The 121,896-nt window shown below is 43.2% G+C and overlaps 2 protein-coding genes across 7 annotated transcripts; one reads left to right on the top strand and one right to left on the bottom strand.

Annotated features, from left to right (window-relative positions):
- The first annotated feature begins 7,938 nt into the window (after positions 1–7,938).
- On the top strand, positions 7,939–60,291 carry ANKDD1B (ankyrin repeat and death domain containing 1B). 4 transcript variants are annotated; one of them, XM_084833455.1, is made up of 15 exons: positions 7,939–9,502; positions 14,594–14,697; positions 17,367–17,465; positions 20,230–20,328; positions 20,423–20,527; positions 23,470–23,568; positions 25,438–25,536; positions 27,190–27,288; positions 28,612–28,710; positions 31,749–31,847; positions 37,227–37,325; positions 42,590–42,685; positions 52,274–52,472; positions 55,486–55,617; positions 56,801–60,291. In XM_084833455.1, the coding sequence occupies exons 1-15, from the start codon at positions 9,382–9,384 to the stop codon at positions 56,857–56,859; spliced, it is 1,608 nt and encodes a 535-aa protein (XP_084689581.1). In that variant the 5' UTR covers positions 7,939–9,381; the 3' UTR covers positions 56,860–60,291. The 4 variants fall into 4 exon arrangements, with proteins under 4 accessions (XP_084689581.1, XP_084689584.1, XP_084689582.1 ...); XM_084833456.1 differs by lacking the exon at positions 7,939–9,502 and adding an exon at positions 9,620–9,765; XM_084833458.1 differs by lacking the exon at positions 20,230–20,328.
- Positions 60,292–61,321: 1,030 nt separating this feature from the next.
- Positions 61,322–107,988, bottom strand: POC5 (POC5 centriolar protein). Of its 3 annotated transcripts, XM_084833438.1 has the most exons (13): positions 107,958–107,988; positions 104,542–104,645; positions 89,923–90,025; positions 84,295–84,408; positions 83,194–83,390; positions 80,787–80,963; positions 80,011–80,127; positions 78,909–79,088; positions 76,666–76,828; positions 72,936–73,099; positions 72,408–72,521; positions 68,827–69,003; positions 61,322–61,770 (listed from the first exon to the last, which is right to left on the bottom strand). In XM_084833438.1, exons 2-13 carry the CDS (start codon positions 104,626–104,628, stop codon positions 61,621–61,623), a joined length of 1,743 nt encoding a protein of 580 aa, XP_084689564.1. In that variant the 5' UTR covers positions 104,629–104,645; positions 107,958–107,988; the 3' UTR covers positions 61,322–61,620. The 3 variants fall into 3 exon arrangements, with proteins under 3 accessions (XP_084689564.1, XP_084689565.1, XP_084689566.1); XM_084833439.1 differs by lacking the exon at positions 89,923–90,025; XM_084833440.1 differs by lacking the exons at positions 61,322–61,770; positions 68,827–69,003 and adding an exon at positions 71,880–72,008.
- Positions 107,989–121,896: the final 13,908 nt, after the last annotated feature.

Genomic DNA, 121,896 nt, shown 5'->3' with positions numbered 1-121,896 from the left:
CTGATCCCTCCAGAGGTGGTCAAAACCAACTTAGAATGGTGGGCCCCGGCTCTAGCGTCGCTTTTCTCCTACATTGACATGACTGGGCAGATACCAGAAGATTGGGGCTCTGCCATTATTGTTCCTATATTCAAGAAGGGAAAGAGAGATGACCCCGCAAATTACAGGCCCATCAGTTTATTAAGTATTATTGGTAAATTATATGCCAGGCACTTATATAGGAAGCTAAAAGACTGGCTGGAACAGGATATGATATTGGCGGAGGAGCAGGCAGGCTTCAGGGAGGGTCGCTCTACCATAGATCAATGCCTGGTTCTACAGCATCTCATCGAGAAATACATCTCAAACAAGGTCACCTCGCTCTATGTAGCCTTTATAGACCTTAAGGCAGCTTTCAACTCTATCTCAAGGGCCAAACTATGAAAGAAATTAGAGGCCTCTAACATTGATAGACGCCTACTCTTGCTCATTCAGACTCTATATAGGCACACCTCCCTTAAGATCAGATGTAGTGCTCGTGGCCACCTTACAAAGGCTGTTCCAACACAAAAAGGGGTCAAGCAAGGCTGCATTCTCGTCCACTTTTGTTTAATTTTTATGACAATTCAATGGTAGACCAGCTAAACCATACCGATTTTCATCCCCCCAAAATTGTGGGGAGGCATATAACTACTTTACTATACACAGATGATGTAGCTATTGTCTCAAAGACTCTCAAGGACTCCAACTGGGCTTACAAGAGCATTGCGGAAGTTGACGGAATACTGCGAGGAAGAAGGTCTGATGATCAATTATCAAAAAACAAAAATCATGACTTTTGCAAAAAGGCCAAAAATTAGATCATGGATGATAAACCAGCACAAGATTGAGCAGGTCTCCCAATTCAAATATTTAGGGGTAGTCTTTCAAGCAAACGGTTCCAGGAAGCCACGGCAAATATGTGGTGTTAAACACACAGAGAAGCTCGTCAGCAATAGCACAATTTATGAGAACGAAAGGCGACCACTAAATCCCTTTAGCCCTCCAATTATACCAAGCAAAAGTACTAGCACAATTATTGTACGGCTCCCAATTGGGGCCTTTCCTGAATACCCAAATATTAGAATGTGTACAATCAGAATTTTTGAGGGCAATATTGGGTGTTCCTAGGGATGTCTCCAAAGCAAAGATAAAATTAGAGACTGGCCAGATCAAACTTGAAGCTAGGGTTTGGGTGACTATTTTGTACCAGCTTAGACTGTCATATTTTCCTACTGGCCTTGCCCCACTAATTTTGCAAGATGGTTTTAAATCCACCTGGATTCAGTCAGTTGAACAGAAAATAGCTTTCTTGGGTCTTCCCTTGCGGACTTTATTAAATATGGGCTTTGAACAGGCAATGGAGATTATCAAGCAGCGCATTGCAGATATTGAGAGACAGAGTGACCTCAGTAGTGCCCCAGAATTCTATCTTAGGGAGGACTACAGATACATCATAATAGCTGCACCCTATCTTGAACAACTGGAACTGCATAAACATAGAAGGGCATTTACCTTGGCCCGCCTAAATGGACTCCCCTCGGCAATTTTGTAGGGATGGTACAAAAAGATCCCCTAGTCAGACCGCCTTTGCCCCTGTGGCATGGAACAGATAGAAACTACAGAGCATATTTTGTTGTGGTGCATATTTTATAGAAATATTTGTGCTGCACTCATCTCCCCACTGATGAATCTCTTTCCGGGTTGTACAGGACAACAACATACCTACATATTGTTGTCTGACACTAATTCAACACTTACATATAGTGTTGCCAAATTTTTTGCGGCCGCGATAGGTGTTCGAAGAAGGATGCTGAGGGAGCTCGGACTTACCTAGCTGGATGAAAGACAAAGTCTGGAGAGTAATGCCATTCACCCAATATGGCTGATATGCATTACATTAGTACTACACTGTGTTGAAGTGTCTGTTAATTTGATTGGGGATATATGGCAGATAATTTTAATGTAGTTCCTTTTTTGGGCTGATCTTTGACCATAATAAAGTTTTATCTATCTACACTCTGTATCCAAGGCCCACCTGCAGGTTTCTCCTCAAAGGGAGGCTCAGAGGGCAGCAACAAGGGAAAGGGCCTTCTTGGTGGTGGCCCCCCATTTTTGGAATAATCCCCCTGACAAGGCCTACCTGGTACCAACATTACCATCCTTTGGGCACCAGGTTAAAACTGCCCTCTTCTGTCAGGCATTTGGCAGCATATAATGAGTTTTTTTTTATCAGGTCCTGGATTGTCTCTGGCTGATTGTTTAAATTGTTTTAGATATATGTTGTTGTATGTGCTATATGTTTTATGTCCTTATATGATGTTTTTTATACTGTATATAATGTATTTTAATTTTTTTTAATTTTTGTGAACTGCCCAGAGAGCTTCAGCTATGAGGCAGTATAGAAATATAATAAATGAAATGAATTTATTCTATTGTTGTAAATGCTCATATCATCCAAGGAGCCTAAAAAATCAACTTGGCATGTTATAGCTATATTACAGCCTTTTATTGAAGCACTTGCCTCATAGCCACAGGTATCAAGGAATTGCATGCAGGTGAAGGAGTGGTCTTGGCAGAGAACGGATGGAGTGCTCCGTTCCTCCTCTGCAGCCAGCACAGAAATCAAGCAGGTTACGAGAGGAGGGAAACACCCTCCTCTGTGCTCTGCATAGAAATGTGGTTGCTACTGGAAGACAAGAGCTCCCCATCTCTCCTCTGCCAGTTCCAGGCTAGTAAAAAAAAAAAAAGGCAGGCTAGTCACTTTTGTTGGCTTATTGATAAGGCTGTTATGTCAGGATCTGAACAAGTCCAATAGTGCCAACAGTTGGGTTGTGAAGTCCCAGTACTTGGCAAGAGATGACAACTTTTTTTCTCTTGCACGCATTGTCTTGGAACCAAAATACCTGATCCTCTGAGCCACTATCTTAGCACAAATGATTAATAGATGGGTTTTTAAGGTAAGGTTTCATATCTCCCAGATGGTAGGGGAGTTCCCAGATTATGGGTTTTCCCGTCATGGGTTCAAAGCAGGTGTTGCACTGGCTAGCCCTGCCCATGATCATCACCCACATGTTTGGTGAGCATGAAATCCCCTCTCACATGGAGCCATTTAGTGTGATTATGCTGGTATACGCATAGGGCCGCTTCTCACCTTCACCAGACATGTGGCTAGCGGCTGTCATCACTAGGCACAGCAGAGGGCAAGGCTGATGGATGTGACCCTGCTCCCCTTCTCAACACATGTGCTCTGGTGTGATTAAGGCACACCAATTTTCTACAATCTGTGATATCAATATAAAGCACTTGGTCATGAGGAAGTCATGCTCTCTCAGCTGCAGTCTCCATCTGTAAACTTTGAATTATAGTAATCTACTCACAGTGATATATGAATGTACAAGAAAGACTTCAAAATACTTTTCACTTGAAAGTGCTATATGTATTATTGTAATAGAGAATTAATTCGATTCAAGTATAGTGTGCCTGTTTAAACTAGCCGATTGGAAGCAACCGTCCAATGCAAACATTTGTTGTTCAGTTGTTAAGTCGTGTCCGACGCTTCGTGACCCCATGGACCATAGCACGCCAGGCCTTCCTGTCTTCCGCTCTCTCCCGGAGCATGCTCAAGAATACATGTTATGAGACTGGGAGAGGGGATGACTTTTCCTCCTGGTGGACCCCTTATTTACAAAGATTCCCCAGAAAAGGAATTACTGATAGGCTACCACCAGTCAGGATGAACCTCCTGACATGCCCCAGTGTGTTCAGCTGGGAAGTTTCTGAGCCCTGTTGCCAAGAGTCCCTCCCTTCAGCCCAGCCTAGGAAAAAATAAGGTGCTTTGGATTTTCTTTCCCCAAACCCAGAAAAACACAATTTAACAAAGCCTTGTAAAAATACTGAGAACACAAGAGGTAGCCTTGCAGTCCTTCACATAGGGAAGAGTTTAGTGAGAGTTCCCCTTTGAAACAACACAGCTAAATATCCAAAAAAGTGGACGGGGGTGGGGGGAGAGAAAAAAACAAGGGAAGGCAATGATCATGAATACACACACCTGGACACATGCACAAAGTTACAAATAAAATAGTCTAATTATTCTAGTTACAGATTACCTATTTGAGTAAAGTCTTGGGTTCCAGAGCATATGCAGAGTTCATTGCAGAGAGAATGGTCTGAGAGAGAGTATCTTGGCCTCCAACTGGCATATAGAAGTTTCCAGAAGGAGTGAGAGAACTCTTACTTTGAGTAAAAGCCAGCACTGTAGTGGAGACTGTTTTGTCCAGTCACATCATAGCCCCCATTTCCGATGTCAGTGATCTAGCCAGCAAATCAGAAAATTACCTAGTGGGTGGACCCACCTTCCTAATGATGGTAAACTTACATCTCAGTATCCCAACTGGTTTGAGATAGCCCATATAAAAATGAGCTTAAAATTTGGGATGCATTTGGAAGAGGAAAAAAGTGAGATAAATATATTCAGATGCCCGGGCAGGGTGCCACCTTACCAGATGCTCTAAGGGACGCTGTTGAGCTATATCAGAAGTAAGGGTTTGTCACATATCTCCCCACCCCGCTAGGTTCAAGCTTTGGCAGAGTATGTTCTACAGGGCACCTGGTCAAAACTGGACAAGACAGGTTCACACACACCTAATGCTAGTAAAGGTACAGTATGTAAAATGGGTAATAATCAGTACAGTACACCCAGATAGAAAAAGAAAGGTTTTGTGCTTAAAACAAAAACATGTACTCATATTTTTGCATTTGGGAAATAGAGGAGTCCCAGTTCTGTACAAGCCACATAATATAGACAAAAATAATAAGATATGAAACCAACTATAGCAAACCCTTGGAGGGAGCAATCCAATGGCTGCTAGTCAGTGGCTAGACGGCCATAAGGTACGTCAGTTTCTGGGAACCGACCTTCCCTCCCTTCTGCGCTGCCTCGTAGGCAGCACGGAATGGCCTCATGCTCCACACTCATAAGAGCAGCACGGAGTGGTGTAAAAGGGGCATTCCCGGGGGGGGGGGCGGAAATGCCGGTACAACACATCCTATGTGTTGTCTGGCCGCCACTGCCCCCATTCCAACTTCCTGTGGCTAGACAGCCGGTTTTGGCTGTCTAGCCACAAATGCAGGGCGGCTGAAGTACGGAGGGGATGATCCCCTATGTGCTTCTCCTGCCCTGCATTGGATAGGCGGCCGCCTATCCCCATAGGATTGCACCCTATGGCACAGTTCTTTTTTTCATTGCTATGGCAGAAGCTGGCTTCAAGTGAGTTACATCTGACTCTTCCACCTGGCCTCTGGAAATGCAAAATGCAATGGCTGATGAAAATAGAAGGGTCTATGAACCAGTTAGTGGGCTGGCTGCAAACAGTAGTTCCAACAAACAGCACAGAACTAGAAACTTGAATCCCTACGTGGAAAAGGTCCATGCAAGCAGGATATTAGCCTGGCTTTGGATGGCAGAATATCCTCACACTAACCCTTTGAGTGGAGTTCTATGGTGAAACTTACCCATCAATAAAAAAAATGGCAAAAAGCAGAATGAGTAACTATCCCTGATTAACTTCTTGTGCCCTGAAGATGTTGCATACCGTAGCATTTGGCTGGGACCAAGTTCCAGAGCAAAATATAGCGGTGTAGGATTTTTTAACATGCAATTTCTTGTGAAAGAATTATGGTCCAGATTCTCCCTTAGGGTCCAAGAAGAAGGCCTCTCAGTCCATTTGAACCAGGTTCTAATCCGTACACAATCGTGAAGCTCAGTGACTGACCTTGGACTAATTAATTACTATGTCATCCTAACTCACCTCACAAGGTTGTTTTGAGGATAAAATGGGGAAAGCACTATGAACGCTGTTCTGAAGTAGTTTTGGTCCACCTAAAAATGTGGAGCAGCCTGGGATTGTTGTTCTACCTGCATTACAGATCTCATATTTATTTAAGCTTCAGGCTTGGGCATGGGACAGAAACGGCCTTGGTCGCCTTGGTAGATGATATGAGGAGGGCTCTGGATAGGGGTGAATGCTCCTTCCTTGTTCTCCTCGACCTCTCAGCAGCTTTTGATACCATTGACCACGGTATCCTCCTGGACCGCCTGGAGGGTTGGGCATTGGAGACACCGTATTACGGTGGTTCCGGTCCTTCCTCTCCGGCAGGTACCAGCGGGTAGCTCTGGGAGAGGAGGTTTTGGACCCGTGGCCACTTACTTGTGGGGTGCCACAGGGTTCCATCCTCTCCCCGATGCTATTTAACATCTATGTGAAGCCGCTGGGGGCTATCATCAGGAGGTTTGGGGTGCGGTGTCATCAATATGCGGATGACACGCAGCTCTACCTCTCATTCAAATGTTCACCAAGGTTGGCTGTAGAATCCCTGTCCAAATGTCTGGAGACAATGAGTGGCTGGATGGGGAGGAATAAGCTGAAGCTGAACCCTGACAAGACCGAGGTACTTTTGGTGGGAGACAAGAGGAGGCTGGAGGATGTTGACCTGGTGTTGAATGGGGTACGGCTACCCTTGAAAGACCAGGTCCGCAGCCTGGGGGTCATTTTGGACTCCCAGCTGTCCATGGAGGCTCAGGTGTCAGCTGTGAGCCGGACAGCGCTGTATCAACTCCATCTGATACGGCGGCTGCGCCCCTTCCTTCCCGACCATCTGCTCCCATCAGTAGTACATGCCCTGGTCTCCTCTCATTTAGACTACTGTAATGCGCTCTACGTGGGGTTACCCTTGAAGACGGTTCGGAAACTGCAGCCGGTACAGAACGCGGCGGCTCGCCTGATTAAAGGCAGCCGCCGGCGAGATCACATTACTCCAGTGCTGAAGGAGTTGCACTGGTTACCAGTTGTTTTATGGGCCAAATTCAAGGTGTTGGTTTTGACCTTTAAAACCCTATATGGTTCCGGCCCAGCCTATCTTAAGGAGCACCTCCAGCAGCACCAGACAGGCCGCTTAACAAGATCAGCCTCGGATGGCCTTCTCTCTGTCCCATCAGCCAGGACAGCTAGACTGGTGGGGACGAGGGAGAGGGCCTTTTCTGTGGTGGCCCCCACTCTGTGGAACTCCCTCCCTAGGGAACTCCGTCATGCCCCCTCTTTAATGAGCTTCCGTCGTGCATTAAAAACGTGGTTGTTCAGGCAGGCATTTGGGGTGGGTTAGGGTATTTTAGAAAATGTTTTTATTGTAGAACTTTATTGTTTTAAACTGTTTTATTGTATGTTGTACATCGCCCAGAATGGCTGGGTGACCAGCCAGATGGGCGATTAATACATTTAATAATAATAATAATAATAATAATAATAATAATAATATTTACTGATAGCATTTATATCCTAGTCCTTCAGTAAAGAAACCCCCTCAAGGGTGGCTAATATTAAAACTGATTTAACAATAATACGTATTGATTTAACATATATATAAAGGCAGAGAAGGAAGGTGCAGTATATTTACTTTATTGGAACAGAGGAAATTATTCTGTATATTGAGCAAGGAACTTAAACACTGTCTTTTTCCTGCTTCTCAGAATCCCCTCCTTGGTATTCTAAAACAAGCCACAAGCCTGTGTGACCTTGATCTGCCCCATCCTTTGATTTAAATGATCCTAAATCTGCCATAGGAGGATGTTGTTGTTGTTTACTTTTTTTTTTTTTTTAAGAACAAGAGGAAGTAAGTGAAATCTTGAACAGAGAAGGGTGGGAGGCTGCTTAACCCTTTCCCCTTGGGCTGCTTTTCCATTGAAAATCTTTTCCTTCCTGGAGGTTGATTTTAAGCCTAAACATAGCAAAGGTAAAGCACTGGGCATATCCTACTCAGCCCACCCTTCCTCAGCTTCTGTTTGCAACCTTCCACTGTTTTTTGTTACATATTTTTTTTTAAATGGGAAAAGGTTACCTGCAAATGTAATTTTTTTTTGGCCTAATGTATCTTGCAAACCTAACTCTCCTGGAGCAACTGATTAATATGAATATCTAAAACTCTTAAGAACTTACTGTAAAGTTGCATCCTGGATAATTCTTAGCAATCTTACCTTTGGTTCTTATTTTATATATGTTACACATTCTCATCTGCATTTACTTTCACACTGAGTCACTTATTTTCAGTGTTTATTTAGAGGGTGTAAAATTAGCACTGGCGCTATTGCGAACGATCTTAGATCGTGGTTCTTATTAATTATGTACTCCATTGTTGTGTTTGGACCAACTGAATCCTATGGCCAGAGTATTATCATCATCATCATGATCATCATGCATCTTGCTCCCCTCTTCAGGAAATGTAATGCTTCCAACAGCAGCTTACAAAGTTCAATAAGACCCTGCCCTCAGGCTTAAAATCTAAAACACACCGCACAAAAGGAAAAAGGGATTGGGAGGGAGGAGGAAAGAAACTCCGGCACAAGATCTTAGCTACAAACTTATTATGAAAGCGACACGACAAGATCTGTGAGAAAGCCTCCTAGGTGAAAACATAGAGGACAGCATAGCGTGAGAATAGATTGCAATCCATCTCATAATGACAAGTAGGTATGATGCGTTGGTATTATCTCGGGCCCACAGCATTCAGTAGAAGGCAGGGCAGCATGTAAATGTCCAACAGATCGTCGATTCTGTAAGCTTTGACAGACCCAGTCACCATGTGAACAAAAAGGTTCAGAACTCAGAGAAGTTTGACACCCCCGCCCCTCCAACTCAATGGCATTCTCACTGCGCCCACCCACTAGTATTTCGGTACTGTGCATATTTTTCGCAATTTAAGTCAGGCACCTTGAACTCTCGATGCAGAACTAGCAGAGCGAACATATGCTACATTTTTGAGTGAACGATTTACTATCCCAGCTGAGATGTGCAACTGGAAGCCTGCTCGCTGCCGCGTATGCATCGCCTTAACTGGCTCAAGGAGTCCTTCTTTGGCCCATGTAAAATAAACTGATCACTAATTACATCTCAGGATTCTATCTATTTTACGCCTTGAACGGTTTCCCACTATCCTTTCAGAGTCCTATTTTAGGTAGAGTCCCAATTCTACATAGCATCGGCTTGAAAGAATCTAGGGGCATTCCACTTTGCATTTGGCTTCTTTCACTTCCATGGCGGTAGCCAGTCATTTGGCCACGACTGGTGGATGATTTTCTAATGTAGAGAATGCCAGTCAAATATTACAGGCTCCTTCCAGGGTCCTCCGGTTTTTGCTAGCTAGCTTCTGTCACTTTCTCCTGCGCCCATGCCGGTAATACATATTCTTATCTAGTTGGTGGAGAAACTTAAACACGCACACTCCGACGCTTGCAGACAGGGAGTTGTCCCTACAGAGCGTCACCCTTCCCAGCCGCGCTTTGTTCCAGGTGGCCGCTTCGCAGGCAGCGTAATGGAAGAAACCTGGAGCCGCGCAGTAAAGGGCCTGACTAACTTTATGGGCTTCCTGAGCCCCAGAGAAGACGGCGGCCCGCAGGCAGCGGCAGCAGCAGAAGCGGCCAATGCGGAGACTTGTGAGTGTGCGAAGGGGAGATCAGGAGGCGCCCCGACGCGGAATGGACGGCGGGCGCAGCCCAGGCGGGCCGAGCCTCCTCTCTATTACTGGCCCCCCAGCAGCCGACGCCGCGAATGCGGCGGCTCCATTCCCCCGCGGCTGCGTCAGAAGGGACGCAGAAGGCGGGAAAGAGCTGCGCTGGAGCAGGCAGGGCGCAGATGGGTCGTTTTCTGTCCTGGGGCGTCGAGCCCTGCTTGATGAAAATGCGCTCAGTTTTGTCAGGTGCTTAGAGAGTTGAGGGCCGCAGTCCTGTACCCATTAAACTGGGAGTAAACCCCATTAAACTCAGTGGGATTTTCTTCTGAGTAGACATGTATAGGATTGAATTTAAGAGATTGAATTCCCGGCTGGGGCATGCTGGGAATTGTAGGACTTCTTTTTCTCTAAACATGCATAGGATTGCGCCCTAAATAGCTTATGACAGACAGAAATAGTTGCCTCCCCTGATCCTAATGTAAATAAATGCCAGGTTTTGGGGTGCAGGGGGGGAGAGATACTGAACAAATGGTAGCCCATTCCTCGCTTTTCGAAATGTCCTTCCTCCATACATTATAGAGACCAGGAGTCAAATCCAGAGTATCTTTTCAGTGTCAGGGCTCAGTCCAGTCTCAGTAATAATGAGAAAATGTATGCATATTCTGCCTGAGTTTCCCCCGCCCCCCTGGACACCGGCTCTGGGCAGCTCACAAAAATTAAATCTTTACAATAACCCTATAATGTAGATCAGGAGGTATTGCAAGTGTTTGGTGGGGGTTATGCTGAGAGATAGTGGCTTATTATTCATACAACACCATCAGCATATACTGGTGCCTAATGGGGGTAATGTAGGCAAAAATAGGTCCCAGCTTCTAAAACAATGTACAGTCTAAAACACTTTTCACAACTGCCCTCTATACCAGCTTTGTATATAAGCAATAGTCTCGTAGCCAGGCAAGTAAGCAGGCTGATGGAGGAGGAATGGAGTGTCCCATCCCTCCTCTGCACCCAGCATAAAAATGCAGCAGGTAGCTGCACACGGGGCAGAGTTCTCCGTCCCTCCTCAGCCAGCCCCTAGTAGGCTTGTCTTTTTTATTTTTTTATGGGCTAACTAGTAGCTTATTTACAATGCTGCTCTACGTGTTCAATGACTGAACACATGAGCAATTATCATAAATGCCTGCAACACATTAGTTGAGCACTGCTAGTCCCATGCCCGATATCAATATGCTTGCCACCTCTGCCTCCATGACCTCTGCATCTTTGACAGAAGGTCTGAATGGGGAGCCTATACTGCTGTCCGAGCATAGGCTCTTCCACACAATTGGAAACTCTGACTGCATGGAAGGTCCCAATTGTGCAGGTCCTGATAGCTGAACATGCATAGATTGCCCCCCTTAGCAATACTCAGTTTAATGCATCAACGTCAGAGTGGATCTTGGAGGCACATGGATATTGGGGGGGGCAGGGGCAGTTGGCAGCTTGGCAGTCATGCTGCTCCTTCAGCAGTTCTTCTGAATAGCCGTATAGGCAATGGGAAAAACAAGAGAGGGAAAGAAGGGAGAAACAAGGGTAGGGAGCAATGCATGTGGGAAAATGCACTTATATGTACGTAAAGCTTGGTTACTGTTTGGAACGTGGCTTAACCATATTATAGCCATAGCCTGCCCCCACATATATGGAATCCAGGAGCAAGAGTTCAAGAATATAACCAGGCAGACTTAGATGGTGAAGAGGGGATGCATCCGTATGCTGCCAATAATTATATTCATGTTCGCCTTTACCCTTTTCACGTGATCTGAAACAATGAACAATGAAGATGTGGAAAGGCCTGCTGCTCCTACTTCCAGCCTCCACATAGTCATTGGCTCTGTGTGCACTCACTGAGCCTGTACATGTGCACGATTTTAGATACTGCAAAAAGCAGAGTCCCTGATCATGCAGAGAGAGCATAGTCACATATTTTATTTATTTATTAAATTTATTAATCGCCCATCTGGCTGGTCACCCAGCCACTCTGGGCAATGTACAATAATAAAAACAGTTTAAAACAATAAAATTTGACATTAAAAACATATTCTAAAATTACCCTAACCCACCCCAAATGCCTGCCTGAACAGCCACATTTTTAATTCGCGGCGGAAGCTCATTAAAGAGGGGGCATGGCGGAGTTCCCTAGGGAGGGAGTTCCACAGAGTGGGGGCCACCACAGAGAAGGCCCTCTCCCTCGTCCTCACCAGTCTAGCTGTCCTGGCTGATGGGACGGAGAGAAGGCCATCCAAGGCTGATCTTGTTAAGCAGCCTGTCTGGTGTTGCTGGAGGCACTCCTTAAGATAGGCTGGGCCGGAACCATATAGGGTTTTAACGGTCAAAACCAACACCTTGAATTTGGCCCTTGTCAGGGTTCAGCTTCTTGTCTTATTCCTGGTCTTGTCAGGGTTCAGCTTCAGCTTATTCCTGCCCATCCAGCCGCTCACCGTCTCCAGACATTTGGACAGGAATTCTACGGCCAACCTTGGTGAAGATTTGAATGAGAGGTAGAGCTGCGTGTCATCCGCATATTGATGACACCGCACCCCAAACCTCCTGATGATAGCCCCCAGCGGCTTCACATAGATGTTAAATAGCATCGGGGAGAGGATGGAACTCTGTGGCACCCCACAAGTGAGTGGCCACGGGTCCGAAACCTCCTGTCCCAGTGCTACCCTCTGGTACCTGCCAGAGAGGAAGGACCGGAACCACCGTAATACGGTGTCTCCAATGCCCAACCCTCCAGGCGGTCCAGGAGGATACCGTGGTCAACGATATCAAAAGCCGCTGAGAGGTTGAGGAGAACAAGGAAGGAGCATTCGCCCCTATCCAGAGCCCTCCTCATATCATCCACCAAGGCGACCAAGGCCGTTTCTGTCCCATGCCCAGGCCTGAAGCCCGACTGAAATGGATCTAGGTAATCGGCTTCTTCCAAGTGTGCATTCAACTGCATTGCCACCACCCACTCAATCACCTTGCCCAAAAATGGCAGATTTGAGACTGGGCGAAAGTTGTTCAGAACTTGGGGATCCAAGGAGGGCTTTTTTTAAAAAAAGCGGTCTTATCACTGCCTCCTTAAGGGTTGATGGCATCACTCTCTCCTGAAGGGAGGCATTTACCACCACCCTGATCCCCTCACCCAGCCTCTCTCTGCAGCTCATAATGAGCCAAGATGGGCAAGGATCAGGTGGTCGGCCTTACAGATGAAAGCACCTTGTCCACTTCATCAGATGGAAGAAGCTGGAAGCGATCCCACAAAACTGGTTTGCCACAGACCGCCTCTTGCTCACTAACTGTATCCACAGCGCATGGAATAACACTCCTAATCCGATCAATTTTATCCGCAAAGTGCCTTGCCAAGGCCTCACAGGAGGCCTTAGAATGCTCCAGTGGTTCCGGAGCAACTGGACCAACCAGGCTCTGGACCACTTGGAACAGCCTCCTGGGACATATCCATTGAAACAAATGGGTCACTTTTGGGCAATGTAAATTGCAGACACAGAGGCTTCGATCCAGATTGGGGCTACAGTGGAAGCAAAGGTTTAATGCCTTCATGCCAGGTCCCAATCTGGATTGGGTCTCCTGCTCTTACTTTTGAATAAAAAAGAAGAAAAAGTCATGGATAGTTTGACCTTTGGATGTGTGAAAGGCATAGAGATCAGGGGCTTGCTCATTACACACTTAGACCGTTGGAGGGCACAATGCTATCGGGGTAGGTGGCCGCCTCTGAACTTGGAGGCAATCGCCTATCCAATGCAGGGCAGGAGAAGCTGCCCTTTCGGCTGTCTAGCCATGGGAAGGTGGCTGCCGGACGACACATAGGATGTGTTGTACCAGCATTTCCTCCTTCCCCTCCCCAGATCGCCCCCCGGAACACCCAGTTTTTGCCGCTCCACACTCGTCTTGTGAGCGCGGAGCATGGGGCTGTTCTGAGCTGCCTGCGAGGCAGTGGGGTGGGGAGGAAGGTTGGTTCTCAGGGAACTGACCTCGGCGTGTGGTCTCCAAGGTCGGTTCCCAGAAACCAACGTATCCTATGGCTGTCCAGCTGCTGACTAGCGGCCATAGGATTGCTCCCTAAGAATATTTTTGGTTAAGAAGACTTGTGATAGCAATGTTTAAAGACTTTGAGGAAGACTATTTTCTACCACCTCGGCATGACTAAGTCTGGATCCAGTCCATGGCTTTTGGAAGATTGCCTCGTAGGCTCCCTACTGTGGCTTTACAAGATTTTAAAGGGCGCAATCCTATGCATGTTTAGACAGAAAAAGTCCTACAACTCCCAGCTTTCTTCAGTCCACTATGCTAGAACCCTTTTCTGTCTAAACATGCATAGGATTGCTCCATGTGTAACTGTTGTGCCTACCATCTGTGTCCTACTGGCGTATCTTTGTGAATAGGAGACAGGAAACTGAAAGCTGGAAATGTAGGCTAAAGTTTATTACCTAACGATACTTGAACTGGAGAATGCTGAAGTACCAGCCCGTCTTGTCTGTTTGCTTGATTCTAAAGTGGGAGAAGGACAAACAGTCATTTCTCTTTTTTTCTTCTCTTCTCTATTTTTTCATGCACAAGAGTTGGAAAAGCTTTCTCTCTCTCGCTGAATGAATGAAAAATAAGTCAAATAAATGTGATGAAAAGGGAGGTTCTTATAAAGTGGATTCTGGTTGTGGTTAGTGAGGTGGAATCCTGGCTAGAAGCAGTAATAATGCTGTTCCAATAAATTCAACCTCTGTGATCTAGGTCCAACCTTAATCTTTTTCTGTTTTTCTCTTCTAGTGGTGTACATTATAAAACCATATGTGTTGGGCTAGGGTCAAGGAGACCTGGGTTCAAATATTTACTCAACGAGATGTCCCTGGGCCAGCCACACTCTCTCAGTCCTAACCTACCTCACAGGATTGTTTGCATGTGAAATGGGAGGCAGGACCATGTAGACAACTCTGAGATCCTTGGAGACAGGGTGGGATAAAAATGTAATAAATAAATTAAAACTTCTTGTGGCCATTTCATTATTACCACAAAAATCCATGCTTTTTGTTTGCAGTGCTACCAGATGAGAGAGAATTTCAGCATGCTGCTAAAACTAATAATCTGGATATTATGGAAAGACTATTTCGGAAAAATGTTAATATTAATGCTGCAAATATTGTAAGTATAAAACACTCTCTACAGAGAATTCCTGAAACAAGAAACTTTTGTTTCTTCAATCCTATTTAATTGAATTTAGCAAGAGTAGTTTTTGCTCTGCGGTCCTTGGAAGCTATTGTTGTAAAGCAATAGGCAATGGGCAGGACAGGAAGCCAAGAAGGGGCCGTTAAATAAGCCACAGTGGGTTGTGGCCTGTGCTGGCCGCCATTGTGAATATTCAAGCCATGGTAGACAGTTGCAGACCATGGGTTCTGGGTGGCTTGTTAACCACAGCAACAAACCACCCTGCCTGGGTTCGCAGTCTTGAATATTTACAGTGGTGGCTGACAAGCAGTGCAACTCACTGTGGGTTAGTACGCCATGGTGGGCGCCGGTGATCAAGTGAACTGGGTCAAAACCTTAGCCTGGAGACAGACAATACTCTTCCAGAGTAAAAGTGCTTTGATAGAGCCGTTGCTCTATGTGGTGTAGATACTCATTTATTTTGACCTATTGTCATCTGTGATCGAATATACTGTACAGTATAGTACCATGCCACATGATGATCCATATCATCAGGGCCCACTTACCTGCTCCTCCTCCTCTTATATCATACATGCTATCACTTGCTAACAATGCCTTTCTACTTTCTATAGGACAAACAGGTCAGTCTCTACACCAGGGGTGGGGAACGTCCTCAGTCCAAGGGCCAAATTCCAATCTGGGAAAGGTCTACGCGGCTGCATGCCATCCGTGGCTGTTGCTGAAGGCAGAACCAATAAAATCTGTTATTTTTACAGATTTTAAGCCTACCCAGAAGTAAGCAGGATAAGAGATTTTCCTTGCTGAGCACTGAGAAAGGGAACTTTTTTCAGTTCTTGGCAGGGAAAAACTCTTCTCTCTGATCAGCTGCTGATCAGAGAGAGAAGCTTTTCCCTGACTGGGGGGGGGGGGGGGCTGATGAGCTGAATGGGACACACTGCCTGCCCTTCACAGGCTGGAGGCTCCCCATGTCTGTTGCATGCAAGAGAATAATAAATCGATACAAACCTCACATAGAACTGGCAATATTCAGAAAATACTGGGAGAACATTTTCAGTCTCCCAGGATACTTTGCCACTGATCTGAAAATCACCATTCAACAACCACAACAACTTCAGTGGAGATTTCAGTATAAAATTGCTGAACTAAGATTCACAGCAAGTTTAGTTCTCCAATTACAGATATGAAATTAGAATAGCAAATCTAGGAAGATTCTGTTATCTCCAATTGCTACTGTTGTGAATGGTCACAGAACTTACATTGCATCTATGTGAGCTTCACAATTGTAACTCTCCCATGTTTTCCCACCACTCTTTTGTCTTTTTTCTTACCGGGAAAAAATACGTTAATGAGAAAAATACAAAATAGCTGCATAATGCCTTTTGATTGGTTGTGCAAGGAACCCTCTATCTGGAAGTACCCTAAGTTTAAATGAGGAAAAATGTAGTCTTGTCTAATTCACATGATGATTTATGAGACTGAGATCTAGATTGAGCAATTTAGACTTAAACATCAAAGAGAATTCTTCTTAGCAGTGACATGCTTGTGTTAAAAATGGAGCCTAAACTGTGATCTTGACTGCCTCAGTCTCACAAAATCCTTAAGGCTGCAATCCTAAACACACTTGATAGGGGGTAAATCCACTGAATGTTATGGAGCTTACTGAATAAACATATTTAGGATTGCATCCATGCTTAGGATGCCTTTTTTTGCACAGGAACCTGCAGATATAATTATTTTTAAATTTAGTATTATTAATCTTTTTATTTTTGTATTAGTAAAACAAAATAACTGTTTTAGTATTATTTATACAATACTGTGTATACCTAATATGTTGTATCCCATGGTTTCCTTCCTGTAGAGCAGCAGTGAGCAATTTGTGCCCCTCCAGATGTTTCCCCCTAAAACTCCCATCTGTCTTAATCGGCATAGTCAATGGTGAGGGACTATGGGACTTGTGGGCCAAAACATCTGGACTGCCACATGTTGGCCACATCTGCTCTAGAGGGAAAAACCCATTGGATATAACCCTATGTATTTATATTATTTGTTAATTGAATTACTAATTTAATGGTAGTGAATAAGACTCCATACTCCAGCAGGTAAAGGATTAGAAGTAGATTTCCAACATTTGGGCTAAAAGCAACACCATAATACAGTGCAGTGTCAGCACCTATGCTGATATGGTAATGCCTTACTTAAGAATAGGGGTACCAGCATACTGTTTCTATCTGTACATCTGCCAGTGGAGTTTAAGATACATGAAAACAGCTTTATTTATATATATTTGTTAGCCTCCTTAATGAACAAATGTACTTTTACTCAGTAGCCATAAACTGTTACCTACAAATATTTACCTACTAGACTAAACCTATTGAGTTTATTATACTTATTTATATATTTAATGTCATTCACTTGTATTTGTGGGAGTATGATCTTAATTTTTTTTATGACAGACCAAATCAAATGGTTGTTGGCCAGTGCAACCACTGGTGGGGGGTCCGAACAGTTGTTGGGGGGAAATGTAATTTGAGGTTATATAGATGCTATAAATAGCTAATTTTTTCTTTTGGTGCTGTCCAGAATATTTAAAACTCCATAACAATATTCTGTGCTTATCCTTTTAAATTGTTTTTTATTTATTTTAGCTAAAGCGGACAGCGCTCCATTTTGCTGTTGCAGGAAATCATATATCTGCAGTGGACTTTCTTCTTCATCACAAAGCTAGAGTTGATATTGCAGACAAGGTACTCAAAAATGATTCTTTAATATTAGTTTACGCTTGCCGACACTGACAAACTGGCATTGATTAGATAGCCCACATTGCCCACGCCATTTTTAAACATCTGGAGTGCCTTCACTGGCACCAATTGAGTTTTTTTCTCTTTTTAGCCCCCACATGTCAGTCTCCTCCCCAAGCAAATTGAGGGGGGAACTGGCTGGGTCAAAAGGTTTAAACCTCAAGGCCCTGTACGCTTACTTCAAGGTAGAAAAGAAGGGATTATCTACTTATTTAACATAGTGTTTTGTTTAGCTCTTACTATGCCCTACAGCTCCAATGGTTTGGAGAAAGATCTGTCTTGTCCAGACATCTTGTCCTGCCTTTTACCAACAACCCTAAGGATTTGTTGTAGAATTAGGATAACAAAGACATAAGGAAAACTGAACTATTGTGTTTGGTTCCCGTTTTCTCCAGTTATATATCCTTTCAAATGTCATATTTTTCAGTTGATTGATATGTTAGAAAATCTATTTAGAGTATATTAATTTCAATCTAGTGAAGGATCCCAAAGAGAGGTAACTGGGTATGCAGAGAAACTATCATACTGGTCCTAATGTGCTGTTTTATTATTTTTGTAGTTAAGAAGTTTGCTGTTAAAGCAGTTTAAGTTGCATTTTGTTTATTAAAATATGATTTGCACTGACAGACTGATGCATTCACTTGGATATCAAAATTGTTAGACAACATTCCTACCAACTAAAAAGCTGATACTCAGTTTACATGGTCTAAGACTGCTTCCGGATGACGCTTTTATTGTGTAATCATCCTGCTGCACTTAGGGAGCAATCTTATGACCACTAGACACTGTTTAGAGGACCATAGGATTGTTCAGTTTCCCAGAAACCACACTCCCCACCCCCTCTCCCTCATAGCCGGTGCGGTTGTCTCTGTGCTGCCTACGTTTCTGTGCTTGGAAACGGAGCACAGAGAAAAGGGGGCAGTCCTGGGGGGGAGTGGGGGAGACTGTGGAAGTGGTGTTATGCCGCTTCCTATGAGCCGCGTGGCCTCCCCCCATCCTACCCCAAAGCTCCCCAGCCAGACAGGTGAAATCTCCTGTCTAGCCAAAAATGCAGGGTGGCTGGAGCATGGAGGTGAGGATCGCCTCTGTGCTCTGGCTGCCCTGACTGAATAGTCATCAAGCTAGTCGCAAACTAGATTTGCTAGCATTTTAATGCATCTGTTTATTTTATATTAGATTTTTTATTTTATATTAGATATTAGTATGGCTGCTCAAAAACTATGAAAATAGCAGGGTTCATGCATTCAGATGTACTAAGTTGCAAATACATTCAAAGCTAATGGGTATCTGGAATTAGGTAGAAAAGAGAAGAATGAAATGCCGGTTTAATATAATATACTGATGTGTTTCCATGCAGTATAGTGTCTCAGCACAGGAGTAACTATTTAATCTTAGTTGGGGTGAGGGACATAATGTAGGGATAAAAGTAAAGGCTTTTCAAGGTCCCAGCTTCAATTTTTGGCATCTCCAGTTAAAATGATCTTAGATAGCAGGTTAAGCAAAGCTTCTTCCTAAGAATGGCTGGTCAAAGACTGGTCAGTGTAGAGTGCTAGTGGACCAGTAGCCTCCACGCTGTTTAAGGTAACTTCATAGATTCAATCTCACTTCAACTAGTTTTTTAAATTTACAGATAGCATTCCTCTAATGTGAATCCCAGTTTATCAGAACCAGTTGAATATTGTATCACTTAATTCTGTCATAACAGCATTGGAATTAATCTCTTGACCATCTAACAGTATGGTTGCATTCAGGCCTTGAAAAAAAAAGAAGTAATGCTGACATTTGCATTTTGAAAGTTGCACTGCTCTATTGACGTGCATGGGAATTTTGTCATTGCATCAGATAAAATGGGAGTTAGGGTCCTATAAACACAGATTAAATATTATATGGATTTACATTCTACAAAATGGATTTAGGAAGATTGTTCCTCTTGCCTTTTAAGAAATAATGTCTTTAGAAGTAGCTATTTTAAAATATTAAGATCAGGGGAATTTGAAGAAATGCACTTATTGTTACATCATTGCTATTAGATACTTTTCTGTGGTTAAACTAAGTAAGCAGACTTCTTTTTGGTTTAGTGAGTGCTTTTTAAGGGTAGCTCTATTACATTATATATGCACTCAAAAAGAGCTTGTGTGATTACTACAAACTGTGAAGTCTCAATAAAATGTCACCTCAAATATGAACTCGGTAGTTCGGTATGGGCATAATGATGCTGACCTATTCATCTACTGTACAGCTTTGTTAAAATATGAAATAATGAATGTGAAGCACCATGAATGCTCAAAAACAGATACATGCATGTTGTCAGAGTATTCACACATCTAGGATTTTACCGTTTCTAGCCGGATAGTTTTAAATGGATATGTCCCAAATCCATTTTTTTCTGAATGCCCAGCCACAGCGTTTTTGGTATAACTTGATTTTAGATAGTTTTATTCTTTTATATTTTTATTCTCTCTCTCTCTCTCTCTCTCTCTCTCTCTCTCTTTTAACTGTTCATCACTCAGGAATCTCTTTTAGATATAGAGCAGTCTATACATTTTTTAAATAAATAATAAATCCTGTAGAATTTAATGGGCTAATCCCATTAATTTTGTTCATCAATTATATAATTCCATGCAATAAAATGGAAAAGAACCAGTTGGAATTTCACTGTGACTTCTTGTATTTCCTTGTGACTTCTTGTAATTTTTTAAAAAAATTTTAGCATGGACTTACTGCAATTCATCTTGCCGCGTGGTCTGGAAATTTGGATATAATGCTGATGTTAATTAAAGCAGGTGCTGATCAAAAAGCAAAGAACCAGGTTTGTTACTGATAAATTTGAACTAACATTAAGTACTTGCACAATAGAAGAAACTCTAATTCTGTTTTACAGAACTGTTTTGTCTTTTCCTTAGGAAGGATTGAATGTTCTGCATTTTGCAGCTCAGAACAATAATGTTAGAATAGTAGATTATTTTATCCAAGACCTACACCTGATGGATCTGAATAAACCTGATGAGGTATGATGTCTATATAATATGCTATGGGCTATCTGCCAATGGGTATTAATAATATTTTTCTTTATAAACTTCCAGCATAATCACGAATATAATCACAGTTAATTTTTTTCTCTGCATTTTCTGAATATTGTGGGAATTGACTTTTGCTCCAATTATCTCTTTCTAATTTCTCTTGGCTAGCAAAGTGCTGTATTACATTGAATGGAAACATTTGCCATGTAGAATTTGATCCTCCATGCATTTGTATTCACACTTTCCACAGGGGCTCAGAACAAACATCAGGCTTTGTAAAACAACACCTTCAAGACAATTTAAAAGGTTACGTACGTAAATCATATATAGCATTAAAATAAGCTTTTTACAAATTGCAGCTACGTGACATGAGTGAGGGGCTGAAGCCCACTGGTAGGGCATATGTGTTGCATGTAGAAGGCTTCAGGTTGTTCAGTCCCCCACACTGACACTCAGAAAGTATCTCAGGTAATGGGGCCGGAAGGACCATTGTCTGAATTCTGCTGAGAGGCCAGCTTGAGTAGATAATAGTGGGCTAGATGGACCTACTATAGTCCATATAAGGCAGATTCTTATCGTGCTTGCCCAAATAAAAAAGTCTTGCATCACCTCCAGAATATGCTCAGGCTCCATTTGATTTCAGGGAACCTGCCAAAAAGCTCTAATAATAACCTTACTCATCAAGTACCACTAAATGATATCAGCAAAGCTTACTTCCAGTACAATATATTCAGAATTGCAGCCTACTTGTGTAATTTGATATCTTTTACTGAACCAACTTTTGGCAGTGAAAAGGCTGTATTCTTGTAAATTGTTGGTCTCTTGCAAACTTTAACTGATGAAGTTCTCTAAGAGATGTACGCTGCCTAGAATGGGGATTCAGTAATGTAAGCCATTATCAAATTGTCTCTTCTTGCCTTCTTTAGAGCATCTTTACACCAGCCTAAAATCCCGCATTTAAAACAGGGCTTTCTGCTTCCTTTTTAAATGCAGGATCACAATGGACTTGCTTTACACGTGCTTCCTTTTCCCCCTCCACTTTCCCCCTCCTTCTCCCCCTTATCTGAGTCTTCCATATGTCATTGGTCTCGCTCCTCTTCTTGTAGCTTTTCCTTTTTCACAGAGGGAACTCAAGCAGAACACAAGCGGGGTAATTTGATTCCTTATTATCTCTGATCTATTAAAAAATGGAATAATGGTAATTTAGTGCAGGAGACTCCCTAGAAGTTCACAGCATAATCTGAAGGGCCTGCAAACTTCCTTGAGTGAACGATCTCAATAGCAGGATAAAAGCTTTGTGTGAAGAAGCCCTTAATCGGTGTGGTTACAAATAAACTTTTCTACGGGAGGGTTAGCCAAACTGTCGTTTGTAGCTTAAGCTTTGTAGGCTAAACACATCTGCTAAAAGTATCTTTTTCTCCTGTCTTGATGGTGATGTTGCTCCTTAAGTCCTATCATGTTGTAATCAATTTCGAGCTTCTGGTCCTCATATTCACAGTTCTTTACTACGTTGCCTATGGCTATAGCTCTTCCTTCATTTCCATTTAGTCCCTTCTTGCTTTCCACTATTAGTCCTTTCAGCTTTCCTCTTCCACTCCTATCTCTGTGCCCTCTAGCCTGTTTTCTACATGCCACACTATCCCACTCAGATTCAGGGGTAGGGAACCTCATGGGTGGGCAAACCTCAGGCCTGTGGGCCAGATCTGGCCCACCTGGGGTCCCAGGCCAGCCCTCCGGGGGTCCCCAGGTGGCCTTACCCCCTTCTCCTGGGCCCACCCCCTTTCTCGCAACCATCAAATGTTTGATAGTTTCCAAGCTTTTGTGCAGTTTTTTCCCAGTCTAAAAGGTTGAAATACTTCTCCTAAGGCTTAGCTACTGGCAGGAAGAGCTTTAAGATACTCTGTGCTGATATTTTGGGCCCCACACCTTTTGCCTCTGGCCCTGCCCACCATTGGAATGCCACCCCAAAGAGCTTCTCCGAAATTAAATTTGGCCCTTGAACTGAAAGGGGTTCTGCACCCCTGATCTAGCCATATCTCATTAATTAGTAGAGGCACAACTCCGTCCTCGTTAATTCCTTATCAAAGACTTTCCTGAACTGCTGGATCCTCACTTTAGTTGCAGTTCCTACCTATTACAACTATTTCAGTGGCTGGCATCTATCCCATTTCTGTATTGCCTGTTTATTGCAGTCTTCCCCAACCTGATGTCCTCCAGATGTTTTGGACTCCACTCCTGCTGGCCCCAGCCAAGATGGCCAATGGTGAGGAATATTGGGAGTTGTATCCAAAACATCCAGAGGACACCAAAGTGGGGAAGGCTGATTTATTGGGTTGTATAATCCTGGACAGGGATTGCATGTATGTTAGCACAAAATATATTTTAATAATAGTAGTCTGTAGTCTCTTACACACTTTCCTCTGTAATTTCTGTTACTGGGAAGTTATGGAGTAGTAGATTATAGCTAGGACACAACATCTTGCAGTTCTATATCAGTATTTGTACAGGCATTTACAGCCACAAGAACAGGAATGTGAATCTGTGTGTTTAAGGCAGGGGTGGGAAACCCTTTTTCTGTCAAAGATCAGATTCCTTTAGGGGGTTATCAGTGGGGGGTCACATGCTGGTGGTGGGTGGGCTGAAATCAGCAGTGAGTAAGTCCAGAGCCAAACATGGTCAGGGCCACCCCTTTTCTATCTCTCTGTCCCCCCCCCCTCATTCTGTCACCTCCTTCTCTCTCTTCTTCACCACACAGCAGGCTGCTGGGGAAGTACAGATAATTCTCCCCAGAGGTGTGGACTGATCACTTCCAGGGGGCTTTTGGAATTAGGCTGTAGATACCAGTTTAAGGGCACTCTAATGTTTAGCAAAAGTTCTACAAGAGTTTTTTCCCTTCACTACTGACATCTTTATCATTTACTGTCTCCTAGAAAGGCAAAAAGCCATTCCTTTTGGCAGCTGGAATGGGACATGTAGAAATGATAAATGAGTTAATTTCCCTTAACTTATACACCGCCGAAAAGGACAATGTAAGTCTATTACAAGAATTCCAAGAAAAGCATATTACTTGGTTTGGTGTGTTTTGTAAAGTGACATCTTCAGCTAAAAGCTGCATGTTTACCTATGATGCTAAACACTGTATTAAAAGATGATGTGAATTTTGGCAGTAAAGACAATTTAAAAAATAGAGCAAGTCAGTGTTTAATTTCACTTTTGCATTCAATACACATTACTGCTATATTTATGTGTTTATATGTATGCCATTCCCTTTGACAATTCCATATAGTAATGCACAGTGAAGTTCAGCTTACTAGGAATCATGCTTCTATAAGAAAATATTTTTATCTTTATCAACATAGTGCCAAATTATCCTGCTTCGTGTTAGTGTTTCATTTTGATAAGCAATTTGGCATTTGACATAAAAAGTCTCTGCTCTATGAAAGACATAATGATGTTGATGCAGAGAGCAATACTAACTCCATTGGACAGCTATCAGAAAGGGGTTGGGATGGGGCAGAGAGGATCTCTGCTGGCACGGGGAGTGTCCACCCCAGAGTTCCCACGTATGCCCTTGGAAAGTTCCACAGGTGTAAATCTACCACTGGTAGTGTTCCTTCTGCCAATAGGCAGAAAAAGGCTCAGAAACAGGGTGTTCTGGAGTTGGGGTAGGGGCGGATTTGGATCCATTAGATCCAAAGCCCTGTATTTGACTGTGAGGCTGGCACAGGTAATTTCTGTCCTGTTGATTTCAATGGGAGGGAAAATAAAGCAAAAGGAGAACTGTTGGGAGGAAAACCAGCAGGAAACCACCCACCACCCCACCTTGGCCACTTGTGTGCCAGCAGGGCTCTGGGTGCCATGGGGTGTCTGAAATGGATCTCCCCTTCTGCCCTTTGTTAGGATTGTTCTGCCCATGGGATTAGGCTGAGTAGTTTATACACAGAGCTAATGGTGGCCAAAACCTGTGTTTCCCTTTACTTTTTTCCCCAGGTATGCTAGGGCATCTGACTCCTGCTTCAGGCCCTTCCTTCTGTCTAATCTCTGTATCTCTCCATTCCATTGGAACGGGGAGACACAGGAGCAGATGAAGAAAGGGTGGGAAGAATGAGACTAAAGGCCTGTAGGGTTGGAGAGGGAAGTGCATGTGGGAAGAGATGAGGCTGTCCAAATATTACCAAACTTTTATGTCCTTAAACTAATTCATGGAGGATAAGGCTATCTGTGGCTACTAGTCCTGATGGCTGTATGCCACCTCCCATATCAGAGGCAATATACCTATGTACACCAGTTGCTGGGGAACATGGGAGGGAGGGTGCTGTTGCACTCATGCCCTGCTTGTGGGTTCCTGGTCAACAGCTGGTTGGCCACTGTGTGAACAGAATGCTGGACTAGATGGACCCTTGGTCTCATCCAGCATGGCTGTTCTTATGTTCTTTCTCTGCAATCCTGGGGAATGGAAATATGCTTTTTAAAGATACGCAGAAGTTGCTATTATTATAGTTATTGTTATGAACAATAATAATCTATTTAAAACATTTGTATTTTGCTTAGCAACACACAAGTGTAACAGAAAAAAATACATAAAATCTATAAATTACCAAAACAAAATAACATATTCTTAAAATTAGCAAAGTTAAAAGATTGAATAGCACTAGTCAGATTATTGTTATTATTGCTATTAGTATTCCCAAACACACTGTCAACTGTATGAAGTCCATTAAAAAAAACTTTACAGTCTGTTCACAGGCTTATAAACTAGAAATGTCATATGCCAGAGTGCAGATTCCATATCAAACCTGAGAATGCATAGTGTATTCACTTGCATATATAGTTGCTGTTTGCTCCAAGAATGTTTGTTTTTGGTATCCTTTATATTTCTTTGTGTGTGTTTTTTGCAGGAAGGAAACAGTGCTTTACATCTGGCTGCTAAAAATGGCCACCATGAGGTGGTAGAAGTTCTTCTGGACCAGTGGAAAGAAATAAATGAGATCAATCAGGTAAAAATATAAGAAATGTAAGAAATATGGTAAGTGAATGAAAGAATAAAGATAAAAAGGAGATAGGGTTTTAAAATTAAAGATGTAAAGAAAAACCATGTGACCACAACCAACAAATGGCTTTCAAACTGACTGCAGTTTTTTTAATTAGTGCAAAACTTTAATTGAATGTATCCATTGAGAATTAAGGCTACACGTTTATACACTCTCACCTGGGTGTAAGTCCCTTTGAACTCTGAGGAGCGTAAAAAATGAATGCATCTAGTTCTTAATTAACAAGCAGGTATCTCCCCATAGGAGATGGAACACAGTGTCGTAGGCCATGCAGAACATCATGTAGCTAACAAACCATACGGCCTTTGGAAAATTTGGAGTTGCCCTGGCAAATAGAGACTGTGGGCATGAGGAAGAGAGAGTGGGTTTTTGGGACTGAATCAGACAGTTAGATGGGGATATCTGTGCTGCCACTTCCATCCCTTGTAGTGGGCCAGGAGAAGGGAAGAAGTTTGCATCAGTGTCTACCTGCCATGGAAGGGTGATCCAGCATGTGTGAACTGTTGCAGATTTCTCCTGCCATTGCAAAAACTTCCCTCACCTTTTGGACATGGTGATTTGCCCCAAACATTGCATTAGACCGGCTTTAGTATTGTTGGTCAAGAAGGTAATATGCAAACAGAAAACACAAAGATGCCCGATCTGTGTCCTCTGATATGTATTTTAGTATACAGATCTGGTAGAGGTGAAAATCTGTGTTTCCCATTTATTTATTTTGTACGTTTATATCCCACCTGTTTTCCTTCATGGAACTCAAGGTGTGGTGTACATGGGGTTCCCAGGGGGTCTCACATGCAGGCACTGACCAGACCCAGATCCGTTTAGTACCAAAGAGCTGGTTGCGCATGTGTTCTCAGACCATGCCCATATCTTACGTATTATCTGTTTCTTGCCCCTCCTGAGCAGTGGCGTGTGGATTCATAGGAGCACAGGAAGCTGCCTTATACGGAGTCAGACCATTGGTCCGTCAAGCCCAGTATTGCTGACAGAGACTGGCAGCAGCGGCTGTCCAGGGTTTCAGGCAGGATCCTTTCTTCACCCTACCTGGAGATGCCAGGGACTTGCCCCGGGACCTTCCACTGAACTACGGCTGCTCCACTTCTGTGTACTACCAAACAAAAAGAATAACATCCAAATTAGCCCTGAGTGTGTTCCATGATATAAGTGCCACCTTTTTATTCTGACAGGGCTCCTGAACCATTAATAGAGAACTTCAACAGTGCAGCTTTCCAATGCTGGGAATAGCTTTACTTGTTAGATTTTTGCCTGTTAGCCAATTGCAAAACAAAAGAGAGCCTTACCAGAAAAAGGTGGCAACCAGCCTTGCAAATAAGGTTATGTGAAGTAACTCCACCAAAATACAAGCCTGCCAGTTTTACTACTATGTTGTAGGCCCACACGTACCACTGTACGTCAACAGCCTGACAAGAAAAAATACAGACACTTCCAATTTACAAAAAGAAAACAAAACCCCAGCCTGGTTATCTGAGGAAATTCTTACTTCCCATAGGCAAGTATTGGAGTGGCAGTCTACAAGCCTCGTGCCAACCCTATTTGAATATCAATTAATTATGTTCTTTGTATCTTGTTTGATTTTAGAATGGTGAAACACCTTTTTATCTGGCTGTTGAAGGAGGCCATGAAAAATGTGCAGATCTCTTATTGGAAGCAGGAAGTGACATCAACATTTCAAACAAAGTATGTTGATACCCTTGGTGTTCTTAATTATTTTACTGAAATAATATGTTTGAACCACTTCAGATTAATTAATATGTAATCTGCCCAACCATGGCATTTTAACAGTTTTGTGTTATAACGGCTCAGCGTGTAGAGCCAGTGTGGTGTAGTGAACAGAGTGTTAGACTAGGACTTGGGAGTTCTGAGTTCAAATACCTCCTCGGCCATTAAGCTCATTGTGCGTGATCTTGGGTCAGTCACTATCTCTCAGCTTCACTTAACTCACAAGTTTGTTGTGAGGATAAAAATGCATAATTACCCTCAGCAGTGTGGTTTGTTGTGTCATGCAAACACGGCCAGGGTGGCTTGTTGCCGTGGGTAACAAGCCACCCCAAATCCATGGGCTGCCAAGGGTATTTATGCAAATGCACCCAGAACACGTGTGTGTGGGGAAATGAGCCACTGTGGCTTATTTTCCTTCCATGATCACACAAACAGGGCTGTGCTACCAAACCCGGACCTAGAGAAGCTGCGATCTGGATATGTCCAAGGCATTGTTGTATTAGGACGAATACCCTTAGCATCCTACATAGGTGTGCATATAGCAATATCTTCCAAGTGCCAGGTCCTTAAAAAAGAAACAGACACCGCTGAACATCACTCCTTCAGGTAATAAAATATGCCAAAGGTAAACAAAATAATTGGCTATATAAAACCAATTATTTTGTTTATATTAAGTTCATTACTTGAATTTTCACTAGGGTTTTTTTTAGTTCAAGTACTATGTGGAAAGGCAAACTGCTTCCTTATACTTTGTTAAATCTACTCATCCTTTTCCCTCCCCTTTTTTGCCTCAGTCATACTCCCTTTTTATTATTTCTTTTCATAATTAAAGAAGAATCCTGGTCTTTTGTCTCTTGTCATGTGGAAACTCAAGAAAACCCCTGACTGATTCCCTTTTTGCAGAAACAGAAAGGAAACTTTTTTCTCTAGTATGAAAAGCATGCAAATTGGAATGTCTAATTACTTGCTAATGGTATCTCTTAGCTAAGTCATTGACAGTCTAATTGAAGTCAATGGCATGGAATATTTGTGAGGAAAGTAGCAATGTCTGTAATTTTGGAAACTTTAATTTCCTGCTTTCCGTGTGAAACAGTATGATACCATGCATGTTTGCTTAGAAATATCTTTGTTCAATGGAGTTCATTTCCAGATAAGAGAACATAGGATTGCAGCCGTAGGCTGCTGCCAGACAAGAGGGCACCTAGCACTACTAATATAATTATTTTGATTGATTAACAATTGTAAAAATATTTTCCCCTTTCTCCATTGACTCTTTTTCAGCACAATACCAATGTGTTGCAAATTGCAACTCAGAATGGACATACACCTTTGGTCAGATTTCTTATCACTAAAAATATAGATCTGAATGCTCAGTCTCAGGTGAGTTCTTTTTTTCTCCCAGATGTTATGCCCTTCATTTTTTCAGGCACTTCTGATATTTCTTGACAAGATTCTCTGAAAGTAGCTAGAGCCATGCATAATTCAGGACACAAAATGAGGAGAACCAGTTTGTATAAATAATGAGAACAATAGACCAATTAAAGTCAAGCATTTTCAACTTTGGTGATTTCAGTGGGAGAGTATTAAACCTGAGGGTGTCTCTACACCTGTAATTTATCGCACATTCATGGGTGGCCACTCATGGAAGTTTGCAGGTCTATTACACAATGTCATAATCCTCCAGTGATTTTCCTGCCATTTCCCCTGCCTATCCCTGTGTTATCCCCAAATGGAAAAACATTCAGTATTCAGCCCACGCAAGAGGAGCGCCATGACCTCCCTGTGTATTATTTATTTATTATTATTAATAACAACAACAATAATAATAATTACATTTCTATACCGGCCCATAGCCGAAGCTCTCTGGGCAGTTTACAGAAGTATTTCTCCCATAGTGTGAAGAAACTGCTGTAGGCAGCTGTTTTGGCTTGTTGGGGGCGCAGTCATGATGATGATGGCAGTGACGCTGGGGTGGTGGGCGTGTCAGTACACTGACCTGCCAGCTTACCGCCATGCTGTGACTAAATGCAATGCACCGACTTTTGCTCCCAGCTTCGGCTGCTTATTCCACAGCACAGAATGGCTGGCATGCCGGCATTCCAGCACTTCGCCAGGAAGCTGGTGCCTGCGGGGGTGGGGTTCGGGCAGTTCGGTGGAGGTTGCTGTCCACCCACATTGCATGTCAATCACAATCAAATCACCAGTAATCTGCGAGAGGAGGGAAAGGGGCAGGAACCAGGATGGAAATTTCTCGATGCCCCCAGTGCGTGTAATGGCTTTTCACGGAAAAGTAGCCACCCTGTGAAAAGGTAAGGAACAATATAACGAGATAGAAACAACTATGTAAAGGAGCCTGGTCTAATCCTGGAATGAAACCAGATGGAGAAAGCCCTGGTATTGATGCGGATTTCTGCCCCTATGTGATGAACCCCTGACTCTTTCATCAAAATCAGTGAAAGTAAAAAGTGCTTGGCGGGATGGTGTTTAACAGCTTTAACACTTTCAAGAAGAACATATGCAGCTCAGTCCTATGCATGCCTACTTAGAAGTTAGCAGCATTGAGTTCAGTGGGGCTTTACTCCCACGTAACTATGTATAGCAGGCTGCAGAACCTCTTTCATCCCAAGGGCCAAATTCAGTTTCAGAGAAGCTCTCAGTCCAGTGGTGGGTGGGGACAAAAACAAAAGGGATGTAGTTAAAATACCAGCATATTTTAGCTTAAAGCTCCTAATTAAGCCTTAGGAGATACATTTCCACCTTGCAGAATGGGTGAAAAAGTGCACAAAAGCCAGGAAACCACCAAACAACCAGTGGTTGGGGTAAAAGGGGTGGCCTTATGGGGAATGTCAGCAGGCCAGACTGGACCCCCTGAAGGGCTGGATTTGGCCCCCAGGCCTGAGGTTCTGCATCCCTGTTGTATGGGATTGCAGCCCCCATTTACAAATGAAAAACCCACAACAATATATGGTGCACTGGAGTAAAGGTTTCTGCAGCAAGGTGATACTCGTATTACAGAAAGGGCTGTATGTCCCAGTCTTCTTGTTACAGTCAATTTAATATGTAAAATTAATACATTTACTATTAATGAGAGAGAAGTATTTTAATATTCAAGTACATTTGGAGCTGAGACGATATACAAAGTAATCTGTTTTGGATGAAACTCTCATAAACCTAAACACTTACTCTTTATGGGTATCATCTGAGTAACATATTTTCTTTGCTGTTAAAAGGATTTTCCATAACATTGCAAAGTCTTGGCCAATCCTGATGTACAATTTTGTTTGCTTAGCTTTCCACCAGCTGTTAATGGTAGATAAGGTTCATCCAGGTTTCATTCCTAGAGGTGATATTTAAGTCTGCTTCTAAAATCGTCACACTGGATATATCATTGACAGAAGAAGACTTTTTTATTCATTTGATGAAGAGCTCCATGCTAAAAATTTAGAAATGAAGGCTGAGGAGATAGATTTGTTTATACGCTTGCTTAATATTTTATCTGTTTGAGAATTTTTAAAAAATTAAGAACTGCCAGAGCAAAGAAGAAGAAACCTGCCCCCCATCTCCTGCTCTGGCCAGAACAAGTCAATATGCCCTACTGGGTAGGGTTTTGGAAGTGGCAAATTGTCCACCACTTTACTCCCCACCTTTACCCCAGTTAGAATTGTTCTGCCCTATATATTGAAGAGTTCTATTTTGACCTAGGCCTTCCTTTTGATATTGATAATGTTTATCACCTCGTTACAATTCACTGGCCTGGTATGCACATAATGCTAATCCATGATCAGGGTTGTTGAATTCTGGATTGTTGTGATGGAAAAATGTGGCCACACTAACAAACCATGGCATGTTAACCATGAATAACCCAGAGAACCCATGGTTTGTTGTTTTGTTGTGAACTCTGGGTTCTTTAAACCATGGGTTGTTGCTATGTGAGAACCCAGAACCATGGGTTGTTTGGCCAGGCCACACAGGTGGCAGGCAAGAATGACTAAAAAAATTAGTTGCTCTACATGCCGGTACTACCGTGCCGCAAAGACATTTAGGATACAGGGAGGGAGCGGGCAAAGGAAGAGGGAAGCTAACAACCCAGTGATTGAGAAAACAAACCATGGTTTGTTCAATCTTCTTCCAGGCAAATCCTGGGTAAGGCAACAAAGCATGGGTTAAGTAAACCATGGCTTAGCATTATGTGTGAACCAGGCTACTGTGTATAATGGTTTGCCACAATTTGATTGCTAGTATGCTTGGCAAATACAGTTCCCTTGGTAGAAATAATTTGGCTTTCTTCTGCCCATAGGAAAGTAGACATTTTTTTCTGAACTAAAGAGGTGTGGTGAAGCAAGTTCTCTTGTGAACAAATAATACTTGGGGCGACAGTTTTATCACGTTGTTGTAAAAATCTTTTCCTCTGTTTACAGCAAAAGAATTCTCCTCTCCATTTGGCCATCATAAAAAACAACTTACCTGTAGTCAGTAGTTTATTAGATGCCAACCATGACCTAAACTCTGTCAATCAGGTGAGAAATTGTCCTTTAGAGTCAGATAAGTTTAAGATGGAAGATAGTGTTTTCTGTGTGGGTGTGCATGCTATCTCTTTATAAGAATAAACTACAAAGTTGGGTGGGAAACCTATCAGTTGCTTCACATATGTCAAGCTAGGCTTCTCAGTAGAGTTACTCCCTTTGTCTGTGATGATGTCAAAGGAAGCTTTTGGATACTTTAGACCAGGTTTGTCTAAAGGTTCTTTCTCAATTTATGCCACAAAGGATAAAAAGAGCCTAGTGAACTCTGGAGTAGTACAGGCTTTTAAATACACGTTTAGATGCAATATATATGCAAATCTCTCACCTTTTTGTAGACATCCTTCACATGCTGGCCCTCAGCACTGAGGGTTCCCTCTAATCATGGAAGGGTTGGGTGTGCTTAGCCATTGCTTAGCTTCTGCAGCATCTATACCTCTTGCGTGCTTGCATTCTTCCTGTAAAGGTAGCAGGATTGGTTATCTTCCTTCCTTGGGTTTCTACTGTACAGGAGCACCATCTTCTCTTTGTGTATAAATGTAGTTCGGTTACATTTACTAAGGGAAAGTTGAAATTTGTTCTGATGCATTACTATTTCTGACTCCTCCCATTTTCTGTTAAATCTTCATATCTAATAGTAAGGCACAATTTGTATATTTTTAAACCAACTTCGTATTTATTCATCTAAATTAAGACCCAGAACTTATTTATCCCAGGCTTATTCCTAGAAGTCAAAGTAAATGTGTATCAAAATGGCCACTGGATCATAGAATCATAGAATAGTAGGGTTGGAAGGGGACTACAAGACCATCGAGTCTAACCCCCTGCTCAATGCAGGAATCCAAGTCAGAGCATCCCCAACAGATGGCTATCCAGCCTCATCTCGAATGCCTCCAGTGTGGGAGAGCCCACTACCTCCCTGGGTAATTGGTTCCATTGTTGTATTGCTCTAACAGTCAGGAAGTTTTTCCTGATGTTCAGCCGGAATCTGGCTTCCTGTAACTTGAGCCCATTATTCCGTGTCCTGCACTCTGGGATGATCGAGAAGAGATACTGGCCTTCCTCTCTGTGACAACCTTTCAAGTACTTGAACAGCGCTATCACATCTCCCCTCAGTCTTCTCTTCTCAAGGCTAAACTTACACTTCTTTCAGTCTCTTGATAGGGCTTTGTTTCCAGTCCCCTGATTATCTTTGTTGCCCTCCTCTGAACCCTCTCCAGCTTGTCTGCATCCTTCTTAAAGTGCGGTGCCCAGAACTGCACACAGTACTCCAGATGAGGCCTAACCAGTGCTGAGTAGAGGGGAACTAGTACTTCCCGGGATTTGGAAGCGATGCTTCTATTAATGCAGCCCAAAATAGCATTGGCCTTTTCTGCAGCCACATCACATTGTTGGCTCATATTCAGCTTGTGATCTACAACAATTCCAAGATCCCTCTTGCTTGTAGTGTTGTTGAGCCATGTATCCCCCATCTTGTAACTGTGCATTTGGTTTCTCTTTCCTATGTGCAGAACGTGGCATTGATCCCTATTAAATGTCATTCTGTTGTTTTCTGCCCAGCGCTTCAGCCTATCAAGATCATGTTGAATTTTGTTTCTGTCTTCCAGGATATTAGCTATCCCACCCAATGTTGTTTCATCTGCAAATTTGATCAGCATTCCTTGCACCTACTCATCCAAGTCACTAATAAAAATGCTGGAGAGCACTGGGCCCAGGACTGAGCCTTGTGGTACCCTGTTTGTTACCTCTTCCCAGTCTGAGAAGATCCCATTGATAAGCACTCTTGGGGTTTGATTTTGTAGCCAACTATGGATCCACCTGCTAGTGGCTTCATCTAGCCCACTTTGAGCTAGTTTGCTCATCAGGATATCATGGGGCACTTTGTCGAAAGCTTTGCTGAAGTCAAAGTATATGATGTCCACAGCATTCCCACAGTCCACAAGGGAGGTTACCTGAGCAAAAAATGAGATCAGATTTGTCTGGCAGGATTTGTTCTTGACAAATCCATGTTGGTTTCAAGTAATCACTGCATTATTTTCAAGGTGCTTACAGATGGATTGCTTTATCATCTGCTCCAGAATTTTCCCAGGGATTGATGTCAGACTGACTGGTCTGTGGTTCCCAGGTTCCTCCTTTTTACCCTTTTTGAAGATAGCCCTCCTCCAGTCATCTGGCACTTCACCCGTCCTCCATGATTTCTCAAAGAGAATAGAGAGTGGTTCTGAGAGTTCTTCTGCCAGTTCCTTTATTACTCTAGGGTGCAGTTCATCTGGCCCTGGAGATTTGAACTCATTCAAAGATTGAACTCATTCAAATCTCAAGCTGCAATCCTCCCTCTTCAGCCTGTACTTTGCCTTTGCTAGGGGGCTCATAGACTCTCTTTTGGGAGAAGACTGAGCCAAAGTAGGAATTGAGCACATCTGCCTTTTCCTTGTCATCTGTTATCATTTTGCCATCCTTATTTAATAGCTGAACCACCATTTCTTTCCTCTGTCTTTTACTATGCACGTAGCTGAAGAAAGCTTTTTTGTTGCTTTTAGCATCTCTCGCTAACCTCAGCTCATTTTGAGCTTTACCCTTCCTGACGCCATCCCTGCAATTCTGTGCTACCTGACTGTACTCTGTTGCTTGGCCTTCTCTCCACTTCCTATATGTGTCCTTTTTTGTTTTCAGGTCATCTCTAAGCTTTTTGTGAAGCCACATTGGCGTCTTCTGTTGTCTTCCACCTTTTCTTCTTGTTGGAATTGTTTGTGATTGTGCCTTGAGAATTTCCTTTTTTAAAAACTCCCACCCATCTTGGACTCCTTTTCTCATCGGAGTCGCTTTCCATGGGACCTTACTTATCGTTCTGAGTTTATTAAAATTGGCTTTCCTAAAATCCAGGGTGTGCATTTGGCTACACTTGGGTTTTGCTTCCCTTAGAACCAAGAACTCAAGTATAACATGGTCACTTTCCTCCAGAGTTCCTGTAACTGCTACCTTATCCACTAAGTCACCTCTGTTGGTTAGGATCAAGTCAAGGATAGCCAATCCTCTAGTTCCTTCCTCTACTTTCTGTAGGAGGAAATGTTCAGCAACACAAGTCAGGAATCTCTTGGAGGGGCCATGTTTTGCAGAATTTGTCTCCCAACAAATATTGGGGAAATTGAAGTCCCCCATTACTACTACATCCTGCTTCCTTGAAACATTGGTAATTTGCTTTTCAAAAGTTTCATCCTCGTCTTCTCCTTGATTGGGTGGCCGGTAGTAGACTCTGACCACCAGGTTCCTTTTATTCTTTGCTCCATTTATTTTAACCCAGATGCTCTCGATGGGGCTACCAAGTGCATCCTCCTGTATTTCTGGGCAGAGATACGTATTTTTCACATACAGTGCAACCCCACCTCCCTTTCTGTTCCTGCTGTTCTTTTTGAACAAGTTATATCCTTCAATTGCTGTATTTCAGTAATGGGAGTCATCCCACCAAGTTTCAGTTACACCTATCAAGTCAGAATTTCCCTCTTGTATTAAGAGTTCAAGTTCATTCTGTTTGTTTTCCATACTCTGGGAATTAGTGTATAGACATCAAAGACTATGTGCTTTATAGTCTGGCTTTCTTCCTACATGTTTCTGAAGACTATTATTGGGTGCTATTAGAGCTGTTCTCTCCATTGTGGTGCATGAGCCTTCATCCATTCTTACCCCCAACTTTACGTCTCCCTCCCCTGTAGGATTCCATTTAAAGCCCTCCTGATGAAGTTCTTCATGCTGTGGCCAAACACATTCTTCCCAGCCTTTGTGAAGTGCAACCCATCCCTTGCCAACAGTCTCTCTTCCAGGAAGTATAGCCCGTGGTTCTAGAATCCAAATCTCTCACGCCAGCACCACCTTTGTAGCCAGTCATTCACCTGGAGGATTTTTCTTTCCCTTTCTATCCCTCTTCTAACTACTGGAAGGATGGATGAGAAAAATACCTGGGCCCTGAAGTTCTTGAGTTTTCTTCCCAAAGCTTCAAAGTCTGACGTGATTTCTTCATAGCTCCGCTTGGCGGTATCATTTGTTCCCACATGGATGAAAAGAAAGGGATACCTGTCAGTGGGCTTTATGAGTGCAGGCAACCCTTTAGTCACGTCTGTAATCTGTCCTCCTGGGAGACAGCATACCAGGAGAGTCCACGGGTCTTCGTGACATACTTGGGTTTCGATCCCACGCAGCAAGGAGTCTCCCACTACTACTACTCTTCTTGTTGTAGGCCTTGGTTTCATTGCCTCTGCTTGGCTGACCTTCAGCCTCTTGCTCACTCTCATGCAGGTTCCCCTGTAATTCTTCCTCTGCAGGCTGTCCTCCAGTCTCATGCTCAAGTACCTAGAAATGGTTCCATAGTTCCACTGCCTCCACTGGTGCAGAGCGGCTTCTAGTGCTTCTGCTCATAACTGTCACTCTTTTCCAAGGAGCATGCTCTATTTCATTTTTCCTCCCCTCAGCATTTTCCTCTTCTGCCTCAGCTTGCTGTTGCTCTTCTAGCTTCTGTTCTTCGCTTTGCTGCTGCAGTTCCACCGTTCTGTCCAAGAACTCTTTGTGTTCTCTTATACCCTGGGGGGTCGACACTCGCCGCTCCAGTCCTCTTACTTTCTCTTCCAACAGCGTGATCAACTTGCACCTGTTGCACGTGTAGGCCATGTTGATCTCAGGCAAGAAACAAACATGGCACAGGCGTTGCAGGTCACCACCACTGGAGAGTCCTTTCCTTCCATTGTCTATATTCCCTTTATGTTTCTAGCTTTCTGATTGTACTGGAATAGCCTGTGCTTTGTCCTCTATTCACTGGAGGTTAAAAACACAGTCCCACTGGTATGGAAGTGTGTGTTACAAGAAAAAGATTTTAAAAAAAACCACAATGAACCCCCACACACACACAAAACGTTGGGGGCCTCCCCCTTGACCTCCCCTGCCGAACTCCCCTAGCCAACTCCTGTTTGCTCTCTCTCTCTGGGAGCTTGCTTCCTTGTATAGTGCCAGGATCATAGTCAAGTGTGCGGAGGTGTTCCTGCAAGAATCCAAGAGCTTGTCTCTGCCCCTTTGTCATGAACACCATTCCAGTGGTCCTGCCTTGTGAGGTGGACAAGCACTGCAATGGAAAAATGACTTTCAAATGATAAACAGTAGGTCATACTTGGACTAGACTTATTGAAATCAATGGAACAAGTTAGTCATGACTAATTTCAATCCCATTGGTTTTAATGCGTCTACTCTAAGTGTGATTAAATATGGATCCATCCAGTAATGATCTACATTCTGTTATCTATGTGATCTGAATATTGACTTTTGGTCATGTTTTTGTAAATGGAGGACATTCCTTTATAATCATCTTCTTCTACTTTGCTTTACTTCTACAAGCGACATCAAACGCCCCTACACCTGGCAGCAGACCTTGGCAATGTGGAAGTACTAGAAATGCTGCTAAAGGCAGGTTGTGGCCTCAACATTGTGGATAAGGTACTTTCTATTATTCATATTTCTGTGAAGGTGCAATTACTCTACGCCTTTTGGCATCTAGAGCAGACTGCACTTTTCAAAAATTCTTCATTAAAATCTAAGTCTTGATTTAGCCCATCCTTCTCCAATCTGGCACCCTCCAAATAAGTTGGACTACTGGCTAGTGGATGATGGGAGTTGTAGTCTAACGCATCTGGAGGGTACCAGGTTAGGGAAGACTAATTTAGTTTCTTTTTTAAAACCTGCAACAGCGTGGTATTAACTTAGTGAAAAGTTATCTGTATGATTGGAAGTAAAATGCTGTACTTGTGCTTTCTATTTGTAAGGCTGATCATAATATAAGAGAGTCATTGTTCTCTGAAAAATCCCATTCCGATTTATTTGGTGCCACCTAGCAGCCATTTTGAAGCCTCTCATCCAAGCATTGTTTATTGATGCACCCCAATTTCTCCTTTCTGTTGGAAAATGTGTTCCCAAAATAGAAGAAATTGTAGCAATTAATGTCACAGTGACTTGCCTGGATTACTGATACCGATTGAACCTCTTCAGTGGCAGCCATGGCCCAAGGTATCAAAGTTATTTTTTGTAAGTTAAACATCTTAAACATACGTAAAGGGCAGATCCAGAAGGAATATTTGGTGGTAAGAGCAGAGTGCCACTGAAGCATCTGAGAAGAGCAGGTTACTAGAATGTACTGTCCAAAGCCTTAAATCAGATTCTGGAGTTGCCTGAGGCTTGGCAAGCACTTTTGGGCCCGTTGCCTATACTCTTACACGTCATGCTCTTTTTGTGTGTGTGACATGGCTCTTGCAAGTTATGCATTGACTAGGTCCCAGTGGAATGGTCTTCAAAAGTTAGGGCATAGAGTGATATAATGCAGGGGTGTCGAACCTCTTTCAGCCCGAGGGCCCTAGTTCAATTTTGGAGACGCTCTTGGGGGCCAGTAGTGGGCAGGGCTGAAGGCAAAAGGGGGTGGGACCAAAATACAAAAAAAAACCCAATCAGCATATTTTAGTTTAAACCTCTTACTACCAGCCTTCTTCTTAAGGTCCCATCTCCTATCAGAGGTTAGTTATTATGACAGCTATTTTCATTTTTGATGCTGCTGCTCAGAATAATTGAATACAAGTACAGCTGAACCATTCCCTCCAATTCTTCAACCATGATGTTTGTCTTCTTCCCATTGATCTTTTTCCTTCCACTTCCCCTTGCATAATAAGTTGGAGTATGGTTTATTTTTCACCCTGGATAATATGACCGAGGTACTGTAATTTTCTTCTCTTGATGGTATTTATTAGTTCTGTTTGTTTGCTTACTCCACATAGTACGTTCTCATTATTGTCAGTAGCTAAGCCTTAGAAACATTTCAACTTTTTAGAATGGAGAAAAAAACCACACAAAAGCCAGGAAACCATCAAACCATCAGCACTTGGGAGAAAGAGGGTGGGCCCAGGGGAAGGGGCTGGGCCATCTGGGAAACCCCAGAGAGACGGATCGGGACTCCAGGTAGGCCAGATTTGACTTGTGGGTCTGAGGTTCGACATCCTTGACCTAACATCAAGCTAGGCCCAACTCCAAATGTATATAATGGAGAACCTAGTATGTAAAACTGTCAAACTGAAATGTTAATGAGGCATGCTTACAAGGGACTAAGCCCCAGTGAACACAGTTGTACTTATTTCTGAGTAAACATGCATAGACCTGTGTCATTAATTACTGGCAGCCTCCTCCTTTGGGGCAAAGACTGGTGTTGCTGCACTTGAAGCGTGCCTTCTGCCCCTTGGTGAAGCAGAATGGGACATTGCCTTGTCTCTGTCCCTGCGTGTACTACAGCACTGAGATTACAAATACCTCTTGTGTATCCTGAGTCTGTATAGGGCAGAGAGTCATGTTCACTGTAGTGTAATGGGATAGGATACTCTGGAAGATTTGAGCCCCCTGAGAAAGAACTGCATGCAGAGTGTGCTTTTCCAGGAATGTCCAAGCATTAGTTGATGCGGCCGATAGGATTCTCTAGCAAAATCCTGTGGGTGTGGCCACTGGCTCCAAGATTTCAGGCTCTGCTGTGCTGGGTTCCATCTTGGTATCAGTGGGAGGGAATGAACTTCCCCTCCCTCACTGCTTTAACACATGGAAACCCTGGAAGAATTATGTTGTGGGCACCTGTTCTCAGTGTAAATCCACTGACATAAAAGGATTACAGAGATCACTCAATGAAGTCACAGAAATATGTGTGGCCTTGGACTGTCAATAGCAGGAATGTACTTGGATTACAGTGGCTAGCAGAGAGATTAATTGGAATGCAGCACTATGTAAGCAGCAACAGTTCGCACAGACTTTCACTTTTCTTATTTACAAATAAATGTATGTTATTAGAGCTCTTAAGGACAACTCAAGGCAAAATAATTTTAATCATTTATTATAAAAGAGCAGAATCAGTTAAAACTAAAAAGGGAAAAGAGAAACTATGCAAGTACTATTATAATAAAAGGGCAGGGGTGGTAGGCAGGTTGGTTTAGACTTGGGTCTCTTCACACCTGGCGTTTTATCCCACTACAAACTGGTCCTTTTGATTCCAATTCCTTTTTGGAATTTACACTGGCCCTGTATACAGGCTTCTCTCATAGCATGGCCCTCCACCCTATACCTTTTCATGGCTGGGTGGAGTTGAATGGAACAATCAGGACAGAAGGGGGCTGCTGTCCCCATGCCCCCTCCCCTCCCCTGACCATTGGTTCCTGTAACATGATCAATGGCTCCACCCATCCCTCCACTCCTCCACAGCAGGAGGGAAGTCGGAAGCCCTTCTAGTGGCCTGGATAGCGGGCTATGAGACCTGGTTCCCTCCTTCCTCTGACATTGTGATGACGGAATGAGAGCCTCTCTTCACACTTTGTTTTTTTAGCAGGATCATTATTTAATCACTGGTTTTCACAGGAGCTTTAAATGATGCCGCTGCTCTCCTGCTGCTATCTCACAACTTCCCCTCCCTCTTCCCATGTTATCTGAGAACGGGGAACACCCTTGCTTTTCTGTGCTTGCGACTGAAATCGCCATTTCCCCCTGTGTATTTCCCCTTTAGTGCTTTGTCCCACTTTGTGTGGGTGTGAGCTAGGGGTTGTTGCTGGGCAGTGTTGAATAACATTGTCATGACAACAAATCGGTAGGAGGGTGGGGGCAGGCCACTGACCATGCTTCCAGTGACCGGTTCTGCCTCTCTCCCATTCCACTATGGGCGCTTCAACTGTAAAGGGGTTACCATCCCAAATGCTTCTCCGAGATCCCCCTGAACACAGCAATGCTTACTTCTGAGTAAACTCATTGGCTGTAAGGCTTTTCTTTCCTGGGAGTAAGTGCCATTGACATCTGTGCGGCTTGCTTTTGAGTAGGAACGCATAGGAGTGCATTGTAAGTCTACTCAGAGTAGCAATCTTAAGGTCTCCCTTCCCCTTCAATGCATTTACTTTGAACCTCCTGTATGCCCCAGCCATGGTTTACGTACCAAGGAGACTTTTGCTTTGTGACCAGACCCCACAGCTCCAACTGCAGACAGCCCAGAAGTAGGTTTTGCGCGCCGACAACTGCATCCTCCTTCCTTGTGAATCTGACCATATCACCCTGCTCACTGCACTAATTGTATTGCCCCGGCTGTGGGCTCCTAGGTTTTGGAGGTGCCGAGATAATGATAAGCCAGATCCAGGTTTGCTTACAAGGAGACTTTATTGAGTACTTACAGTACACAGGCGTACCCAATGGTTGGATCAGACAGCTTCTCTGAACCAAGAGCCAAGGGGTAAAATGGGTCTTATACCATACATGTTAGCAGTGAGGCAGCATGACAGAAGCAAGTGTTAATTAGCGTTCATGTGCAACTTTTCCAGCATAGACTAACAGCCCCCCGTCAGAAGGGAAACAATCAGGCCCTGATAAGATAAACAGTACACAGCTTATTAGTATGGAATGTGCTGAGGTGGCAGTATTGACCCATCTCACAAGCTCAGAGGCCCCTTAGCAAGGAAATTGGGCTTAAGCAAAGAGCATTATGGATCTCTAAGTCTCTCTAAAACTACTGGTTCCTCAGGTTACTGGCCCGAGGCCTTACACCTCCCCTTCCCATTGCTTCACTGACTACTTCTTCTCCCTTTTGCTCACCAGATTGATAGGCTTTTTTCTTCCCAGGGTGGATGGGGGAATGTCCCTTCTCAGCCACGCAGGAGAAAGGCTTGACGGTCAGGATTTCAATAGGTATTAAAAGTGCTTTTTCTCCTCCCCTGAATAAATTCATCAGGCAGAGCTTGGAATGGTCATTTTTCATGGTTTCTTTTGTGTGTGTGGAGTTGTTTCAGAAAAGGCAGTAAAGCTGAGGTGGTTTTCCATAGTACTCCCTCCCACCTAGCCAGCCACTATCTCTTCTCCTAGCCCACTTTGCCGGGTCGTTGGGAAGCCAGAATAAGAGGGAAGAGCAACAACAGCACCGGGGGTGCTGTGTTCAGGGGGATCTCAGAGAAGCATTTAGGATGGTTAACCCCTTTACAGTTCAAGCGCCTGTAGTGGAATGGGAGAGAGGCAGAACCGGTCACTGGAAGTGTGGTCAGGGCATTATTACTCAGTATATGCATATTCAGTCTAGATCTGTCAACAAAGGTTTAACTGAATTACACTTAAAACAGGGAGGAATTCAAGTTTCGATTGAGGTTCCCTTAGTCATAAAAAAACAAGTTGTTCAGGATCCCACAAGATTTGAAAGACTGCCCAACTGAAGGTGTTCATGCTTTTTCATGGAATGGGGAAATGTAAGGAAATGGTTTGAGTGATAGCCACATGGGTTTGTAGCAAGCTTTCATTTTTTAAAAGGAACAGGCCTAGGGAAAGAAGATCCATGAAGACACAGGGGCTGCCTTTTTGGTCCTCAGCACTGCCAATTTAAATGCAGAATTGCATTCGGAGTGTAATAGGGAGGTATCCTCTATGATCAGTGCTGAAGGAGTTGTAAGAAGTCCCATCCCACTGCGGTCCAGGGAACCATAAAGTTTCAACACATGTTGCTATGCTCACCACTGCCCATGAGGACCACTTCCTTTTTAATTTTCAGGAATCCAAAACACCCATTATAGTGTGCATTCCTCAACAAGTCAATTCTGCACTTTGTGCATTGGGATAGTAGATGTACAGATAATTATAGAACCTGCTAACTTATTTCTGCTTCTCATCTGTGGCCTCAATTTTCTTGTCTACTTTTGGTAATTCACTGTTTGCTTTTTCAGCAAGGAAAAACTGCACTAACTGTAGCTTCCAGGAGCAATCACGCCTTGATTGTAGATATGATTATAAAAGCAGAGAGGTATTACATCTGGAAACAGGTGAGAAGCAACTCTAATTCATTCCCCCTTTTTCGGAGGCATATTTCTCCAGTGTATTAAACTCCTTTTGCAAATTATGGTTTCTTTCTAGGCTCTGGATTCCCAAAGCCTGAGGTGGGCCGCCTCGCAGAGCTGCTAGAAAATGCTAGGGAGGAAGCACCCCAGTTCTGTCTCTCTGTCAGGCCTTGCTGGCTGACCACAGCTGGTATATGCAACGGCTGCAATAAATCACTTGGCGATAAGTTGGGTAATAAACCTGCCCAAGGCCAGGAAAGGAGGGAGGATGCCCAGAGCTGGGGAGTTTACCAATTCAACAGAGACGAGTTGGTGAGGCAGAGAGAAATCTTTTATCAGTGCAAAGGCAATCACCGGGGATTCAAGAGTATAGGGTGGGGTCCAGGCTCAGGGTCTAAGGCGAGGCTGATGAGAACTGACTTACAGGTACAATGTTGTTCTCCAGCATTTTGCCTCTGCCTGCTTCCTGCTTTTAGCTACCATGTCCTGGAGCAGCTGCTGGCAATTAGTCCTCTGGCTTCTGGGAGCCTCTCAGTCTTAAATGGACAGAGGCTCACATCTGTTGTTCTCTCACCTGAAGCTGCTTTCACTCTGCTGGGGTCAGCAGGACTTCGCCCTCTGAATCCCACGGAGGGGCTGCAGCAGGGCATTGATCACTGACAGGTGGCGAGAGGTCTCGAGCTGCTTCTGTGCTGCTCCCTTCTCCCGGGTCTGGATCCTGCCATTCCCTTTGGTCCTCGGAGGAATCTGAGGGAGGCATAACACTCTCTCCTCCACTCCTCTGCTCAGCAGCTTTTGTTTCTTCTTTGGGGCCTCTGAGCATCACACATATGGGCTCTGCATCTGTGCAAAGCCTCAATTCAGGAAACTTCTATAGCTGAGGAGCTACGGTTGAGACCCCTAATACAGGAGACCCCGAGATTGGGATGAGTGGAGGAAAGATCCTTGCAACAGGCACCGATCCTTTCCACAGGAGAGAACGTCAGATTGGGCACCTCCTTGGTACTGAACCCAGCCATTGGCTATGGTTTCGAGACCTCCTGAAACACAGGAGACGTTCCTCAGTCCACCGCCAGTCACCAGAGAGCTGCACAGTCCACTAGCTCCTCAGATGCCTCCACCTCATCTGCCGTCCAGGGAACATTTGCTGGCCTTGGTCATGTTACCGTCTCCCATCTGGACACTGCAGCATCCATGGACCAGGCTACTGAGCAGACCGCTCCACCACTGCCTATAGAAAGGTTGCCCCTATATGACACAGAGGGCTATGAGGCCAATTCCACATCACTCTTGTTGTAACATCCTTCAGACACAGCAGGCAGGTCTCAGAACGCGATTTCACCTTCAGAAGATATCGGGCAGTTCTCTGACCAAACCATGAGGATAGCTCAGTCATCGCCACCCAATAGTAAAAGACAGAGGAAAGAAATGGTGGTTCAGCTATTAAATAATGGTGGCAAAATGATAACAGATGACAAGGAAAAGGCAGAAGTGCTCAATTCCTGCTTTGGCTCAGTCTTCTTCCGAAAGAGGGTCTATGAGCCCCCTAGCAAAGGCAAAGTATAGGCTGAAGAGGGAGGATTGCAGCTTGAGATCGATAGGCATATGGTCAAGGAACACCTAATTACTTTGAATGAGTTCAAATCTCCAGGGCCAGATGAACTGCACCCTAGAGTAATAAAGGAACTGGCAGAAGAACTCTCAGAACCACTGTCTATTCTCTTTGAGAAATGATGGAGGACGGGTGAAGTGCCAGATGACTGGAGGAGGGCAATGTTGTCCCTATCTTCAAAAAGGGTAAAAAGGAGGAACCTGGGAACTACAGACCAGTCAGTCTGATGTCAATCCCTGGGAAAATTCTGGAGCAGATGATAAAGCAATCCATCTATAAGCACCTTGAAAATAATGCAGTGATTACTCGAAGCCAACATGGATTTGTCGAGAACAAATCCTGCCAGACAAATCTGATCTCATTTTTTGCTCAGGTAACCTCCCTTGTGGACTGTGGGAATGCTGTGGACATAATATACCTCGACTTCAGCAAAGCTTTCGACAAAGTGCCCCATGATATCCTGATGAGCAAACTAGCTCAAAGTGGGTAGATGAAACAACGATCCGATGGATCCACAGTTGGCTACTGAATCGGACTCCAAGAGTGCTTATCAATGGGATCTTCTCAAACTTCCTGACCATCTGCTCCCATCAGTAGTACATGCCCTGGTCTCCACTCGTTTAGACTACTGTAATGCACTCTACGTGGGGTTACCCTTGAAGACGGTTCGGAAGCTGCAGCTGGTACAGAACGCAGCGGCTCGCCTGATTAAAGGCAGCCGCCGGTGAGATCACATCACTCCAGTGCTGAAAGAGTTACACTGGTTACCAGTTGTTTTCTGGGCCAAATTCAAGGTGTTGGTTTTGACCTTTAAAACCCTATATGGTTCCGGCCCAGCCTATCTTAAGGAACGCCTCCAGCAACACCAGACAGGCCGCTTAACAAGATCAGCCTCGGATGGCCTTCTCTCTGTCCCATCAGCCAGGACAGCTAGACTGGTGGGGACGAGGGAGAGGGCCTTTTCTGTGGTGGCCCCCACTCTGTGGAACTCCCTCCCTAGGGAACTCCGCCATGCCCTCTCTTTAATGAGCTTCCGCCGTGCATTAAAAACGTGGTTGTTCAGGCAGGCATTTGGGGTGGGTTAGGGTATTTTAGAAAACATTTTTATTGTAGAATTTTATTGTTTTAAACTGTTTCATTATACGCTGTACATCGCCCAGAGTGGCTGGGTGACCAGCCAGATGGGCGATTAATAAATTTAATAATAAAAAAATAAAATAAAAAAACTGGGGAGAGGTAACGAGCGGGGTACCGCAGGGCTCAGTCCTGGGCCCAGTGCTCTTCAACATTTTTATTAATGACTTGGGGGAGGAAGTCATTTTGTGCAGATGACACAAAATTGGGTGGGATAGCTGATACCTTGGAAGACAGAAACAAAATTCAAAGTGATCTTGATAGACTGGAGCGCTGGGCAGAAAACAACAGAATGACATTTAATAGGGATAAATAGGGTTCTGCATGGTTTCTCTGGTGTCTATTCTTCCTTTCCTCTCCCAAGGAGATTGGATTGCCTCTATTGACCTCAAGGATGCTTACTTTCACATTGCCATTGAGGAGTTGCACCAACACTATCTCTGCTTTGTCATCAGTACCAACACTTACAAGTTCCAAGTGCTACCCTTCAGCCTAGCCACCACCCCAAGAGTGTTCACCAAGTGCATGGTGGTGGTCTGTTCCCATCTTCGGATGCAAGGAGCCAAGGTGTACCCATACATAGATGATTGGTTGCTGGTGGCATCGACGAGGAATCGTCTCCTTTGGTCAATAAAGTTGACCTGCAATCTCCTACAATGCCTGGGATTTTGCCTCCATCTAGAGAACTCTCAATTACAGCCTACCCAAAGTCTTCAGTTTATTGGGGCGTTGCTGGACTCCCAGTCACGTCAGGTTGGGCCTTTCTCCCACAAGACTGATTGAAGGTGCTGACTTCACTGACGACAGAGATCAGTTTCCGCAGGTCCACCTCGGCATTCAAGATCTAGTGTCTATTGAGCCTGGTGGCCGCAACAATGTCTGTTGTTTATTACGTTCGCTTGCATATGAGGCCTCTCCAGGACTGGCTCATAAGCAATTTGGTACCAAGTGGGATGCCTCCCAGACCAGGTTGCGGTTTCCACAGAACATCAGGGACTTTCTGGGGTGGTGGATGATACCAGCCAACCTATCAGAGGGCATGCTGTTTCTTCAACCTTCTCCATCCCAAGTAGTAGCCACGGATGCACTGCTTTCAGGATGGGGAGCTCATTGCTCGGGCCTCACGGTCCATGGACAATGGTTGGCTGCAGAGATAAAACAACACATCAGTCTCCTGGAGCTCAAGGAAGTAGACAAAGCCCTCTGGGTATTCAAGTTGGACCTAGTGGGCAGACTGATCCAGGTCACATCGGACAACATGACGGTGGTCGCGTACTTAAACAAACAAGGAGGTACGAGATTGCTTCCACTCCTCACCTTGACACTCGGGAGTTTTCAGTGGTGTATGCCTCATCTGATCAAACTGGTCGCAATCCATGTTGCCGGAGTGGACAGCGTCCTGGCCAACCAACTCAGTCAGACCAGGCTAACTTCGCATGAGTGGGAGTTGGACACATCTGTTCTGAGGATGCTCTTTCAGTGCTGGGGCATGTTGGAGGTGGATTTCTTTGCCATATAGCACAGTGCTGTTTGCCAAGCCTTTTGCAACCGGGTAGGCCACTGTATGGGTCCATTGGGAGATGCTTTCATTCTCACATGGACAGGAGTGTTGTACTACCTTTTTCCTCTGTTCCCACTGATTACAAAAGTCCTGGCAAAGATTGGTACTGCCAGTACTGAGTGCATACTTGTAACCCCATGATGGGCTTGCCAGCCCTGGTTCTCCCCAGGCACTGCTCAGAATGGCACAGGGTTGATACCATCATCTCCTGTCACATCTGTCCCTCCTCACCAGAGAGAACAGCAGAATCCAGCATCCAGACCTAGTGACCCTTCACTTGACAGCATGGAAGATCGGGTGACAGAAACTGACCCAATCCCAGCATCAGTACAGAGGATCTTTGATGCCACATGTAAGCCTTCCATGCAATGGTCTTATACAAAGAAATGGACTGCTTTCTCCTCCTTTGCTGCTCTAGTGCTCCTTGCATCAAATCCTCCAGTTTATCCTGTCCCTATTTGAGAAAGGACTCAAACTACCTTTTTATTTCATTCATTCATTCATTCATTCACAATGTTTATATACTGCTCCATATCTAGAACAGATTTCAGAGTGGTAAACACAAAAGATAAAACAGTAAAATAATAAAAAATTAAAATACATTAAAAATATACTTGTAAATAAATAAACATTTTAAACAATATTTAAGAGTGTATCTGTCTGCTGTCCCTGTGTTTGACCCTCCTGTTGAGGGTTCTTAAAGTTTTTTGCATCTGACAGTGAAGAGATCAGGAATCTGGCACCACCTGTTCGCTCCACGATACCAAGCTGGAGCCTGTCAGTAGTGTTAAATGCACTACCTTTCAAGCCAAGTCCTTCGAGCCACTGGTGACCACAGATTTGTGCCTCCGTTCTTGGAAAGTGGCATTTTTGGTGGCACTTTTGCATGTTGTGCCAGTGAACTCTGTGTGCTCAGAGTTGACCAGCCTTATCTCACTTTTCATCAAGACAAGGTGATCCTGAAACCTGACCCCTCTTCCTTGCCTAAAGTCGTGCTGAACTTTCATTTGAACCAGGGCGTTATTCTATCAGCTTCCATTGCCTCCCCATCTACACCTCTGGATTCAAAATTGCATATGCTTGATGTGTGCCATGCTATGGCTTTCTACAAGTCGAGGACTGAGCAGTTCAGACTTTCACTTTGCCTCTTTGTCTGCTATGGTGGCAAACGTAAGGGCCAGCCTCTCTTGACTCAGCGCTTCACCTCCTGGGTCAAGACCATCAAGCTATCGTATCAGCTGGCTGGACTCTGCCCCAGTCCAAGCTCATTCTTCTCGAGTGCTAGCGACATCGCATTTGACAGAGGGGTTGCCATCCCTGAACTGTGCTGCGCTGCAACCTAGTCAACACTGTCTACCTTTGTTAGACATTACAGACTGGATGTTTGAGCTAGAGCGGACTGTTCTTTTGGTCATGCTGGCCTTTCCTCTGTTGTGTGATAGGAGACCAACCCACCACCTTGTAAGTTAGGTTGCTACTTGCCCATGTGTGTGATGGACAGAGACCATGAAGAAGAAAGACAGGTTGCTACCTGAAACTGTAGTTCTTCGAGTGGTCATTTGTGCATTCACACAACCCACCCGCCGTCCCCTCTTTGGTGTCATACTCAAGTTTGATGTTGGGTACTGAAGGTATTTCTTCTTGGTTGCAAGGCTACAATGTTGGTCTCAAGGAACTGAGGCAATAAGCTGGAACCCGTTAGGGACATGAGCACTGGAACAGTGGGGGAAGGGTTCCTACCAAAACTCCTCAGCTATACAAGTTTCCTAAATTGAGGCTCTGTGTAAGCGCAGAGCCCATATGTGTGAATGCACAGATGACCACTTGAAGAACTACAGTTACAGGTAGGAACCTGTCTTTATGCCTTTTGGTATCGATAGGATATTGAGCAAGAGGCTGAACTCTTTTTGAACCTCCTCAGTATCCTCTGTGCTTCCCTGTTTCCATCCTTAGCTGCTCATATTGGGAATTGATGGAACAAATCACTGTTTTGCAGGGGGGTTTGGCTTCCCAAATGTTCTTTGGGAAGCAATCCTATGCATGATTACTTGGAAGAAAGTCTCACTGTGTTCAGTAGGGTGTATTTGTTTGACTGTATGTTTAGGATTGCAGCCTTAGAGACATTAAACATGTTATGCTTTCCCTTTTCCATCAGTCTGCCCCCCACTAGGGCTAGGTTAAGTAATCCCCCCCCGAATAATCCCCCCCAATCAAAATCCCCCCAATCAATTTTTTCCTAGGGCAGCACTATGCATACCCAAGTACCTTTCTTACCCATGGTGCATTATGCTACAATCCAGGCAAACAGATTGTCTCAAATGTTCATTATGGTGAATACATGCTCATATTTTGCTGATGTCACGCAACATGCATTTAAGAACACAAGAAGAGGTGTTCTGGATCAGACCAAAGACCAGTGTAGTCCAGCATTCTATTCCCACAGTGGCCAACCAGATGCCTATGGGGAGCCCAGAAGTAGGACATGAGTGCAATAGCATCCTCCCACTTGTGTTCCAGCATAGCACTGAAAGACATTTAAAGTGTTTGCACCAGTAGTATTGATAATTTGACTGCAGTGAACGTGGTGCGGTCTAGGCGGTGCCAGGGCCACCTGCTGGCCACCGAGGTGCTCAAATGAATTGGTCCCAAGTTGCAAATTTCTGTGTGTTTTACTGTGTGTGGACACACCTCAGTCTGTTTTGTGCCCTGAGCCTCGCTGCATGCTGTGGGTGATATCCTTCTCACTGCCTCCATGGAGTCAGGAGAGCGCAATTCATGTAATCTGCAGCAAGCTCAGAGGTCCTGCAGGAAGGACCACATGGCTCTTCAAAACTTCAGCTGCCGTGATGTCACATGACCATGGATGCACTGTGCATGCAAATACTCTGTGTAGAGGCTGCGGAACAGTGGTTGGAAGTAGAATGAGTGGCAAAATTTTAAGCAAAGTTCCAACTTGGATTCATACAAATCCTAAAAAATCAGGACACTATTTCTTGGCCTAAATAGTATATACTATTTGCTGCTTTTTACAGACCTAATGTGGTACAGTGACTAGAGTGCTGAATTGGGATGCTGGAAACCCATTCAGCCATGTTGCTGGATGGCCTTGGGTAAGGCACTGTCTCTCAGACTAACCTACCTCACAGCGTTGTTGTGAGGATAAAACATAAGCTAACCTGAGCTTTGTGGAGGAAAGACAGGATACAAAGAAATACAACAAATAAGTAATATATATGGTCTTAAGCAAGGGAGAGGTTTGGAAACCCCCCACTTTTGCTGCAGAGACAAAAAGCTTTCTCTTCTGGAGATGAAACACCTGGAGCTCTTCTAGCTTCTTATTCCGCTGAATAAAACGGAGGATGGAGGAAAGGGCAGGAAGAGAACATGAAGTACAGATTCATCTTAGTTTGGAGTTATCTGGCTTTTGTAATGTTGTGTCACAATGTTAATTACATCCATAGTTAAGTGCATGTCTTCACAGTTGTCTTCCATATGGGGAAAAGAGGCTCAGACATAAGAATGAGAAGTCTGTGTTCTGTACCAGAGAGAATGGAGCGGCTGCTTTGGAGTCTGGATATTGTCATCTGGATATTTATCTGCAGATGTTTATAATAGAAATGGGCAAAGGAGGGCAATGAACTGCTGCTGAACCAAGGGAAGTGGAGCAGTCTAGATTTTTGAGTAAATCCCTAATGGACACTGCTGTAACATCCAGATATCACGGGCAATGTGGGATTGTGCGTTCTTCATCCCAGCCAAATGAGCAGAGTTCCCCTGCCTCCCCAGGATTCTCTGTCACATTAAAATTCCTTTCTTTATGGATGCAAAAGATGAGAGAACCTTGTGCAAATAACCAGCAAATAAAATGAAATATGACTGCTTTGGGAAGTTTAGTATGATGTATGTGTTATATCTGTTTTTCCTATCCAAAGTTTTATTCAGTCATTTACCACAGAGGTGGGAAGACTTTATGCTTTTCAGGTTTACTTCGTTTTTACTAGAAACTTTTAAGTTCCACTAACCAGAGCCAGGTGCAATAGGCATACCTAATTAAAGAATGTGATTCTTCTTTAAAGAATTAGAGAGCCAGTGTGGTGTTGGACTGGGAAGACCTGGGTTCAAATCCCCACTTGGCCATGAAGCTCACTTGGTGAATTTGGGCCAGTCACTGATTCTCAGCCTAACCTACCTCACAGGGTTGTTGTGAGGATAAAATTGGGAGGAGAATCATATATGCCACCTTGGGCTCCTTGGAGGAAAGGTAGAATATAAATGTAACAAACAAACAAATAAATAAATAATAACAAGATGCAGAATTAACAGAGAAGAATGACAGAATGGGGTGCTTCTGAGCCTAGGAATTTGTTTTCTATACCAGAACTGAACTGAGCTTCACAGTGTTTCACACAAAATCAATTCTTGGTTATCCCAAGCTCTCTTTAGGTGAGAAAAAGTCATTTTGTCGTTGCTCTTGTTAAACAGTTGAGAGTCAGATCCACTGCAAATTATCCAGAGATCTGTGCTTCCCTTGCATTCAGCCTTCAGCCTTCAAAGTGAATGCAGATTCCCTCGTCCATTCTTTGGGCTATGTGTTTTAAAAAACACCTTGAATATTATTTGATGAAGTGTTTTAAAATAAAGTTTTAACCTTTTTTGACAGAGTTTTTGATGTTGCTCTTGAATAACTGCTCTTAAAAGTGTTATTTTAAGATCGTAAGCTAATGTGAAAACTGTTGCTATTTCAGTATTAGAAGTCATAACACTTACAACTGTAGATCTGTGCCATATAATGACTGCATTGGGAAATCAGTTTGCAGGATTGAGTGCAATGACTGCTGTGCAAACACAATATCATTACAATTTTGTGATAATGTACCAGAAATATTGGCTTGGATCCTAAGATAAGCTAACTCAAGGAAGTTCACAAAAGGAAGGTTTCCTATCCCCTCCGCCTCCATGAAGCCGTTCCCAAAAAGCTTCTCTGGAGGCCTGAGGGAAGGAGTTCTTGAACAATAGGATGCAGGGGCAGAGGGCTGCTGGAGAGAGATGGAGATGGAAAACATTCCTTCTGTGAACTTAACATATCTCAGGATCCAAGCGTGATTTGGGATAATTTCCCCCTCCTTTAGCAATTGCCCAAGCCCCATCCTACATTGTTCAAGAGGGCCATAGGAGGGAAGCTTTTTTATCATCTGGAAAAATTTATAATTTGAAGAATGACAGAGTTAAATCTCTGCAGATTACCTAGTGATTTTTTACTTTCCAGGAGCATTGCCAAAATGGTGGTGATCGACCAAGTGATATCCTATCTTTTAAACAAGATCACAGTGTTCAGACCAAACAGATCCGGTCCTCCCTTTGGAATCTGGCTTATAATCAGTTAAAAATGGGGGAGTGGACAAAACTGGCACAATTCTGGAATTTTACAGATGAGCAGATCAAAGCTATTGAAGAACAATGGACAGGTAAATATACTGGATTTAAAAAATGGCAGTGTCCTCATTCCCGCAGCTAGGGTTTTTTTTTTAATTATGGAGCAATTAACCTTTCTGCTGTGCTGTATGAGAGGTCTGGAACATGTGACCCTCCAGATGTTGTTGGACTGCAATGCCTATCAGCCCTAGACAGCATAGCCAATACTGAGGGATGATGGAAATTACAGTCCAATAACATCTGGAGGGCCACACATTTGCCATTGTATGCATGCTTTTTTAAAAAGAAGACACTTCAAGATGAAATAATTACGGCATGTCTTGCCAATTTTGAGTAGTTGTTCCTAAGCTAGCATAGAAAATTTAACAGTTTATATTTTATTATGTATAGGACAAAGTGTACTTTTTCACTGTTACACTATGATCAATATGTTCTTTTGGCAGAGAATGTCTTAAAATGCAATCAATAAATACCCTCTTTCCAATTTTAATATGATGAGCCTATAGCTTTTACAGTTGTGAAGTTTGAAGTTTGTTTCAACTAGAGCACTTTCCAGACTGTCCATCTCAGTGCTTACTCAGGTGCTTACTGTCTCACAGACCAATGTGTGCATTCTCGTATCTCAACATGGAGAGCCAGTGTGGTGTAGTGGCGAGAGTGTTGGACTGGGAGCCGGGAGATCCGGGTTCTAGTCCCCACTCAGCCATGGAGGCTCACTGGGTGACTTTGGGCCAATCACAGACTCTCAGCCCAACCCACCTCACAGGGTTGTTGTGAAAATGGAGAGGAGGAGGCTAATGTAAGCTGCCTTGGGTTCCTTGCAAGAGGAAAAAAAGGCGGGATATAAATGCAATAAATAACAACAACATTTGAGCAGGGGGCGGGGGGATAATAGATTTTGGGTTCACCTCCTGACTCCCATCACAGTCTCACTCACAGTCATCAGTACACCATACACACTATATATTAACACTATTACTGGATTGAGCTCTTTCATATTTTGTATCTGATCAGCCTAGCATGGTCAAGGTCACCTATATGACAGTTTATCTACTTTTTAACACCCTTTTATCATTGGCATTCTATCTGGTTAAAGCACAGTAGAAGGATAGAGGGCTGAGAAATCACCATGTTCCCGATGCAGTGATTAGCAACTATGCTTCTTGAACCCCCACTTATTAAACAAGGAGTAGGATCTCTGTTCTGTTACACTCAGTGTATAGGAAATGCTGTTCTTTTATCATTTTTAAAATCTGAACTGCAAGTTCAAAAGGGATGATTCCTCTCCTAGTCTGAGCACCTGAACTCTGCAACCTCTGGCTGCAGAGGTTGGAGAAACAAAAAGACATACAAGCTACATTAGCTCTCATCACTGAGTAATGTCTAAAGTGTAACCACCAAGGATAGGTTAACCACCGCCCCATTAATTTAGCACCTATCCTCATAAATGTCCCATAGCAACCTGCCTGTGCATTAAGATAATCGGATGAGGCCCTTCTCCAAGTGTCTTTGGTGGAAGAAATGTGTTAAGAAGGTAAAAAGGAGAGGGCCTTTTCAGTGGTGGTGACCCAGTTCTGGAATGCCCTCCCAAAGGAGATTCAACTAGCACCAATATTGTATTCTGTTAGGCATCAGGTTAAAATGTTCTTATTGCCTGGGCATTTTAGAGAGCAATCCTATGACCCCTAAACGGAGTCAGCGGGGGGCACAGGATACATTAGTTACCTGGATCTGAGGTCGGGGACAGCGCTTTGACCTCGGATCCAGGAGTCTGCGCTCCCTGCCCCCTTGTGTAACAGAGAGAGCAGCGCTGGCTCCTTGGAGGGAAAGTAAAGGGGGCGTTCCTGTGGGTGGGGAGGAGACTGGGGAATCAGGGATAGGAGCTATGCCCAGCCTCCTTCCAGTCCAGGTGCCTCAATGAGGCAGGCAAAAACACCTGTCCAGCTAAAATACAGAGCAGGAGGCAAAAATTGCCTCTACCGCTCCTCCTGCTCTGCACTGGATGGTTGTAAGCCTCCAAGTTCAGAGGCTCACAGCCATCCCCATAGGATTGTGCCCTTAATTTTGTATGGCCTTTAGCTAGTGGTTGAGTTGTTTTATCCCTTTCTGTTTTATGGCTCAATGTTCATTACATTTTATTATATTTTATCTTTGTACAGTATTGTAGAACCCATTTTTCTGAGTAAAGGGCAGTCTAGAGCATTTTAAAATAAGTAAGGGTACTTACCTAGGACTCAGGTACTTACCTAGGAGGGAGATGTTAATTTTGAAAGGGTTCCCTTATTTGTTACAAGATGCAGCTCCTTCTAGGCTGGAAGCAATTATGTATAAGGATTCTCACTCAGGGCAAAACTGGATGTTAAATGGACGATGCAAGCACAAATCACCTGACATTGTTTTTAATGAAAAACAGAGCAGAATAGTGGTAAGGTGAGGGGCTGCTTAATTCTTTCTATTCCTGTTGCTTTTCTCAAAATCTCACAGGCCAAAGCTGCTTTCCCACCAGTGGGGGAGAAGATATAGGAACCCCATAACTTTCCCCATACACAAAGAAAAACAGTTTAGGGATGAAAATTTTGAGCAAATGCTGGAAGAAAGGCTTAAGCAGCACACACACCCTTGCCATTCCTCCCATGACAGCCTCCTGCCACATGTTTTCCATTAAAAAATGAAGTGCCAGGGTTCTGTCTATGCATCTGCCATGTAACATCTGCCTTGGTCTTCCTGCCCAGTACTTACTTGGAAGGTGCTCCTGAACAGGCATAGCAGTACATTCATCAGTTCATCCCCTCATATTCCCACTAAGAATTGGGAGTTTGAAGCAAAGGATAATGGCCCTGTTGTCCCCCCACACTTTGTACCCCAACACTGCTCAGAAGTGGAAGTGGAAGATGCAGAGGGGCTTGGAGCAGGAACCTGCTTCAGCAAAACATTCCTGAACCAAGCTACTTTACAGCCATATTAATTGTCAGCTCTGTGGAAAACGTGATGCAAAAGCATTTTTCTTTTTAAACAGTATGCTAACATTTCATATGTTTTGACTAGGGAAAAAGAGCTACAAGGAACATGGGCACAGAATGCTTCTTATTTGGTTACATGGTGTCCTAATGGCTGGCCAGAATCCAATTAAACATTTATATGAAGATCTGGTGAAAGGGGGATTCCAACACTCAGCTGGTGAGCAATTATTTTAAGCATCACGATTAGATGCTCTTAACAGAATATACTGATGAGGTCGACAGGGTGAGACTCTAGACTTCAGAGAGGGCAAGGGCCTTTCCACATGATTAAAAGACCAGATCGTATTTCTAGCCAGTTGCTCAGGTTATTGCCATCCCAGCAGCTTAGTCCACTACTGTGTCCTTGGGCTTTTGTAGATGAGGCATTTATCGTCCGCTTGTAATTTGCTACTCATGGTTGTTTATGGGTTCTTCAGACAACGTCATGACCCTCCGTTTTCACTTCTGTGTCTAAAGAGGACTTTTGGCAAGTTCTTTTTAGAGCAGGGAAAGTGTGGTATTTAATTGTAAAAGCAAAATAAAACACCTTTACTTGTGTATTTGCACTATTCTGCTATACCACAGTACCACCTGGAGGTTATGTAGCAGAAAACAGGAAAAGAAATGCTCCTTGTGTAGTGCTTGGATCTCAATTCTGCAACGAAACCGAAAGTAGATACAGCCAATTAACAGCCTCATGTAGAAAAGCTCTTCATATCATGGATAATAAGTTGCTTCCTGTTGGGTGAAGGGAGCAAGGTGTATTGCATTTGCTAGGTGTACCCCCCCCCCCTGGTGTGATATAGTGCTGGTGAGGAAGAAGAAAAGCATGAGATGGCAGGATACTGTAGCCTGGACAGGCAGAAATTTGGTCAAAGTCCTATGTAGCATCAGTTTCTACAGAAGAGCATAAAGGCCCATGTGTGACTAACAGCACAGTCTTATACATGTCTTCTCAGAAGCAAGCTCCATTGAGTTAAATGAGACTCACTCTCATGTAAGCACAGAGCTGCAGCTTAAGTGCATCTCTACAATCAGCAGCACATGTGAGACAAGTAGAGGAAATGAAGTGGCAGCAAGTCAGTGAACAAATATTACTAATACCACCCAAATTCTTAGCAAAAGCAAGCCAACTTTGTTTTGAGAGGGGTCTATTTTAATTTCAAGCATTCTGTAATTGCCTCTGGCTTCACTTTAACCAACTGCATATGTTCTTTGTGGTATGTCTCAGCAGATGGTTGGGGTGGCTACTAGACGTTGTGTATCAGTTACACACAAACCTACATGAATCATTCACATCTGATACAGATTATAGGCATGTGGTGTTTTCTGAACTCTAACAAGAGTATTTCCTCTTACAGAGAAGATCAGAGCAGAGAATAATGCTGGCACAGAATCCAAGAAGTGTGCAATTTCATGAACTCATCCACCAGGGAGTGCTTGAAACTACATTCTAGAATAATTTACAAATACAAAAGTTTTATTTACAAAAAGATACTTCTTCAAAATCATTTGCTCCTTATACATTTCTTCCAACGTTGTTGTTGTTGTTCAGTCGTTCAGTCGTGTCCGACTCTTCGTGACCCCATGGACCATAGCATGCCAGGCCTTCCTGTCCTGCGCTCCCTATAGATATAGAATTATTTGTGGAGGGAAAATTATTACTTTTCCTCCTGGGGCCCAGCAACATTTTTGGGGGCCAGAGAACATGCTACATTTTTCCCCTATGACAACTAATTCCATATTGGATATGTGAATTGAACAACTATGTAAAACTAGATGTTTTAGATATAGAACAAATATTTTGAAGCTGAATGTAACCTAAACTTTATGGATAAAATAATTAGCACTTTCTCATTAATTAGGTTCCAATGTTAGGTTCAGATTTTGTCCAATATTTCATGCCACGCAGTACACAAGTGATGTTCCTTTAGTAAAATTCTTTGCAGAAGCAAAGCTTTTCCTCAAACACAAATAAGGTTAACAATATGAACCTCAAGGTTTCCTTCTTATTTCTGCAAGTAGACATCTGAAAACGATTGCCATTTTAAATAAAATACTTTTCTGGAATGGTGGGGTGGCTACAATACTGTAATGGTTGTACGGTTCATTATATCAGGAACTAAAGAGAAGAACCAGAATCTAAAGGGCTGCACTTACCCAGATTTTTCTAAGCATCTTCATCTCACTGTGGCCCTTCAAAAAGCTGCTTCTGAAGCATTGGGGACCCTTCGAAGTGGTAGTCAGTGCAGTGTGAGTTGAAGGAGAAATTGACAAGCCCTTTGCATGCATAGTGCCTCAGGACACAATAGCCTCTTTGGACTGCAGCCAATAACTAGGAGATATTCAAACTGCAACCCTAAGCAGTTTAAGCACTAAGTCAAACTGAACTCAGTGACACTTATTAGGGACAAATTGGTTATATGGAAAGCCTTTTCTTTTTGGAAAACCATATTGAAGTGACTGTTTACTTTCTTGTTAACAGCCTGATCTTTAGTGTGCTTTGGCAGCTATAATGATCTCCTGCTCCCAAATATGGTTTACATATTTAGTGTTCTATCATAAGGGTGTAAACTTGATCCCACATACATGGAAGAATGCCCTATTAAATTTACCGGTATTTATTTGCTGGCAGCAATTAAAGATTAGAATATGAATTACAACTGGACTTTTAATTCAGCTCTAGAATCCTACAGACATTTAGCAAGTGCCGTTATTTTCAACAAAAGTGCTTCGAAGTAAGTGTGCTTTGGGGCTGAGCTGACAAATACACATCCATGTATGTCACTCAATGTCTCACCATTCCCAACACTCTGATTCACAGCTCAATATATTAAATTGCCTCAGTTGAAAAGTATTGCGTGTGATGTTTAGGCAACATGAGCATTCGGTTTGTAGTGTTTGAGCTGCTGCACCCATTTCACACCTCCAAGCTATCACTTCATTTTACAGTCAGTCATTTAGCAGGGAGCTTACAAGTGATCCACACACGTAAGGGCTCTTCCAGAGTTACTTCAGTGGCATGGGAGTTGCTGCAACAACTCCTCTTCCCCCACTGCTACTGTAAAATTGGAAGGCCAAAATCATGTGGGGAATGGTGGTGATACATCTACTTCCCATGGCAGAATTGCCCCTCCAGAGAGCTGGTGTATCACTGTCATCGCACTGTCATCTTGAATTACTCCCATTTGACCACATGGATGGACGGCATGGGGGCACAGACACACAAGCAGCTCTCCTACTGGTGACAGCTAATGTCAGAAGGGGTCCCGAGACAGCAGCATTAATGCACTAAAGGAGCCACTGCTCCTCCTTGCTGCCTTCTTTCCTTCCTAACACCAACAACCCTCATAATCCTTTATGCTGTAGTGTCCATTGAGGTCCCACCACAGGAGCAGGTGAAACTCACATTCACTATGAAAAAGTACATTATGAGCTAAAAGAGGCCTAAAATTATGTTGTACTATAGGTGACCTGTTGCTCCCACAGCAAATTGCAATGGAGAGACGCAGAAAAGTTGTTGCTAGCATAAAACCATAGATTGGGATGTTAGTGTGTATTACTACTCTACATAATTATGCAGGTATTCATTTATTCATCCAAAGCTAGTAAATATGGGTGCAATCCTATGGTCGCTAGTCAGTGGCTAGACAGTCATAGGATTGGCCGGTTCCCAGAGAATTGACCTCCACCCCCTCCCACGACGCCTCGTTGGCAGCATGGATTGGCTCCACGCTCAGAAGAACTGCACGAAGTGGGGGAAACGAGGCATTCCTGGGGGCAGGCCGGGGAGGTTGGAAGTGCCAGTACGACACTTCTTATGTGTAGTCTGGCTGCCCCTTCCCATGCTTTGAGGTCCCGCTGCTAGACAGCCGAAAGCAGGGCACCAGGAGCACAGAGTACATCTGCTCCTCCCACCCTGCACTGGATAGGCAGTCGCCCCAGGCTCGGAGGCGAGCATTGCTCCAGATAGGATTGTTCCCTAAATGAGTTAATACTTGTAATGGCAAACATATTTCATACTGTATGTGGTCCACTTTCTCTGCATTGTTCTTAATTTCAGAACATGTGAAGATATATTATGCGGAAGGCAAAATTATTTCTGAATTTCAATTTTGATTGCTATATCAACCATCATAGAATAGTAGGGTTGGAAGGGGCCTACAAGGCCATCGAGTCCAGCCCCCTGCTCAATGCAGGAATCCAAGTCAGAGCATCCCTGACAGATGGCTGTCCAGCCTCACCTTGAACGCCTCCAGTGTGGGAGAGCCCACCACCTCCCTGGGTAATTGGTTCCATTGTTGTATTGCTCTAACAGTCAGGTTTTATTGGGTTTTAGCTGATAACTGGTCAGGCAGTAGGCCAAAGATAAATGTTAGCATTTTTTCTTCTCTTTTTTAATGTTATATTGTAATAAAGTGTATATTTGTGTGTGTATGTGTGAATACACATATAAATCTATTTTTAGATATGATACTACTTAAAATATACAAATGATTTGTTCCTGTTTTTGTCTTTCTCTTAAACTTCTCTTTTTCCCCTTTATTAGTATTATCACTATTAATATTACTATGGGATTATTGTTGTTGCTGCTCCTTGCTGATTAAGCCTTTAAAGTTTATTAATACGGGTTAACTAAATAGTAATTTATGGCTAATGGAAATGGATTGTTTACTTCTATTTCTGTGTTAGAAGACTGTTTGGGTATTTGGTTTGTGTTTATTGAAGTTTAATATAATTCTGTTTTTTCTTCGCTCCCTTCTTTTGCTATCCTCCCTTTCTTTTCTTTTTTTAGAATACTGTAATATTGGAGACTGAAGATTTTGATTTTATTGTTGGTAGTGTTTATTTTATTTGTAAAAATTAAATAAAAATAGATTAAAAAGAAGAGATGAGATCCTGGCCTTCCTCTCTGTGACAACCTTTCAAGTACTTGAACATCCCATCTCCCCTCAGTCTTCTCTTCTCAAGGCTAAACATGCCTAGTTCTTTCAGACTCTCTTCATAGGGCTTTGTTTCCAGTCCCCGATCATCTTTGTTGCCCTCCTCTGAACCCTCTCCAGTTTGTCTGCATCCTTCTTAAAGTGTGGTACCCAGAACTGGACACAGTATTCCAGTGCTGAGTAGAGGGAAACTAGTACTTCCCGGGATTTGGAAGCTATGCTTCTATTAATGCAGCCCAAAATAGCATTTTTCCTTTTTTGCAGCCACATCACATTGTTGGCTCATATTCAGCTTGTGATCGACAACAATTCCAAGATCCTTCTCGCTTGTAGTGTTGTTGAGCCACATATCCCCCATCTTGTAACTGTGCATTTGGTTTCTTTTTCTTAGGTGCAGAACTTGGCATTTATCCCTATTAAATGTCATTCTGATGTTTTCTGCCCAGCGCTCCAGTCTATCAAGATCACTTTGAATTTTGTTTCTGTCTTCCAAAGTATTAGCTATCCCACCCAATTCTGTGTCATCTGCAAATCTGATCAGCATTCTCTGCACCTCCTCCTCCAAGTCATTAATAAAGATGTTGAAGAGCACTGGGCCCAGGACTGAACCCTGCGGTGCCCCACTTGTTACCTCTCCCCAGTTTGAGAAGATCCCATTGATAAGCACTCTTTGAGTCCAGTTCTGTAGCCAACTGTGGATCTACCGGATCGTTGTTTCATCTAGCCCACTTTGAGCTAGTTTGCTTATCAGGATAACATGGGGCACTTTGTCGAAAGCTTTGCTGAAGTCGAGGTATATGATGTCCACAGCATTCCCACAGTCCACAAGGGAGGTTACTTGATAAAAAATCAACTGTTTAGGTTCCATTTTCAGAATAAGGTTAAGTTATACATAAGTCACTATCAGTGTTTATGCAGTAGAAATACTTATGCTGCTTAGAATAGACAAGAAGTTCAGTTCATCCTTTTTATTAAAAACTTTAAATAAATCATATTTAATAAAACAGGTTAAGAAAATAATAATTTCAAGTTTACCTTATTTGTAGTTACACAGAACTACATTGTACAAACTCAGGTGGTTTATTTTTAATATCTACAATATTACTGAATGGAAAAACATGATGCATCCTTGGGGTATTGCTATATTGATCTGCAAACATTAGGGAATATTTTAAACTGTAACCTGGAAAATTTCCCTGCATGCTTAAGGTAAAATATAAGCGTTTTAACCTGTAAACCTAGTCAACAACCTTTATTGACTGGATGTTGCTGTGCGTCTGGGTATGAGTTTTTCCACTGTGTCCTGGAGCAGGTCTCACACTGATAGCATTAGAAAACTGGTGCAAAGTCCGAGGATATTTAGCAGCAGTAGCTTGAGATACAGTTTGCTGAAACATACAAGCAAGCAGATTTTTTTTTTAATCTATCCTATCCCATAGGCAAGTTCATAATATTTAAAAGATAAACACAATAGACAAAAATGATCAGGAGCTTCCTGGAAAACACTTTCATTTAATTTGTTGTATGTATAACAAATAAGCAAAGGAACTGCTCAACCAGTAACTTAAGAATTTACTGCAACATCTCATGTTTAAGCCTTTTTAACAAACAGCTAAACTTATGTACTCCGTATGACTGGACTGGTTGAGCCACTACAATGTAAGAATATGGACTGCAATCTGGATGGAAGACTATCTGAGAGCCCATATAAGTTTTTCTCAAGGCTCTCAAGGCAGCAGAAAATTTGATCAAGTTTCCTCTGTAAGAATGTTAAAGAAACGGGGACACTCACCTTCAAAGTAAAAGTGCATGTTTTCTCTAGTCCCATTCTGGATAGATTCATATGTGCAGTACAGTGGCTGCAACCATGTGGAAAAGCAAGCATCGCAAGCATCTGGGTATACGGTGAACCAAAGAATATGATCCTCCTCTATCCTATAGTTCCATTTGGATATTTGGATACTTTACTGCATGGGCAGATGCCTCCAGTGACCAACTTCTCCACCAACTTCTCTACACCAGCCTAAAATCCTATATTTAAAACGGGGCTTTCTGTTTCCATTTTAAATGCAGGATCATGACGGCTCCCTTTTTTACTCACTTCCTTTCCCCTGTCCCCTTTCTCCCTCCTTCTCCCCATAACTGAGTCTTCCAGATCTTTCATTGATCTGGCCCCTCTTCTTGCCGCTTTTCCTCTTTTCACAGAGGGAACTCAAGAGGAACACAACGGGGTAATTTGATAGCTCATTATTTGTGATCTATTTAAAAATGGAACAAAGGGCATTTATTTAGTGCAGGAGATGCCCGCGAGGATCATGGCATCATGTGAAGGGCCCGCAAACTTCCATGTGAGAGCCATCTCAACCGCAGGATAAAAGCTCCGTGTGAAGAAGCCCACAGCTTTAGCTGCCCTGTGGAGATTCTATGAATGAGCATAGAATGATCATTCTCATATGCACACCCATCTCCCCTCACCATCTTTACCAGTAAAGTTAATAGCTTGTTGCACCTAACAAACACAACAACCATTTGATAGTACTTCCACATGCCCGGGGACTGCAGAACAGAATGGAGGCAATCCTCTGGCCTCTGCCATCAGTCAGGGGCCCAAGGGCCATTAGATTACACTCCAGCCTCCCAGGAAGATCATCATGGCCAGCCCCATCCATCAGCCAGAAAAGGAGCAGCTGCAGGAGCTTGTTTCTCCCTGCCATAAAACCACTTTGCTCCAGCTGCCAGTTACCATGAGACTACAAAAGTGAGAGAGGAAGCATAATCTGGCTTCTGCCACCATCTGGAGGAATTATGGTTGCTGGGTCAGTTTCACCATTACCAGCAAGGGAAGATCAGCCTGGCCCCAACAGGGTATAAATGCCTGTTCACAACTCACTCAGGGTGTGTTTCCACACTATCAGCTTCACTTTTTGTCCAACTTTGTTGCAATGTTTCCCTAATCGCATCTTCTCTTGCATGTGTTTCCATGTCCTAAAACACCAGGTTTATCATCCTTGTACCCTGGGGGTCTGCGCTGTTTCCACAGAGCTCTAATTGTGTTATTCTCTTGATGGCTGGGTAGAGTCTTTTTGGGGTGGGTTGGGTCTGCTTACCTCATCTGTTTTCCTGCCTCTTCCTCTTTCCAATTCCCCCCTCCCTCGCCCCCTCTGCCCCCCTGAAGTTTCCCGCTCTAGGCAGTATCTTCCCCCACCTTCCGAGCCCCCACTTAAGTAGTATTAAAGTGCTAGTGCACATTAATGACTCTGCAAACTCCAGGGTTTTTTTCTTTTTTTTTTTACAGTCAAGGCATGCAGCCTTTCTAAGCCCCCTTGTGAGCAGTTACTCCTGCTTGAAAAAGCTGGCTAAAAGGGCTATTTCACTTTAACTTAACCACGGAAAAGCAACCAACCGCCCCAAAGGGATTCTGTCTTTTGATCCCTAAAACGGAAGGAAGGAAATGTGGGCAGTACCTTCTGTACTCCTCTTCTTTGACCCCTTTGTGATCAGTGGGTTGGGCTGGAAGTGTAATGGTGGTCCAACAAAGACGTGCTGATGCAGAGCGCCCTATCTTCGCTAAGGTGACATTCCGCCCCTGTGCGTCTCCTTGAAGCTGTGTTTTCTGTTCTTGGGTGGGAGCGTGGTGTGGATGCCTAAGGTGGACAGACACTGAATGCACAGGTCAATGGTGCTTGTGTGTCTCTTCCTACCTGCCTGCCTGCTCCCTCCAGTATCAGCTCCCCCTGTCCTACCCACACAGCTTCCAGTTGTGACCACATCCTTGGCCACTCCCGCCTGGGCAGTATAGGAGACTTTACATCATGGGCCTCACTTGAACACATTGATGAGGTGAGGGGTTGGGTCAATAAGATCACAGGCAGATGACTGACACTCCCACATTCTTACACGCCCCATGGGCAGGGCTAAGATAGCGAACCCAGTGCGACTGTGGAAACAGGTCAGTAATGGAGCTGTAGTAAGCTGGAAAATAAGCAGTCTAAGAAGAAGTGGTTTTTCAGCAATAAAATGCGGCGCAGGGCTGAATGGCGACAACGTCATGGAAACACAGAGACCTCACCGCATAGCCAGGTTGGAGTAAATCGGCGGTGGAAACACAGCCTCAGTTCTGGCACTGCCAAATTGTTAAACCCACTGTCCTCTACTTTGCCTTCACTCCCCTTTCTTTGTGTGTCTTGTATCTGCGGGGGACAGGGGGGATTGTAAGACCTATGTCTCATTTTCTGATTGATGTAAGCAATGTTTGGAGACAATGGGGCTGTTTGCACAACACGACAGCCCGCTGTAATATGGATTATTTAACCCACAGTGAGGCTGCAGTGTGTATGGGGAGTGTGCGGCCGCCATTTTGAATATGCAACCCGTTTGGGGGTTGTGTTTTGCAAATCTGGCGAGCGTGGCTTGTGCGAGAGTTACACAACACTCACATAACCCATGGTTTGTTTTAGGGTTACGTGAGGGTTGTTTAACTGTCGCATAATCCACACTCGCTCAGTTTGCATGACTCAACAACCCCCAAATGGGGGTTGCATACGCAACCTGGCACTGTGGCTCATTGTGGGTTAAATAACCCAAACGAGCTGCAGCATGCTGTCCAAACCGGTCATTATTCCTCTAGAAAGCATGATAAAGAGAGAATTTTTTTAATCGACAGCTTTAACCCTTATAACAACCTTCTAAGGCAAGTCAGTATTAATATCCCCATGTTGCAGATTAGGGAGACTGAAGCTGAGAGTATGGTGTGCCCAAGGCTATCTAGGAAGTTCATGGCAGAGGAGAGGTTTGAGTCAGGAACTTCCTGATTTGAATCTCAGTCTTGGCCACTGTCACTAGCTGGAGAGCTGATGTCACAAACTAGTGTAACCAGCTAGTTGTCAAAAAGCATTAGGGCTTTTGAATTTTTGCTCTTGGGTGAAACATTCCTACACACCCAATTTAGGTAGGCTGGGTTTCCTATGTCTATAAGTGTGATGTGCTCTTCTTTTATAGTCAACATGAACTAAGAATGTTTCAAGGAAAGTGAAGATTCCAGCAGAAAAGAAGCATACTCGTCTCCTGCTGTATTGTCAGTCAAGTAGGCTGACAGACAGCTTGTCATTGGGAAAGTAGCACAATAGTACTGTCAACCCTGTTCCTGTTGCCTTTGATCTTGCCTATGTGTGTCTCCCTAAACTAAAAGATATACACAGTGACTGACAAGTAACATTGCTTTTGAAAAACTTTGACCTTTGTTATAGCTGCAGTTAAAAGAAAATGACAGCAGAGGAAACATGAACTGAAGTGGCATCTAGACCTATAAGTATACTGAAAGGTAAGGAGTAGGGAAAAGACGAGAGGACAAACACAAAGCTCCAAAAGGAATTAAGAACCTCTGATCATCTTTTGAGTAATTCAGACAATCACTTAAGGCAGCGAAGTCATTCAGCGGCTGAGGATTTCCAAAACATCAAACTTCTCTAGGGTTACACTGGCCTCACACTGAGTATCTCTAAGCCTTAGAGTCTAAGGTAAAAGCTGTCACCCAAAGTAGTTTTTCATTTTGTCTTTTTCCTCCTCCTTTTTCCTTTATTTATATACAGATTGTTATTCCATCCTTCTAATGTGTATGCATCACTCAGGGCAGCTTACAGCAATTCAAAGCAATATCCCAGGGCATGGTCGGAAGACACATGAGGCAGCCACCTTGCTGAAACTAAGCAGGTCTGGATCTGGAGGGGAGACCACCTGGGAACCACATGTAGCCACCTTGAGTTCCATAATGGAAAAAAGGTGGGATATAAATATAAGAAAATAATAACAACAACAACAACATCAAAATAAAATAAAATAAAAATAGTATAGTGAAGGTAGGCATAGCAGATCAGAAGCATCTGTTTATTGTAAGCCATCCAGAAAATGTTGCTATTGTGGGGCATATAAATACTGTTAAGGAATTAATAAAACAAAAACTAAGTACAATTTCCCATTACATCTGAACTCAAAATGGTTAGTTTGGCATGAATGAGAAATCTCTGACCTATGGGCCAGATGTGGCCTGCCAGGTCTCCCCCTGCTCTCCTTAGTCCCGCCCCCTATGCAGCCCCCTTTTCCCAGCTGCTTCTTACGGATCACCCAAGCAGTGCTCAACAGAGGGAGCCGTGGAGAGGGGAGGTCCCCTCCCAGCACTGCTCAGGTGATCCTCAGGAAACAGCTGAGAAGCCGGGAAAATAAGATTGCCTGAGCTGGCGATGTAGGAAGAGAGACCACTATCCTCCTGCATCACTTGCTTGACATGTTCCTGTGCTGTGTGCAGAGAAAGGGGCTTCCCTTTCTCTATAAACAACGAGGAAGTCAGCTGAACTGGTGATGCCAGAAGAGAGCAAACTCTTCTCCTGCACTGCCAGCTCACCCTGCCCCCTTCACAGCCTCGAAAGGGGAGGGGGGGGAAGTGCGAGAGACAGCAGGAAGAGAAGACAGCTATGGCCACGGCCACTTGTGGCTCCAGCCATGCCCACTACTGACATGCAGCTCCTGGAAGGTTAGATGTGCACGTGCAGCTCCTGGGCTAAAAAACATTTCCCTTACCTGGTCTACATGAACAAGGCAGAAACATAACCGTGGTTTGATAAACCATAGTTTAAGCCAAGCCAAAGTCCAAGTTTGGACGTAAGGTGGAATTCTGGTTAGTTTAAAAGTGGAAACTGAGGCTTCCAAGGAAGAGTGGGGAGCACACATGCCTGAAGCTCTTGCATGTAATACCGATACATAGTTTAGTGTTACATCCAAAAAGGCCTGGAGAGAATGATAAGCTTGCAAGATGCAACACAGACTAGTATAAGCACTAGTTCTCATGGGCAGCAGTTGAGGTGGCAAGCCTGTTTCTGGGCTGTATCACTCCAGTCTTCAGGAGTTGGCTCATATAACTGCTCACTCCTCCATACAGAAAAAAATAATCCCTGCAGATGCAAAACTAGATGCAAGAGAGAATGGTTCTAGCCTAGCTTTCTCTCCAACACACTAGTTTTCTGTAGGCTAGTTTTGCAGAGAGGAGCATTCTAGCATGTAAGCTCCCAACTACCATCTGAAATAGGGATCTCATCTCACCTGCTATTTGTGGAAACTAGGCCTAAAGTGTTCACCAGAATGCCTGTACATCATCTCTTGATATGCAAGAACACAAGTGCACGACTGCTATTCATGGTGCAAAGAGCAAATATGATCATGGTGCAAACACAGCGGGTGTGATGGAAGTACATATGAGAACAAGCCACAGGATTTGCAAGACAGGTACAGGGCTGCCATAACACAAGACAAGAAAGCAACCCAAGGCAATTGCTCATAAAATAATGCTACTGGTGTACCAGTCAGGCCAAAACCTAACGAATCCGGAGTTGCCTATAGCAGTTGCCTCAATCAGATTCTAGTACTGCCCCTAGCTTTTAGTAGATATGGGAAATCATCACTTCAGATTACCACTAATAAACAAGGTTCTCAAAACCAGCATGAGAAGAGGGGAATTAGATGCATGGTATAGAATCATAGAATAGTAGGGTTGGAAGGGGCCTACAAGGCCATCGAGTCCAACCCCCTGCTCAATGCAGGAATCCAAGTCAGAGCATCCTTGACAGATGGCTGTCCAGCCTCGTCTTGAACGCCTCCAGTGTGGGAGAGCCCACCACCTCCCTAGGTAATTAGACTAGACTGGATCATGCCACTCCATCTTGGCACAAGGGCTATAATAAAATTGTCCTGGGGTTAGGAATACTATTCACTGAAGAGCAAGGGAAAATGGAAGTGCACTGCTGCTTTGGGAGCATATTTGCAACAATCTCCATGATGACCACTCCATAGGAATTTGCCTTCTATCAAGTCAGACCATTCATCCAACTAGCTCAGTGCTGTCTACACTGACTGACAGCATTTCAGACAGTAGCCTTTCCTGGCTTTACCTGGAGAAAATGGGGATTGAGCCAGGGACCATTTGCATGCTAAGTTCTAATCAACCAGACAGCCATGCCTTCCACTCGGATACTATAGGACTCAAGCAGATTAATTCAGTCATTCCACTCCAGATCTTCTTTTCCATCTGACACTCAAAACTCCATTGCTGATAGATGCAACTATGTATTCCAAGTTCTCATTGGCCTGTTTACCCCTCCCCCCACTTTTATATTTTCATTTAATTTACAAAATTCATACTTCTGAGCATGTAGAAATCACCCTCTTATTTGAAGGTGGCCGTGTTTGCTTGCAAACCGATAAAGATTTCAGGTGGTTCAGTGCCAATTATTAGACAGGGTACTATGCCTCTCAAGCAAAACTTAAGCCAGTAATAAACTGATCCACTGAACATTTTGTATTTGAACTTTCAAAATGTTTTTGTCAAATGCTCCACATCAAACTTAATTACAGAAAAAAAGAAGAGGCGCACATTATTCAAACATTACATGACTTACCTGAGTGACTGGATGATGTTTTTCCACAACAACAGAATTCATGGGAGGAGAAACACCCAACACATCTAGGTTACTGTAAATCCGATTTTTCGGTGCAAAATCAGATCGGCCAGTGATTCTAGCTGTAATTGTCCTTCCAGCCTTCTGCTGTGCTGATGTCACAACCCTAGTCATTGACTATGATATGCAAAATACAAATCTCAATTATACAAGGAATACATAGTACTTTAAAAGTAAGCTTCAATTTGAAAAAAGTAAGCTTCAACTTTTCAATTATGAGCTATGTGTATCCAAATACTATTATTCCCTAGCTTTACCCCAAGAACATCTGAATACAGAAGCTTCATTTCAGTTTAAAAGGCATTGTAACTGAGCTTATCTAAGGCAGGAGGCCATATGAACCTACCATAAAGTTTTGCTTACATGTAAGGGTAGCATAGATAGTGTAAGACAGTATAGATAGATATTAGGAGGGATAGCAAAGACAGACAAAGATTGGTTCTATTGGTTTAAGCCAGAGTGAATTTTAGGAAGTGATTGTTGGGTAGCAGAGTCATTTGACTTTGCTAAAGAGAGAAGTTTAAGGGAAAAGTTGGGCATTTTTCGAGTTTCTCTGGAATTACCAAAGAAGTTGGTAGTGAGTAAATGGGAGGAACTCAGATTTAGAGTAAGGGGCTTAGAATGAGCTAGACCACTTTATAATAACCAATCAGGAAGCTTAAAACATAATAGTTAACAAGTTATAGAAATAGGCATAGTACAAGGGTCTAAAACAGCCTCACCCCAGATGCCATGTTCTGCCTTCTAGGGTCTTTTCCAAACCCCATACAAAGGGTCTTTGAAGAAAGACAGATCCTTCACCAGTGAACATAGTAAGCTAATACTATTCTTGTTCTGTTTCTGTATGAAAGGTGTGTGTGCATGTTACTTTTTTCTAATAAAAACATTCTATTCTATCTTAAATCGTTGTCTGTGTGCGTGGAAGTCAGTGCATTCTCAGCTTCAAAAAATCCTATCTCTCTGACCCAGATATAGATAGGAAGTAAGAGCCTGTCATGAGTAAATAGGGCATCTTCTTAAATTTATTATCCTTAAATTTTAACTCTCACACCTAGATCACTGAAGATCTCCTAAAACCCCTAGGATGTGGATTTGACACAGACCTAGTGCTTCTTCCATCTTCTCTCTGCAACTATAGTGGCTAGAAACAAAATTCCCTCAAGGCACAGACATATGAAAATGTATTCAAAACAGTCACCTACAATGGCCTCTTGTAGTCCATAGATTCTGTTCCAATGTGGGGTCTTCTGCCTAACTGCTAGAGTTGTACCAACTTTTTGCTCTTAAACATTACTGAGACAAAAGGGGGGGCATGAAAGCCTCTTGAAGCTCTCCCCACAGAAAATTCCCCCCACCCACTCCAGCACTGCTATTTGCAGCAATTCACAACCCATTTCCCCCTTTGCTCTGGCATTTTTGGGAACCAGCCTTGTGTCTTCTCCAATTTTCCCAACAAATCAGATATTATGTCATGTCGCCACACAGCTAATCAGAACTGATGCAAATACTGCTCCCTCTGTTTAAATTGGTGTGGGGAAGGGAGTCGTTACCAAAGCAACCACACTGCCTCAACAACAGGGACAGTCACTGTCTTGCTGTGTGGTAATCCCTCCACGGGAGTAGAGTGTTAGTCTGATTGCCCTGGGAACAGGGGTGGTGATCTGGGACTACAAAGGGTTAACAAAGAATAAAAATGGCTGATTTAATCTGGGAGAGGCCTACAAGAAGAGCCCCTAGAAGACCCCAGACTCGTAACCCTTTATATTCCAGACTCTTGACCCCTGGGCGAGAAGACCGTGAAGTTTGATTCTATACTAAATGATGTTATTTCACTAACTGAGACTCTGAGATTTTTCAGGACTGTCTTTGAAGAAAGGGGGAAAAAATGCAGCTGTCTTTACAAGCGGCTTCACAGAGCTTACTCAAGGCCATGATGTGCTGGCAGAGTGTCTAAATGAGATGAACAGCAGAAATGAGCATCCTCAGATGCCTACTGAGAGGAGGAAAAGTACTGTTTTGACTTCTTGTGGTGTACACCTGCTGATAAGAGAATGTCCCTACTTGATCCTAGTTGGGCGGGGAAGTGTAGCCCTGAGCACGAGTGACAACTAGGAGGAGGTGTTTGGGCGGATATGACCAAAAATGGCCAAAGATGACCAGGAGTTCAAAGAAGATATACCAAAGAGAAATGCGTCAATCAAGATAGCATGCCCAGATGGTAGACTTTGGGTCATATGTTGGGACATTTCAAAGTAGCCCATTTGTACTGGTGCCAGACACGTTCCCCAGACACATGAAATTATGGAAGATAGATGGGACACCTTGTTTCTGATTGGTGAGCAAATGCTCCAACGTGCACCCCATTTTCTATTAGAGGCTGATTGTCTCATTGCTCCTTAGGCCCCACCTTTGACCAGAGCAGGGGTATAAAAGCCCAGGGAATGGGAGCTCCTGTGTGGTGTTTTTTGTTCCTGTTGCTCCACTTCCCTCTTTCTGCCATGCCACCAGACCCACGGATTTAAGTAACTATGGACCTTTTTAGACTCTTAGACTTTGGGACTTGGAATGATTTCTGGGTTTGGGACTTGGAATGATTTCTGGGTTTGGGACTTGGAATTATTTCTGGGAGTGGCACTTAGAGTTATTTAAGGGTTTGGGACTTAAGAGTTATTTCTGAGTTTGGGACTTGGAGCGATTTCTGAGTTTGGCACTTGGGACTTGGGGTGTTTTCTAAGCTTGGGACCTGGAGGTTATATCTGAGGAGGGGATTTGGAATCCCATCTTCAGAGGTGACAACTGGAATTATTCCCAAGTCTTGAGTTTTCTGTTCACTCCAACTCCTTCCTCTACTCTTCCTGTGCCTAGAGGTACTTAGTAACACTTCAGCATAAGTTTTTGTGTTCAAGTAAGAAGCAGGAGGAGGCCACGGGAGGGTTAACACATAGGTTGAATTGTTTTCGTTTAGCTTTGAACTGCAAGTAGTAAACAAGAGTAAGTTGGAGAGAGGAGTCATAACAATTTTAGAAACTCAAGCCCTTATCTTATTGGCCAAGTTCATAGCACCAGCTTTGGCAATTGCAATTCTTTTGATTTATCTTCTGGTTTTGTTGCATTCTCTTTCCCTGTAATTAGAGAGAGAATTTCTAACGCTCATATAACCACCATGCTATTTTCTTTGTTTTGTATTTCTTCTGACTTTTCTGCAATAAAGCCATAAATATGGTTTCAAGTTACAATCTTGTCTGTAGTGAGTTCTGTGGCAATATTTACCTGTTGGGGCACACCCTCCCCATCAGTCATTATTTTCACTCTTGAGTCTCCCCACAAAAAGGCTGAAACGTGGAGTACAAAAGTGGACACAAAAATATATGCTAAATTTCTCCTAGTGTAAGAACATGGATATATTTTGAACAGTTCCTGTTTATTTCCAAGTGGCCTCCACAGGAAATGTTCCCAGTCATTTGTACTCATGGACTTGACTAGAACAAATAATTACTAGAATAAATAATCTGGGTTGTTACCAATTTTGGAATGGACACAGTGCCTGATCCTGTTGCAGCACCAGAGGCTATTAATGCAGCAGTTGAGTCTAATCTGGTCTGCGAGGTAACTGCATGGCCCAGGTGAGAAGAAAACTGCAAAGTAATGGAAAAGATTACAATATTCAGATTTAAACATATTCAGATGTTTCGCCAGGCTATAGAGGCAGCAGCAAGAGTGTTAAAAAACAACAACACCCAGCCACTCTATATGCCAATACTATAGCCAGACAAACCTTGGGTACGGCAACGAACTATGGGTTACATAAACCATGAGTTAAGATTATGTGCTAACTAGGTCATTACCTTGTCTTGCAGGAGTGATATCCCTGTAATGCTGGCATAAAATGGTTTAATCATCCATTCTATTTAAGCTGACATAGGAAATGTCATTAAGATTACTATATTTTTAGAAGCTTGATCCTCCAATCTCTTCTGCTAAATTTTATATAGATACAGGACTGAGAATTTGCTCCTGATCAATGTTATTTTCAGTGTTTCCTTACTTACCAGATCTTCTGCAGGAGCAGAGCCAGGAGTCACTGTTGGAGGAGGTGGTGCCGGTGGTGAAGAGGAGGTTGGTGGTAAAGGCCGATCAAATTGTGTTGGAGGGAGTTCTGGCGTAGGACCACCAGTGCCAGCACCAGATTCTGCTCTCTTATCCAATAGATCAACTATTATAAATACATTAAGAAAAATTCATAACTCTACTGGATAACAGCAACGATATAAATTAATTATATCACTTTCAAATCATATGTCTCTTGCATTTTGTGCTTAATAAAAAAGAAGCCATATTGCTATATGAAGATTAAAAAAAAACAGCCTAATTTGTACTTCTCAGTTTAAAGGCTTACAAAAAGTATCAGCTATAGTTATCTCTATTCTAATTTAGCACCTCTGGCAACAATATTGCATGATGAAAGATTAGAGATGTGAAGGCCTAGAAAAAACACAGAAAAATGTGTAAAGAACCCGAGTTTTTTCTGAGGACCGTTTTTGTTTTTTTCTGAAAAATTGGAAAAATTGAACAGCTTTAGATTATGAAATATTTTCTTTTAGAATTTATGATGAAGTATTTATATATTGTTACCCAGCCTTTACTCTCCCACAAGTGATTTCTAAAAACTATGTAACAAGAAAAATTTTATAGAAAGACTAGAGATGTAAAATGCCTGGAAATAAGGAAGCCATGGGGAAAAATGTTTTTTAATCCTTTCTGTAAGATTCACAGCATAGTTAGTTATTTCATTCCTTATTAAAATTATTGATCTAAAGTACATTTTATTGATAGATATTTATGCTCAAGTTTCCCAAGATGTGAGTAGAGTCACCATTGTGCGTTGTTGACAGTAAATGTGCATTGTTGACAGTTTGGTTTTGTTCTAGAGTCCTGTGTTTCTGATGCTGTAGCAGTCATTTAATGTAGCTCCAATCTATTCAGACAATAATTACAAATTTACTAACTGAAGTTATTTTTAAATCTTTTAAAATACGATAATTTTATGAGCAAACTAAGTCATACATAAAATAACTTCAGGAACAGAAAGGCTGCTTTATGTTCCTAATGCAGCCCTCCCCAACCTGGTGCCCTCCGGATGTTTTGGACTACACTGCTCAGCATTCCTGACCACTGGCCATGCTGCCTGAGGCTGATGGGAGCTGAAGTCCAAAATATCTGGAGAGTACCAGGTTGGGGAAGGCTGTCTTAAAGCAACGAAGTGACTTCAGAACTGTAAAGAGTGCTAAAAGAATATGTATTTCTTATTTTGTAATTTTCCCCCGAATTTCCATTCCCCCATCCCCCCCCCCCCCCGAAAAAAACAATTTTTTCTCAGGGCCTCAAAATTTCTGGACATTTTCCATCTCTATGAAGGATATGCTAAGTAGATTATTATAAGTTATTATCTACATAAATACTGGCACTTTTCTGAATATAAACCAAAAAAAACCCATACAGGTCCTTGCCCAGGGATCCTTCAATCAAAATTCAGGTGACGAGAAGGACAGAGGTAAGGGTAGAGGGGCAGAATATGTACATGCCTTACTCTGGGTTCCAGGACTGGGTGGGTTGGTAGCGACACCCCTTTTCAACTATACTACCCAGATTGTGAAACTCCTTCCCCAACCAAACATGAATGGCTACACACGCACGCGCGCGCGCGCGCGCACACACACACACACATGCACACACACTGCAAGTTAATAACACATTTTTGTTTCCCCATGCCTTTGGGATGAGTTTTAGCATGGCTGAATTTTAGCATAGTAACCTTTTCTACATGGTTTTTAATATTGTGATGTTTTGATATGGATTTTGTATTTTTATATTTATATGTTTTATATGTTATTGTTTTAAGGATTGCAAGCTGCCTTGGGGGCTGATTAGGCCAAAAGACATGTTATAAATTTGAGCAGTCCTGTCTATTAACAATATTCTTTATAGGCCAACTTATACCAGAACCAGGGAGGATCAAAAGATCATCAACAGTTGCCAACTGTGTCCTAAATCACTGGAAATAGAGATATTAGGGAAGGTGACACACAGTTACTCTACTCTAAGATGTGATCCATCTATTCTTCCTCAGAAATATTTCTTCAAAATGCTACACCCCATCCCACATGGTGTCCTAAATTTAGGGCTTCAATTCCTACCCACACCCAGAAAAATCTGCAGTTCAGTGTGATGTTAACTTCCCCAAAAATGTTACTTGTGACCTCTGGACAAGAAAACCTTCACACTTCACCTTCAAAATGACAAGCTCACATGGCTTCCCACAAGTAGGTATGAAATGTTGTTTTATTTCTTAGTGTTCTCTTGTTCTTCTGTTGATCTTGACACATATATAGGATAAGCCTGCAAAGTTGCTATGGGGCTGCCATAATATATGAAGCAGCCCTGAGAAACACACTTAGAAAGCACACATATGCATGCAAACATGCCTACGTTTCCAATTACTCCTGGAATTCTTGCTATACAGCTTTGTACAGGACTGGGATGCCACCCTGTGGTAAATCAGCTAACTCAGATTTTAAAATAATCCCTCTTTTATTTAACCATGCACACTATTCTGATGGCTATCCTTACAAAGAAAAAGAAAAACAAGCTGCGGCTTCCTTTGTATAAGAAAATTTAACAGCAGGAAGTAGCAGAGCAAGAAATATGAAAGCTACCTCATAACACAGGAACTCATCTATTTTATACTGACATTGTAGTCGGGGCTGTGTATACTCTCCACTAAACCAAATATTGTGAAACAGAAAATCTGAATGTCTTGTATTTTGAGAAGCCTGGTTAAGATTGGTACTGGGCAGACAATCCGCCTTCCTGCCCGCCCCCAATCTTGGTTCAGTTTGCTTCTTAATTGATCTGGGTAAACCAGATTACAAAATCAGCATCTAAACCAGACTTCCCCAATCTGGTGCTTTCCAGATGCATTGGACTACAATTCTCTGCATCCTTCAGCCAGGTTGGGAAAGGCTGCTCTTGACCCTTCAGTGCACCCGATCACTGGCCATTCTACAGGACCTAGAAGTTTCCCTGCCACCTTTTAAGGTATGAATCATTAACACCCCTGTCCCTGTTCTTCAAGCTACTTGGCTCTGGCAGCAGAACTAGAGAGGTCCTGATTCAAGATGGGATAACTGTAGAGTTCTAGAAGGCCGGAGATATTCTTATGCCTCAGAAGGCATTTTTAGATACTAAGATGGCTATTTAGCCGCATAGTCTGTACCATGCTGATACGATGTTGTAAAGTTTGTTTTCCTAAAACAGAGGTGGGGAACCTCTTTCAGCCCGAGGGCCAAATTCAATTTTGGAGAAGCTCGCAGGGGTTGCATTGCAGCGGTGGCAGGGCTGGAGGCAAAGGGGGTGCAGCCACAATACAAAAAACACCAGCATAGTTTAGCTTAAAGCTCTTACTGCCAGTAACTCAGCCTTAGGAGAGGCACAAATGCCAAGAAACATATTTATGCCTCAGTCCAGAGCTCACGTGGAGTTCCTGCATGCGTAGGCTTCCCCATTCACTCAACTGCCTTCCTGAAGCAAATCATGGAACTGAACTGGGGCAGTGCTGCATTTTTGTTTCAATTTCCTGCAATCTGACTGGATGAAAATCCTTTTATGGATTCTCATTAAGAAACTCTTCTGGAAAATTGTAATTGAAAGAAGAGCACAGACTATCCATTGACATGGTGCTGGCTGCTGCTAATGATCTTTTGCTTTCCTTGTAATACCAACCATGGTCAAATTTGAACTCTTTGCCCTGAAAGATGGTCATTGCTTCCAGATTCAGTGCACAGACACCACGCATGAAAGCCTTCTTCATGGCATCTTCATAGTCATGTCTTTTGTTCTGCATTTCTAAGATCTCAGCTCTAGCAGCCTCCAGTGCAGCATTTGCCTAACAAGGAAATAAAAGAACAAATCACTTAGCATATCTGTTTTTGTGCTTCTTTTAAAGGCTTTAGAAAACATTGAGGTGACATGTATTCTTCAGATTACTTACTAGCCCCTTTAAGGCAAAAAAGGGAGATGGGAGAACTACATGTTCAGCCAACATAGAGCTACAATAGGTTTCTGCTTGGAAACTGCAGTGAGGGGAGGGGATGCAATTTACATTGCCAGGCCCAGCTTTAAACACAGCTGGCACTTTGGATAGCACAGAAATGGCAGGGAGCCGGGGCAGGTGGGTGTGATGAGTTTAGGTGTGTAATGCAGGGGCAAGTAACCACATCTGAAATGCTGGTGTTAAAAGGTGTGACATGTCTGGAATGACGAAGAACACTTCAGCATTACAAAATTTGTTCTTTACTTTAACCATTTCTTATTATGCTGTTCTGCCTGACCAAGAATGTCATGTAATGTGTAACACAAACATTTGCATGCCATATTCACCAGATGTTGATCCAACATGGCATTGTGGTATCCATTTTGTATCTCATATGCCATGGACCAGAGAAACAACTGTCTGCACTAAGAAAGATTTTCACAGGCTGACACTGGAGAATACTCTTGAACTTGTTCCTGTGTATTCAGAGGGCCGAGTTCATACCTTCCCACCTGTATATTGATCTGGTTCACATGACATGGTGTGGCTCGTCATGGGTTATTTAACCCACAATGAGCCGTGGTGCCTGCAGACGCCACTTTGCATATCCAACCCCCGCTCAAGTGCTGCAGTGTCATGCAAACCTGGCGAGTGTGGGTTATACAATGGTTAAACAACCCTCACATAACTCCTAGACTGTTCTAGGGTCATGTGAGGGTTGCTTAACCCACGGGGTTCACACAATGTCATAACCCTCAAGTGGGAGTTGAATATAGAAAATGATGGCCATACGCCCCCCACATACACTGCAGCCTCACTGGGGGTTAAATAACCCATGGTGGGCTGTTGTGTTATCCCACTGGCTCATCTCCAACACTCTCAGCCATCCACACATGGGTGCAACATTCAAACAGTGTGCACACGCACATAAACCTGAGGCACATGAAATGCACATAGGCCTGAAGTACACTATGTACCAGACTGCAAGTGGGATACTGTTAAGAACAGCTCAGGCCTACAGATGCTGTTTTTAACACATTATCCCTACGTGTTGGATGTCCCATGGTCTCAGAGATGGGACAAGTACACTTGGAGGTTGGAGTGGGAAAGTGCCCCTATTACATGTAAAGACAAGATTAGAATCATATAGTCTAGTCCAATCATAGTCTTTATGCCACATTGAAAATTAAATTCTCATTTCCCCTCCACACTGGACAATGATCCAACTTTTGTTTTGCATTTTCCTTTTTAATGAAATGATACATAGGTGATGCAATGCCCATGACTCAGTACTCCGAAAACAACAAACGAACAACGACCGCACATCCAGTTTATAAATGTATAGATTCTTAACAATTTAAACAGATTTTAAAAATGTGAAACGTTTTGGCATAAAATTCCAGCCTTAGTTACAAGTAAGAGGATGCTACAATACCACTTTTCCTTTTTAACTATGTATTTTTTTGGTGTTCAGCTTAAAAAGAGTAAGTTTTACTCTTGCCAGATGTTAGCAGTCTATACTTTTCCTGCACGCTCCATGAATATTTGCTTCCATGGTTGCCAAAGCCCTTTTACATTCCTTACAGCTTCTCTGCTTTTTATGGTGATTCATCAGTCCTTTCTTTCATTACTTTTTTTAAAAATCCCAGTACAATTAATAAACCCAACTCACTTGATAACAGATTTCCATAATTTCACTAAATCTGCTTTTGAAAAATCAAGCACTTTAGTTTACATTATGGTCTCAGAAGCCCTAATGAAATCCAAGTCTACTGACCAGTTATTATTTGATCCTACATTAGCCCCTATGCCACTTACTAGAAGAAAATCTATACAAATAGTAAGCCCTCAGAGTTAAAATATTTCACTGTGAAAGATAATGCTGCTTTTTTGGAATGTTCATCAGGAAAGAGTCCTTTAGAAACCTCCTTACCTCTTGAAGTTTAGTTTCATAGTCATTAGATAGCTCAACACGCAGAGATTCAGCACTTGATTGACAGGCCCTTTCCATAGTCTCTTTCCATTTTATATGGATATGAGAGCGCCAGGTCGCCCATGCTTTCTTCAACAAACTCATTTCATATAGGCGATCAGCCAGCCTCCTTGTATATACCTGGAATAAATTACCAGCGAGTCAGGTATGAATTTTCTACACATTGAAGTTAACTGGGCACAACTAAGTTTTCAACTCTCAAAGCAGGTATGTTATGGTGACACCTTGCTAGTTTTCTTCCAATGCTGTAGAAGCAGGACAAAGGGCTGCAGGGTATATATTGCCATCTCTCTAAAATACAGAGTTGTGTAGCATGTATAATACACTAGTAGGCTGGTGCATGCAGCTACTGTTAAACTAATCCAAAGATTTGAATGCATGTAGGTCATATTAAAATTCAGACCATCATGCTTGGTTGCCACTGCAAACCAAAAGGATTTTGGTGTCAATGGACAAGGAAATACATTTTTAACATTTCCATATGTATGTCCTCATAGGATGAAGCCCAGACATACTCCTGCAAGTGCAAAATATTATCTTTGGATCAGCCCCAGATATGGCTTGCTCATTTAGCTGCTTCGTAGGAAAGAGAATGTAGATTTCCAAATGTATGTATTTATTTATTACATACTGGCCCAGTTCACACATGACAAGCTAGGGGTTTTTTTTAGTAAACCCTGGGTTGTTGCTAACGAGCTAGTGTGCTAATTCCTGCTGCTCATTTGCTCCTGCTTGGCTCCTCCTGCCAGCAAGAGCAGCTAAACGAGCCAGGGACAGCGTGTCCATGGATTGTTCAGCCACTCCTGCTAGGAACTATTGAGCAACACGAACTAGCATGCTGGCTCATTCATGACAACCCAGGGTTAAAAAAAACCCTGGGTTGTCATTATGTAACGCACTAGGCCATTGAAACTGCTGACTTGGACAGTTTTTAATTTTATCTTTTTCTAAATCAGGGATATTTTTTTTTTTTAATGAAGACTCTTAATTGACAGACTCCATAGTAACTCTCTGGAATTCAGCTTAACACATCCACATGTACCTCCTCTCTGGCTTCTTGTCTGCCCACAAAATGCTGAAGGCGCCACTTTGTGAATTTCCTCATTAACTCTATTCTGTCCTTTTGTTTCTCGATTGCATGTGTCAAATTGGCAATTACCTAAAGAAAACAAAAACATGCAGAGGACCACAGTTATACAGTAATTTAATTGAACTGGTTCATTAAAATTAAATACATAGACTAGGGTGGGGTATGTGTGGCCTTCCAGATATTGGGACCACAACTCCCATAACCCCTGATCTTTGACTACGCTGGCTGGGACTGATGGGAGTTAGTGTCCAACAACATCTGGAGGACCACAGGTTCCCCACCCCTCACACGGACAATGCCACTAACGTACTTCCTGCCCAACCTCAGCTGGCTTCATGCCCATTTCCACTTCAAGGCCCATTCATTTATGAGGAGGAATATGATGACGGTGGCATAAACATGTGGTGAGAAAATGGATGGCGATCTCTAGGCTGCACAGACCACCAATTTTCAATCGCAGAAATGAGTTCTTCTTTATATTTTTCAAGACCACAATTATTTGCTGCTGACAGTTCCTAACACCAAAGAGTAAGTCCCAGCGTGTGGTCTGAGGACACATGATGCAGCCAATTTGAAGCAAAGCAGGTCTGGATCTGGTCAGTGCCTGGGTGGGAGACCACCTTGGAACCTCCTTGAGTTTCATGATGGAAGAGAGGTAAGATAGAAAAGTAGTAAAAAAAAAAGTGGACTTGTAGGAATTATTACAACAGATTAGCAAAATGCATTACCTCATCCTTTCTCCCAATTGAAATCTCGTATGTATGTAGCAACTCCTTCAGGTTCTCCATCTGATTAGTTAATTGCTTCACATGCGCTGCATGTTTTTCTCTTTCTTGTCTCATTTCTAGTGTGTGATATTCAATAAAATGAAGCTTCCATTTCCTCAGTTCAGTCAGAACATTGGTCTGAAAAATTAAAGGAGTAGGTTTAGTAAAGAAACAAGAATCAATCCATGCCTTTTACTGCCAAGAACATAACTAACTAGCTCACCAAAATACACAATGAAGCTTAAGCGGAACACTGAAATTTCTAAAGGCAGCTCCACATTCTGTGACAAAGATGGTTATTGATCATTAACGCTGCGTTAAGATGCAACTATGAGCTGAAACAGAAGGATAACAAAAAATGCCTCCCTTTCAGCGATTTTTCATTAGGTGAGCATTCATTACAGCAGGAACGTGAACCAGCATACATTCAGGGCCCAACACATGGTGCTCTCTGAAGCGTGACATTTAGGTGACAGCATGTAGAGAGTGAGCTCTTTGCATCTTCAATTGATTGCTGCTTTGTATGGGAAAAAATATTGCTCTTCAAAATCTAGTTGGCTACATTATGATGGCCTCTTCCTAGAAAGAAGAAAAAAGGTCTATTTCCAAACAAAACAATGGTGTCAAAGCTTTAGCTGATCAGTCCTCCGAACAGCCGTGAAACAGAACAAAAACAGCATGCGTGGGTGGGTCTTTCAGGAAATGTTTTGGCCTGTTTTTTCATGCAATGAAGTGTCCATTCCCAAATGATCAACTCAACTCTATTAAAATGACCAACAATGTTGCCATTTAAGAAAAAAAATGTTATCAGCTGAGTTGCATTCTACATAGTGTCACAAGCCTCTGGTATTTGGAAATAGGTTATCTCCATAAGATAAGGCCAGGTATTTATTATGTCTTTATTTTAACATGTATAGATACTTTTTCAGTCATGGTAGACTGGTCAAGTGAGCTTTCTAACATCTGTAAAATGAGAGCTATTAATCCCCTAGAATAACAAGAAAATAAACTCCAAATGCCTTCCTAAATTAATCTTTTTCAGCTGCTGTTCTGAAATATAAAAGGCTAACCCAAATTTCTCCTAGGAGCAGGTTCCTTAGGAGAAGAACCCACTCTGAAAACTCTTCCTGTTTGAATTCATGAACACATGGAACCTATACAGGGCCCTCTTAGAAGTTTAAACGAAAGTGTTGGCCCACATGAAACCAAGGGAAAAGGTTTATTTTTACTTGTTCTACTACTAAGGGAGAGTCAAATGCAAATAGTTCATTCAAACACCAAACTTCACTCAGGTAATCCAATCCTGAGAAAGGAGGTGCCTCTAGTTATATTTTGACAGCAGTTACTCAAAACTTCAAAGAGAGGGGTTTGGTTTATGTGAAGGAAATCAGAATACCAGGGCTGGATCTACCACCAGGCAAGGTGAGCTGTCTCAGGCAACAGATGCTGAGGGATGGGGTGGCGGCAAGGTATTGGAGGGCAGAGCCGTGTATGCCATGCAGCCTGCCCCACACCCCCTAAGTTAGCCTGTTTCCCTTAGGTGTGGTGGTGGATATTGTCCCATCTCCAGTGTTGGAAGATTTAACTGCCAGTCTGGTCAACTTCTGTACAATAGGGAGAGGTGCCATCTTGAGCAGTCCCTGCAGAATGCAATTCTCTGCATTTTTTATTATGCAGCACAATCAATAGTATATTTATTCAGTTCTCAGTGGGACTTATGCACAACCACTTAGAGCACCAATACTGGGCTTCTTTTTAAAGACAGGAGAGCAATTTCAGAAGTGGGGAAATTTAGAGCAGGCAATGATCAGGGGCCCTCCCGCCATCTTGCATCTGAAGCCTCACAGATGAACAACAGCTCAGACCAGGTAATTCAGAAGCAGTGGGTGGGGAAAGGATAAGTCCGTCCTTCCTCCCTTCTGCTCCTATACTCTACATTTGCACCTTCTGAAGATGTTTTGCCATTAAAACACACACCACAGTATAGCTCTCATTATGCACATAGTGTTTCTTTTTGAGCTAAAATTTAGATGTGACTAATATCCAGAGATATTACTCTGATATCCAAAGACCTTTTTTGACCCACAGAGGAGGTGTACAAGTGCCACTCAATCCAGGATGGTTCTTTGATACCAGACTGTCTCGTAAAAACACTAAGAGAAGCAAGCATGAGATTAAATAAGTTTTAAAAAACAGGGTAGCTTCTTTCTCCACAACAGTACAGGATTGTACGCCAAGCCTTTTTTTCTTTTACTTTGCCTTACTTTTTTGAACACTTAGTGTGAATTTCCCACTCACATTTTGCCACCAAATCTTCAAAAGCGTTACAATGCACAAAGTTATCTGCAAAATAATTTTATAAAAATACCTTAAGGCTTCCACTCCAGAGATCAAGTATGCTCTCTATTTGGGTCACTCTTTCATCTGACAGGCTTAAATCAGTCACATTTGACTCTTGAAGATCCTTTTGACTAGATGAAGATTCTTGTGAAGAACTTCCTTCTGAACGGACTGGGCAAAGTTCCTCTATGTCCGTATGAGCTGGCTCCTTCACGGAGGTTGAAACTGAAGAAATGAAAGCCAGTTGGGTCTCAGATACCATATTACTGAACTGTGTTGAGCTTGCTGGGTGGGTGCAAGTCTCAAACTAAATGTTTCCAAAGTCAATGTTGCCTTTCCCCCCCCTATAACACAGGAAAATCTTGTAGAACCTTGAAGACTAACAAATTTATTATAACATAAGTTTTTGTGGACTAGACTGCACCTAGTGCATCTGATTAGGTGGGTTCTGGTTCATGAAAACTTGTCATGCTATAATAAATGTGTTATTTAAGGTGCTGCAAGACGTTGTTGTTTTTGTTGCAACAGACTAACCTGGCTACCGCTCTGGAAGTTGTTTTTTTTTTAAATGTTAGAGCAGGCAAGATATTTCATCTTCAGAAATGGATACTTTCAATACCTGCAAGCTGCTGAAGGAAGAGAAGGTTGCTTTCAATGACAAGGGTCTTGGTTTCTCTAAATGCATGGCATTTTGTGCCATGTTACAGAAGTTTGCGTATTTGATAACGAAATACAGTAGAGGGGCTATTTATTACAGGGTTAGGGATGAAGAGGCAAAATCTCACTTCATCTAAGAATTACCCCTCATACATCTCTAGGTAGTGGAGAGCCATTGTACAAATACACACATCCTGCAGACCACATGCTAGACATCTCAACTAAATTGGGAGCACTGTGATATGAGAGAGAGAGAGAGAGAGAGAGAGAGAGAGAGCGCGAATGTCATTTCAATATACCGATGAAGGTCAGCGGCTGACCTCGGGCCAGACGCTATATCTCAGCCTAAACAGTTTTATTTGTAAAAAGCTCGAGTAATCCCCATTATGCTTGATTTGTATGTTAAGCTGAACCTCAGCTTTTAAGCAGTAAATATATGAACTAATCCTCTTCCTCTTCCCAGTAGTTCTACCTTCTATCCTTGTTGTCCGAGTAGACGTTGCAAAATCAGGAGTTCTTCCATGTTTCCTCCGACTTACTCCTGCAGTTTCGTGTCTGCGTTCACCCATTACTGGACTTTTCCCTCCTTCAAATACAAAGAATTATTATGTTTAGAGAGCTTGATATAAAGTCCTTCAGAGTTCTGCGCTTATCATGACACTGATTAAAACTCTTATATTGGAGCTAAAACCTGGTAATTACCCGCCTAAACTAAGTCTGTCTTCAATGGCTGCATGAAATAGGATGAAGGAAAATAAACTGGAAGAGGATCATGTCTCCAAGGAAATGGCCTCATATGCTCTCTTACTAGCTCTTGTCAGATGGGAGGTGGTGTATGGGCGGAAGCAGTAAGTGGTAAACTGTAGCGCACTTACATGGCATAGTTTCACCTAAATAAATGGAGCTGTACAAAGGTTTTGAGTTGGGCTACAAGAACAAGCTAGACACCCTTAAAGGTATCCTCAAATAATGTTAAATAAATGCAAATAATTTCCCCTCATGATTATCTGTGTTCCAAAATCTGCTATTTCCTGTTGAATGGAAAATTTCACTGAGAACAGGATTTGGTGGGAGAAAATAAAATAAATGCCATCCTTTAGAATATGCACACGCTCCTGCTGACAGCACAACAGAAAGTTTGTCAATGTCCTTCAGAGGCAAGAGATGCAAGTCTGCATTAAGACAGATTTACCCTGGTGTAAGAGTTCAATATCGGAAGACCAGCACCTTAGCAAGGAGCAACACAACTGGCTGGAGAGGAGTCACCGCTGCTTAGATCTTTATTGCATCACTCTTACAAGTTTCCAGATTTAATTAACTAAACTGATAAGGCAGGACAGGAAATTAAATTTTAGTGTTAAAAGCATTCAAATGCTAGATTTAACAGTACAGTGTGTTTTATTCTGATTTTTTTCCCTTATAATGTTGGAATCTTCTTTTGAACATAATTTTTATCCCTAGATCTATTATTTCAAAGTAAGGCTTGTTATTAGTAACTGGAGCTCTCCTACCAAAGTGTATTAGATCTAATCCATAAAATAAGTTTTGCAGTTCAAACTTTTGCAAAACCATCAAATCTCTTGGATGCACATACTACCAACAACTCTTCAATTTATGAGATGATAGCAATCCCAAATACAGAGTTCAAATTCTAATGAAAAGCTGGAGAGGATCAGGCAGATGAAAACTAATTTAACTAAACTTAACAGGGTGAGGATTTCCCACACCATTTTTTACTTGGTAGATGCTTTGGATGCTCAAGCTCCTTAAAGTTGAGAATATGCCTATCTAGATTGCAGTCCCCTCTATCTACATAGCCAGGACCTCTTCAAAAACAGTTGGTTTCTCTTTTATTTTTCTCCCAATCTGTCCACAACCCTAGCTCTCCACACATAAGGCTTTTCATGTTCTTCCTTCATGCATGTATCTGTGTGGGTGTACATATAGCACTCCACTTTCAGAAATCCTGTAATAAGGGAACATGACTATCCTTCTCCAGGAGACTTTATGCTAGTCAACAACTGATATCCATGACTTCATGAATCATCCCTCAGACACAAGGAACTTCAAAGGGGAGAGAATAGCAGAGTGAACATTAACAGACTATACCTCTTGACATGGGGATGATATCACTCTTGCCATACATATTTTAAAAGAATATATTTTGCACGCACAATCAAACATGTACTTCAACTTAACAAAAGGTATGTTGTAAACTACACAAGTATTATTTGTCACTAAGCGTGAATACTGTCACTTTTCTCAAAAGGCACGATCTGTTACAAAGGATGCCTATTTGACAACTATCTTGCTGCCTTCCATCCATCAAGATATTCCACCTACAGCATGTCCGCTGGCCAGAGAAGACTGAGCTGGGCCCACAGAGGCTGCTAATTAGACTCCAATGTCAGCTCAGTAGGAGGAACGCTACTGTCATCAACAGTACTTGATAGCTCTGTAGCTGCATCTCCAAAAAATTTCAGAGAGAAGGAAGAGGAGAAATTCCTAAGAGTATTTTGTGATATGGATTGGAATTTTTAACACCGCAAAATACTTTTAATAGTATTCTGTCATATGGTTGGTGCTTTTAACATGCAGCTAGTCAGAGCTTACCTTGCAAAACAGTTCTCTCTCCATTTAGGATACAAGTATCCAGTAGCAGACCATCTTGCAACTGTTCTTAGAACGGTTTAGAATTCTAGAGTCTTGCAATTATTTGAATCCTAGCAGTTTTGTCAGTGTACATAATTTGCTGTTGAAAAAGTGTGTTTGAAAAAGGTATGCTTGTTCGGTGACAACAGGAGCAGTTTATCCCCAAGTGCTTGTCTCTCATTCAAAAAGCAAGATACATAAAACTTGTGTGCAGATCTGCAGTAACAACTGAACAATGTGGCATCATTATTTGAATATTTTATTTACTATTAACTGAAGAAATCAAATCCCAGAGTTCTTTTCAAATAAATGCACGATCTCCTCATTTTACTCATAACTTATTATTTGAAGAGCTTAGTATGTGCTAGATGCTATACAGAAATAAGTACTGAAGGCTCAAAATCTACAGGAGAGGAACTGAAGAAAAGAGGAGAAATGCTACACAATCTGGTAGAGACTTTAAAAAAATGCAGGGAGCCACTGTGAGGTAGTAGTCAGACTAGAAAGAGACAGGTTCAGATCCCCACTAGTCATGAGTAGTCACTGGGTCACCTTGGAAGAGTCACTATCTTTCAGCCTAACCTACCTCACAGGGGTTTGGTATAGTTAAAAAGAGGGGAAGGAACCATGCATGTCACCCTGAGCTCCTTGGAGGAAAGGTGGCATATAAATGTAATAAATAAATAAGGGGAAAGGGTTAAAGAATACAGTTATGAAAACAGGAATAAGAAAGAACCAACAGGGTCCTCAAGTTTTGGCTGGCTCCCCCTTCAACACAATCCTATGCCTATTTATTGGAAGCAAGTTCCAATAAGTATTTGCTCGCAGTAAGGATACATAAGATTGAAGCCTTTGTCCCTGATTTCATACTGTACTTTTGCAGTAGGTATGGGTAGGGTTGGGATGGTTCCTAGCTCCAGCTTCAGATAGGAGGGGCTTGTTTGGGTGGTGGGCAGCTAAGGTGTTTCAAGTGTCATGGCTGCCCACCACCAAAATGGCCCGCTCCAACCTTCCCCTCTTGAAAAGGAGGAAAAGGCTGGGACTTGTTTTGGCAATAGACAGACCCAACCTTCCACTCTGAAATTGGAGCTTGTTTTGGTAGCGGGTGGCCAAGGCACTCGGAGCACCTCAGCTACACAATGCCAAAAGAGCCAGTTTCAACCTTCCTCTCTAGCTTGGAGCTGGAAAGTGGAGAGAGTATCTTTCAGCAATCCCCACCCCAGCTCCAACCTAGTAAGGAAGGTGAAGCTCCTCACATGGCCCTTGTCAGAGGGTGATCAAACACTCAAGCTGAAAGAGTATATCAATAGGAAAATTCAAGAAAGAGACAAGACAAGTTTTAATAATTTATTAAAGTGAGACAGAGTTTCCACACATAAGGGGTTACAGAAGAGACAGCAAGGCTACAAGAAGACCAAACTCTTAATGTGGTAAGAAGACTGAAGGATGATTACTGTCAATTGAAAGAGAAGCAAAAGTAAAGGTTTAGGGAGGGGTAACACAATAAATTCTGTCTTCTGTATATTAAGTTTGAGATAATGAGCCTTCTACCCATAGTGAGAAGAGGGGCAAGGAGCATGTGAGCCAGAAACCCTTTCTTGTTACCACCCAAGCAGAATCCTCGTGGCAATATACCAGGGGTGTTAAACCTCTTTCAGCCTGAAGGATGAATTGCATTTAGGAAAAACTCTGAAGCTGCATTTTAGCTTAAAGCTCTTATTGTCAGTAACTAAGCCTAGGAGGGGCATTTCAAACTTTTTTTGGGGGGGGGGCTGCACAAAAGCCAGGAAACCACTGGTGAGGAAAAAGGGGGAATGGCCATCTGGGGAACCCTGGAGGGCTGGATTGATACTCCAGGTGGGCCAGTTTTGGCCCCTGGGCCTGAGGTCCTACACACCTGCAATATACCATATAAAGGAAGCCCTTATTGTTATGCACAATCCGGAAACAAACCTCTGATACATCTAAAAATTAACAAACATAGTAAAGCTCCATTATCTACATATTTTTCCCATTCCCAGGCTTGCTTTGTGTTTCCTGGACACAACTAAAATACGCACCGGGAGCAGAAGCCGGGGACAGGACACATGACTGCCATTGTGCTGCTGTGTCAAGGTAACCGTAAAGCAAAACTGGGTCCATGTGGATAAGCCACAATGTATTGCAATCATTAAAACTATTGTACGTATATATGAGAAAAGCCTAGTCCTAGTAAGAACTACTGTACCTTAGCTTCCATGCAAATCCTTCCACTTACAACTGTCCTAGTTTTTTTTTCTTGCTAAGTTAACAATCTTTGCAATTTTGAACGAAAAAAATGTCTGTAAAAAATTGGAACTATTGGGATGTCACACTCCCTGAATGCCTTGAAAGATTAATGGCATTAAGATGAATTAAAACTGTTTCACATTTTCAACAAGTAGGTATTTGTGAAAGGGTTATTTTTAGAAATGCCTCAGGAAATACTGTTAGCTAAAAAAAACGACTGAAGCAAATTATTAAATATCAGTCGTGCTGTCTTTCAAATAAGTGAAATACCATAAAGCACCAGCTCGGAACATAACGAGCAGATATGAAGAATTGTACGTCTAGTTGGGCCAGAACTAGTCTAGTTTGTTTGAGGGATGTGTAAACATACAGCATATATGCAAGGTGACAAATTAATATGTGCTGTGAAATCTCCTTAACATAAATCTTATTATAAATTAAGACACCTTGAATTAAATGTCATGGCAATGGAAATGTATGAATAGCTACAAATAGTTGTGGCCAAATCAGACAAACTGTGAGTATATCTTAAGTGGTACAACGCAAAGTAACCCTAACCTGAGCTATGCGGAAGGGCTGCTGCAGTGTGACAGAGCACATGCTTGGCATGAAGCTCTCAGGCTCAATCCCAGGAATCTCCAGGGAAGATTCCTCTCTCAGACCCTGGAGAGCAGCTGCCAGTCAGCATCAGGGCTAGCCCAAGACACTTCTCTGTCTTAGGCAAGGGATGAGATGGTGCCCCCCACCAATTCCACGTACAGAAGCTTACTGGACCGGCAGCTGAATCTGACTTCAGCACCGGGGATGCGGTAGCATCTTCCACCTGCACCTAAGGTAACAGGTGGACCAATGTTCTCACTCAGTATAAAGCAGCTTCCCATACTCCTGTCTTCTTCATCAGGCAAATTGCTTCTTCCATTGTGCAACAGTTAAGTACAGGAGCACACGGGTAAATCACAGGTCATTGCCACCGCACTCTGCAATGTGCTCACTCATGAACACTGTTCAGGACAACCCATTTCCAAAACTAAGGCCATGGGGGGGGGGGATCGTCGTTCTATTCAGTGGGGGAACACATTCCTGCATTGCCATCTCTCATTTTGGCTAGCTGGAACTCCCTTCCCTTCATTTAATACCCCAACCCCCAAAGCCTTAATATCCAATTCCTATCACAAGTTACCTGCAGACTTCTGACGAACCTCTATGTGATCTGACTGCCGTAATGCACTTGGCTCAAACTTTGGGGTAACTACAGCATAACGAAGCAGTTCTTCATATTCATCCTATCATAAAAGGATCACAAAGAATGATAAAATCTGTTGCCAAGTCAAAGTACAAAATGAAAGAAATGTAAGTTGCCCCATTTGTATCTTTTTAAATAGCATGTATTAAATTGAATTCATAACTCTTGACTACCAAGCCAAGACAGCACTCTTGCAATCTGGCTTGTAATTCCCATTTCAGAAATATGTTTTCTAAATTGCATCATTACGAGCTCACAGTATTCACCGAGAGCAGAGAGAAAATAGAGTGTAGTCAGCTAGCTAGCGAGCCACTTGCAGTAGACGGCTGATGGTTGCTTTGCTCCTCTCCCAGTTCAGCAGGTATCACTCATCCATTGCCATTTTATAAGTCAGCAATGGCCCATGTTTGAGAGGAATAGAAAAAACTGCTAAGGCATGAACCTGAACGTGGGTGGATTTCGTGCTTTGACCTCCTCTCCCTTTCCCCTATGAGCTCCATGGGCAGAAGTGAGCCCCTTATGTAGGAGGAGAATGGTGGCCACTGAGCTGCTACATCAAGTTGGTGGTAAAGCAAAACTGCGAGAAGGCCCAGGAAGAGCATTGAAAGGAGACTGCAGCTCACCAGGAAGAAATTATGCCACAAGCCATCAAGTACCTCCAGAGGCGCCATTCTCCAGTCTCTGCTCATCTCTCTTCACACGCAAAGTGGGCTTCTGATCCCAAGGTTTTCCTGCTTGCCAAATCTTTTGTTTGTCGTGCCTTCCTCTATTCAACTTCCGGGGTTCTGCCACTACCCAGCGATACTTCACCCACTCCCCCATTGTGATGGCTTGAAAGATTGTTGTCTGTTTTGTAAGACTAACATTTCCAGTATTGAAATTAAGCTACAGTGATGCAAGCAATGTCAATATCAATTTGTTTATATGCTGTCTTTGTTTATACATGTATATACACCCAAGATAGTGTATATACACTATCTGGGTGTATATACACATCCCCTGGGATGTGCAGATGGAAATGAGAGGCAGAGCTGAGTATCATCTGCATACTGATGACTTTTCAGTCCAAAGCTCCTGATGACTTCCCCCAGCGGTTTCATGTAGATGTTAAAAGCATGGGGGACAAGATAGAACCTTGTGGCACCGCACGGGCTGATGGCCATGGGTTGAGCAGAAGTCCCCAGCACCACCGTCTTGGACCGCTCCTCCAGAAAGGACTGGAACCACTTTAAAACCATGCCTCCCAAGCGCAATCCAGATAAGCGATCCAGAAGGATACCATGGTCGACGGTATTGAAAGCCGCTGAGAGGGCCAGAAGAACTAATAGGGTTGCGCTCCCCCCATCCGTTCCCCGGCATAAATCATCAACCAGGCCGACCAAGGCTGTTTCTGTCCCATAACCAGGCCTGAAACCTGTTGGGAATGGATTTAAGTAATCAGTTTCATCCAAAACAGCTTGGAGTTGTGAGGCCACCACAAGCTCAGGCACCTTGCCCAAGAACGGCAAATTTGACACAAGGTGATAGTTATCTAAAACCATAGGATCTAAATTTGGTTTCTTCAGCAAGAGCCTCACCACAGCTTCTTTCAAAGCTGAAGGGACCTCACCATCCCACAAGGAGGCAGTTACCATTCCTGAGGCCCAGATATCCAGCCCAGCTCTGACAGATTTCACCAGCCAAGATGGGCAAGGAACTAAAGGGCAAGTAGTAGGCCCCAGTCCTCCAAGCAGTTTGTCCACGTCCTCAGGTTGCACAAGCCAAAAGGTATCCATAACATGAGATGGTACACTAGCCCTGTTCATATCAGACTTTGCCAAAACAATGGCATCCAGGTCAGCACTAATATGAATAATTCTCTCTGCAAAGTGTCTGGCAAATTGTTCACAGTGGGTCTTTGAGGGTTCGAGTTCTTGTGTTCCAAGGCCTACACCTAAGAGGCCCTTAACCACATGAAAAAGTGCCGCTGGACAACACTGAACAGATGCAATGGTGGCGGAGAACTAGGATTTCTTCATTGCCATTACCACCACAGAATAAGATTGCAAGTGGATTCTTATCTGTGTTCAGTTGCATTCGTCTTCCACCATTTGTGCTCTATCAGTTGTTTCATTGCCCTCAGCTCCTTGGAATACCAAGGAGCTGACACGGTTCTACGACTAGGTTGAGGACATTTAGGAGTGATCATATTGATAGCCTGGTCATCTCATTCCAAGCTGTGACCAGGACCCTGGCAGGACTGCCAGCTACACCTGCAGGAAAATCCCCAAGAGACCTCAAAAATCCATCTGGATTCATCAGTCTCCAGGGGTGGACCATCAAATTTGGCCCCCCATCCCTGAAGAGGTTACAGGTGGCCTAAAGGTCAAAACTGATCAGATAATGATCTGCCCATGCCAAAGGAGTCACTACTGGCTCCCCCACCTGCAGATCATTTTCTCCGAATCCAGCACAGAAAAACAGGTCCAAAATGTGTCCTGCCACATGTGTTGGGCAAGATATTAGTTGAGACAGGACCATAGTTGACATGGCGGCCATTAAATCCTGAGCCTCTCCTTACAAAGTAGCCTCGGCATGAATATTAAAGTCCCCCCAAACCATAAGCTTTGGGATTCTTGTAAGGACCTGAGGCTTTTTTGACCACCTCACAATCCTACTTCTAGTCACCAGGTCAGGTGCTTTGGTCAGTGTCTCTCCCCACACTGCCACTTTTAGGCTCTCACCCACAACTTTCTGTCTGTGTATTGTGATGCTTCACCACTCTCTCAATTTCTACCACCAATAACCCTTTTAGAGCTGCTTTCTTTCTTTCTGAAAGGTAACGCAGACCAAGCAGCCAGCACGTGGGGGTTACTCCACGAAACCCTTCCTAATCACAAAAAAGGAAACTGTCTTTTAAAATTGAAAACAAAGGTTTATTTGGTACAACACGACTGGAAATAGGAACTGGGTTGGGATGAGGAAAGGATATCAGGAATGATGATTAAAATAAGGCAACGCTATAAACTGCACAATATAACTTTTGCTTTTAGTTCTATATTCAAAATCTCTCACACTATCTGACACACTCTCTACCCCACAGACTATCTCACTAGATGTTCTCACTCTTATCTCCCAATCTCAACTCAGACTTCTCTAGCTGTACCAATTCTACCTTCCTCCCAGACTGATCTGACTCCCTAGAAGCGATCACCCCACCCTTTTTCTGCACAAGCTCTCATCCAATCACACTGCATTCCATTCTCACTCAGCCACCCCCCCTTTCTTCCACTTGCCAAACTGTCATTCTTGCCCGCACTCTGCCAAACCCCGCCTCACACTCACCTGTCAATCATTCCAGATACATACCAGCCACCCAACATATATACAAACCTTTACTATTTGCATATTGTGCATGTGGAATCGCCACAGTTCTCAACATCATGCTCGCGACCACCTCAGTCAGCTCAGGCAGGGAGACTGTTGGGCAGTGGGGTGGGCCAACAGAATCCCTATCCTGTCTCAGGTGCCCAACACCAGGAACAGACACTCAAAACTGGCTGACTGTTGGATAGGGCATCTGACCAGGGGGATAGAGTCCCTCTAGACCAAGGCTACCCCTCCTCCCTGCCCCTCTAGTCGAGCTTGGTGCTGCACAAGAAATCCTGGCGGACACATTTGGAAGAGACTGACTCCTCCCCATTCATCCAACCAGATTTCGGTAACACAAGCCAGGTCAGCATGTTCTTCAGCTATAAGCTCAGAAATGATATTCCCTTTTTGAGTAGCTGAGCTGGCATTCATCAGCACCTTTGGGCTAGAGGGGGCCGCAGGCAAGGTTGAGTTGAGGTTGAGGTTGGAAGGCAGACTAGAAGGGGACAGAGCACACAGGTGTCTCAAGTGCCTTCCCCTCTCCCGATGTTGTCACCTCCCACCGCCATAATTTATTTATTTATTTATTTATTTATTTATTTCATTTCTATACCGCCCAATAGCCGAAGCTCTCTGGGCGGTTCACAAAAACTAAAACCAAACAACACACAATAAAACAATTTAAAATATATAGAACATTAAAACCACAATATAACAATACAACCACAATAAAACCTAGCAGCAGTACAGGAGTTTAAAATACAGATTTAAAACAGCAAAGATAAAAATTTAGAAAGCTAAAATGCCTGGGAAAATAAAAAGGTCTTCACCTGGCGCCGAAAAGAGTACAATGTAGGCGCCAGGCGAACCTCACTAGGGAGCTCATTCCAGAGCCGGGGTGCCACAACAGAAAAAGCCCTCCTCCTAGTAGCCACCCGCCTCACTTCCTTTGGCAGGGGCTCATGGAGAAGGGCCGCTGATGATGACCTTAAGGTCCGGGCAGGCACATATGGGAGGAGGCGATCCTTCAGGTAACCTGGCCCCAAGCCGTTAAGGGCTTTGAATGTTAACACCAGCACTTTGAATCGGGCCCGGAAATGGACTGGCAGCCAGTGCAGCTGGAAAAGTACTGGCGTAATATGAGCTCGCAGGCCAGTCCCTGTTAACAATCTTGCTGCCCTATTTTGGACCAGCTGAAGTTTCCGGACCGTTTTCAAAGGCAGCCCCACGTATAACGCATTGCAGTAATCCAGACGAGAAGTTATCAGAGCATGGATAACTGTAGCTAGGCTATCTCTGTCCATAACACCCTCTGCCCAGCACTACATCTATAGTGGCCCTAACTTCTCCACCGGTACACACATCTCAGGTCCACTAAAAACACATTCCACCTTAGAACTAGCCGATGTTGCTTGCCCCTATAGCACCTTGGCACATTGGAAGAGGTTAGGTGTTAGTACCTCCACCCAGGAGTAGATGTTCCTGCTGTCATTTTTGCTGTTGTTCCTGTGTCTTCTAGGATGAGGGATTCTGCTGTGCACTCCTGTGTGCGTCTCCAAGTGCAATGCTAAGTGCGCACTTAGCACTGCACTTTGCACGATGCCGAGGTGTGCACAGAGGCACTGCCTCTGGCAGCCACACCCTATTTGTACCTGCAGGAGACAGCAAAGGGTGGAACCAGGAGAGCCAGCAAAATGTTACACTCGCAACCGAACTCCCCCGCCTCCTTCTCTGCCTCCTCCCAGGTGGCTGCCGCCACCGCCAATACATAAGTACATTTTATATTAACAGTCCATTAAACAATTCATCAAAATATAACTAAAGAAAAATGAATAAAACCAATCTCATAATAAATCAGTTCATAATTACAAAGTCATAATAGTATTCAAAGTTCAGAACTGTGTCCTGAACTCATAACATGCCCCCGCATCCTGCCATACAAAAATATAGAATTAAGACCAATTCCTAAACACACAGTGGAACTTACTTCCGAGTACACATGCAGATGATCATCCATAAAAGCAGTAGATTTTTAGAAGGCAGAATATAGTTGCCAATACATTCATAATCCCTAGGACTTCAACTGAAGAGGTGCCCACTGCACCTGAGGGGCCAGAATCTCATACCCACTAGATTATCAGTCTCATCAGTTACCTAGACCAACTTACGTCCTTTCTTAGCCATCCCTTAAAGGAGGAATGGGGAATCTCTCTCGGCCTGAGGACCACGTTCCCTTGTGGCTAACCTTCCACAGGCTGCATGCCAGTGGTAGACATGGCCTAAGAAAGAAGTGGGTCGGGCCATTCACACTCTCTCCCACACACAGCTGCTCATACACATCCACACATAACACATCCATTCATTCACACATGCAAACACAAGCTCTGACTTTCACCCCTCTGCACAGCAATTAGGCTTTCAAAAAGCCTTCCACTGGAGCCGATGGCAGGCTTTTTCCAAGCCTAATTGTCACATGGGGATATTTTAGGGTAAGGCCAGTGAGGGGGTTCTCACGCAGCAGCTCAGTCATTGGCTAAGCAATGCTACTGAGGAGGAAACTGTATCAACTATTTACATCATAACTTTTAAACAGTTCGAAAAGTATGATGATTTCCTTTCCGCTCAGAAGCCACTTCAGGTATTGTCCACAAAGAGTCAACCTTTTCACCAGTGTATGTCCACCTTTCACCCATGCAGATCAGTTTGGGTAAATACAAATACAAGTGGGACTCTGCAACAAAATGTTGCAGCATATCCCTGTTGGGTGTGTTTTATCTGAGCCTGTGGCTGAGGGGATTGTTGAGTCCCCATCAAAGGGATAGTTCTCTCTCTGGGGAGGGGTGACACCCAAGAGCCCCCTAATGGAAGGGGAAGTGCATTTTTGACAGGCTACAGTTCTGGTTTCTGCAGGAGGGCTACAGGCCCCCTGGTTGTCCCTTCCCTAGCTCACACCCCATGCTTTCTGCCACACATAGCAGAAAGGGGGGTTGGACTCAATGGCCTTGTAGGCCCCTTCCAACCCTACTATTCTATGATTCTATGACATCCAGTCTTCCTTGTCCTCTGTCTCTGTTCTTTGCTCCCACTTTCTCCTCCCCTCTCCTTGTACATTTCTGCTTCCTCTTCCTCGTGAGCTTTGCTTCACCTTCCCTAACTAAGTCACAGCTACATTAAAATCCTGGATTTTATGGTCTTCTCTGCCTTTTTTATATCTGTGTGTCTTCCTCTGTCCCCTTTTGCTCCACTTTTCTGCTTCCCTTTTCTCCATCTACTGGGATATAACTGCCACCTCGCACTCCCCTTCTTAACCCTTCTGCATCCTCACCTTCTCTCTCACCTAATTTCTCATGCCTGCCTGCTACCTGATAAGTTATGTTTTTAAGCCTCCCATGCTATTGCAGCCATGGCCATCCTCTTCACCAGTCACTTCAAGTCAGCCAGTTGATTGATTCCAGAGAAAACTAAGGGGAAAAAACTCCCTCGGCATTCTTTTCTAACAGACATTCAATGTTACATGGCCATTAACATACTTAGTTCTAATTGAGCTGTCCTGGGTTTTGCCCCCTTGGTTCCCCCCCCTCCTCAAAATATTCTTTCTATGTCTGAAAATCTTGAGGTTCCCCAAGCCTGCTGATACCACCCTCTTGTGCATGGGTGGTGCCGTTTTGGTTACATAACAATTGACACTCTCTCCTGAATATCACTACCCAGAGGAATGAGATGGCACTACAACACACGCTGCTGCAATCTGCATGGTTGATTAGCGCATCCAGTGAAGAAACAGGGGTACATAATTGGTTCCATTATTCACGGCTACAACAATAACCCAGAGACTAAGTAGATAAGATATCCCGTTCTTCCAAGGTTAACCGTTCCAACGTAAACCCAGCAGAATGTAAACAGAACATTACACAGCATTTAAATTTATTCTAAGAGAATAGGCACTAACAGGAAACCTTCAAGACCCGCTATCTACGTAGTATACAATTTAAATTAACATTTTTCTAGTCTAGTGTTTTGGCAAGTATATAGGCTAGTATTCCTCTGGGTGACTAAACCAAAGATGTTATTTCAATTAAAACCGACAGTTTAAAATATTATTATGTAAAAAAAAACATTTCTTGCATTATTTTGCAACATTAAGCAACATTATTTCTTGCTTATGTTTCAGCATATAGCAGTTTGACCTCAAATTCCTGGGGAATATGCAAATTTGATAAGAATATCTTAAAAAGACCCAAATGGATGGATCAAGAAGGCAGCAGGCAAAAAAGCTCTCACTGTGAGGAAAATAAGATTTTAAAGAAAGGTGGATTCATAGAGCCTGGTTGCTTTTTGGTTATCTGTATTTCCATGGTGTCCTTGTTACTTAAGGGAAGCTGATTTATTCAGGCAGGAAAATTCCATGGCAGCCTTATCCATGGGAACACAAGCTCTGCTTGGAGTGATTTTTTCACCCCCAAATAGCAGGGAATTATAGCCAAGGCAAAAACAGCTTTACTTCAAGAAGCTAGTGGAGCATAAAACTATTCCTCGCAAGTGAATTCAGAATCTGTAAGAGCACATGTTAGCTACTGCAGATTCTTTCAAGCTCCCACTCCCAAACAATACTATCCCTATGTGCTATCAGACTCCCATGTACCTCCAACACAATCTAGATTACAACTGCACCACAGTAAGAAAGCATTCATGTGCAGTATATGGTCAAGGAATGAAAGTTCTCATTCTAGAAATCATTTACAGATTTTATGGACGAGAAACACTGTCCTGAGGTTAGTGTCAGCCTCAATCACTGAAGCCCTGGCACAAAACTCAAACACAAGAGTAGTTATCTCAAAAAAGTTAGTCAATACACAAACTACAGGCCAAGCCACACATTAGACTCCTATTAGCCTCCTTTTACAGTTACAGAGAACTAAGGCAGAGAGATAAGCATGAAAGCCAACAGATCTTTTTTATTCTCCTCTTCCAAAGTTGCCTTAGTAAAAGAACTCTCAGTGTCAAAGTGAAAGAAACTAATCTGCAGTCCTATCCACACACCTGGGAATGTCCTATTGAACATAGGACTTATTTCTGAGTAAATTTGAACAGGATTGGGCTGCCTGAGTGTAAAGCTACAAGGTTGCCTTTTGCTAAGATATGGACAGGTATAGGACCGATATCCATGAAGTCTCTATCATCACAGTATATATAAAAACACATATACACAAACTCTCGCTGTCATACACATACATAGAAACACATGACAGGATACCAGCACTTACGTACATACTCTCTTTCACACACACACACACACACACACACACACGATAGGAGAAACACACAGGAATGCAGAGAGGACATACACACTTCCTTCCTTCCACATATACTAATCAGTGCCACCATTGCAACTGGACACTGGGCAAAGGGACAGCCAGCAAGAAAGCAGGCTGCAATCCCCTGCACAAAGGTCTTCCATCTTTCCAGAAACGGCAGTGGCCAAGCCAGGCCAGGCCACTGTCGAGCTGACTAGCCAGCAGGCAGATGGGCTGCCAGGCCTAAGAGAAAGATTTCAACCACTGCCCTTAGCTGAGGACCAGGAAGTAGGACAGATGGGAACATGGAAGAGAGATCTGGGCCTGGACACAGCCAAACACCCTTCCAAGTTGCCACCTAGCTTAAGTAGGAGCTATGGTGGTGGCAGCAGTGCAGGGAGAAGAGGGTTGAACTGTGAGCCTGGCTTTGGACACCTCTAGCAGCTTATCCCAGCCATCCCCCCAGGCTAAGCTAGGCTTGATTCTGGTTTTCTCAGGGCTGGGTAAGGTGGCAGTGAACAGACAGCACTCAAACTGTGGCTGGCTGGGCCTGTGCGGTATCCATTAGAACAGAGCCCCTGCCTGTAGCTAGAGGGTGCACAAATGCATGGCTCCCAACAGAAGCCTTTGACCAAGCATGTGCAGACTACCAGTCAGAGCAACAGCTGCTGGCCCACCTCCCAATTCTCCCTCAGTCTACCACGATCAGCCCACCTTTAGGCAGATACATAGCAGGAGACAAGAATTTGAGCATCTGATAAAGGATTTTGTTAACTTATCATGAATAATACAATATTATTAACATCAAACATAATAAAGATCAACAATGCATACAAAAAATGTGTTCCCATATTTGTCTTTGTTTAATACAAAGTTCATTAGTATAGCGTGTCCAGTTTAGTCCTTTTTAGTATCTGCCTTCCATTGTTTATTCTTTGGGCTGTCAGAGGTTTACGGTCCACTGTTCGTTTATTTATGAAAGTGATAAATGGAAACCAGATCTCAATGAACTGGTTATATTTTGCAGTCCCTTGTACCACTCTACTGTGATGAGTTAAACTTTCTGAGAGTGCAGTTTTCTTTATTTTGGGGAAGCAGCCCTGTACTGAACATTCAGAATTTGCTTTCCAGTGCTGCGCAACTTCCAAATGCGCAGCCATTAACAAAAACATGATTACCTCACTGTGTGGTAAATTATTCTGCACATTGTCCGTCATGGATAGGAGTGCTAGGAGCGGATCAGGGACAATAATACATGCCACTACAGGGATCCCTAACTTATTTGGACCCATGGGCACATTTGGGAATTTGAGAAACTGCTGTGGTCACCACCACAAAATGGCTCTCACAGTGGATGTGGCTAACCACATAATGACTGCCATAGGGGCCTGGCCAGTCAAAAGTGAGCTAAAGAGATTGGGGCAGGCGGGGGGAGAGAAACAGTGAGGATAGAACCTGGCAGGGAGGGGGAAATAGCAAGGCAAAAGGGGTAGAGGGGAGAGAAAGAGCAAGGCTAGAGGCTAGAAAGGGAGAGAAAAAAGACTACCCTAACATTTTCCAAAGTTTTTCTTAAAACAATATTTTTAAGGGGGCAGGGAGGGAAGAGCTTCATGAGCACCACTGGAGGTCTCTGTGGGCACCATGGCACCCGTGGCTACCACACTGGGGACCCCTGTGCTACTATATCCACTATAATTCCCCAAACTGCAGCCCAGAAAGTTTGAACTTGGGGGCAACTGAACCACACATGGAACAGTCTTCCTTCATCTCCACAACCTCTCCAGCATTTCAGGGATAAGGAAGTGTCAATACAGTGCATCTTGACTGGAGCATAATACCATCTATATTCCATTCTGATTGCAGTTTTAGTTTGACTGAGATAGTCCTGAAGGGCCCCTGGACCACATTCTATCCCAACTGCCTTTGGCAATTTGGCAGTTCAGGTCACCTTCTCAGGCCACTCTGAATCTTGAGTGTCCCCAGTTATTTAATCTAAAAGGAAGTTATAAAAGCTGGACAAGGTCCATTTTAGGTCCTCTGGCAACTATGGTTATTAGGATTCAAATCTTGTTAAAGACTGAGAAACGTCTTTGGCCCTGACCAGTCTGCTGGCAAATAGTCTGATCTGATGACTTTGCAGCCACCCTACACGTGGGCCACCTAATACGTCAGCCATTCTTGCCTCTTGAATTTGGCTGTCCTTTGTCTATTGGGTCTTGTATTCTAGCCTTCTGGCTTCTCATTCCTCATGTTGTTTATATTTGTCTTTCTGACAAAAGTGGGGATGATTCAAAAATGAGAGGAGGGGGGAGGGAGATGGTGCTAGTGGCTTTGCCCATAGCTTCCAGACTGGTCAAAGGAAAGGGATTATTTATAGCTGCTAAACTGGTCGCTTGAAAGGGAGGAATGCCAAGCCTCTCATCAAGGGAACTGCTTCAGCATTTTCCATTTGCACCCCTAGAGCAGGTTATTGTTGATGAGATTAAGCAACCGAGAGATCTGCGCAGCGTGTGAATAAAGTTTTAAATTAGGGAACCCCAAGCCTCTTTTTTTCCATTTCTATATAGGGCCAGTTTGCTAATGCTTGTCTTTTTCTCCCTATGTACAAAAGGTTCAATCAGTTTTTGCCACTTCCAGAATATGAACAAGTAAGGTCTGGAAGAGGAACAAGAATTTAGGCAGGATCATCATCTTCAGTGCAGCTATTCTGCCCAACCAAGACTAATTTAGTCTGTACTACATTCGAAGATTTTGCCTCGGTTCCCTTATTAGAGGGAGATAATTTCTTTTTTAAAAAAAGTTGATTCAGGTCCTTTGGGATTATAACTCCCAAGTATCTAAAACAGCTTGGTTGCAATTGCAGCCCTGATAGTTTTTGCAACTGCACTTGCACCTCTAGAATGATATGAAAGCAAATTAATTCTGATGTAAAACAGCTGATGTCTAGAGTCCTGCTATATGGTAGAAATGTTAAGGCTTTTAAAAATTCTGGGATGTCCAGCTTTGGGATGGTAAGAGATAGCAGGATGTCATCCGCAAATAGATTTATCAAATGGGATGTTCCCAGTATAATAATGCCTTGTAATTTGTGGTTTACCCTCAGGTCATTTGCCAGTGTTTCAGTGACTAGGTTGAATGGTATCGGGGAGAGAGGACAACCTTGTCTCATGACTGTGGCTAAAGAACATAGCCTGGAGTCAAATCTGTTCACTCTGAGCACTGCACTCAATGCTGAGTATAGCTGTGCTATGAGATACAGGAATTTCTCTTGCCATTCTTGCCTGGACCTCTTTTAGAAATGGCCATTCCATGCTGTCAAATGCTTTGGAAGTATCTAGGGAGAGTATGGCTGCTGGGGTTCTATGTTTATTGCAATGGTGGATTATGTTTACTGCACAGTGAATTGAGTTAGGTAGCTATTTCAGTTAACAAAATTTGCTTAGGGACCAATGTCTCTTTTTTAGAGTCCTTGCTTTTTTTATACATAAGCCTCAAGTCACTGCTTTCATTACATCCCATACTAGGGAAATAGTCTGTTCTGAGTTCATGTTGAGAGTGAAAAATGAGATTTCCTCTTTGAGTTGTTCTACTATCTCCTGATGAGCAAGCAGGTTGGGGCTAAAATGCCACATAAATGGCATTTTGTAGAGACATTACCATTGCAACTGGCACATAGTCAGATACTGCAATCAATCTGGGCACTCTGACATTGCCCACATAGATTCTGTGAGACCAGTATATAGACCAGACTGGTATAAGTTTCATGACTAGCTGAAGTTCTTGTCTGTGGGATGTAGTTTTCTCCAAATGTCTATCCAGTGTAATAAAAGGGCATACACTTGCAATTACAATAGAGACACCTCTTGATCTGGATGTGCCTGGGGCACAGAACTGCTCCCCTATCCATCCTTTTTTCAGTAAGTTATGGTTGACTGATTTCTGGTGCATCTCCTGAAGAAAAGCTATAGCTGGATCATACCTTTCTAAGATGGCTAGAACCCTGGCCCTAAATATAAAAGACATTTTATATATGTCTAAATGTAAAAGACATTTTATATTTAGCGTCAAAATAGAGAGATCCCCCCGCAACCTGCCCCGGTGGCACCTGTCACTGCAGACCTTCAAAACAAGCACTTATAGGTGCACCCTGCTGCTTCCTCGGTATCTTTGGAATAGTATACCACCTGTTGTGGGAACAAGAAGTCATGAATACATAAAACTTATAAACCATCATAAGACACCACGAAGGCTGTGACATTTAAGGGGCGGGGTTTGTTTCTCTCCTGTTCTGGTAGAGTTCTTAGGGCCTATAATATTTTCCATATATGTTCCACTTACTGGGCTCATCCCTTTCCCTCCCAGCTCGTGCTCATATAAGTATAAATGGTTAACTTTAGACAATGGCATATCACTATTTTCTTTCTCTTCCTTATTTTTATGTTTTGAATACCACGGTACTGGAACATGTACAAAATCATGCTCTTTCAGCTGTCGCTGTCCAATTGTTCCTCACTCTGTAATTTTAAAAATGAAGTTCCACTGGGGTGATCATTATTGCAAACTGTTTTAGTGCTGTAAGGTAGCTTGCTTTGTTGCTTCCTTGTCTCGTGGCTTGTGGTTCTTGATTCTTTCTTGCCTCAAGTCTTAGCCACTTGTTATTTCCCTTGGAAATGTTTGTTCTCCAGTTTGTGGCAGCTTCATTTGGGGACAGAAGGTGGCCTATGGCACTTCTATGCCTAAAAGCACCAGTAACTCTGCTGCTTGTGCTTCTGTGGAGGCAGTAAGCAAATTTCCTTTCTCTCTTATAATTACTTTGAAAGGGAATCCCCAGTGGTATGATATTCCTGCATCTCTCACCTTTTCTGTATAGGGCTCTAATAGTCTTCACCTCTGCAGAGTTCCTACACAAATATCCTGGAAACTTACAGCTTACTGTCTTCGTATTGGAGCTCATGAATATCGCTGAGCACTTGGAATATTCTCTTCTTATGGCAATATCTCTCAAACTGTATAATTATGTCTCTCAGATGTCTGTCTTCCATTGGTCTTTGCCAGAACACCCTATGGGCCCTTTCAATGTCATCCATTTTGACTGTAAACTCAAGATTCAGGCTTGCCAGCCACTGAATAATAAAGGCCCCCATATTCCCTTCCTCCCCATATTCTAGCAGCTCACATACCCTGATATTGTAACGTCCACTTCTGTCCTCCTGCTCCTCCAGGTGCAGCTGCAGCTTCCTGGTCAATTTAGTCAGTGCCCCCAGCATCTGATTAAGTTTGACCATTATAAAAGGTCAGCATACTGCATTTAGAGACACACATTTAGAGATGTCATGGGAGCCTGAGAGGGGGGTGGGGTCTGGCAGACTCCCCCGACTTGGCCTCCTGGAACCTGCCCACTGAGCCGCCACACGTTTACCGGGCTGTTCACCATGTAGTCTGTGAGCCCCTGGCAGCCGCCCATCCTCTTAGCAAGCTGTCATTTTGCATAAAAACGGCGGCTTGGATTTTTCCATATAAGTAATGTTACAGAAATGGCCCCATTTATTCAACGTTACTTTTAAGGAAAAACACGAGCCACCATTTTTACATAAAATGGTGGCTTGCTAAGGGGCTGGGTGGCTGCCTGGTGCTTGCCAGGCTGTTCAGCAGCTTGCGCCACATGGCAAGCAGGGGTGGGTGGCGGTTCGGGAAGTGCCTGGCAGGGACGGATGAAGGTGAGTCCCTCCATCCCTATTGTCCTGCCACTTTTAGGTTCTCTACTTACATTTTGCACTCCGTTTATATTACCCCGCTGGATTCACAAGTTAATAGGATTTAAAAGGTACAAACAAGTTACAGGTCTTAAGACATCCACTTTCATAAAATATTGTACAAGTTGTTTGTTTTTTAAAGGCTAATTCTGGCCTACCTGAAGATCTGAAGAGACAGAACTGCCTCGATCAGAGTCTTTTGGCAAAACAGGACTCGAGCTTTTCTCTTCAGACGATGAAGACATCCTGCATTAAGGCACTCCTATAAAAAATTCAGAAGGTAAATTTAAGATCAAAAGTCTATTTCTCGCTGCTGGTCAAAAATTCCTCTACTGCTACGAACCACTAAATTACTTGTAGCCTCCAAATTAGAGGCAGGCATTCTGAAAGAATCAAAATGTTTTCACTGACCAGTTCTAATTCAACTTTAGTGATTTCATCAACTAAGTTTGGAAGCAGAGTATTGCCCTGCTCTCTACTCTCTTCCAAACAAGTGCAATCAGGGTGGCTCTCTGGGAAAGATACGTGCCCTCCATTTGTATTAGAGGGCCATTGGAAAAAAAATCAAAAGGGACACCAATTTTCATAGGCATTTTTCTTCTCCTGTGCCCATACCTGAGGGACCTTTAATAAGTCCGTAGGCTGTATGCATCTTTGAATCATGAATCTCATATTGTTACTTTTATGTAGAGAGAGGGAAAAAATCCCCCCCCCCCCCCGGGACATATGGAAATTCATGGTGATTAAGGACACCATTGACTGGTCTAACATAGTCAGTTCTCATTGGGAGACCAAAGAAGTTTATAAAGCATAGGATTTATAAACATATATCAATTACTATGAATTACTTTTGAGGGAGATCCAGTTGGTTCCATCCCTAAGGTGTTTTAGATGGCCAGTAAAAACTGTACTGTTTTGCCTTTGATGAATTTTAATACTATTCTGACTTCTTTTAAATTATTTGTTTCTGCTTTATTTTATTGTGATTTTATTGTATTGTTGTTTTAAATTATACATGACTTTGAGGGCCCTGGTGATAAGAGAGCTATTTATAAATATTCTTAATAAATGAAACAAATATCCCACCTTGAGTTGTATTGCAATACAATGTAAGACAGCTCACATTGAGGAGTTAGAATACAGAAAACCATAATAAATACACAAATAATATCAAAATAAGTGACAAGAAATGGATAAAAATGCCTAACAAAAACATTTCAAATCCTTACAAACTTGTTAAAATAAAAATGTTTTGAAGATGCATCCAAAAGACTGGTGGTTTAGGTCATTACTGACTACCACAGATTCATATAAGGTCTGTTCCAGATATATGACCAGAAATGAAAGGATTCCCATGGATTCATAATGTAAAGACGCAGTTTTTGATATTGACAGTTCCGCTTCAGATGCTCTTGATGTTTTTCTTCTTTTCTGCTGCTGCATCTGTGTGTTTGTGCTTAATGCTGCTGTTTTTATTGCTAATTATTTGCTGTTTTATTGTATTTTGATATTGTTTTTAATTATTTGCCCGTTAGCCACTTTGAGTTTTGTTCAAAAGAAAAGTAGGATTTTTCAATAAATAACTAGAAACCAGCTAGAAATCAAAAGAACAAAAAAGATCAATTGAAGATGGAGGCAAATGAAGAGAGAAAAATCTAAATAAAACATCCCCAACTGAAAGGGCTTGAAAGCTTGTCGCTGTACTATACTCATTTGCAATGCAGTGTACGAGTCTTTCACAAAACATCTAACACAGTTAATTAGTAACAACAAGTTAGTTTACAGTGCAGAATATTCTCACTAGACCCTTATGGGCCACTTTTTTTGTATTAGTATAGCTGCAAAACTCTACCCTCCAAGTTATAAACACAGATCAAGCCTGCAGGCTGAGAACCTATATTGTATCACTACAGAGTCTTCTAAGGTCACAGAAGCAGGGTCGGCAGACCTTTATTAAGACAAATGAAGTAACACACTGCTCTTGGAGAAGACTGACTCAAATGCAGGTATTAGCAGCATGCATAAACAACAATCGCCTAGCTCCTCTCTAGAATAAGATGTTATTTTAATCAGCTATAAGATGTTATCTTAATCAGCTATAAGATGTTGCTTAAGGCTACTGTACAACAGATGAAACACAGAAGATGAGAAAGGCCATAATTCATCCAACCATCATAAAAACGTGCAAAGTAGCCAATTTATAGCCTTTTAAGGGCACAATCCTATACAAGTTTGGACAGAAAAAAATGTTCTGTCCAAACATGCATAGGATTGCTCCCCGAGAAAGAGTTCAAAACACATCACATACATTAAGGAAGTTCAGCATAGTCATCCCCATATTTCAAATGAGGGGCTAAGGCAGAGAGATAATATCTTGCCTAAAGCCACCAAGTTTTCTTGTTTTTTATATTAGTTTTATGCTGAAGTATTTTCCTATGTGATTTTTGATGGCTTAAGTTCTATTATTGTTTTATCTGATTTGTATATCGCCTCAAGTGCCTAATAGGCAGAGGTGTCATTCACAAGTATACTAAATAATTAAATAAATAGCACATATAGTTCGGGAAGATTAGAATCAGAGACTTCCCAATTTACAAGCTAAGCCACTACACTAAATCAAGCTGCTTAATCCTTCTCTCTCTAGTTGTGAAGGACAAAAAACATAGTAGTCATGAGGGAAAAGTAAGTAGCTTAGGCAACTGAGTCAACAGACTAAAAACATTTATCTTCAGGCATAGGTTTACTCAGGCAGTAAACTAACGTGCTCTAAAATAGATGTAAAATAATGTGCTCTAAAACAACATATTTTATGTGTATTAATAATGACAATGGCAGTGTAACAGGCTTATTAGTGAGGATTTTGGAATCAAGCAGTAAGATTACAGGACTGACCATCACACCTATGCATGTGACAGATTTCTGCATACATTATGCTTTCTTAGGTTTTTCTGCTGCATTTGCCTTCAGAAAGCTGCACTATAATATCAAAGTTAAGCTACAGTCCCCAGTCCCACCTATTTACCTCTAAATCACCTATTTACCTCTAAATCACCCTCCTCTCACCTGGAGCCCTCCAAATGCGTTGGACTACAACTCCCACCACCACACTCCAGCCAGGCTAGGGGGATGATGGGAATTGTAGTCCAAACATATGGAGAGCGACAGGTTGGAGAAGGCTGCTCGAAATCATTCCTCAGAGACAGGCTCCAACTATCCGGCGATAAAAGAAGCACCAGCCTCTTGCTGCAGTAACTCGACAGGGCATAACGGGGTCTCCACGAGGGAACACTGCACTAGCAAGGAGGGTGCGATTAGGACGAAGCTCAGATGAGGCGCCTGGATTGTGGAGGGGAAAAGGGGAGTGGGGTAAAGGGGGAAGAAAACAACCCCCTGGCTGGGGATGCTGGGAGGTGTGGTCCAACACCTCTGGACGGCACCAGGTATGTTACGGGAGACGTCTTCTTGCGCCCCAAGGAGACTACGTGATTAGGCTCCGCAGCTGCACCTCAGCTTCCCCCTCCCCAAAACGCCACACACACACACCGCTTCGGAGCCAGAGTCACCCGCCCCTCACCTGAGCAGCCGCCACTCCTTCACTTCCCTACAAAAGAAAGCCTGACAGTTTCAAACTGCCAGTGCTGAAAGAAAGGGCGCCTCCGATTGGTCCCAATGCTTTCGTTAAAGGCCCGCTGACAGGGCAACGCTTCCCAGCCGCTTAGCCACCAATCAGCACGTCAGCCATAAACTCAGAGGCGGGGCTCCGTGGGTGCCGACGCCCAATTAAACCCACCGGATACCCGGCGAGTCTTCATCTAGAGCTTTTCAGGGTCTCCCGGATTAGGGTCTGACGTAAGAAAAATGGGTTCTTTCGCGTGTGCTGATTGGTCCATTGGTGAGAGCCCGGGCCGAGAGGCGGGTAGAGAGGAGGCAGTTAGGCCGAGACCACGTGATGAGGCAGCGTTTGGGGAGTGCCAGAGAAAGGGGGAGGGGTGTGGCTGGAGTCTATGCATGTTTGTTGTTGTTCAGCCGTTCGGTCGTGTCCGACTCTTCCTGACCCCATGGACCATAGCACACCAGGCCTTCCTGTCCTGCGCTCTCTCCCGGAGCGTGCTCAAGTTCATATTCATTGCATCGGTGATGCTATCTAGCCATCTCATCCTCTGCCGTCCCCTTCTCCGTTTGCCTTCAGTCTTTCCCAGCATCAGGGTCTTTTCCAGAGAGTTTTCTCTTCGCATTAGCTGGCCAAAATATTGGGGCTTCAGGATCTGTCCTTCCAATGAGCACTCAGGGTTGATTTCCTTTAGGATTGACTGATTTGACCTCCTTGCAGTCCAGGGGACTCGTAAGAGTCTTCTCCAGCACCACAGTTCGAAAGCATCAATTCTTCGGCGCTCAGCCTTCCTTATAGTCCAGCTCTCACAGCCATACTTTACTACTGGGAAAACCATAGCTTTGATTAGATGGACCTTTGTCGGCAAGGTGATGTCTCTGCTTCTTACTATGCTGTCTAGGTTTGCCATAGCTTTCCTCCCAAGGAGCAAGCGTCTTTTAATTTCATGGCTACGGTCACCGTCTGCGGTGATCTTGGAGCCCAAGAAAATACAATCTGTCACAGCTTCCACTTTTTCCCCTTCTATATGCCAGGAAGTGATGGGGCCAGATGCCATGATTTTAGTTTTTTTACTGTTGAGTTTCAAACCAGCTTTTGCACTCTCCTCTTTCACCCTCAACAAGAGACTCTTTAGATCCTCTTCGCTTTCTGCCATTAGGGTGGTATCGTCTGCATATCGGAGGTTGTTGATAATTCTCCCAGCAATCTTAATTCCGACCTGTGATTCATCCGATCCGGCGTTTCTCATGATGTACTCTGCATATAAGTTAAATAAGCAGGGTGACAATATGCAGCCTTGTCGTACTCCTTTCCCAATTTTGAACCAATTGTTTGTTCCATGTCTGGTTCTTACTGTTGCTTCTTGACCCTCGTAGAGGTTTCTCAGGAGACAGGTAAGGTGGTCTGGTACTCCCATCTCTTTAAGAATTTGCCACAGTTTGTTGTGATCCACACAATCAAAGGCTTTAGCGTAGTCAATGAAGCAGAAATAGACGTTTTTCTGGAATTCTCTTCCTCTGCCACTTCGAAACCCAGCTTCTACTTCCGGTAGTTCTTGGTTCGCATACTGCTGAAGCCTAACTTGTAGGATTTTGAGCATCACCTTGCTGGCATGTGAAATGAGCGCAATTGTACGGTAGTTTGAACACTCTTTGGCATTGCCCTTCTTTGGAATTGGAATGTAAACTGACCTTTTCCAGTCTTGCGGCCACCGTTGAGTGTTCCAAATTTGTTGGCATATTGAGTGCAGCACTTTAACAGCATCATCTTTTAGGATTTTAAATAGCTCAGCTGGAATACTGTCATCTCTGCTACCTTTGTCGTTAGTAATGCTTCCTAAGGCCCACTTGACTTCACTGTCAAGCATGTCCGGCTCAAGTTCAGTGACCGCACTATCATGGCTATCAGGGACATTCAGATCTTTCCTGTATAGTTCTTCTGTGTATTCTTTCCACCTCTTCTTAATCTCATCTGCTTCTGTTAGGTCCCTGCCTTCTTGGTCCTTTATCATGCCTGTCTTTGCACAAAACGTTCCCTTGAGATCTCCGATTTTCTTGAAGAGATCTCTAGTCTTTCCCATTCTGTTGTTTTCCTCGATGTCTTTGCATTGCTCATTTAAGAAGGCCTTCTTGTCTCTCCTTGCTATTCTCTGGAACTCTGCATTCAGTTGGGTATATCTTCCCCTTTCTCCCTTGCTTTTCGCTTCCCTTCTTTCCTCAGCTACTTGTAAACCCTCCTAAGACAGCCACTTGGCTTTCTTGCATTTCTTTTTCTTTGGGATGGATTGAGTTGCTGCCTCCTGAACAATGTTACGGACCTCCGTCCATAGTTCCTCAGGCACTCTGTCTATCAGGTCTAATCCCTGAAATCTATTCCTCACCTCCACTGTATATTCATAAGGGATATGATTTAGGTCATACCTGAATGGTTTAGTGGTTTTCCCTACATTCTTCAATTTAAGCCGAAAGTTTTCAAGAAGCAGCTCATGATCTGAGCCACAGTCAGCTCCAGGTCTTGTTTTTACTGACTGTATAGAGCTTCTCCATCTTTGGCTGCAAAGGACATAATCAATCTGATTTCTATATTGACCATCTGGTGATGTCCATGTGTAGAGTCGCCTCTTGTGCCGTTGGAAAAGAGTATTTGCTATGATCAGCATGTTCTCTTGGCAAAACTCTATTAGCCTTTGTCCTGCTTCATTTTGTACACCAAGGCTATGCTTGCCTGTTATCCCGGTGATGTCTTGATTTCCTACTTTAGCATTCCAATCCCCTATGATGAGGAGGACATCTTTTTTTGGTGTTAGTTCTAGAAGGTGTTGTAGGTCTTCATAGAACCGATCAACCTCAGCTTCTTCGGCATCAGTGGTTGGGGCATAGACTTGAATTACTGTGATGTTGAATGGTTTGCCTTGGATTCGTACTGAGATCATTCTATCGTTTTTGAGATTGTACCCCAGTACTGCTTTTCCCACCCTTTTGTTGACTATGAGTGCTACTCCATTTCTTCTAAGGGATTCTTGCCCACAGTAGTAGATACGATGGTCACCTGAATTAAATTCGCCCATGCCTGTCCATTTTAGTTCACTGATTCCCAAGATGTCGATGTTCAATCTTGTCATCTCATGTTTGACCACCTCCAGCTTATCTTGATTCATTGATCTGACATTCCAGGTTCCTAAACAATATTGTTCTTTACAGCATCGGACTTTCTTTTCACACCAGAGTGAAAATGGAAAATGGATTCACAGAGTGAATCCACAGCTGAGTGTCCTTTTGGCTTTGGCCCAGCCGCTTCACTCTTTCTGGCGCTACTTGGAAATACCCTCTGCTCTTCCTCAGTAGTATATTGAACTCCTTCCGACCTGAGGGGCTCATCTTCCGGCGTCATCTCTTTTAGCCTTGTGATACGTTCCATGGGGTTTTCTTGGCAAGAATACTGGAGTGGGTTGCCATTTCCTTCTCCAGTGGACCACATTTTGTCAGAACTCTCCGCCATGACCTGTCCGTCTTGGGTGGCCCTGCACGGCATAGCTTATGGCTTCACTGAGTTACGCAAGCCCCTTTGCCACAACAAGGCAGTGATCCATGAAGGGGATGCATGTTTACTCTAAGGTAAGCTCCTTTAGGTTCAGTGGGGATTACACCCAAGTAAGAGCACATAGGATTGCAGCCTAAATGATACTAAAAGCGGGGAAAAGCAGTTTTGCTGAGAATAAGACGAGACCTTCCTGATCAGATCCGGCGTCCGTCTAGTCCAATTTCCCATGAAAACCAGCCAGGTGCGTCAGAAAAGGCTGCAGCATTCCTCCTCTATTGCTCCCTAGCATCTGGTAGTCTCTCACAGAATATGGAGGTTTCATTTAGGGTGCAATTCTATGCTTGTTTAGAAAGAAAGAAGTCCTATAACTCCCAGTATTGCCAGCCAAGCTGCATCAAGATGCAAACATGCAACAGATTGAGCTCTTAGCCATTAATATTGTATTTATTTATATTCCACCGTTTCACCAAATATTGGTATTCATGAAGGTTAACAATAAAACAGAGTTTAAAAACAAATTAAAATACGACAAAAAAATCAGTAAATTAAGAATGCAACAAGAACCCAAACAGCACCAAAGCTAATAGAGCTTCAGCACCAGACCAGCTTATGTGCCGGGGGCCTTCCAGAATAAAAACAGTTTTGCCTGCAGGCAGACAGACAGCAGAGGGGTCTAATCAAGCCGCTCTTGCATGTTGTCCCAGAGCATGGGAGCGACCACAGAGAAGACCTGTCCTTCAGAAATTTATCTAATTACCTTTTAAAGCCATCTAAGCCATTTTAAAGCCATCTAAACATGTGGCAGTACATTCCATAAACTAGCTATATGTTGTGTGAAGAAACTTGGCTATCCAGATTTCATGGGATGACCCAAGTTCTAGTATTATACGCAAGGGAGGAAAAAGTTTTCCATTCACTACATAGAAATTTTTATCCCGACCTTCAGATGCCTATGATCACAATATCGTAAAGTACATTGAAAGACTATTAAAATAAACAATAAAAATACAACAAAAGCAGAGACAACAGATAAATCATACCCTTTACATAAAATAGCAGGTATGTTGCTAGCAAAAGCCTGCTATAAAAAAATGTCATTACCAACAGGCAAAATACAGCCATAGGGGGCCAACAGTTCTTCACAGAGCAAGGTGTTCCACAATATTGGTGCTGTGCATAATTTTATATACCTATGTCAATACTGTTTTGTTTATAACAACCCCATTTGTTTTAGTTGTGAACAAAACAGTGTTGATACAGGTCGATCTGTGCAAACTGGTCCGACATGTGCTAACTTGAGTATGTATCTGCTGCTCCATTTCAGAAGAGCAGTGCTGTCCCCTTCAAAATGTCAGCATTGGCAGCACTTGAATTGACATCAACCCTGCAGTACTTGCTACTATTAAAGCCTCTTCGCTACTGCAATCGCAAATTCATGAGTTTGGTTTTTCAAATAAAAGCCTCTCCTATTCATGTGTGAACAGAAAAGCTTGAAAATATGATCTTTCCCTCTTGAAAGATGAACAATTCAAATCAAATGAAGTCTCAACTTATCTTTATGTTACATTCATTTGTAAATTCTAACTCCAGTATTATTGCATGGGTTGCACAGTGCTAGGATAGTTCTGTAAAACATTTTGGTGATGATTACATATAGCAGCATTCTGTCTTTGACCAGAGAAAGAAATGTTTGAAACTTAAAAAAAAAATTGACATCATCAGATGGACAATAAAAAAGTTACCAGACTATGCATACAACATACTTCCAGGAGATGCACAGTCTTCCCTGTATAAAACTTATATTCTTATTCTTCTCAGCCTTCTATTAAAAGGTATATATAAACGGAGATAATTGATAATACACCAGATCTTTCCATAGGTTTACATGAGATGATATCCTAAACTCATCAGTATTCGTGTTAGCATGGGAAATAAATGGATGCCAGATTGCGTAAAAAGTCTCCCTTGTTTCCCTCATCATTCCGTAAGGAATGTACATATACTGTGAGTTTTTCCATAAGCGAAATTGACCATAGTTTATCCCTCCATTGTGGAATAGATAAAACATTGATTTCTCCAATTTTGTGCAATAATGAATCTTGCTGCCAAACAACAAAAATTAATCAGGTCTATTTGTTAGCATCTATAAATAGGGCCAAAGACCCTAAGAGGGAGATAGTTCTAGTGAGTGGTTAGTAATTATCTCTATTTCAGCGAACACTTTGCACCAAAACCTGAGCACTCAAGGGCAATGCCATGAAATGTTTGAAACTTATGATGGGTTTGTAAAGAGACATAAAAGCAACCTTTGCTGGGCTTTGCAAGCAGATAGAAAAGGCAAATGGATCAAATGATATTAAAGCCGCAGTCCTATACATATTTACCTGGCATTAAGTAACACTGAACTCAATAGGACTTACTTCTGAGACCTTTATAGGATTGAGCCGCACATTGGATATTAGTGTGAAAAGTAGGGCTGTGCACTGCTTCAGTCCAAATCCCGAATAACGAAGCAAAGTGGGCTGCTTCGGAGGTGTCTTGGTGTGATCCGAAGCAGATCAGAACAGCACTGAGGTGCCCCAAAATGAAGCGGCTTGTCACCGAGGCGCCTTGGTCTGCTCCGGAGCTTCGGAACTACTGAAACCATTCCCACCCAGACAGCCTGTCTCTCAATGTATCAACTTCTGAAAGATCAGGGAGGGGGTGAGGAGGAGAACAGAGGGAGGAAGGGGAGTGGAGTGGGAGGGGGGAAATGGTGACCCTTGGACATTGGCAACTTTAGTTGCCAAATTAGGGCTGAAATTAACCCAGCAGTCTCCAATCAGTGGTGGCGGCGGTGGTGGGGGACTGGATATATTGGAGAGATCAGCCTGCTTTTGTTTTATTGTGAGAAGGTTAGAGTTGGAGGTGGTGGTTTTCTTGTTGTCAGAGTTGGCTAGATCTATGTGGTGTGTGTGTGTGTGTGTGTGTGTACTGCAGCTTTGTCTTTCTCCTTCCTTCCCAATTCAACTATTCCCTTTCTTTCTTTTGTAGATTCTTTATTTAGGGCACAATCCTATGGCCACTAGTCAGTGGCTAGACGGCTATAGGATAGATCAGTTCCCTGAGAACTGACCTCCACCCCGTCCCACGCTGCCTTGTAGGCAACGCAGATCGGCCCCGTGCTCTGCACTCGTAAGAGGAGCACAGAGCAGCGAAAATGGGGCATTCCTGGGGGCAGGGTGGAAGTGCTGTTGCGATGCTTCCTATGTGTCGTCCGGCTCCTCCCCCCCCCCTCCAACTTCCTGTGGCTAGACAGCCGAAATTGGTTATCTAGCCATGAATGCAGGGCAGCTGAATGCTCCTGCTCTGCATTGGATAGGACTGCACCCTTAAAACAAACATTTAAAAAGTACTTAGAGTTTCCTCCTTTCCTTGCCTGGTTCTTTGTCTCTCTCCCACTTCTCTAATAGGTTTTACCTTTCATTCTTTTCTTGATTGTTTATTTAAAAAAACATTAACAAGTATTTTAATTTGCCTTGCCTTGTTCTTTAGCTTCCCCCCTTCTCAGTTCTCAACCATTAGTTTTCCCTTACTTTCTGTCTATATATATATATAGAGAGAGAGAGTGTGTGTGTGTACTTCCCTTGTTCTTGGCTCCCCCTCCCCGCTCCCTTCTCAATTCCTGTATTCCTTCCCATTTTTGGTCTCTTTTCCCTAAAAAAAATAAAAAACCCTTCCTCTTCTGTTAGGATTGTAGTCCTTCCCCTACCCCCCACTTTGCTTGTAGGTAGTTCAGTATTTGCTTTTCTTTTGCTGGTGTGTTTGTGTTGTGGACAAGCAAACACTGTGGGGCAAAGCGCTACACAGTCCACATGTTAACAAACTATGAGCAAAATACGTGTGTTAACATATATTATTTAAATTTCATATTACACTGTGTGGCAAAGCAAGCCCAGTATGAGGCATTTTGGGGGCCTTGGCAGGGGAAGAGGTGGGCAAGGTGCTGGTGGGACCAGCAGCCCTGGTAGCTAAGCTGGGTCGCCCCCAGTCCGGATAGTGCGTCCTGGTGTACAGCAGCAGAGTGCAGAGGCCAGTCGCAGCGCCCGGAGGTCATTGTTTGAGGAGGCTGGTGCAGGCAGCAGCAGTAGTAGTACTCTTACAAAAGGAGCAGCATCTCCTTCTGTAGTGGAAGAGGGGAGATGGTCATTTCTCTCGGTTCAAGTCAGTGTGCCTGCCTGGCAGGATTGCTGTGTCTTCTTGCCTCTGTCAGACAAGACAACTGGAGGTCATCGACTGTGATTCTGAATAGGAAAATACTAGAGGAAAGGGGTTGTTTGCACTTCAAAGAAACCTACAGCAGTGATTAGGGATAGTGACGTCCTCCTAATCACCACTTAAACACCAAACGTCTCAGAAACTCAAACCAAAGGGCATAAAGGGATAATCAGAATAGCCCATTTTGTCTGTGCCTAGCACAAAAATTACTGGGCCAAACTGTCTGAAATTTGGCAGGTGGGATCCCATCTATGGGGGCTGAGAGTTTCCCAAATTTCATGGACTTCTGTGGAAACAGTGAAAAGTTATAGCTCTTTGCTTTGAGAGTTTTTGTTGAAAAAATAAAATTTTAACCCGCCTATTACAAAGTGTCTGAAATTACTCAACTCTGCAAGATTTTGTTGTAGATCCCATTTTATTATTTGTTTTATTTTACAAACATATCTAGAGGAACTCAAAGCAATTCACAAAGCAAAAACACAATATTTAAAAACAATATCTTAGGAAACATCATAGCCCCTCCCCTCCATATTAATAAACTAACAAACACTTTCTGAGAACAACAGTCAGCCCAGGAACAGTACTAAAAATAAACCAAAAGAAAAAAAGCCAAAAGCCTTTTTAAAGAGCTACATTTTTACCAGCCAAATAAAACAGTAGAATGTTGGGTGCTGTCAGATCTCATTTGGGAAGGCATTCCATGGGGTAGGTGCCACTACAGAAAAAGCCCTACACCAGCTACCTGCCTTACTTCATGGAGCAGGGGATTTGGAGAAGTGCCTCAGCTAACAACTGGAGCATGCAGCTTGGGACCTGGGTATTATATGGATGAAGGTAATTCTTAAGGTACCCACGTCCCAAGCAGTTTAAGGAATTAAGGGTTAAAATACCCTTTTCTTTTCAGCATCTCACTTTAATATACAAATTCCATTGTAGAAAATTCTGTGGAGTGAACAAGTGAATACTTCCATAGTAAAGTTGCTATCAGAATGGAAGAGATCAGGTGATTAGGTAAATCACTTCTGATACAAGCTCAAAAGATCAGCATCCTTAGAGACCTCTTAATGGCAGTGTGTGTACAAAGAACATACTTGTGATGACATATTTTGCCTCAAGAGCTGTAGATTTCCTCTCCAACCAGAGAGGTAAAGAACTATGAAGTGCACATTACCAACATCTCTCAGACTAGAACTGAGGTTTCTACTAACATCTATTATTCAAAATTGTTCGTGAGGAGTGAAGCCTGCCTTTATTTTGCTGTTCTTGCTTGCAGCAGTATATGTACCATTTTAAAGATAGGCTCCAGACAATTCTACTACATGGCTTACAGAACTGCTACAAATGTTATCCTTATACAGAACTACTGGGCAGGCAGAACTGAGCAAAGTCTCCATTAGAAAATGTACTTCATGTTTGCAGTGTGATGAATAAAAAACAGGGCCAGCCCTCCCATTAGGCAGAGTGAGGCAGTGGCAGGTGCTGGACAGGGGAGAGAGAGGAAGCAATGGTAGCCACCTGGCTGTTCCCCTCACTTGGAGGGCAGAAGTGTGTGTTGCAACCTGCCCTGCACTAGCCTGCTGCCCTCAGGTGGGTAGGAGATCGCTGTCGCATCACCAGTGTGGAACGAAGTCAGATTCAGCTGCAGTCCAGTCAGCTTCTGCAGGTGGAATGGGGTGGGGGGGGGACGGTTCTATCTTGTCCTTTGCCTCAGGCAGCAAAACATCTTGGGCAGGCCCTGAGAAGAGAAAAACTGTAAAAACTGAATTGCAAAGTAAGCTGTAAGTCTGCCAGTTGCAAGTCTCTAAATCCAGCTCCACTCTTAGAAAAGGACTGAAATAGGGCTGGCTTCCAGTTTGAGGGGTCCCTGGTAAAGTGCCCTCTGTTAGACCTCCTCCTATGTCACTGTGCCCCTTCGGGCTCACCTGGTGGGTGTGGGCACCTTCAAGCTGCCATTGTAATTTTCCACAATGCTCCAACATAGCATTACTCCATTGTAGGAAATTAAAATGGCAGCTCCACAGATCAAGCCACCTGGCACTATTAAGGCAAATATGTTTCTATGTATATCAGGTGTGTTGGACCTCAGGCCAAATCTGGCTTGCCTGGGGTCCCAATCCAGCCCTTTGGGGTTCTCCAGATGGCCACACCAGCCCCTTTCACCTGACTTTCTAGTTTTTCCACATGTTCTTCCCCATTCTAAAAGGTTGAAATGCCTCTCTTAAAGGTTAGAGTATCTCTACACCAGCCTAAAATCCCACATTTTAAAGGGGGTTTTCTGCTTCCGTTTTAAATGCCGGTTCACAGCGGACTCCCTTTACACACACTTCCTTCTCCCCCTTCCCTTCCCCCTGCCTTCTCCCCCTTATCTGAGTCTTCCATATGTTTCATTGGTCTAGCTCCTCTTCTTGAGGCTTTTCCTTTTTCGGGGAGGGAACTCAAGCACGCTCATTTGATAGCTCATTATCTCCGATCTATTTGAAAACGAAATAAAGGTCATTTAGTGCAGGAGACTCCCTGGAGGTTCAGAAGGTCATTTAAAGGGCCCACAAACTTCTGTGAGTGAGTGATCTCAATAGCAGGACAGCAGCTCTGTGTGAAGAAGCCCTTAGTTTCTGGCAGTGAGAGCTTTAGGCTGGCTGGGGAATGCTGGGAATTGTAGGACTTTTTTCTGTCTAAGCATGCATACGATTGCACCCTTAAACCAAAATATGCAGGTACGCTGCGTTCTTGTGCCCTGCCCCTTTGCTTTTGCCTCCACCTTCTGTTGCCTTTGGCCCTGCCCACCACAGGAATGCAGACCTTGGGAGCTTCTCTGAAATCAAATTTGTCCCTTGGGCTGAAAGAGGTTCAACACCCCCGATGTACAGCAGTGGAACCCGCTGGGCTCTCCAAGGTGTCACCTGCTGATGGCAGGCCAGGAATGAAATAGTGCTGCTACCCTTGACTCCTCTCCTGGCCCTTCCTGGGCTTCCCAGGCTGAATCCTTCTCTTCCTTTTCAATTACAGGCATGTACGTACAAGTGTAGATATTCTAGTTTATGTGGGAAGAAACAGTTGCCAGCTTGTCACCCTGTCAGAAGGGGCACCCCCTCCATCAAGGGGAGCATGTCATTTCCTGCAGCTTTCTTCTGTAAAGCACAACTTGACAACATAAATATAACAACTATACACTTTACTGATTTTTTTTTTTTTTTTACCTCACAGGATCATTATAGTCCATTGTTGCAGGAGCAGGACCACTTCTTAAGACACTGCTGGGGAGAACAGGTTGGGCAACAGGAACATTACTGGCAGAGAAGCGTTTTCCATCTTTTTTTCTCCTGAGCCTTGTCTGCCTGCTTGAGGAAAGATACAGATATCAAGAGAGCTGGGCACTTCACACCTGTTCCACTCAATATGCCCCAGCAGCAGCAGGAGGGCAGCAGCTGGGAGAACAGAGCAGCAACTGCAGACATTCAAATCATTTCACACCTACTCCTTGTTACCTGTTGTACTGATGGCCAGGGCTCTCTATTTTATATTGTGATTTTAACATGTATTAGTGAAATTCACTGGATAGCCGGGAAGGGGTTGCCCTTATTAGCATGGTTATAGATAGGGGGAGGTATGGCACTGGGTGATTAACAGGCCAGTTGAGGAGATGAAGGGCTAGATGCCTTGCACTTATGCCCTCTTCTGGCTGCCTTACCAGCTTGCCCTCAAGGCTGCGGGTGCTGTTCCTGAATGCCAGGTCAGTCCAAAACAAAATATCCATCATCCATGATTCAATTGTGGATGAGAGAGCTGACCAGGTGTGTATTACTAAGACCTGGATAGGGGACTCATTCTCTCCCAGCTGTGCCCTCCTGAGTATTCAGTGCAGCACCAACATTGGGGGTGGGGGAGGTTTGCTGTGATCTATAGGAATTCTATCTCCCTCTGGGGGCATCCTGTCCATTCAAGTGCAAATCTTGAGTTTTTGTACCCGGGATAGATTAGGGATTCTGCTGCCACCCCACTGCCCCTCAGTCTCCTTGCCTGAGCTGACCGAGATGGTCTTAAATTTGGCGTTGAGACCCCCTTAGAATGATGGTTCTGCGGGATCTCAACTTCATCTTTCTTCTCTCCTCCTTATGCTTCCAGCATTCAGGTTTTTATCCTTGCTACTGCCCTGCCGCTTCCACCTCTCTGAGTTCTTGAGCCATTTCCCTTTTGTTCTGCTCAACTAGCTGTAGCTGTTGCAGGCTCTTGTCACTGAGTAACCCACAGACCTGCACCCCTGGTGATGACGCACATACCCAGAAGACAAAATAGACAGTTAATGATCCATTAAGGCAATATGGACATGCCAATCATATAGTATATGCAAATTCACATAACTTAAAATCATTTACCTGAGAATGTATATTATCAATCTTATTTATATTTATTCATTACACTTATATCCTGCCTTTTTTCCTCTTTCAAGGAACCCAAGGTGGCTTACATGATTCTTCTCCTCTCCATTTTATCCCCACAACAACCCTGTGAAAGAGGTTAGGCTGAGAGTCTGTGACTGGCCCAAAGTCACCCAGTGAGCTTCATGGACAAGTGGGGACTAGAACCTGAATCTCCTGAGACCCAGTCCAACACTCTAACCACCACACCACACTGTCTGTCTTCAGCATGAAATTATGATTATTGGCAATAGAAGTTTTTCAGCCAGTGGTATATAAATACTAAGTAGTAATTAGCCTATTGAGTTTAGAAGCACATGTTAATGTAGCTGAAGTTGCTAAGTATGGACTCTACAAACTAATCTACTTTTTATTGTCACCCTGAGTGCTATATTGCAGCATCCACTTTTCCCCAATCAGTTATTCTACTTATATATAATACAGTATTACAAATTGAAGAAAATCCCTTTCTCTATAAACATGATTTAGTCAACTGCATGAGTCAGGTACTGAGTGAGCTGGACAACGTACACAGTGGTTGTAGTTTTCTTTCTCTCTGGAAATTTTCATCATTTCTACAGCAGGTGGCAACACATCATTCTGTTCAGGCACCAGTAAATTGACAGATGATCACTTGTAGTGAGTGGAGAAGTGACTGGAATACATAAGAAAGCTACAAACTGGGTTTTATTAGAATGGAGGCGATAAAGATTTCTTACTTCTGTCCAACAGGCTTTGTTTCTATAATGGATGTGAATAAGTATTAAGATCCAGAACATGGGGGGCAGGGCGGGGGAAGGCAGGAAAATATATGTTAAATGGATGGCAATAGAAGATTCTCAGGCACTGGTATGTAACACCAGCAAGACTACACACAGTTAAAAAAAAATCTCTTTGTTGGGAAGCTTGTGACCAAACAAGTTCATTCTCATATCTGTACCACAGATCATGAAACACTGAGAAGATTCTGGTCTCCAGAGCTAGGGTGTCCAGGCTGCAAGCAGAAAGGTAGGGAGAGAAAATGCAACTATGCAGCCTTCTGCCCTGTTCCTCCATTGCTTCCATCACCAAAATTACGGTCCCATCTGCTTTAGCGAACAGGATTCCTATTCTGCCTCATGGAAGGTACAGAAGGAGAGCAGTTGCTCAAAGGAATCAGTGGCGGAATGGGACAGAAGATGCCATGGTTGCATTATCTCGCATAGCCTTAGAACTTTTAAAGAGAAATATAACATTTTCAGATTGCAACTTGACAATCCTAACAAAGATCCAGACTAATATTTAAGAATATTGATCCAAAAGAGTGAAAAGATCTCTATGAAAAACATATCTCTGATCTCATGTCAGTGACTAAGTTGTGCATAGCTCACTTGTCAATGGAACTCCCCAGCCCTACCCCGTTCACCATGGCATATTATGAACAATGGCAGTGGTAATTATTCAAAAACAGGTACACTAACAACACAATCCTATGCATGTTTACTTAGAAGTAAGCCCCACTCTTTTCATTGGGTCTAGATAAGTATGAATACAGTTGCAGTCCAAATCCAAGAAGCCAGGGGACAATGTAGAGAAATATACTTTCGCATGGTGTCCTTTTCTTTCTTCTGTAGAAAATTAAACCCTAGCTTCAGTACTTAAAGCAATATATCTGCACTAAAATAATTCCTCCTTAATTAGGAATCTTTATC

The sequence above is a fragment of the Heloderma suspectum genome, chromosome 2, assembly GCF_057233095.1.
Source record: "Heloderma suspectum isolate Gila_16-S chromosome 2, 16-S_ref, whole genome shotgun sequence".
Lineage (NCBI taxonomy): Eukaryota > Metazoa > Chordata > Lepidosauria > Squamata > Helodermatidae > Heloderma > Heloderma suspectum.
Note: the sequence above shows the minus strand (reverse complement) of the source record. Positions and strands in the feature narration are given on the sequence as shown.

Coding starts and splice junctions, on each gene's coding strand:
- POC5 (XM_084833438.1), bottom strand. CDS start 104,628: ATGTCTTCATCGTCTGAAGAGAAAAGCTCGAGTCCTGTTTTGCCAAAA. Junction 80,964..83,193: donor TCTGGAGTGGAAGCCTTAAG/GTATTTTTATAA, acceptor TTAATTTTTCAG/ACCAATGTTCTGACTGAACT. Junction 69,004..72,407: donor CTGTGTCCATTCCAAAATTG/GTAACAACCCAG, acceptor TGCATATCATAG/TCAATGACTAGGGTTGTGAC.
- ANKDD1B (XM_084833455.1), top strand. CDS start 9,382: ATGGAAGAAACCTGGAGCCGCGCAGTAAAGGGCCTGACTAACTTTATG. Junction 9,503..14,593: donor AGCGGCCAATGCGGAGACTT/GTGAGTGTGCGA, acceptor TTTTGTTTGCAG/TGCTACCAGATGAGAGAGAA. Junction 52,473..55,485: donor TATTGAAGAACAATGGACAG/GTAAATATACTG, acceptor TGTTTTGACTAG/GGAAAAAGAGCTACAAGGAA.